The sequence below is a fragment of the Salvelinus sp. IW2-2015 genome, linkage group LG35 (assembly GCF_002910315.2).
Source record: "Salvelinus sp. IW2-2015 linkage group LG35, ASM291031v2, whole genome shotgun sequence".
Taxonomy (NCBI): domain Eukaryota; kingdom Metazoa; phylum Chordata; class Actinopteri; order Salmoniformes; family Salmonidae; genus Salvelinus; species Salvelinus sp. IW2-2015.
Window position 1 is genome coordinate 9191251 of NC_036874.1, and position 104492 is coordinate 9295742.

At 41.7% G+C, this 104492-nt stretch overlaps 2 protein-coding genes across 4 annotated transcripts; both read left to right on the top strand.

Moving 5' to 3' along the window:
- Nucleotides 1-5384: 5384 nt before the first annotated feature.
- Nucleotides 5385-12457, top strand: LOC111958548 (cysteine-rich venom protein ophanin). The gene is made up of 8 exons (XM_070437388.1): nt 5385-5475; nt 5799-5898; nt 7416-7516; nt 7768-7858; nt 8174-8316; nt 11223-11311; nt 11435-11517; nt 11697-12457. Exons 2-8 carry the CDS (start codon nt 5835-5837, stop codon nt 11837-11839), a joined length of 714 nt encoding a protein of 237 aa, XP_070293489.1. The 5' UTR covers nt 5385-5475; nt 5799-5834; the 3' UTR covers nt 11840-12457.
- A 6995-nt stretch (nt 12458-19452) lies between these two features.
- On the top strand, nt 19453-78333 carry LOC111958911 (inactive phospholipase C-like protein 2). 3 transcript variants are annotated; one of them, XM_023980254.2, is made up of 7 exons: nt 19453-19529; nt 20407-20867; nt 56954-59437; nt 63215-63418; nt 68934-69009; nt 73487-73596; nt 76421-78333. In XM_023980254.2, exons 2-7 carry the CDS (start codon nt 20607-20609, stop codon nt 76625-76627), a joined length of 3342 nt encoding a protein of 1113 aa, XP_023836022.1. In that variant the 5' UTR covers nt 19453-19529; nt 20407-20606; the 3' UTR covers nt 76628-78333. The 3 variants fall into 3 exon arrangements, with proteins under 3 accessions (XP_023836022.1, XP_070293369.1, XP_070293370.1); XM_070437268.1 differs by having other exon boundaries at nt 19485-19801; XM_070437269.1 differs by lacking the exons at nt 68934-69009; nt 73487-73596; nt 76421-78333 and adding an exon at nt 64530-68927 and having other exon boundaries at nt 19485-19801.
- The last annotated feature ends 26159 nt before the right edge of the window (nt 78334-104492 follow it).

Sequence of the window (104492 nt, forward strand, 5' to 3'; positions counted from 1 at the left end):
GAAAGGTATATGTGGGATTCGAGATGGGTAGTGATCCTGTATTATACTTGGCTTCGAAATGACCTTACGATAGGCAGGGCAGGATGGATATAGGTCGTAACAGTTTGGGTCCAGGTGTCTCTCCCCTTGAGAGGGGAGAATGACCGCGGCGAGGCATTCCAATCCTTGGGATCTCAGACGATACTGAAAGAGAGGTGAACAGGCTGGTAATTAGGGGTGCGAACATGGTGGCGATAGTTCACGAAATGAGGTCAGATGTCAAGCCAGCTGAGTTTGTATGGGTCCAGGTTCTTGCAGCTCTCTCAGAAACATCTGCTATCTTGGATTTTGGGTAAAGGAGAAGCTGTGGGACGCTGCGCGAGTAGCTGGGGGGGGCGGAGTGAGCAGGAGGAAAGCATGGCCAGCCGCTGAGAAATGCTTGTTGAAGTTTTTGATTCATCATGGATTTTACGGTGTTGAGCCGTGTTTACTTGCCTCAGTGCAGTGGGCACTGGAGGAGCTGCTCTTGTCTCTTCATTGGCTCTTAACAGTGTCCCAGAACTTTTTGGATAGAGCCTACAGGAGCAATTCTTCTTGATCCGCTGTGCAATCCGGTTTCCGAGCCGGTCACGGGTGCACCTCAGCCACGCTCAAGGTACTAAACGATATCATAACCGCCATCGATAAAAGACTACTGTGCAGCCGTCTTCATCGACCTGGCCAAGGCTTTCGACTCTGTCAATCACCATATTCTTATCGGCAGACTCAGTAGCCTCGGTTTTTCTGATGACTGCCTTGCCTGGTTCACCAACTACTTTGCAGACAGAGTGTGTCAAATTGGAGGGTATGTTGTCTGGTCCTCTGGCAGTCCCTGTGGTGGTACCACAGGGTTCAATTCTCGGGCCGACTCTTTTCTCTGTATATATCAATGATGTTGCTCTTGCTGCGGGCGATTCTCTGATCCACCTCTACGCAGACGACACCATTCTGTAAACTTCTGGCCCTTCCTTGGACACTGTGCTATCTAACCTCCAAACGAGCTTCAATGCCATACAACACTCCTTCAGTGGCCTCCAACTGCTCTTAAACGCTAGTAAAACCAAATGCATGCTTTTCAACCGTTCGCTGCTTGCACCCGCCCGCCCGACTAGCATCACCACCTGGACGGTTCCGACCTAGAATATGTGGACATCTATAAATAACTAGGTGTCTGACTAGAATATAAACTCTCCTTCCAGACTCATATTATACATCTCCAATCCAAAATAAAATCTAGAATCGGCTTTCTATTTCGCAAACAAAGCCTCCTTCACTCACGCCGCCAAACTTACCCAGTAAAACTGACTATCCTACCGATCCTCGACTTCGGCGATGTCATCTACAAAATAGCTTCCAATACTCTACTCAGCAAATAGATGCAGTTTATCATAGTGCCATCCGTTTTGTTACTAAAACACCTTATACCACCCACCTGTAACGGTCGTCTTGTGGTGAATGAGCGGACCAAGGCGCAGCTGGTGATGAATACATAATGATTTATTTAAACAAAGACGAAACACGAAGAACACTTGAGAAATTACWAAATAATAAACGAAGTCAACAGACCTGAACAAACGAACTTACAATAAACGAAGAACGCACGAACAGGAACAGACTACATACACGAACGAAAACGAAACAGTCCCGTGTGGTGCGACATACACAGACACGGAAGACAACCACCCACAACAAACAATGTGAAACAACCTACCTATATATGGTTCTCAATCAGAGGAAAACGTCAAACACCTGCCTATGATTGAGAGCCATACAAGGTCAATTAACACTGACACTTAACATAGAACAAACAACACAGACTGCCCACCCAGCTCACGTCCTGACCCACTAAACACAACNACGTTCTACATAGACAATTCCCCACAAACAGCTAAAGCCTATGGTTGCCTTAAATATGGCTCCCAATCAGAGACAACAATAACCAGCTGTCTCTAATTGAGACCCAATTCAGGCAACCATAGACTTTCCTAGATACCTACACTCAACCATAGACACAGCTAGACTACTATACTAAACATAAACCCAACTACTCTAATAAACCCCCTAAACCTTACAACCACCCTAGACACTACAAAAAACACATACATTCCCCATGTCACACCCTGACCTAACTAAAATAATTAAGAAAACAAAGAATACTAAGGCCAGGGCGTGACAAGAATTGTAGAGGACAACCTGGTATTTCACAATGTGGAAAGCTTCAACCTGACTACCATTGCTCGGACTCTTATCAAACACAGAGTTGGAATGAAACAGTTGTACACGGTTCCTTTTGAAAGGAACAATGAGCGGGTCAAGGAACTCCGGGCACCAATATGTCCTGGTATGGTGTCCATCCAATATTTCTTGTTCTACAGTGAGTTTTACATTATGCTACTCTACATGTAAACATGGGTTACAGTACATACGATAGGAAATACTGAAAAGCATTTACACATACTGTGTTTGATTTTTTCAGAGAGTCATGGAGGTGGAGGCTAATCAGACCCCATGTGAAATAATTGATGTAGATGAGGCAGGGTTTAACCTGGCAAAAACACATCGGCGGGGAAGAAACGTCATGGGGAAAGGGGCCACCGTTGATGTGTCGTGTCAGAGAGGAGCAAATATCACAATGACTGCAATCTCGAGTGCTTGTTTGGTCCTGTAGAAATGCCAGATTGGTCCCTACAACACTGAGCACCTTCTTGTGTTTAGATCACCTCCAACAACAACTGGTGCCAGAAAGGGAACAGGTGGGAGGAAACATGAGGACATTGTGATTGCATGGGACAATGTAGCATTCCACCATTCACATGCAATCACAAACTGGTTTGCAGCCCATTCAAGAATGGTTTCCCTTTTCCTCCCCCCTACTCGCATTTCCTCAACCCCATTGAGGCCATGTATGTTGGATCTTTTGTTGATCACTGGCAGCAATTTCATGTTGCTAATAAAGCTTTTACTGCAGCAATTCTGTCACTTACTATTTTTTTCTACTGTACATTCTATAAAGTAAAGATGATTCATTCACTTTTAGATTGTATGTTGCCAAAAATGCACACATTTGACACTCATCCAACAAATGTAGAGTGATTTACAATAAAAGGAAACTGAATGATAAAAAACTATGGATTTCATATTGTCTATTGTCTGCAGGTAGAACTGAAACATGAAAAGTAATGCAGTTTTTGTAATGCCATCAACTGTTAGTATTTTGAAAGTCGTTGTGCTATGATTGACTGTATATTCCTCTTGGATAGAAAACATGTGCTAGTGTTTTGACAGAATGATTGGATTTTGAATCGAGTTTGACGTGTTTTGATAGAGTTAGTGTATGTAGAGAAAGTTTTTTTGCATTTTGAAATGTGGAGTTGGTATTTAATGAACAAAATGTGGTTTTGAGCAGAAAATGAACTATTTGGCTAATTGTGTGATGTAGGTGTGTTGCTGTGTTAAGAGTTTAGAAAAAGTATCTTAAGTATAGGTAAACACTTGTTAGCAATTGTGAAAACTGTAAATATTATTTGAAAAGGGCCATCAGGGATTGGTACATCCATTTTAGGACTTTTAAATTAAATACTGTGTAGCCATTGAGTCTTGAAGAATATAACTTACAAAATGGCTTGTGAATTTAGATAAACTATCTTATCACATCAGGACCAAAAATATAACAATTTCCAGAAGCTGAAAATGACCCAGTTCTTCATGGTCTGCATACTCACCAGACATGTCACCCATTGAGCATATTTGGGATGCTCTGGATCGATGCTTACGACAGCATGTTCCAGTTCCCGCCAATATCTAGTAACTTCGCACAGCCATTGAAGAGGAGTGGGACAACATTCGACGGGCCACAATCAACAGCCTGATCAACTCAATGTGTAGGAGATGTGTCGTGCTGCATGAGGCAAATGGTGGTCACAACAGATACTGACTGGTTCTGATCCACACCCCTACTTAAAAAAAAAAAGGAATCTATGACCAACAGATGCATATCTGTATTCCCAGTCATGTGAAATCCATAGATTAGGGTCTAATAAATGTATTTCAATTGACTGATTTCCTTATATGAACTGTGAAATTGTTGCATGTTGCGTTTATACTTTTATTCAGTATATTTAGGTCAGTGAGCAAACATTGTATTTGCTGCACCCAAAAAATGTATAGTATGTAGAGGAACACCCAGTTAAATATACAAACATCACAAGTGTTCTTGACGGAAGTGAATGAGGGTAAGGTGATATGACATCAAAACACATGACGTGGGTGCTTGGTTTCGGCATATTCTCTCATTGCATTATAAGTGTGTTGAACATCTACTTACCAACTTTCTATGTAAACTCTAGACATATTTTATTCAGCCTTTTAGGGATAGAGGGAATCGGTTTGGAAAAACTAATTACACCTTGATTATGACAGACATTTGTTTATTTGTAATGATACACTGTCAATTCAGTGATTTATTGGTTTATTCATGAAAGTTTATTAAAACAAGATCTTGATATAAGTGAAGTAATAAGCATAATCAAATAATATTCTTGAGGGTGGCAGGTAGCCTAGTGGTTAGAGCATTGGGCCAGTAACCGAAAGCTAAAAATCTGTTGTTCTGCCCCTGAGCAAGTCAGTTAACCTGCTGTTCCCCGGGCGCCGTGGATTTTGATTAAGGCAGCCCTCCACACCTCTCTGATTCAGAAGGGTTGAGTTAAATGCTGAAGGCATTCAGTTGTACAACTGACTACGTATCCCCTTTATTTGTTAGGGGCCTTTCTGAACACCCAAAGTCACCTTGCATCATGATAAGGTGTACAAAATGATATCCAACTTTGTTATTTATGTCAGTTGCCAACAAGTCATGCATTCCATTTTTAAAGGAATGCCTTCTGACCTCCGAGCAGATCATTATTATGCAAAGGATAAATCCTTGTATATTGACAGAATTTATACAACAGGATTTGGTTATACACACTAAACAGTCATTATTGTGGCCCAGACACATTGGCTGGACAGGCCCCAAAGGCAAAGTCTTTAAAGGCTAATTAATCTGAATGACAAACCTGCCAAGCTAGAACAAACTCAAGGAAGACTATTTGCCATTGTGTGGTCCCTACTTTCAGAATTGGCGTTCTATTCCATATGCAGTCAACGCCATCCATAATTGTTCTTTTATTTACACTAGTATTTACAGAGCGCTTCTCCTTTCTTTGTAGAGGTTTGCAGTGGAGAAACTACACCCCATGCGCTTACAAATTCATATTTACTTCTGTCAGCTTCTCAATGCTGGTTTCTGGATGTATTGTTGTTCTGCATTTATTGTGTAATATTGACAGCCTCTGCATCATTAGTAGTGAAAGAAAAGGTGAGCCTACCACAGTCACGAATACAGCCCAGCGTTGGCTATATAAAAGGAAAAAGAACAGCACCAAGCGCCACTCAACCTCCTTGAAGACCCATGAGCAGGTAAGCCTCTTCGCTCTGCAAGAAGTACAGATCTTTACAGCATTACTATTCGAGAACATGCAAGTTAAAATGTGAGTTCATCAGTCTCCGTGATGTGCAAAGGCTAATCTCTTGATTCTCAAAGGATTGCCTATTTMTATTGTTTAGTACCATTTTTGCTTATGGCTATCAATGTGAATATGTGAGTGGGAAAAGACAAAAGTTGATGTTAAAATGCAGTAACAAAAATGCAATAGATACTAGCATACAGTTGTGCAAAGGTTCTGACAACAGGCAAACTAAGGCAATGCACTCCATACTGATCATGTGGATTCTTATTCTAGATAGGTGCAGTCTCTCTCTCCTGGATTTCAGGCACAATGTTTGCGTTATTGGTTTGCATCCTGACACTGCATGAAGTGTACTCTGTGTGCAATGTGGTAAGTACTCCTACTAATTACTTAAAATAACATATGTCATCTGAAACAGTACATTAGACATGAAACCAATTACACGTTAAAGTATTTATGAAAGGTCTTACTCTGAAAGCTTTTCATTCTTTCCCTTGAGCCATCTCCTACTGCTGTGTCCACAGTCAAGTAAGTACAATTCCTTTCGAACATTTTAACACAGTGCCCAGTGAAAGTGTACACACTCGTTGCACAGTCTCCACATTTTGCTGCCTGAACATTTAAAAAGGGATTACACAACCTACTCCAGATTTTAAAAGTAAAAGACAATTATAGAACATTTGGCAGCCAACAGAGTTCATACTTGGTTGAAGCACCTTTGGCAGCCATTACAGCATTGAATCATTTTGAATAAGATTCTACCAACTTCGCACAACTCTTAGGGCAACATGTYTTCATTGTTTTGTCAAAATTGCTAAAGCTCAGTAACTTCTGCTGGGAATCGTTGATGGACAGCAATATTCAAACCTAGTTTAAGGAGATTTCATTCAGGACTGAGACTGGACCATTCAGGAACAAGTAAACACCTTTTGGAAAGCCATTCGGGTGTGACTTTGGCATTAAAATAGGTAGAATTTTCCAGAGAAAAAAAAACGACCTCAGGGTTAGTATTATGGTGGCAGTATCATGTTATAGGTATTGCTTGTCATCGGCAGGGACTGGGGAGTGTGTCAATTTCAAAAATAAATATGAAAGCCGCAAAGCCCAGGTAAACATTGACAAAAATAACCCTCCTCAGTCTTCTGAAAATCCTGGGATAGAGTTCTATTTTTCAGTGAGACAATTATACATAATGTTATGTCAAAGACACACCTGAATGGATTACCAAGGTGCTGTGTTGCCGAGTGGTCTGGACTCAGTCCTGACATAAATTTGCTTGAAAAGAGGTTTAAATATGCTTTCCGTCAATAATTCCCAACCAAATTTACTGCGCTTGAGCAATTTTGACAAACAAATTGGCATATGCTGCCCTAGGAGATGTGCAAAGTTGGTAGAATATGATTCTAAATGATTTACATCTGTAATGGCTGCTCCACCAAGTATTAACTCTGGAGTGTGAAGACACACACAAAAACAAAACATCTTTGTTTTTTGTTGTTGTGTGTTTACATTATCTATACCTTTCTTTTACTTCAAAAAGGTAGAGTAGATTGTGTAGATCTGTACTGTAGGAAAAAATGTAATCCCTTTCAATTTGATGTGAAGACTTTGCAAACGGTGTGTAGACTTTCACTATCCTCTACCAACATGATTATAAATGAATTAAACTGGATTTAGTCATCACACACAATGTTTAATTCATCACGTATTGTTTTTACAAAAGAAAGTGGATTGATTTGGGACTCATTGTCCAGATGTTGGCAAAGACATTAGGAGTAAATAGTTGCTTTGTATAATGGTTTAGTGAAGTATTTACATGTGGAGTAAGTAATGTGCATATAATCCCACAATATAATGTGTGTMTGTGTGTGTGTGTGTGTATATGTATAGAAATTTGCCCAGACAGCACAGCAGTTCAGGCTGAGATCCTTAACCAGCACAATGCCTTCCGGAGAGCGGTTACACCAACTGCTAGAGACATGCTCAAGATGGTACATTTTCATGATTCATATACTTTCCATCAGTAACAAACCTCAGAATCAATGTTTCCAACATAGTATCCCCCAAAATCCATCATAAAGAATAGAATCCCTGATATGTAATTCATAGAGCAGCCTTATATGGTTCGTCTTTGTACAGGTAGAGAAAATACAGTGGCAACAAAATACTCCTTGAACACTAGTATGTGGATGTCAGTCTTGTGGATGGCTTTATTCTAGAACTGTTAGTATTTGATTTGCAGAACTGGAGCGAGGAGGCAGCGGCCAGTGCTCAGGCTTGGGTTGACACCTGCTCCATGGCTCATGGCCCACCCAGCAGTCGCATGCTTGGCGGTACGTTTTCCCCTTTGTCTCTCCTTGACATCTCCTGTTTTTCCCTTGCTGTAGAGCAAACTAAGACAAATATATTTTATTGATTCATGCAACTCAAGACATTGGCTGCAATGGTATCAATGTGAGCGTGATCTTAAGCTCAAATATATTTTGAATGTGATGATTTCTTATCACCAGTGACTCTCTATGGTAGCTTACATTTGTTGACATCTTAAATCCTGCATTCAAAGACATTTTAGTCAACTGTTCCAGTTTGATTCCACTGTTACACACCTATTTAGTAAACTTTTCCATGCATGCTTTACTTCTGAACAGACTACGAAATGGGTGAGAACCTGTTCATGTCCTCCAATTCTAAGAATTGGACTGAAATAGTTACAGCCTGGCACAGTGAGGTCATAGATTACTCCTATCCCAATGGATCTATCAATGGTAAATCCATCGGCCACTACACACAGGTAACATTCATCTTATGTGCAGATACATTATGACATGAAGTGCCTTCAGATAGTATTCAGACTCATTGCCTTTTTCCACATTGTTACGTTACAACCTTCTAAAATGGATGAAATAAAACAATTTCCTCACCAATCTACACACAATACCCCATAATGACTAAGTGATTAAAAACAAAAAACAGAAATACCTTATTTACATAAGTATTCAGACCCTTTGCTATGAGACTCYAAAATTGAGGTGCATCCTCCGCACTTGAACCCGGTCCATTGATCATCCATGAGATGTTTCTACAACTTGATTGGAGTCCACCTYTGGTAAATTCAATTGATTGGACATGATTTGGAAAGGCAAACACCTGTCTATATAAGGTCCCACAGTTGACAGTGAATGTCAGAGCAAAACCCAAGCCATGAGGTCGAAGGAATTGTCTGTAAAGCTCTGAGACAGGATTGTGTCGAGGCACAGATCTGGGGAAGGATACCAAAAAATGTCTGCGGCATTGAAGGTCCCCAAGAACACAGTGTTCTCCATCATTCTTAAATGGAAGAAGTTTGAAATCACCAAGGCCCTTCCTAGAGCTGTCCYCCCAGAGAAGGGTCTTGGTCAGAGAGGTGACCAAGAACCCGATGTTCAATCTGACAGAGCTCCAGAGTTCCTCTGTGGAGATGGTTGTCCTTCTGGAAGGTTCTCCCATCTCTGCAGCACTCCACCAATTAGGCCTTTATGGTAGAGTGGCCAGATGAAAGCCACTCCTCAATAAAAGGCACATGACAGCCCGCTATGAGTTTGCCAAAAGGCATCCAAAGACTCTCAGGTCATGAGAAACAAGATTCTCTGGTCTGATGAAACCAAGATTGAACTCTTTGGCCTGAATGCTAAGCGTCACATCTGGAGGAAATCTGGCACCATCCCTACAGTGAAGCATGATGGTGGTGTCAGCATCATGCTGTGGGGGTGTTTTTCAGTGGCAGGGACTAMGAGACTAGGAGACTAGTCAGGATCGAGGCAAAGATGAACGGTGCAAAGTACAGGGGGATCCTTAATGAAAACCACACAGCCAAGATAACGCAGGAGTGGCTTCGGGACAAGTCTCTGAATGTCCTTGAGTGGCCCAGCCAGAGCCCGCACTTGAACCCGGTCGAACATCTCTGAAGAGACCTGAAAATAGCTGTGCAGCAACGCTCCCCTTCCAACCTCAAAGAGCTTGAGAGGATCTGCAGAGAAGATTGGGAGAACCTCCCCAAATACAGGTGTGCCAAGCTTGTAGCGTCATACCCAAGAAGACTTGAGGCTGTAATCGCTTCCAAAGGTGCTTCAACAAAGTACTGAGTAAAGGGTCTGAATACCTATGTAAAGGTCACATCAGTTTCTTATTTTATAAAGTTGCTAATAATTTGCCATTATGGGGTATTGTGTGTAGATTGATGAGGGAAAAATTTATTTTATACATTTTAGAATAAGGCTGTAACGTAACAAAATGTGGGAAAAGTCAAGGGGTCTGAACACTTTCCGAATGCACTATGTAACATCTGATCAAATTACAGGTTTTATAGGCCCATTTATAGAGAATCAGTCTGAGGCAGATATAAAAAAAAAAAAAGAACAAGAAGTTTAATGAATCAGCTAAAAGTTTGCTTGTTTAAAAAATGTACAGTAAAACAATGCAAAAACACACCTCAGTTCCTTTCCCTGGATGGCTGTATCATTTTCTAAATATCTACAGTGCTTCCAGTGACAACTGACCATGTTCACAACCGAAAACAGTGACAAACAACTTCTGCATGAAAGAAAAGAGCAGTTAGCCACTATATCTACACAAACAGTAACTATTTTAGAAATACAAAATGTATTAACTTACAGTCACCTTAAAAGAGGGCAGTTTCAATATACTGCTTGGACCCCCATGAACATCTCTCCAAACACATCAAAGACAACTGCAGTGGCCTAACTTTCAAAGTAATACACATGCTGTCAAATTTGAATAAACAAACACCAATATGGAAATAAACATACCTTTTGAACAGATTCGACCACACCCAAAACAGTTGCTAAAGATAGCATGGTCCCTAAAATGGTTGCCTTAAAACAGAGTGCACAGCAACAACACTAAACAGTCTTAACACTGGACCTTTAGGTACAAAAGGACCCGCAATGGACTATTTTTATACATTTTACATGTCCACCACTAATTAGGGTCAGATAGGAAACACACACCAACACTACAGTTCCTATTCTGTCATGTATATTTTCCGGGATATTTAATCACATATACCTATTGACACCAAAGGAATATATACTTACAAAATAGATTACTAACTTATTGACATTTCTTTTGGTAGCAATTTCCGTCATTGTATTGTACATACACTGAGTATACCAAACATTAGGAACACCTTCCTAATATTGAGTTGTCTCCACACAAAGTGGTGCACCTGGCACCTACTACCATAAACCCATTCAAAAGGCACTTAAATCTTTTGTCTAGGCCATTCACCCTCTGAATGGCACACATACACAATCCAGGTCTCAATTCTCTCAAGGCTTAAAAATCTTTCTTTAACCGGTCTCCTCTCCTTCTTCTACACTGATTGAAGTGGATTTAACAAGTGACATAAATAAGAGATCATAGCTTTCACCTGGATTCACCTGGTCAGTCTATGTCATGGAAAGAGCCGGTGTTCTTAGTTCTTAACATTTTGTATACTCAGTGTATATTGTTATGAACCATTGTGCTACACCCGAAATAGCATCTGCTAAATACTGTATGTGTATGCGACAAGTAACATTTGATTTGATTTGCTATGCTGTATGGTAGTCAGAGTGGTGTGTAGTTACCGACAAGTGTCATTATAGTTATTCGCCAATGAAACTCTGATAACACTAAACTGTGTTTCCTTCCATATAGGTGGTTTGGAACAGTTCATACAAGGTTGGCTGTGGTGTGGCCCTGTGTCCTGGCTCAGTCTACTTCTATGGATGCCAGTATTACAGAGCGTATGTTGCACCAATCACACCCAAAATGCACCTAACACCTGTGTACAATTTCACCCTATTTACTGTAACTGATAGTGAAAGGTAGGCATCATCCAGCGATCATTTCAATACTTTGGTTAACAGGGGAAACTACAGAGGAGTGGCTCCATACAAGGAAGGAGCTACATGTGCTGACTGCCCCAACTCCTGCGAAAACAAGCTTTGCAGTAAGRATCAGACATGATGAAAATGCATGTGGTCTAAAATCTTACCAATATGACTCAGCAATGTTAGTGATAGATTTCAAAAACATGTTCACAAGGTTCAATGTACAATAATCCCCAAATGTAAACTGTCAATATACAATGAATTGACTGCCAATGTTTCTTCTTATGTGTCATTTCAGCCAATCCCTGTCCTTACATAAACAAGTATGTCAATTGTGCCGCCATGAAAAAACAGGCCGGGTGCAGTAATCCTTTGGTGTACGCCTGGTGTCCCGCCCTCTGCCTGTGCACCTCCAAAATCATCCCAATAGCAAAGAAGTGAAACCACCAGACCTCTCCAAAATGGTCCACTGAGAGATAACTTTGAATGATTCCTCTGTTGTTTCCTTGTCTATGAGAAGAAGAAAAAAACATAAAACCTGGTTGATCTATCTACTGTACTTCTGGTAAAGTCAGTTGATTTTAAAAATACTAACTATCACTAATAATATTTTAATAATCACTGTAGGTCTAAGGTACAGATAAAACATGATTCTTATTCTGGGGGTAACATAAGGTGTCTAATCTATAGTAACTAATGTTAGTTTGAAGCGTTGCAATGTATTTTGTTCCCTTTCATTGGTTTCAATGTCTTCATACCCATTTCACCAAAGAAAATCAATTTTTGATTTGCATGGATGTTGAATAAGAATATCCTCTACATTTTGATAAGCAATYTTTCCATCAGTTACAGTAACAGTGAACATTTTGATAATTTTATTTCTGCTAATTAACTACACAGTAATATGGTTATACAGAACTGTAATACCTCAACACATTTAACTTTAAGTTGATTCATGCTGCTCACCATTTGCTCTATCAACATTAAATGTTTGCACATGACAGAAATATATAACCCTTATTATTTTCCTCAATCACATTAAATGATCATGAAGATTAATTCATGGACTCTGTGTTAATGTGTTAATTCATGGACTCTGTTACAACTCACTATCAGATAGTCAGCGTCACCACCAGATGCCTCTGTTGTACAACAGTAAATTCTGTAAATTCTGTATCAGAATAACATGACCGTCTGCAGGCTTGATATACACTACCGTTCAAAAGTTTGGGGTCACTTAGAAATGTCCTTGTTTTTGAAAGAAAAGCACATTTTTTTGTCCATTAAAATAACATAAAATTGATCAGAAATACAGTGTAGACACTGTGAATTTTGTAAATGACTATTGTAGCTGGAAATGGCTGATTTTTTATTGAATATCTACATAGGCGTACAGAGGCCCATTATCAGCAACCATCACTCTTGTGTTCCAATGGTACGTTGTGTTAGCTAATCCAAGTTTATCATTTTAAAAGGCAAATTCATCATTAGAAAACCCTTTTGGAATTATGTTAGCACAGCTGAAAACTGCTGTCCTGATTAAAGAAGCAATAAAACGGGCCTTCTTTAGACTATGAAACTCGTCAGTCTATTCTTGTTCTGAGAAATGGCTATTCCATGCGAGAAATTGCCAAGAAACTGAAGATCTCGTACAATGCTATGTACTACTCCCTTCACAGAACAGCGCAAACTGGCTTTAACCAGAATAGAAAGAGGAGTGGGAGGCTCCGGTGCACAACTGAGCAAGAGGACAAGTACATTAGTGTGTCTAGTTTGAGAAGCAGACGCCTCACAAATCCTCAACTGGCAGCTTCATTAAATAGTACTCGCAAAACACCAGTCTCAACGTCAACAGTGAAGAGGCGACTCCGGGATGCTGGCCTTCTAGGCAGAGTTGCAAAGAGAAAGCCATATCTCAGACTGGCCAATAAAAAGAAAAGATTAAGATGGGCAAAAGAACACAGACACTGGAAAGAGGAACTCTGCCTAGAAGGCCAGCATCCCGGATATTATTTTAATGGACAATTCTTTTTTGCTTTTGAACAGTTAGTGTACACCGTCCCTTCTACTGTCCCTTACAACATCCTGGAACTGATCAATATGTATTTTTAACAATTGATTTATGTGAACTGATCCTTAATCAGAAAAAAGACACATGACTTCTAATAAGAACACTGAGAAGGCAACACAAGGTGGAACTGGCACACTGATATAGAGGTAAGGTATTCTGCAGTATATTTATTGTCTAGAATTTGATTAAAAAAAGGTTCAATTTAACTGTTTATGTTCATGTCTCATGTGTAGGCWATATAAACTTCAGCAATGCATACCCTCCTGCACATAAACTCAGACATGATTAACTTTGACTAAAATATTAGAACGTAAACTGTAAGGATCCTTTTTGAATAGCCAAAGAGAATAAGAGCTGCTACAAGAAAAACAATTAATTATYCTGTTATCTGTTTCAAAACCTGGATAGGCTATGCTATTGAAGAAACATTTAGTCTTCTACAAGTTATGATCTGTTGACAATTGACATAAATACAGCATATTGATAAAGTCTCAGATTTACATTTTTCAGACCGTAAAATGCTATATTTTTATCCAGGAAATCATTTGGATTGACACAATCCAGCATCTTGAATTAAATCCAAGAGCACTGAATTAAATCCAAGATTTTAATATTAGCTGATTAACATCCCAAGCGAAAKATTTATATATTACAAGTATACTTAAATATACAACATTTTGTAATAATATACTTCAAATACGAGATGTATTTTTCTTATCTTATTATACTATAAATATAATATCATTACACTAACACACTTATTAAAAGTGTACTTTAAATTAATAGTTTTTTCAAGCTTTTAATATACTATAAATAMACTATCGTCAACCTTCAATACACTTATTAGAAGTGTACTTTAAATTAATTGTTTTTCAGTCAAGTATTACTACATTATATGTTCACTATATTTAAATTTAAACACACCAATTAAAACTGTACTTCAATTTGTTGTAATTGTAATTTAGTATATTAATTCAAAATACACTTGGGGTTGTTTTTAAATTGAAGCATTGATATATATATATATAAATAATACACCTTTTTCTCCCCAAATTAATGATATCCAATTGGTAGTTACAGTCTTGTCCCATCGCTGCAACTCCGGTACAGAGTACCTTGGGACAAGGGCTCATAAAAGACACACCCTCGTCCACTTACCCTCGCCTTATGCCCTTGGGAGAATCCCCGTGGCCATATTTGTCGTCGGTCCAAATGATTAGCCAAGCAAGGGAAGTTTGCAACGTAAGCCCCTCAGCCCTCGTTTTTCAATTATGTTCACTTCGGGGCCTGAAACGCCCCATAACTCAATTCGCGATGATTGTTCATCCACTTGTTCATCCACTAAGAAAAGTCCGCCAAAACTTAAAACCTCAACGTCAATATGGAGTCAATATACAAGTGTAAGAAAAAACGAAAGTAAATCAATTAGAAATTGTGCTACTAATGCACAAACACGTCTCATAAACGTAATGATGTTTTTGTTTGGTTAGCTTTTGGAAAGTAGCTTGGCAGAAGTATCAAGGCAGGCTAACGTTTGTTAGCTAATTAATTTGCAAGCTATCATACAGGAGGCGTATATGAATAATTACATAGCTAATATAAGTAGACATGCACTCATAATTGACTGTAACGCATATAAAGCACCCACAAGCTACCAATGGCTGAAAACACAAATCGCGGGATGAACGAGTGAAGAATTTCCGGGCAAGGGTGGCCCATTTAAAAATGATTCCTTCCTCCCTCGCCCCTTGCCCTGAAAGTGTATACTCGTCAGACGTTATGATACGTCATCAGAAGTGTCCACACTTAATTTGAGGGCTGAGGGGATAGGGTGTGTCTTTTAAGTGTTTGGAATGCAGCCAAGGTACGGACTCGGGAGAGGTGAAGGTCGAGAGCCATGCGTCCCCCGAAACACGACCCTGCCAAGCAGCACTGCTTCTTGACATACTGCTTGCTTAACCCGGAAGCCAGCCGCACCAATGTGTCGGAAGAAACACTGACTGCGATCCAAACACTTAAAAGACACACCCTATCCCCTCAGCCCTCAAATTAAGTGGACACTTCTGATGACGTATCATGACGTCTGACGAGTATACACTTGCAGGGCAAGGGGCGAGGGAGGAAAGAATGATTTTTAAATGGACCACCCTTGACCGGAAATTCGTCAATGGTTGTGTTTTCAGACAGCCATTTGATTAGATGTTCAAGAGTCTTAAGGCTTGGGGGTAGAAGCTGTTTAGAAGCCTCTTTGACCTAGACTTAGAGCTCCAGTAAATCAAATCAAGTTTATTTTATATAGCCCTTCGTACATCAGCTAATATCTCGAAGTGCTGTACAGAAACCCAGCCTAAAACCCCAAACAGCAAGCAATGCAGGTGTAGAAGCACGGTGGCTAGGAAAAACTCCCTAGAAAGGCCAAAACCTAGGAAGAAACCTAGAGAGGAACCAGACTATGAGGGGTGGCCAGTCCTCTTCTGGCTGTGCCGGGTGGAGATTATAACAGAACATGGCCAAGATGTTCAAATGTTCATAAATGACCAGCATGGTCAAATAATAATCAGGAGTAAATGTCAGTTGGCTTTTCATAGCCGATCATTAAGAGTATCTCTACCGCTCCTGCGGTCTCTAGAGAGTTGAAAACAGCAGGTCTGGGACAGGTAGCACGTCCGGTGTATAGTGAAAACAATAGTGGTCCTAAAACGGAACCTTGAGAAACACCGAAATGTACAGTTGATTTGTCAGAGGACAAACCATTCACAGAGACAAACTGATATCTTTCCGACAGATAAGATCTAAACCAGGCCAGAACTTGTCCGTGTAGACCAATTTGGGTTTCCAGTCTCTCCAAAAGAATGTGGTGATCGATGGTATCAAAGGCAGCACTAAGGTCTAGTAGCACGAGGACAGATGCAGAGCCTCGGTCTGACGCCATTAAAAGGTCATTTACCACCTTCACAAGTGCAGTCTCAGTGCTATGACTGTCTCTTATACACATCTAGATGTGTATAAGAGACAGGCACTAAGGTCTAGTAGCACGAGGACAGATGCAGAGCCTCGGTCTGACGCCATTAAAAGGTCATTTACCACCTTCACAAGTGCAGTCTCAGTGCTATGATGGGGTCTAAAACCAGACTGAAGCATTTCGTATACATTGTTTGTCTTCAGGAAGGCAGTGAGTTGCTGCGCAACAGCTTTTTCAATATTTTTTGAGAGGAATGGAAGATTCGATATAGGCCGATAGTTTTTTATATTTTCTGGGTCAAGGTTTGGCTTTTTCAYGAGAGGCTTTATTACTGCCACTTTTAGAGAGTTTGGTACACATCCGGTGGATAGAGAGCCGTTTATTATGTTCAACATAGGAGGGCCAAGCACAGGAAGCAGCTCTTTCAGTAGTTTAGTTGGAATAGGATCCAGTATGCAGCTTGAAGGTTTAGAGGCCATGATTATTTTCATCATTGTGTCAAGAGATATAGTACTAAAACACTTAAGTGTCTCTCTTGATCCTAGGTCCTGGCAGAGTTGTGCAGACTCAGGACAGCTAAGCGTTGGAGGAATACGCAGATTTAAAGAGGAGTCCGTAATTTGCTTTCTAATGATCATGATCTTTTCCTCAAAGAAGTTCATGAATTTATTACTGCTGAAATGAAAGCCATCCTCACTTGGGGAATGCTGCTTTTTAGTTAGCTTTGAAACAGTATCAAAAAGAAATGTTGGATTGTTCTTATTTTCCTCAATTAAGTTGGAAAAGTAGGATGATCGAGCAGCAGTGAGTGCTCTTCGATACTGCACGGTACTGTCTTTCCAAGCTAGTCGGAAGACTTCCAGTTTGGTGTGGCGCCATTTCCGTTCCAATTTTCTYGAAGCTTGCTTCAGAGCTCGGGTATTTTCTGTATACCAGGGAGCTAGTTTCTTATGACAAATGTTTTTAGTTTTTATGGGTGCAACTGCATCTAGGGTATTGCGCAAGGTTAAATTGAGTTCCTCAGTTAGGTGGTTAACAGATTTTTGTCCTCTGACGTCCTTGGGTAGGCAGAAGGAGTCTGGAAGGGCATCAAGGAATCTTTGTGTTGTCTGAGAATTTATAGCACGACTTTTGATGCACCTTGGTCTGAGCAGTACCGCTTGCCGTGCAGTAGCAGAGAGAACAATCTATGACAAGGGTGGCTGGAGCCTTTGACAATTTTTAGGGCCTTCCTCTGACACCGCCTGGTATAGAGGTCCTGGATGGCAGGAAGCTTAGCCCCAGTGATGTACCGGGCCGTACACACTACCCTCTGTAGTGCCTTGCGGTCGGAGGCCGAGCAGTTGCCATACCAGGCAGTGATGCAACCAGTCAGCATGCTCTCGAGGTTGTTGTCCTGACACCACACGGCCAGGTCTTTGACCTCCTTATAGGCTGTCTCGTCATTGTTGGTGATCAGGCCACTGTTGTGTCATCGACAAACTTAATGATGGTGTTGGAGTCGTGCCTGGCCACACAGTCATGAGTGAACAGGAAGTACAGGAGGGGACTGAGCACGCCTCCGTGTCGAGAATCAGCGTGACGGATGTGTTGTTACCTACCCTTACCACCTGGGGCGGCCCGTCAGGAAGTCCAGGATCCAGTTGCAGAGGGAGGTTTAGTCCCAGGGTCCTTAGCTTAGTGATGAGTTATGAGGGCACAATGGTGTTGAACGCTGAGATGTAGTCAATGAATAGCATTCTCACATAGGTGTTCCTTTTTTCCAGGTGTGAAAGAGCAAAATGGAGTTGGTCTAGGGTTTCTGGGATAATGTTGTTGATGTGAGCCATGAGCAGGGACTTTTGTCTACTGAGCAGGGACTTCTGTCTGACCACTCTATGATAAAGGTGGAGTGCTGCAGAGATGGTTGTCCTTCTGGAAGGTTGTCCCATCTCCACAGAAGAACTCTCGAGCTCTGCCAGAGTGACCATCGGGTTCTTGTTCAKCTCCCTGACCTAGGCCCTTCTTCCTTGACTGCTCAGTATGGCCGGGCGGCCAGCTCTAGGAAGAGTCTTGTTGGTTCAGAATGATGGAGGCCACTGTGTTCTTGGGGACCTTCAATGCTGCAGACATTTTTTGGTACCCTTCCCCAGATACGTGCCTCGACACCACCCTGTCTCGGAGCTCTACGGCCAATTCCTTTGTCGTCATGGTTTGGTTTTTGCTCTGAAACGCACTGTCAATTGTGAGACCTTATATAGACAGTTGTGTGTCTTTCCAAAATGTCCAATCAATTGAATTTACCACAGGTCGACTCCAATCAAGTTGTYAAAACATCTCAAGGATGATCAATGGAAACAGGATGCACCTCAATTTTCGAGTCTCATAGCAAAGGGTCTGAATACTTATGTAAATAAGGTATTTCTGTTTTTGTTTTTAATAAATTTGCACACATTTCTACAAACATGTTTTAATCTTGTCATTATGGGGTACTGTGTGTAGATTGATGTAAAAAAAATAAAAAATATTTTTTTTWATACATTTTAGAATAAGGCTGTAACGTTACAAAATATGGAAAAAGGGGAGGGATCTCAATACTTTCCGAATCCACGGTATATAAACCCGGGATTGTATATCCTACGTATTGGCCAATGAGGGACCATGAAGCTACCGGTCGGCCATATTGGCACTCCCCAGAATAGGGAGTCCGCCATAGGAATGAATGGATTTCTACTGTATTTCATTTAAACGTGTCAAGGACAAAATTACATGCATAAGTATTTGTTGTGGTAGTGGGTACAGTAACATTAATACTTTCAAAAATCATACTTTAAATACATTTTAAAAAATATATATATATATATATATAAAGTATGTTTAACTCACATAATATATATTTAAAGTATGCATGAAGGTGTCTGTAATAGAATAAACGCGGGACATTAATAATTGCATTTCTATAGCTTCCAAAATTATTTTGTTTTTATTGTGTTGGGTGCGTGCCAGGACGTAGACGCGGTGGCTTCAAAACAGTGCCCTTACCAGTCATCTAGTGTAATTATAGAGAACCGGTTTTGATCGATTACCTTTTTCTATGAGAAAGGTTTGATTGAAAGAAGGTTCGTTGTCGTTACTGCCTGTTACAAGTAATTTGTTCACTTTTCGACTTTTTCTAAACGGTTAGCTCGCTAGATACATTTTATTTAGATAGCAAATGTATTGACAGTTGGGTTTAGTCGGTGACTACTTGTTAACAAGCTAGCTAAATTGCAAGTTAGCTAATGCAGCAACTGGTGGTGATGCAGGGACTGAARAGTAGTCGCGTCGTTGCAGCTGGATAGCACAGCAGAATGGAACTTTGTTCTCTTCCTACAATACTTTATCAAGCAAGGCAAGTGTGATAACACGAAATTATGTTGCCATGGGTGGCTGTAGCACAGATACATGAGGGTTAGTTAGAACATTTTTGGATGTAGTGTTAGCTTGCCAGGTTAGTTAATGTTAGCTAACTTTTGGCAAGTTTATGAAATGTGGGCTAATTTGTCAGTTAACGTAACATGACAGAGTAAGGATCTCTGACTACGTTAACTAGCTATACCTAAATTAGCTCTAGTCTAGATATACACAGCAGCTAACAAACCAGGCACGTCTATCCTTGACGATTGTAAACATGGCTAACTTGTTGACTAACGAAGCTTAGCTAGGCTGCTAACTATCGAATGCCTTAACCAGACATCATCATTTCAAATGAGACGATGTAGCGAACGCTAGCTAATGCATCCATTATGAAACATCATTTTGAAATGTTATACCGACAGCTTTGCCAATTGAAAAGTCCATTGAATGCAATTGCACTGTTTGTATGTAATTAGCTAACGTTAGTCACATAATTAGACATATTGTGTGCATGCAATTTCAGATGATAATGTCTAACATTGAACAGTTGAATCTATTGATATTCAGTGTCTCTTGTTAATGATGCGTTTTGTTTTACAGAGCACAATCCATGGAGCACGCGACATTAGGTACGAGTCAAATATGGACCGAAAGATGATACGGAACGTTTTTGTGCAGATGTTATAACGAGGTAGCTAGCTAGCAAGCCAGGACATTGGATAAATACAACAGCGTTGCAAGTGAAACACCTACATTGCAGCTTGACAGCTACGCTTGGTCTGTCTTTGCGTGGAGTGCCTATGGCGGAGTTTGGAGAGAACGACGGCTCATCTCCATCGAATACTGGGGATTTGGTGGCCTTTACCAGTGATAAAACAGACGGGAAGACGCAGTGCGAAGTATCTGTCTTCAATGGGGACTGTGGGATACCGGCAGACATGGTTGGATCAGAATCTGTCGCCGTAACGTTACCTGACAGCCCAGTGCTTGAAACAGCCAACAACTCCTCTGTCGGATTGGATTCCAAATCTGGAATACCACGCAGGAGCAGCATTATAAAGGTAAGTCATATTTGCATACGGATTTCAAAACGCGAAGAGGGATGCATGGTTGGCTAGATGGTTAGCATAGTGGATGCATCCTTAGATTTGATCTTCCACGAAGTGTACATGTTATGCACATTGGTTCAGCAACCTCGACCATACGACCACTTGCAATCCAAAAACCACTGTTCACACACACATTGACAATGCAAACGGTCAGGTGAAAGTATAGGTCTTGTCTGAATTTCATCGCAAGTGTCAATTCACCATTCAGAGCAAATTAAGTAACTTCTGTGTTGTCAGCTCATGGTAAATATCTGCGCTATTTAGCTGAATTCTGGATAGGTGACTACTAGGAGGGGATAAACCTCCATCAGATTGAATACTATTGTTTAAAAATATCCTAGGCCAAGTCCTCACTAACTCATTTATGAAATTGAAGATGGGACCTTAATATGAAGAGACAGGGAGTTAGTATGGGACAACAATGTCTAGGTTTCAGGCGTTCTTACAAAGATGTTCTGTTCTGTTGGAAAACATTGCTTGAATGCTTTGCGTAAACTGAATTTGGAGATTAAAGTGATCCGTTTGCGACATCTTTCAAACAACAATCTTGAGTGCTTGACATTTACCATATGTTGCCATTCCACATTTGGGAAAGTCGGGACCAATTCCTGTGGTTAAGAACAGTTTCCAAATTAAATTGGTGCCATTGTTGTCTGAACACATTGGTTTTGTAAGCAGTTCATCACAAGACAAGGCTTTTCCTCATTAAGACTTCTCAGCTTTGTATTCCGTTGTCTTCATTACGATAGTGTTGTCAGTTGTCTAATATAGAGGCCAACAGATGGCCTCATGAAGGAAATGATGCATTCACCCATTTCCTCATTGACTGTGTTGCAAGGTTGTTCGTTTGACTTGTTTTCCCTGAAAGTCAAGGCTACAAACCCCTAAATAGGCCTACAAATTGCATTCAAGTGTAGCCTAGGTCTTGCAGACTGAGACTATCACATTGCTAAACTCACAGCATTTTTGTATTTAGCTTATTGCTGCTCATTAGGCAGGTTTCCATTGACCCAGGTTTATTCAATAAAAGCAATGTCGCAAAAAAAACATTGCGAAGTGTAATAGAAACAGCAGCTATTGAAGAAATGTTCTAAAGATCGACAACATATTTTTTATCCATTGAATGTGTGGATTTGTCTTTTGTCAAACTTTCTTTATTGTGAGGAATTATGATGAAAACAGTTTTTCAGAATAAATGATTATTGCCGAATAATTTAAGGTACTCTGGGCACGTGATGTCACGCATAACTATAAAGCTCCACTACACATTTTAATTCTAAAAGTCTACTGCTTGCAAAAATACAAATGTTTATTTGCAGAACAAGGATTGTCTTGACTTTCAAGAATGCCTGAATTGTTTCGCCTTGCTTTTCTGGTTGGCTGGATGCAAGTTTCACAACCCAATTATTTCAGCTCTACAGGAGTGCAAGCTGCACAATGGCACAGACCATGGCGATACGTTGGCACATGAGAATTATTGGAATATGGCAAATATGAGTAAATTCTTCCATTCTATACACGCTGGCCTTTGCGGGCTACCTGAGACATGAAACATACTGTAGGTGGGAAGGCATACAAACTGTCACATTTATTAACGCGTAATTTCCCTAAATGGATTATGGAAACAGTTGAACCACTTTCATTTTTTTTTATTCGGCACTCAAGGTTTTTGCAAATGTTTACATTTTTTGGGGGCAGGGGGTTGACATCATTACGGCCTGCTGTTTTTCTCACAAGACAGTTCAGTAGAAACAAAGGCAGTTGTTGCAATTTCTATGCAAACTTTCTAAATGTCAACAACAATAAAATCACTGGACAAGTTAATGGAAACAGCTTATTTAGGTCTATCCCTTATTTCTATGCATCTTTTGATTTTAAGCTGACTGTGGCAGTTTTACCCATTCCAGTGTTTTACTTTTTTACTTGCTATATTGTATTTACTTTGCCAGCATGGCCTTTTTTTTGCCCTCACCTCACTTGCTCACATTGTATATAGACTTATTTTTCTACTGTATTATTGACTGTATGTTTGTTTTACTCCATGTGTAACTCTGTGTTGTTGTATGTGTCGAACTGCTTTGCTTTATCTTGGCCAGGTCGCAATTGTAAATGAGAACTTGTTCTCAACTTGCCTACCCGGTTAAATAAAGGTGAAATAAATAAATGGCTTACACTCTAGTGGCTTACACTCTAATGTGACACCAACTCCAGTCCTTTGTGGCCTGATTGGTGTCACATTTTTGCCCCAGCTAACACAACTGACTCCAATAATCAATGAATGATCTTTTAGTTTAGACTGCAATTAGTTTAATCAGATGTGTTTGCTAGGGATTGGGGGGGGAGTGAGACAACCACTTTGGCCCCTGAGGACTGGAGTTGCCCGTCCCTGCTCTAGCCTTCTTATCATATCTGCAAGTCAACTGTGTAGCCTTATMAATGGATAGTCCCCACTGTGACTGCAGTTGCATCAATATCTTTTGATCAGCTAATTTCTGGACCTACTGTAGATGAGGCTCGTACTTGTTATTGTCCAAAATCTCAATCAACTATGTTATTCATTGTGAGCCTTTTCATTGTGGTATTGTTAATTTGCCAGCAATGAACATGGTTCTTTCCAGTTAAGCTCTTTTTCAAGCCATGTTTTGTGGGCAGCACTTTCTTGGCACATTTAACCTGTCTCACTTCCCAGCTGTGAAGAAKTATTTATTTCATCTGATGTCCACTCCTGTGACTCAAGGTTAAAAAAAACGACAAACTAATAGTTAAATTATGTCTATTGAAAGGTATTGGAGAGCAGAGGATTCTGTATTTACCCCCCCAAAATTTGCTGCATATACTTTCACTCACCAAGCTCTTGGTTGGTCCAGGATGTTCACATTTGGGATACCTTCTGTGTCGACAAACCTATCATTGCTATTGAACTTTGCTAAGCTTAATGCTGTCACGTTCTAACCTTAGTTCCTTTTTTATGTCTTTGTGTTAGGTTGGTCAGGGCGTGAGTTGGGGTGGGTAGTCTATGTTCTTTTTTCTATGTTATTGTATTTCTGTGTTTGGCCTGGCATACTTAGGTACCCTGTTTTCCCCATTTTGGTTGTGGGTGTTTATTTTCTGTTTAGTGTCTGTTCACCTTGCAGAACTGTTTTTGTGGTATCCAATTGTTACTAATTACTATCTTGTCTCATCGCTACAACTCCCGTACGAAAGCCATGCGTCCTCCGAAACACAACCCAACCAAGCTGCACTGCTTCTTAACACAGCGTGCCTCCAACCCGGAAGCCAGCCGCACCAATGTGTCGGAGGAAACACCGTTCCCCTGGCTACCTTGGTTAGCGCGCACTGTGCCCGGCCCGCCACAGGAGTCGCTGGTGCGCGATGAGACAAGGATATCCCTACCGGCCAAACCCTCCCTAACCCGGACGACGCTAGGCCAATTGTGCGTCGCCCCACGGACCTCCCGGTCGCGGCCGGCTGCGACAGAGCCTGGGCGCGAACCCAGAGTCTCTGGTGGCACAGCTAGCGCTGCGATGCAGTGCCCTAGACCACTGCGCCACCCGGGAGGCCTTTAATATGCCACACCTGTCAGGTGAATTGATTATCTTGGCAAAGGAGAAATGCTCACTAACAGGGATGTAAATAAATGTGTGCACAATTTGCGCTAAATAATATTTTTGTGTGTATGGAACATTTCTGGGATCATTTCAGCTCATGAAACATGGGACCAAAACTTTACATGTTGCGTTTATTTTTTGTTCAGTGTATAATTAATTGTGCACAGCCTTCAAGATTGAATTTATATGAATGATTTAAAAGCACTTCCAATGAGAAGACTGGCACTTTCACTTTGTCCACACTCATAACATGAACACTGATTTTCAACTGTATTATGGAGCGCAAATCCCCATTGGCACACGTCGAAAGTTTTCCTTCATTTTTTAACCTTTGAAATCAACATTGTTTTTACATTTACTCCACCAATTTTCAGAGAGCAGCTTTCTGTGGAACGGGTAAGATATTTGTTTACATGTTTGATTGGTCAGATAAGTGCAGGCTTGTGGTAATGGCTGGAGTGGAATGGTATCAAATACATCAAACGCATGGTTTCCATGTGTTTGATATTCCATTTGCTTCGTTCCGGCCATTATTATGCCTCCTGTGATGTGGGGATGGAGGGGACATGAAGTGAATCGGAATGTGTTTAGGATATTACATGAATTATTACATGAATTATTACAGAATGATGCACTAGAAATGTGTAATTTTTCTGGAACAAAGAAAAACAACTTGTTCTTAAGATTTGAAAATAATGGTTCTGTTCTGGAACACTAGATATCACTTTTGTTTCCGTTCCTAAAAATGGTTTGTTCTTTTTTTATGTTCTTTGAAAATGGTTCCAACCCCTGAGTAATATAATAAGCTATTTACCTACTAAAGCAGAATTGTTTTTCTGCAGTGATGAGAGGATGTGGTCGGCAGTGGTGGAAGAAGTACCAAATTGTCATACTTGAGTAAAAGTAAAGATATCTCTAAAGAAAACTACTCAAGTGAAAGTCCCGCAATTAAAATACTGCTTGAGTAAAAGTCTCTAAAAGTATTTGGTTTGAAATATACTTAAGTATCAAAAGTAAATGTAATTGCTGAAATATACTTAGTAAGTCATTTCAAATTCCCTATTTTAGCAAACCAGACAGCACAATTGGCWTTAAAAAAACACACATTTATTTAAGGATAGCCAGGAGCATACTCCAACACTGAGTCTGCCAGATCAGAGGCAATGGGGAGGACCAGGGATGTTCTCTTGATAAGTGCATGAATTTGACAATTTTCCTGTCCTGCTAGCCATTCAATTTACTTTTGGGTGTCGGAAGACATGTATAGAGTAAAAAGTACATTATTTTCTTTAGGAATGTAGTGAAGTAAAAGTAAAAAGTCTTCAAAAATATAAATAGTGAAGTACAGATAACCCCCCAAAAAACTTGTGGTTGGGACTTAAAATAACACTTTCTCATATTAACACACACACACACACACACAGTGGGCTGAAACTTGGCTTCCAAAGTTGTGGTATTGCTGAGTGGGAGATAGGCCTAGCTTGGGTCAGGTCACAGTATGTGCTCAAAATATAATCAAAAGTAGACTCGCACAATTTAAACCACTGTGTATCATACTGCTAGAGGTGTAAAAATCCAGATTTTTATTTATTTAACTAGTCAAGTCCGTTAACAACAAATTCTTATTTACAATGACGGCCTACACATTATGTGAATGATAATGTAGCATTGGCCTAACAGTTTTTAAAATTCTGTTAAGTTTTGACCAACCACTGGAAATGACTGATTTTTGATTGAACCTGTGGCTAAATTATTTTTTCACAGAGTTCCCTTTAACATGGTCCCTCCATTGTTTGATGGCTATCAATTATCTTCTGTATCTTGTTGCCAAAACCACAGCTCAGAGCATGTCCCTGATTTTAGTGATCGTCCAAGAAAAATGTAGGCCTAGGATTTTTCCAGCTGTCCACTGCAAATAAATCGATTTTCTGATCTGGTCCAGGCAGAACAGGAGTAGCAATACGTTCTCTTTCAATTCAGATGCTCCATATTTCAAGGGGAGCCTTATACTTCTACTTAGTTAGCTTAGGAATCCCTTGCAGCAATTTTTTTTCTTCCCTTTTCTCAAGACCAGGGTTATTTGTCGATATTGAGTAGTTTACATGACACCAGCCTACACCAGTTTATGATGCCTGACCTTTCTTGCATCCTAGRGCTAACCAAACCCTGTTGAATGTGAAATGTCACTGGTCTCATAGACTAGATATAACATGGTAAGTGTAAATCCATCCTGGACACTGAAATTTGAATGATATGTTACGTTTGCTATGGTTACATTAGATGGAAGATTACTTGAGGCAAAAACAAAAGGAGGGTTTGTATGGTCGGGGTGGGTGTATAACGTGAATGTCTTGCAACGCAAAGGTTGTGTGTTCGAATCTCATGGACATGTTTAGCATTTTAGCAAAATGTGCTATTTTGCAACTACTTTTTAGCTACTTTGCAACTACTTAGCATGTTAGTGAACCCTTCTTCAAACCTTAACCCTCTTAGCTAACCCTAACCTAACTCCTAACCTTGACCCCTAACATCTAGCAACCCAAAGGTTGTGTGTGAATCTCAAGGACAATTTTTGCTAATTAACAGCGTTGTTACTTCTTAGCATGTTATCTAACCCTTTCCCTAACCTTAACCCTTTTAGCTAACCCTGCCCTAACCTTGACTCCTAACTCTAGCCCCTAGCCACTTAACTAACGTTAGCCACAACAAATTTGTAACATATCATACYAAATGGATGATGGACATACACCAAATAATACATATTATTCAAAAACATAAAATATCATCATACCGTCCAATTAAAAAATAAAATAAAAATACCGTGGTATGATATTTTGGCCATATCACTCAGTCCTACTTGACTGCATCAAATCAATGTAGAGAAGATTGCTCAGTTAGCCAGCTAGCTATCTAGGTAATTGAGGCTACAATATGCTGCGCTCCCTGTCCTTGTAAACAATTAACATGGCATGGCCTGTTTGCAAGGAACTTGAAACATTGTCAACTATTAGCTTGGTCCGGCCCAAAGCTCCTGCTAGCGAACTAGTAACATTGCATAAAATATTCTGGGCTCTCAGTTTCCTGTGCCAGTGAGCGCTGGAGAGACACAACTGTAGGATATTTGCGGGATAAGAAGTAATCAGGTAGGCCTATTTTATGATATTTCCACCGGATCAGGGCATGACATTTTTTCCCCCTTTCTGAATGTTTATCTAAAGGGATAGAGCTGGAAAGATTTTTCAAATAGGCTACATTGAGGAACTATTGTCATTCTCAATGGATGTAAAAACAGACTTCGTTTACTTGCCGTTTGAGGCYAAGAAAAAATTACTTTGAGAAATAGTATTAGATCCCCAAAGGGGCACATTTATAGGCCTGCATTTGCGTGCAAGCCAGGTAGCCTATAGGCTTACTTCTATGCGTAATCAGGTGTGTGTCCTTAGTCAAGATTGACAGGAGCGCTACAGTACAAACAAAAGACAATGAATAAATTGACAACTTGTAAATGGAATGAAATAAATCAGTGTAGCCTAGGTTGTGTGCTCTGCAAACAATGTGTCCACTCCTACAAGGATGATGGTAAGACTGTAGTAATAATATATTGAATGCATTAACAGAAATTACCTTAACCAAACAAACATTGTAGATTAGAAATAGTGGGAATTAATGGTAAATGTATAACTGGTGATACTGGTGTGCCATRCCTATGGCCTCTGCAATGGATTAGTCCACTCAGACAGACGTGAATCAGACTGGTGTCTCATGTGCCATACATATTTTTACAAATATTTTCCACTGCTCGACTAAAAATAAATATTGGTCGACCAACAGCCTATCGACCAAACAATCGACCAGTCGACTTAATGGGMTCAGCCCTAAAAGGTATGAAGTGAACATGGAGCAAATGGATTGTGGGAGCAATGCGTCATTAATCCTATAATTACTTATCATTGTTGAAGGCTATATTATGATGGCTATTTCAGTTATCGGCCATCGGATGCAGGTAGGCATACTTAATTGTCACACATGCATTGTGCATCTTATTTTTTTGTAATTAATATTTCACCATGCTATATCAATGGCTGCAAGAATGTTAGGAACTAAGCACTGCGGCAATATTTTGCCTCTGTTAAAATGAAAGAAGCTAGGCCTAGTATGCTGCGCAACATTTGCTGTCAGTGAAAAGCCGGAAACTATGTGTTGGCAAATAGAAAGTTCGAAAGCCAACCCATTTTCATGCCAAGCTACTTGGTCATAGGTCTGTCTTTCATCAGAGGAGCAGTAGTACGTTTTTAGGGAAGACCGCAGTAGTGGTGCATGGGTATAATCACTGGGGAAGCCAGAAAAAAAGCAATATTACAACCTACAGTTGAAGTCGGAAGTTTACATACACTTAGGTTGGAGTCATTAAAACTCGTTTTTCAACCATTCCACAAATTTCTTGTTAACAAACTATAGTTTTTGCAAGTCGGTTAGGACATCTACTTCATGCATGACACAAGTCATTTTTCCAACAATTGTTTACAGACAGATTATTTCACTTATAATTCACTGTATCACAAATCCAGTGGGTCAGAAGTTTACATACGCTAAGTTGACTGTGCCTTTAAACAGCTTGGAAAATTCCAGTAAATGATATTATGGCTTTAGAAGCTTCTGATAGGCTAATTGGCATCATTTGAGTCAATWGGAGGTGTACCTGTGGATGTATCAAGGCCTACCTTCATACTCAGTGCCTCTTTGCTTGACATCGTGGGAAAATCAAAAGAAATCTAAATTGTAAGACCTCTACAAGTCTGATTCAACCTTGGGAGCAATTTCCAAATGCCTGAAGGTACCATGTTTATCTATACAAACAATAGTACGCAAGTATGAGCACCATGGGACCACACAGCCGTCATACCACTCAGGAAGGAGATGCGTTCTGTCTCCTAGAGATGAACGTACTTTGGTGCGAAAAGTGCAAATCAATCCCAGAACAACAGCAAAGGACCTTGTGAAGATGCTGGAGGAAACGGGTACAAAAGTATCTATATCCACAGTAAAACGAGTCCTATGCCGACATAACCTGAAAGGTCGCTCAGTAAGGAAGAAGCCACTGCTCCAAAACCTCCATGAAAAAGCCAGACTACGGTTTGCAACTGCACATGGGGACAAAGATCGTACTTTTTGGAGAAATATCCTCTGGTCTAATGTGAACTAAATTAGAACTGGTTGGCCATAATGACCATCGTATGTTGGAGGAAAAAGGGGGAGGCTTGTAAGCTGAAGACACCATCCCAACCGTGAAGCACGGGGGTTGCAGCGTCATGTTGTGGGGGTGCTTTGCTGCAGGAGGGACTGGTGCACTTCACAAAATAGATTGCAGCATGAGGCAGGAAAAGTATGTGGATATTTGAAGCAACATCTCAAGACATGGGTCAGGAAGTTAAAGCTTGGTCGCAAATGGGTCTTCCAAATGGACAATGACCCGACGCATACTTCCCAAAGCTGTGGCAAAATGGCTTAAGAACACAAGTCAAGGTATTTGAGTGGCATCACTTTGATCACATTGATGCTGCCACCCCGTGCTTCATGGTTGGGGTGGTGTTCTTCAGCTTGCAAGCTTCCCACTTACATAACGATGGTCATTAGGGCAAACAGTTCATCTCTAGGAGACAGAATGCGTCTCCTTCCTGAGCGGTATGACGGCTGCATGGTCCATGGTGTTTATACTTGCGTACTATTGTTTATACAGATGAACGTGGTACCCTCAGGCATTTGGAAATTGCTCCAAGGATGAACCAGACTTGTAGAGGTCTACAATTATTTATTTTGGTCTTGGCTGATTTATTTTATTTTACCATGATGTCAAGCAAAGAGGCACTGAGTTTGAAGGTAGGCTTGAAATACATCCACAGGTACACCTCCAATTGACTCAAATGATGTCAATTAGCCTATCAGATGCTTCTAAAGCCATAATATAATTTTCTGGAATTTCTAGCTGTTTAAAGGCACAGTCAACTTAGTGTATGTAAACTTCTGACCACTGGAATTGTGATACAGTGAACTATAAGTGAAATAATCTGTCTGTAAACAATTGCTATATATATACAGTGGGGAGAACAAGTATTTGATACACTGCCGATTTTGCAGGTTTTCCTACTTACAAAGCATGTAGAGGTCTGTCATTTTTATCATAGGTACACTTCAACTGTGAGAGACGGAATCTAAAAAAATCCAGAAAATCACATTGTATGATTTTTAAGTAATTAATTTGCATTTTATTGCTGACATAAGTATTTGATCACCTACCAACCAGTAAGAATTCGGCTCTCACAGACCTGTTAGTTTTTCTTTAAGAAGCCCTCCTGTTCTCCACTCATTACCTGTATTAACTGCACCTGTTTGAACTCGTTACCTGTATAAAAGACACCTGTCCACACACTCAATCAAACAGACTCCAACCTCTCCACAATGGCCAAGACCAGAGAGCTGTGTAAGGACATTAGGGATAAATTGTAGACCTGTACAAGGCTGGGATGGGCTAACAGGACAATAGGCAAGCAGCTTGGTGAGAAGGCAACAACTGTTGGCACAATTATTAGAAAATGGAAGAAGTTCAAGATGACGGTCAATCACCCTCGGTCTGGGGTCCATGCAAGATCTCACCTCGTGGGGCATCATGATGAATGAGGAATGTGAGGGATCAGCCCAGAACTACACGGCAGGACCTGGTCAATGACCTGAAGAGAGCTGGGACCACAGTCTCAAAGAAAACCATTAGTAACACTACGCCGTCATGTGGATTAAAATCCTGCAGCGCACGCAAGGTCCCCCTGCTCAAGCAGCGCATGTCCAGGCCCGTCTGAAGTTTGCCAATGACCATCTGGATGATCCAGAGGAGGAATGGGAGAAGGCATGTGGTCTGATGAGACAAATAAGAGCTTTTTGCTCTAAACTCCACTCGGCCGTGTTTGGAGGAATAGAAGGATGAGTACAACCCCAAGAACACCATCCCAACGTGAAGCATGGAGGTGGAAACATCATTCTTTGGGGATGCTTTTCTGCAAAGGGGACAGGACGATGCACCGTATTGAGGGGAGGATGGATGGGGCCATGTATCGCGAGATCTTGACCAACAACCTCCTTCCCTCAGTAAGAGCATTGAAGATGGGTCGTGCCTGGGTCTTCCGCATGACAACGACCCGAAAACACAGCCAGGGCAACTAAGGAGTGGCTCCGTAAGAAGCATCTCAAGGTCCTGGAGTGGCCTAGCCAGTCTCCAGACCTGAACCCAATAGAAATCTTTGGAGGGAGCCGAAAGTCCGTATTGCCCAGCGACAGCCCGAAACCTGAAGGATCTGGAGAAGGTCTGTATGGAGGAGTGGGCCAAAATCCCTGCTGCAGTGTGTGCAAACCTGGTCAAGAACTACAGGAAACGTATGATCTCTGTAATTGCAAACTAAGGTTTCTGTACCAAATATTCAGTTCTGCTTTTCTGATGTATCAAATACTTATGTCATGCAATAAAATGCAAATTAATTAATTAAAAATCATACAATGTGATTTTCTGGATTTTTGTTTTAGATTCCTTCTCTCACAGTTGAAGTGTACCTATGATAAAAATTACAGACCTTCTACATGCTTTGTAAGTAGGAAAACCTGCAAGATTGTCAGTGTATCAAATACTTGTTCTCCCCACTGTATATATATATATATATAAAATAAATCGGAGATTTAATCGGTATCGGTTTTTTGGTCTCCAGTAATCGGTACCGGCGTGTGAAATCATAATCACAAAAATAAATTGTATATATACAATTTATTTTTAAATATATTTACCTTTTTAATATATATTTTTTTTTTTTAGTAAAGAAGAAAATATATAATATTTGAAGAAAAATATATATATTTTTTAATTATTTATTTGTAATAATGACAATTACAACAATACTGAATGAACACTTTTATTTTAACTTTTAATATAATACATCAATAAAATCAATTTAGCCTCAAATAAATAATGAAACATGTTCAATTTGGTTTAAATAAAGCAAAAACAGTGTTGGAGAAGAAAGTAAAAGTGCAATATGTTCCTTGTAAAAAAAGCTAACGTTTAAGTTTCTTGCTCAGAACATGAGAACATATAAAAGCTGGTGGTTCCTTTTTACATGAGTCTTCAATATTCCCAGGTAAGAAGTTTTAGGTTGAGGTTATTATAGGAATTATAGGACTTTTCTCTATACCATTTGTATTTCATATACCTTTGACTATGGATGTCTTATAGGCACTTTAGTATTGCCAGTGTAACAGTATAGCTTCCGTCCCTCTCCTCGCCCCTACCTGGGCTCGAACCAGGAACACATCGAAAACAGCCACCCTCGAAGCGTCGTTACCCATCGCTCCACAAAAGCCGCGGCCCCTCTGCAAGGGGAACACCTACTCCAAGTCTCAGAGCGAGTGACGTTTGAAACGCTATTAGCGCGCACCCCGCTAACTAGCTAGCCATTTCACATCGGTTACACCAGCCTAATCTCGGGAGTTGATAGGGTTGCTAGTCATAAAGTCATAAACAGCGCAATGCTTGAAGCATTGCGAAGAGCTGCTGGCAAACGCATGAAAGTGCTTTTTGAATGATTGCTTACGAGCCTGCTGCTGCCTACCACCGCTCAGTCAGACTGCTATATCAAATCATAGACTTAATTATAACATAACACACAGAAATACGAGCCTTAGGTCATTAATATGGTCAATTCCGGAAACTATAATTTCGAAAATAAAACGTTTATTCTTTCAGTGAAATACGGAACCGTTCCGTGTTTAATCTAACGGGTGGTATCCATAAGTCTAAATATTCCTGTTACATTGCACAACCTTCAATGTTATGTCATAATTACGTAAAATTCTGGCAAATTAGTTCGCAACGAGCCAGGTGGCCCAAACTGTTGCATATACCCTGACTCTACGTGCAATGAACGCAAGAGAAGTGACACAATTTCCCTAGTTTAATATTGCCTGCTAACATTAATTTKTTTTAACAAAATATGCAGGTTAAAAAAAWATATACTTCTGTGTATTGATTTTAAGAAAGGCATTGATGTTTATGGTTAGGTACATTCGTGCAACGATTATGCTTTTTTTCGCAAATGCGCTTTTGTTAAATCATCCCCCGTTTGGCGAAGTTGGCTGTCTTTGTTAGGAAGAAATAGTCTTCACAGTTCGCAACGAGCCAGGCGGACCAAACTGCTGCACATACCCTGACTCTTTTGCACAGAACGCAAGAGAAGTGACACAATTTCCCTAGTTAAAAGAAATTAATGTTAGCAGGCAATATTAACTAAATATGCAGGTTTAAAAATATATACTTGTGTATTGATTTTAACCTCTCTTGGGTATGTGGGACGTTAGCGTTCCACCTCTTCAACAGCCAGTGAAACTGCTGGGCGCCGAATTCAAATACAGAAATACTCATTATAAAAATTCAGAAAACAAAACATATTTTACATAGGTTTAAAGATGAATGTCTTGTGAATCCAACCACGGTGTCAGATTTGAAAAATGCCTTACGGCGAAAGCATACCTTACGATTATTTGAGAACATAGCCCACTAGACAATTTATTACAAACAGTAACCAGTCAAGTAGAACAGTCAGTCAGAAATAAAGATAAAATGAATCCCTTACCTTTGATGATCTTCATATGGTTGACTCAGCAGACATTAATTTACTCAATAAATGTTTCGTTTGTTCGATAAAGTCTATTTATATACAAAAACCTCCGTTTTGTAAGCGCGTTTTCTTCAGTAAACCACAGGCTCAAACGCAGTCAAAACAGGAAGACAAAAAAATCCAAATTGTATCCGTAAAGTTCATAGAAACATGTCAGACGATGTTTATATTCAATCCTCAGGTTGTTTTTAGCCTAAATAATCGATAATATTTCAACCGGACAATAACGTCGTCAATTTAAAAGGTAAACAAGAATTGCTCTCTCTCTCTGTCGAGCGCATGAAAAAGCTCTGCGACACTTTAGCGTCCAGTCATTCCGAATGCTCTTATTCCCTCATTCTTTCAGAATACAAGCCTGAAACTATTTCTAAAGACTGTTGACATCTAGTGGAAGGCATAGAAACTGCAGCTTGAGTCCTAAGTCAATGGATACTGTTATGGCATTGAATAGAAAACTACAAAACCAAAAAAGAAAATCCATTCAGGAAGTATTTTTCTCAGGTTTTCGCCTGCCAAATCAGTTCTGTTATACTCACAGACACTATTTGAACAGTTTTGGAAACTTTAGAGTGTTTTCTGTTCATATCTACCAGTTCTATGCATATCATATCTTCTGGGCCCGAGAAGCAGGCAGTTTAAATTGGGCATGCATTTAATCCAATATTCCGAATGCTGCCCCCTACCCTAGTGAAGTTAAGAAAGGCGTTGATGTTTATGGTTATGTACATTGATGCAACGACAGTGCTTTTTTCACGAATGCGCTTGTTAAATCACCCGCTTGGCGAAGTAGGCTATGATTTCAATGATAAATTAACAGGCACRGCATCGATTATATGCAATGCAGGACAAGCTAGATAAACTAGTAATATCATCAACCAAGTGTAGTTAACTAGTGATAATGTTAAGATTGATTGTTTTTTATAAGATACGTTTAATGCTAGCTAGCACCTTACCGTGGCTCCTTGCTGCACTCGCATAACAGGTAGTCAGCCTGCCACGCAGTCTCCTCGTGGAGTGCAATGTAATCGGCCATGATCGGTGTCCAAAAATGCAGATTACCGATTGTTATGACAACTTGAAATCGYCCCTAATTAATCGTCCATTCCGATTAATCGGTCGATCTCTAATCCAGATGCTGCACTTGATGAATTTATGAATTTGCTTCTTCCAATTATTGATAAACATGCACCTGTTAAACTGACTGTTAGAACTGTTTAGGGTCCATGGATTGATGAGGAGTTGAACGAGATGGGGCAAAAGGGTTGGCTAATAAGTCTGGCTGTATATCTGACTGGCTTACTTAATGCAAATTGAGAAATGTTGGGACTAATCTCAACAAAAATAACAAACTTTATTATGAAGCCAAGATCAATGATATAAAGAATGATGGAAATTAAACTGGTGTGGCTGTTGAACAAGTTGAGGAGACTAAATTACTTGGCGTTACCTTAGATTGTAAACTGTCATGGTCAAAACATATAGATTCAATGGTTGCAGAGATGGGGAGAGGTCTAGCCGTAACAAAGGGATGCTCTGCTTTTTTGACGCCACACTCCAAAAAGCAAGTTCTGCAAGCTTTAGTTTTATCTAATCTTGATTATTGTCCAGTCGTGTGGTCCAGTGCGGCAAGGAAAGACCTAGTTAAGCTGCAGCTGGCCCAGAACAGAGCGGCACGTTTTTTTTCGTAGTCCCAAAATCCAGAACAAATTCAAGTACGTACAGTATTATCCAGAACAAATTCAAGTACGTACAGTATTGCATGGAACTTCCTTCCATCTCATATTGCTCAAATAAACGGCAAACCTGGTTTCAAAAAACAGATAAAGCAACACCTTGCGGCACAACGCCTCTCCCCTATTAGACCTAGATAGCTTGTGTATGCATTGATATGTAGGCTACGTGTGCCTTTTTAAAAATGTATGTAGTTCTGTTCTTGTCTAATGATGTTCTGTATTATGTCATTCTGTATTGTGTTTTGTGTGGACCCCAGGAACTGTAGCTGCTGCTTTTGCAACAGCTAATGGGGATCCTAATAAAATACCAGAAGTCCAAATCCGTATTTCCATGGCTAATTTAGGAAAGGGACAATTTTAGCTAGCTTGCCACCGGAGGACAACACAACAAGATGCAACAATTCAAGTTGTTTCTGTCAATGACGTTTGCTCTCAATGCGATTTGATAGGAGTGACGCCAAACCCAAACTGGCTTCCATTGACACTTTTTTAAATGTTTTTTTTTTAAACTTTTTTTTTGGGTGCGCCAGGACCATTCACAGTTGAGCTCACACTGATTGGCTATTATTTTATACAATTTTTTTTATCAAGAGAGGCCAAATACTTGCTGGCTTCCCTTGCATTCAATGCTACGGGCTGCAACAATGTCATACGCTTTCAGTCAAGACCGCATCAGATAGATGGCCTACAGAGACAGAGGGGTGCTGTTTCGCTCGCTTGGATGCTTTCTAAGGTGAGATACATTCATCCTCCTGTGATTTTAAGGAAAATTATGAAACACAGAGATGAAAGATTATAAATTATTTTCTGTTTTCTTTCTTGGTAATTATTTTGGGGAAGTCTGGTTACCCTTCGCACCCACGAATAAACACCACTGGAAGACTGTCCATCCCCCATGTACCAACTTCCCTTGTGAAAATTGTAATGTCAGGCTTACTGCCATTTTTTTCTTGTGTCTCAGCACCAGTTTAACCACACCAGGATTACACTGGCATTTTACCCAACCACATGCTGTTATCCACCATGAGGACTTATGGCATTACCTTTTCAGTTAAAATATTGCGTACCAAGTCCACTGTTTGAGTGTTTCTTAATTTACCAAAATGCCATGCTCTGGTTGGGATCCAACGGCATCAGCCAACTCTGTATTTTTTTTGTCGTTGATTAAAGATCTTCTGTCACCATTCCTGGTCTGGGTGCTGTCTCAAGTTTCTCACTGTGTGCTGTATTTGTTTCAGACGACTCGCTACACTCTACCAAGCCTGCAGTATAATTTATTCATTCATCCACTAAGATGTCACTCATTTACAGGGCTGGGGACTTGACGGAGAGCTACCGGCTATAACCTGTTATTTCAGTGGGACCACAGATGACTTGGCAGTACTCAAGTGGCTTTACCAGGGTAAAGTTTGTAGCAGACCACCATTAATTGAAGGGAAGTGCATAAGAGCGTGATAACACAGGTATACACATTTCTGACACCTTCAATTATTAACAGATCTTAGCACCTGTTCACTTTAAACCCAAGTCCGTTTGAATTGRGTAGTGGTAGGGAATAGMCAACTAGATTCAGCTGCGGTCTGATTTTTGTCTGAGCGGATGTTATGCGGTCCGGAAGAGAATTTATAATTATTTGTACATTGCAAAATGTACAAAAAGTAAGCCCAAAAATATATTATATTTCAAAATAATAATTTTGTAAATATTTTATATTGACATGATCACATCTCTCTCTTTATATGTGGAAATGTTTACTGTATTCCTGGTGATTTTTAGTATTTTTTTTGCCGAAAAACTGAAATCCTTGATATTAGTCTTGTTTTTGTTTTATCTTGGAGGGGGGGAAATAATTCACAGGCCGGTTTTGACCCACGGGACGCCTGTTACTGACCCCTGCCATACATCTTCAAGAGTTGGCCCAGGATATGACATAACTATTCGATAGCATACATTTTGCTCAGTCTGCAGTCACCGACTGCAATGTAGGCTAGTCGATCTCAAACAGCCGGGATCTTTTGATCTGTGATTGAARGCTAGAAAGGCAGTCACTGTCAAGACGCATTGGCATTGTACTCTACAACTTTAGTACAATTATTGAGCTCACAAGATTTCTCTTCTCACATCCTAATTTGTTCATGATTGGCATATGGATTTCTTTGACCTGACAACATTTCCTCTGCCCCAGCACCGTCCTCTTCTCCTGTTGGATCTTGGGGTTCTTCCAGCTATGCAGCCAATAAATCGGCAAAACCGTAATCACACTAAAGTTTATGCAGGATTTGGGCATCTTGATACCCTTGGCAAAAACTAAGCAGTAGGGCCTAATTTTATTCACAGTGCAGTACTGTGGTGTTAAGAAGCCTTCCAGCAGGATGAGTTAGGCTAGTCTCATTAAAGATGCCTTATTAGATGCTGAACTATATTGAAGCTGCTCACTCTCCTTCATGGATATAAATTGTGTGACATGACACCTATGATTTATTGCTGCTTGCCTCTTTAAATTGATACTTTGGGATTTTGGTAGGAGTCAGATTAATCGCGGATACCATTTTTGTCTGTCCAATATGAAGGAAGTTAGCATTGGCTAACGAAACTGCCTCTAACTAGCGTTACCCATACACTTCGTCATTGCACTATCTGCTAGCATGGGTTTGGACCTATGTAATTAAGATGACTGCACATTTTGCCTTACGTCCCATACTGTTTTTGAATGGGCTTTAAGATTATATAATCAAATTAATGAAAACACGGTCATTTTAAGATGTGTATATGAATTTATATCTGGATTAATTTACTTCTACCCAATGCATTTTATAAAGATTTTTGAATTCATTTTCTTTTTTCGCTTGAAGACTATTGAAAAAAACTTAAGTTGTCACACTTTCTCATCGTAAAGCAATGTTATAACTGATGTGATTTTGATATTGCACGTAGGTCTACCTTTCATTTCCCATATTGGCTATTGTTTCTCATCACATTGTAGTCTAATATYAATCTGGTTCAGGTCAGATTTAAAGCAGGGGTTCCCAACTAGGGCAGGGCTTGACATTAACGCTTGTCCTCTTGTCTGGGACAACTTGAATATGAGCGGAGGCGGTCAGCATTTTAAAACTATTTAATCATAATTGTTTAACTTCTTATGGCTGAAGGGGCAGTATTGAGTAGCTTGGATGAAAGGTGCCCATATCAAACGGCCTGCTCCTCAGTCATAGTTCCTAATATTTGCATATTATTATTAGCATTGGATAGAAAACACTCTAAAGTTTCTAAAACTGTTTGAATTATGTCTGTGAGATTAACAGAACTCATATTGGCAGGCAAAATCCTGAGTTGAAATCAAAACAGGAAGTCAGAAATCTGAGCCTGTGTGTATTCACCAGAGTCCCTAAAGAAATCCACTTGAGCTATTAATGATGTTGCACTGCCTTSGMMRRKCWKMAMYTSWSKYKWKWKKASAHKWKWYWSTSWMYWSWCTAATGTGAAGGGGGYTCGAATTAGACAGAATTTAGTATGAGGTCCCATGAGGTGACCATGCATTCCCCACGCGCGTTCACGTGAGAGGCAGCTGTGTTCCATCTCTCAATTGAAGTCGTTATAGTTCTCCGGTTGGAACGTTATTCAAGATGTATGTTAACTACATTCTAAAGATTGATTCAGTACATCGTTTGCCATGTTTCTACTGACTGTAACGGAATGTTTGGACATTTCGTCACGTTATAGTGGTCGCGCTTTGAGACTTTGGTTAGGGTTTTGGTAAACAATTCGAAAGTAGCTAATTTGACATAAATAACGGACATGAACGAACAAATCAAGCATTTATTGTGGACCTGGGATTCATAGGACTACATTCTGATGAATTCRTCAAAGGTAAGGAAACATTTATCATGTATTTTGTGGTTTCTGTTGAGTCCAACATGGTGGCTAATTTGGCTAATCACCTGAGCTCCGTCTCAGATTATTGCATGGTTTATATTTCCGTAAAGTTTTTTTTGAAATCTGTCACAGCGGTTGCATTAAGGAGAGGTATATCMATAATTCCATGTGTATATATGTATTATCATCTATATTTATGATGAGTATTTCTGTTGAAACGATGTGGCTATGCAAAGTCACTTGATGTTTTTGCAACTAGTCAATCTAGTCGCCTCAATGTAAACTCAGATCTTTTGATATAAATATGAATTTAATCAAACAAAACATGCATTTATTGTGTAACATGAAGTCCTATGAGTGTCATCTGATGAAAATAATCGAAGGTTAGTGATTAATTGAATCTCTATTCTGGTTTTTGTGAAGCTATATTTAGCTGGGAAATGGCTATGCTTATTGTGGTTTTGTGGTGACCTAACAATCGTTTGTAGTGCTTTCGCTGAAAAGCCTATTTGAAATCGGACACTTTGGTGGGATTAACAACAAGATTACCTTTAAAATGATATAAGACACATGAATGTCTGAGGAATTTTAATTATGAGATTTCTGGTTTTTGAATTTGGCGCCCTGCACTTGGACTGGCTGTTGTCATATCGGMCCTGTTACCGGGACTGCAGCCATAAGATTAAAACCTGGATMTTTGTCATTTCATTGAGCATGTATTACCTTGTTTCAAATTGGACCTTGATAAAAATAATTCCCTCAACATTTATAAACACTTAACAAGCTATTGAAACCAGCATTTTTCTCATGTTCTTTAAAAAAAACTTTTTTAAATAATTTTTTAATTTTTATTGTCCAGCAGCCAAAGGCATAATCCTAGTCATAGTTTTAGAGAATAGCGTCTTCCCTCTAATTGCATTTTGGAAGATTCACGTGTAGCCTACAGCCATGTGTGCACTGTTGAGCTTTATAATATGAAAATATAAAACTCATCAACATTTTTTAAGCTAAACAATCTGATCTGTCCTTCCAGAACTGTCTCCAGAGCCTGTTTTGAACCAAATACATATTTTTTTTTTATTGCCTCCAATTTCAATCCCTGGAGGGACTTATTTTATAAAGGCATAAAAACTATTTGGTTGTAATTGTAATGTTGCAATATTTTATAGGCTACCAAGGGTGGCCAACCATCCTTCAGGAGAGCCTTTAAAAGGGTTGTGTTGTATTTTGAGACAGGCTGGAATATGCAAAGAAGCCAGAGTGTAGCCTCCATTTTTGTCTGATTCTCTGTTAAAAAATATAGTAATGCATTTCATTTTGTGAAGTGGTTCCTTGCATCTTACAATGATGTAAAAATGGTGCTACTTGTCCTATGGATGACTGATTTTTGTATCTAAAATAGTTCGTCAGGCCCTTATGGGTCTCACCTGTGACCCACCTGGTGGGTCACAGGACTTTCCTTGATTTGAGGGGCAAAACATGTTTTAAATTATCAATTGTATAAACCGATCTACAGCGATTCATATGTCTGCAACGCTTTAGGCTAGAAACAAGCGGTTGTTGTCTTTGGTTTGTGTCTGATGTTCAGAAGCTGAGCTACGACCTTCTAAAGTCGGAGTATATACAGTGGGGAGAACAAGTATTTGATACACTGCCGATTTTGCAGGTCTTCCTACTTACAAAGCATGTAGAGGTCTGTCATTTTTATCATATGTACACTTCAACTGTGAGAGATGGAATCTAAAACAAAAATCCAGAAAATCACATTGTATGATTTAAGTAATTAATTTGCAAGTATCAAATACTTGTTCTCCCCACTGTAAATATATATATATTTTTACCCTTGTGAAGTCATCTTATACAATGTGTGACTGTCGCAATCAGTTGATCTATTCACTTTCTGTAAAATAATATGTATAATTAAATTGAGGGTTCATATAAATTATAATAAAATATATATGGTAGCGGAATAACATTTGGGGAAAACGGGTCTAGACTTTGTTTTCCTTATTTATTTATTATTAYGATCATCATTAAATAGCATACCTAAACTATGTAATGAGTGTTGTTAAACTACATAGAATTGCAGGAATTGATCTTAAAAATCCTAGGTCCCTCAAATTAAACAAAGTCAAGATGGTGGACTTAATATAGGCTGTCTTAATAAACAATATAAGGAATGGGGGACATTTTTTCTAATGTGAAAAAATAAAAAAATAACTGGATCAAAGGACTCAAACCTTGATAAAATAGCTGTGACAGTGTCTGTGAAGTTGCTTAGCTTTCTCACACACTAGTGATGTATCCATTGATTGCATCACTCAAATCACACTCTGTGTGAGGAGTGCATCGTGGCATGACTGGAGCTAAATCAATCCATTTGGATTTGGGTAGCTTCAGGGGCTCTATCGACGTCCTGTTGCTGCAGCAGTTCTCTTGTGACTGCCTGTCTCTGTTTTGTAAAGCCTGTCTGATTGGTAACCRAGCTTGGCCCTTTGTCATTCTGCTTTCCTAAAGCTCAGTATTTGATCACTCAAGGGCTGTATGTTCGTTATGAAATAAGAAGTGATTGGTGTAGTGCAGTGTTTCCCAAACTCTCCTCGGGACCCAAAGAGGTGCACTCTTTGGTTTTTGCCCTAGCACTACACGTCTGATTGAAATAATCATCAAGCTTTGATTATTTGAATCAACTGTGTAGTGCTAGAACAAAAAACTAAACGTGCACCCCTTGGGGTCCCGAGGACAGAGGTTGGGAAACACGGGTGTAGTGGAAATGGCCCAATTCACTAGGGTTGGTAATTACTTAGTCTTAGAACACTCACCAGTCCAAATGTGAATTTATGTATCACTACAGTCAATGTTTTTGAAGTAGCTGTGAACTAATTGAAATGGGCAATCTGAATACTGCAGTAGAAAAGAACCAGGCCCAGATAATTACCACAACAGGTGGGCCTTTTGTGTGAGGCACCCAGTGAGGAAACCATCAGGGTTTTGGAGCTGCTTCTGTGTTTACTGTTTTTGTTAGTTCACTTTTGGATTGCAATTTCTTTCACCCGGGATGAGCTACTGAATAATAGGGACACATTACCAGCTGGTTTTTGTCCTGAGATTCTGTCCTCATCTGACGATATACTGCTGAAAACCCCAGACCACGAGTCGGATTTCTAACTGAGGCTATGCGACTGTGCATCGGAGAAAGAGGGAGAGAAACGTCGGGGAGAAGGCGAGGTCGCCGTGCCCTGCTCCAAGGTCATTTCCTCTCCAATATGCATTTACTCGCCTCAAAATCGACGAGCTACAACTTCTGATTAGAACAAAAAAGGACTTCTCTGTCATTTCTGTTTCACTGAATCTTGGCACACCTGAAGCTGCTGTGGATATACCAGGCTTCCAGCTATACCGGGCTGATAGTGTACCAGAGCTGTGCAAAAAATGTTATGGTGGCGCTGTATGCTTTTTACGTCAAACAACGTTGATGCAATGATGTCACTTTACTGGCGAAATCTTGAGCTCCTGACTTGATCTTCTGACTTCCTGATCTATTTTCATCAACTGCCATCCGTTTTATTTTACCACGTCCCTGCCCCCTTGTTTTGGGGTTCTGGCGTCCCCCCCAGATAATTGTTATGTATAAGGACTTTTTAACAAGACATTCTACTCCAAAATAATGAAAATAAAATTATGCTGACACATCTAAAATATAATTTCCACCTCTAGAAATGATTCCAATTTTTGTTTGTTAGATTTATTTGAACATATTGGACCATGCATATAGCCTATGCATGGTCCATATTATCAGGTATGCTAATAGCAATAAGCATTACCACCTGGAGTTGAGCTGTTGCGGTGACCTTATTACCGCCACACCGGCGGTCACCAAGGCAGTCAAATTCCATGGAATTAGGCTTCTCCAAGCTCTCATGCTGCTGATGGTCATTAGTAGCCTACCAAACTTGCTAACTGCCTGGTACTCAGCACTCGTTTGTCCCTCTAATCACTCTGACATCAATGCAAATGTAATCGAAAATCTAATCATGAGCCCATGAGCTCATGTTGCTCATAATTTCTATAGGCTATGCAATTGCGTGTGAAAACAGAGTGATTTCCTCTACGAAAAAGAGGAGTATCTTATCAGCTTTCTATAGGCCTACTTTTTTTTTTGTTTCTCAACTTTCCTAATATTAAGCACAATGCTTATCTTTACAACAGGAGTTTAGCCTACCTGGCTGGCATGAAAATGCACCACGGGTAAAGTATTTTTTCCACTACCCCCTGATTTGAGACGGGTGCATGATTTAATGGCCCATTCTAAATCAAAACACATTTCACACATTATTTAGTATATGTAAAGACAAGAAGACAAGATTACATCAAGAATAATCTGATGGGTGACAATATTAGCCTATCACTCGTGAATTATATTATCACTTGTGAGTAATGCCCAGCATAAGGCAAGYAACTGCCTTTTTTTGCAACTTTGTCGAATCATAGTTGCACARCTCGTAGTATAGTCATAGACCTATATGTTTTGTTAAGGTTTGTATCACTAAAGTGGGCAAATAACTTCTTAAAATTAAGCACATTAATCCGCTTTACAAAGGGTGTGGAGCCTAACTGGCATAAGCAGTGCGTGAGTTTCACGTTTGGGGAAGATAATTTTCACCATAAAAATGCACCTTTTATAATAAAAGCATTACATGCATAATCACATTTGCGGTGACTTTTGATAAGGGTGTTTTCCCGCTAATGGAACATTCATGCTTATAGCATACTGCCATGTGCACATTTCTGTTCTTATAATATGAAGAAATAGTTTATCAAAATTTTTAGCTAAACGTTCTGATCTGTTATATCAGCCACATTGCATAAAAACATAGTTTTTTTATGCTGGTGGATGTATTACTTTGGGATCTATCGCATCCCACAACTGTCCCAAACTGTTTGGAATATTTATTTCTCACACAGAATAGAAAAGGTCAACTTTTGTACTATGGGGGATAGATTGACATAGGCTGGTGTTTTTGCTGTTCGTTAAGCCTACTCATCTTGTTGGCTGCCGAAAAGTAAATATGGACAGTTCTTCCAATATCTTCAATATGCACCTCGGAATGAGATGAGGTGTGCAGTTGCATCCCCGATGTGTCTGTCTTCACTTGTAGCCTGTGAGAAAGACCTAATCACGTGATGGAGTGCCATGTGAGTGAGAGGTGCTTCAGAGCGCGCAACACTCGGGGAGAAGGGCACAACGCAGCATTCCAGGTCAAGGGTACAACGGCCACTGGACGCAAAAGGCATAGATTTTTTTAGGGTGCATTTCGGCCACACAAAGGGGATGCCGCTGTGAAATTCGAGGCATTATCAAGTGCTTGTCATTGTGAATGAGAGACTGATGAAGTGTGTACAGCCTGTGCAAAAAAACAGCAGAGCTCATCCCTTTCAAGCAATTCTTTTCAAATCATCATTAGTTGCATCATGCAGCCATACAATGTATTAAAAATCTAAACCTATAGCCCACCGTTTGTAGAACTAAAGTTACATTAAATACTCTAAATTAATCACATTTCTTTGATAACCGCTCAACACAGAATAGCCTCATGTGCGCACTCCCTCAAATTGTTTGGAGAAAATATCCTTTCTATGTTATTCCGTTTTGTTCAATTGTAATTTTCATACTATAAAATCATATAAAATAATGCCACGGAATTCTAAACAAATCTTGTCTGCTAAATTAATTAGTGTAGAGCACAGCCATTTGGCATAGCCATGTCGGGACCTAACATAAAGACAACTCAGAGTATGCTACATTTTCTTCATGTCATGCTTCTTTAGACCTGTCTAAAATAAATATTGGATTTATTGTGAAGGTGTAGGCTATATTACATGGATTTATTAAACTTCTTAAAATGTAAATGTTCCAGAAGCCAGGAGATGCTAAATGTGTTTGTTAATTAARGGTCAATTACCGTGAGACCGACCAGTTATTTGCTTGACAATCACCGGCTGACGAAATTTTGTCAACGCTACAGACCTACCTGTAGCCCAACTGATGCAGCATAGTGGCGATAGATAAATGGGCTGAAGCATGGGGTTGCCTATCTGTATTTACACTTGAGCTAATCATTAGCTAGATCCCAATTTGTAATATTTTAAAATATATAATTTGGATGCTAAATAGTTATGTCCCGAAAATCTTGTATAAACGCAGTGAATATAATGTAGGCCTACCTGTTATGGTAACTTGGGGTAACACGGCACATGGGGTAACATGCCCCCTGCCTGTACTTCTCACAGAAACCACTTCATGTCACCATCCCCCCCCAACACTTTCCCTGGTTGCCACTACTCTTGCTCAACCAAACATTTTGTCTTATCACAATTTTAAGTCACTACCCAAAAATTATTTTGAGATAGGGTAGCATTTTAGCCCAAGTTACCCTACAATTGCACTGTGTTACATTTAGCCCCACTCCTCTCCTATGCAATCAGTGAATTGCACAAGGTCCATGACGCTGCTAAAATCTACGGGTTTAAAATGGTGCAGTTCGCATATTTAGGACTTGAGAAACAAAGGCAATTAACTGCTGTTTTCCCTGCTATTGCAAGAATTGTTGTGCATTGACTGCTTGTCAGAAGGCAGGTTTCCCTCCCTATGGCCCTAATAACTTGAATGTGCCTCGAGAGGAATATTTATCTTGCATAGAATACACAACAAAAAGCCGACCTAGGTAAATAGATATTTTAGATTCTCAGTCTAGTTTTTATTTTGGTGATTGTTAGTTCTCAAAGATGATCTTATTTAAAAATGTATTGCTCCATTATATTTTCAACATACTTTCTGATTTTAGTTACATTTTACAATGAAAACATTTTACTGAGAACATCCCGCAGTAGCGGCCAGGATTTAGCAGCGGTGATGCGCCGCTGCTGAATGCATATATTGGGAAACACTGCTTATTAATCTGCCACCTGTTCCACATTGATCTTCCCACTCAGTCTATGCACCCTGCACTTTCATCCTAGACTGCACATTGCTCTCTGCACTGCCTTTGGGCTCTGCTACAGACTGACTCCCACATCCAGTGCCTTCGGAAAGTATTCAGACCCCTTGACTTATTCCACAATTTGTTAGGTTACAGACTTATTCTAAAATGTATTACATAGTCGTCGTCCCCCCCCCCCCTCATGAATCTACTCACAATACCCCATAATAAAGCAAAAACAGGTTATTAGGAAATGTTGCTAAACGAACTATCACATTTACATAAGTATTCAGACTCTTTACTCAGTACTTTGTTGAAACACCTTTGGCAGCGATTACAGCCTCGAGTCTTCTTGGGTATGACGCTACAAGCTTGACACATGTATTTGGGGAGTTTCTCCCATTCTTCTCTGCAGATCCTCTCAAGCTTTGTCAGGTTGGWTGGGGAGTGTCGCTGCACAGGTATTTTCAGGCCTCCAGAGAAGTTCATTCGGGTTCAAGTCCCGGCTCTGGCTGGGCCACTGAAGGACATTCAGAAACTTGTCCTGAAGCCACTCCTGCGTTGTCTTGGTTGTGGGCTTAGGGTCTTTGTCCTGTTGGAAGGTGAACCTTTGCCCCAGTCTGAGGTCCTGAGCGCTCTGGAGCAGGTTTTCGTTAAGGATCTCTGTACTTTGCTCTGTTTATTTTTGCCTCGATCCTGACTAGTCTCCCAGTCCCTGCCACTGAAAACATCCTCACAGCATGATGCTGCCACCATGCTTCACCGTAGGGATGGTGCCAAGTTTCCTCCACACACACACAGCACTTTAGGTGCCTTTTGGCAAACTCATAGCAGCCTGTCATGTGCCTTTATATGGAGGAGTGGCTTCTGTCTGGCCACTCTACCATAAAGACCTGATTGGTGGAGTACTGCAGAGATGGTTGTCGTTCTGGAAGGTTCTCTCATCTCCACAGAGGAACTCTAGAGCTCTGTCAGAGTGACCATCGGGTTCTTGGTCATCTCCCTGACCAAGGCCCTTCTCCCCCCAATTGATCCGTTTCGCCGGGCGGCCAGCTCTAGAAAGAGTCTTGGTGGTTACAAACTTCTTCCATTTCAGAATGGTGAAGGACACTGTGTTCTTGGGGACCTTCAATGCTGCAGAGATTTTGCTCTGACATCAACTGTGGAACCTCAGGTGTGTGCCTTTCCAAATCATGTCCAAATCAATTGAATTTACCACAGGTGGACTCCAATCAAGTTGTAGAAACATCAAGGATGGTCAATGGAAACAGGATGCAGCTGAGCTCAATTTTGAGTCTCATAGCAAAGGGTCTGAATACTTATGTAAATACATTATTTCTGTTTTATTTYTAATAAATMAGCAAAAATGACTAAACATGTTTTRACTTTGTCATTATGGGGTATTGTGTGTACATTGCTGAGGATTATTCTTTTWAAAAATCTATTTTAGAATAATTCTGTAACGTAACAAAATGTGGAAAAGGTCAAGAAGTCTGAATACTTTCAGAAGGTGCTCAAGACCTCAGACTGGGGCGAAGGTTCACCTTCCAACAGGACAACAACCCAAAGCACACAGGTTCCTCAGTGGTATAACAGCCACATCCAGCTGGGGATTGAAAGTCCTGTTTTTCTTTTTTTAAAGCATCAGTCCATCGTTTCCACCTAAAACAGGCTTTTATTCCATGTTTCCTACAGCCAACACCCACCATGTTCCTAAATATGAAATATCCTTGAAATCACTGTTTGCCAATGTGGTCAACCCTGGAAATAGCCTACCATAAACATATCTGATATTTGCTGTGACTCCTAGCCTATTAATGCATCTAAATGACCCTTTTATATAGTAAAACCTAAGTCAGCATGGCTGACTCCTAATGGCGGTTTTCAGATGTGCTCTTTAACATGTGACTGGTCTCAATCTGCTCTGTGGATGTGAATGAACCCTGGTGTTTGGAGGTCAGTGGTAGATGAGGTTGCAGTCACAGAGTGGAGGGCACGAGCCTTCTCCACATAGGGAGGCTTCTTCACGTTGTAGTCGGGGGGAAAGTTCAGTCTGGGCTCAGGTATCAAAGCCAATGCTATTTTCCCTTTTGAACGTTTGATGTTATTGAGACGAGAGCCCGATAAGGAACAAATTGATGAGCAATATCCCCTTTATGCTATAATAAGATTTCAGGTTACACATTTAGCTGCCAACCTATCTGCACTTCTGGAGTTTAGTGCTGTTGAATGTGCCTTGGTAACATTATCATTTGAATGTTTAAAGCGTTTTATAAAGTCAAATATCGGTGTTGATGATTCTATAGTATTTAGCCTAGAATAGATGTAGACTAATATTGATGATCACATTATGCAGCAGTCGTGGTTGGTCTCTTGTGTGATGCTGAAGACTGCTAGCTCTATACAATGCACTTGGTCTGGACTGTAATGGGTCCCCTGTGAATTCTTCAGATGTACAGACAGTCCTGAACTGCTCATTGAACCAGTAAAGGGGGTTTCAGTCTATTAGGGAATTCAGAATTCTACGGGAGTTTTTGGCAGGTGAATACACTCAAATGTAATGCAGGGAGACAAAATACTCTCCAAATCTCCCCATGCCGCTAAGCCCTGCACAGGTTTAGCTAGGCCTATGTTATTACATTTATCGAACATCATGTCTCTGTGGTTTTACTTTTCCCAGAAATACCCAATCGATATCTATGTACAAAATGACAGGAACTTCAGGTGTAGACCTTTGCAGAATCTGACCTGCCTATGTATTAGGCCTATACATTTGCAAAGGAAATCAGGACATCCAGTATCTGGAAATAAAGGGAGATTTTCATTATCATTTCTCATACACTGGTGAGGTTGGAGTCTGCCATTTATGACCTATTTGGATTCCACAAATTGTCCAACACGAAAGAGTGAGTCAGGTGTGGACGTCTCAGCATGGTTGCTTTGCCAACGCAGGCCTACGCGTGATGATAATTGGGCCTGTGTCATTCTTAATTACGACAGCACCTCAGATCAGCAGACTCCTGGGATTGTCTGGATCATCGTAGAATAACACAACACTGAGATTTTGTGTTGCTTCAGAAATTGGACATTTTAATATCCAGTTAAAATCTATTAATGAAATGGATTGTGGACCAGTATGCTGGTAATGAAGCAAAGAAGTAAGAATCTCTGCTGAGCATGTAGGCTAAATTGAAATATTGGAGATTGTATGGTTGTTGTTATCCCTAAAAAGTATGTTCTTGAGGATTCTGTTTCCTTTTAGCATCAATGAATGTTTCTCTTTCAGGATCATTTTGAGTCTTAATGAAATCATGTGTAAGTAACTAAACACCATGCTGACTTTGGCCATTACATAAGACACAGAATTGTATTTTCAGGAAATAACCACAGTTCGGGGGGGGGGTTCTGTGGTATTGTTTTCTTGCTTGGGGAGCTGAAGCCAGTCTTCACTGAGTGCAAGAGGAAATCCTGATTTAGCAGCCACACCTAAAGGCCAACACGAATGAAAACTCCTTCCAAAGACAGTCAAAACTCTTGTCCAGATCACACGGATTATCTTCAGTCATGCATTTTGGCTTTTTCTAAGCCTCAGGAAAGCTCCTCCAGTAGCAGTTCTGTCTGGAGTGATGTACTTATTTTGAATACTTTTCTATTAGATCCTTCCTCACAGCACAGAGATGTATGTGAAACTCTGGTTAGGCTCTGCAGGCGGTAAAAATGAAGTGGTGGGGCCCTGAGATTGATTAGTACCCATTAAAGTACAGCCTGCCTTCTCTTCAATTACACCCCAGAGCAAGGGCGAGAAAGTTTTCGATCAACACGGCCAGAGTCCTGTCACCAGATGTGACGTGTTGATACAAGAGATGAATTTGTCTCTGGAATGCCATGTATTCCTTGAAGCAAGTTTTCATGGCTTCATGCTGCCAATCCCTGAAGAATGTCATGGTTGAGACTTTCACCTGCATTTGTAGACTAGGTTAAATCTAACTCATAAATTCCACACAGACTTTGCCAGCTGATAAGCTTGACTTTTAAGATTTTGCAGATGTAAAGTCCCTGAGGTATCAAAGCTATAATGTTACTAACCATTTATGACAACCAGGCTAGCCGTGATGTARGAGTATGATCCTAGTTGCCAAGAGGAAAAACTACCACTTTTCCTTTCCTTCTCAAAAGATGTCTTGGGGCTCCAAAGTGGCGCAGGGGTCTAAGACACTACATCTCAGTGCTAGAGGCCTCGTTACAGACCCTGGTTCGATTCCAGGCTGTATCACAACCGGCCAGGATTGGGAATCCCATAGGGCAGCGCACAATTGGCCCAGCGTCGTTAAGGTTTGGCCGGTGTAGGTCATCATTGTAAATAAGAATTTGTTCTTAACTGACTTTCCTAGTTAAATAAAGGCTTTTCCTGGAAATGCCAAAAGAATTGAAGGCACAAGTAACTTTTTAGAGTTTGTTCATGTAGAGACAATGTTTCTCCTAGCTAGGGCTGGGAATTGCCAGTAACCTCATGATTTAGATATTATCACAATACTTAGGTGCTGATGTGTTGCGATTCTATGTATCACAATTCTATGTGTTGCGATTCGATACTGTGATTTTTATTGTGATTTGATGTTTCAAACACATTGCTCACTACATGTCTGCTGCAGAGGGACAGTAGAAAGCCATGAGAGGTAAAAGTACACAAAACATGTTGGCTCACCATTTTTAAAACAATGAAAAGATGGGGAACTAGTTATAGGATGATATACCAGAGTTTTGGGGCAGGTACACCTGACTAGCGATTGCTGACATTACAAATCGATACTTGGAGTCACAGTATCAATATAAAATCGCAAAATATCGCAATCTACTGTATTACTGTTTTTTCCTTAACCACAGCATACGCTTGTGGATGAATTTGTTTAAATCTAATGCAGTGTTGGCCAATATTTTTATAGTGCGCTCCTCAATCTAGAATTTGGCGTTTTGAAACAAATAGTGATGCAACAGTCCTCCTTTTTTTTAAATTAAATGTTTTCCCCTTGTGACTGGCTTTGTTAAAACAGCTATGATGAGCTGTTATGCAATGTATAACGTGTAAAGATGTGCTAATGTATAGGTTGTAAACGAAAGATGTGCTGATTTCATTTATCTACAAGACCAGACGAGTGGGGGTTACAGTGAAGTTTAGACATCTGTCAGTAATGGTGTTAAACAAAATAGCTCACCAGCAGTTCTTCAACACAATCGCCACTTATTCATATGAAATACTGAAGCTTTCTCAAAGGTAGAAGATACATAGGCTACAATCTGTGGACCATACCACCCAGACATGTTTACAATGGTTTACGTTTTGGAATCCGGTCATACAATTGAGATGTAGACCTATAGAGTGTATTGGAGGATCTTTTAATTTCTCTGTGACGTAGTCCTATATTTCTGAACATGTCTCCCAGCACTGTTTTGAACATGAAATCCTCTGAGTTGCACCTTTTTAACCCTCTGTGTACACCTGCAGACTATAGAATGAAAGAAAAGCTCTAGCCCTGCCTGCAGAGAGGCTTGTCTGTCTTTTTTTAAAGTGCATTCATGGCTTAATGTGGCCTTCCCTTTTGTCTCATTTCAACCTCAGGTATGAGAATGAGGGGCAGGAAGTAGCCGACTAGAATAGATAAAATGTCAGGATGCTGTTGCTATTCTTTCACCAGGATGAGGAACCACAGCATCAGACGGGTCAACACTTTCATATACCGTACTAAAGGAAATATGTGACCTTGCCTACTATTGTTTGTATGCTATGAAGTCTGTAGTGTACTCACAGCCTGTGATTCTTATTTAGCTAAATCTTATAGCATAATATAATTGGTCTCCAAACCTCAAGTGTTACAACAAAATCAACTGAAACTCTAGGCTATGCAACCGTTTTGACAAAAATTGTATAATCATTTTTTTCATCAGCTAAGCATGTTAAATTTCTACTCAAACTAGCTTGCCATTCAACATGGTTGATAGGAATACATTGTAGAAAGATATATATAAATGCAACATCCCAATTTTTTTTTAGATTTTGTTGAGTTACACTTCATATAAGGAAATCAGTTATTTTAAATTAATTCATTAGGCCCTAATCTATGGATTTCACATGACTGGGAAGATGGATATGCATCTGTTGGTCACAGACACCTTAAAAAAAAGGTAACGGAGTCGATCAGAAAACCAGCCAGTATCTGGTGTGACCACCATTTGCCCCATAACGTGACAAATCTCCTTTGCATAGATTTGATCAGACTTGATTGTGGAATGTTGTCCCACTCTTCAATGGCTGTGCAAAGTTGTTGGAAATTGGCGGAAACTGGAACACGCTGTCGTACATGTCTATCCAGAGCATCCCAAACATGCTCAATGGGTGATGTGTGGTGAGTATGCAGGCCATGGAAGAACAGGGACATTTCAGCTTCCAGGAGTTGTGTACAGATCCTTGTGACATAGGGCTGTGCATTACAACACTGAAAGATGAGGTGATGGTGGCGGATGAATGGCACAACAATGGGCCTCAGGATCTTTTCACGGTATCTCTGTGCATTCAAATTACCATTGATAAAATCTGTAGCTTATGCCTGCCCATACCATAACCCCACCGCCAGCATGGGGCACTCTGTTCATAAAGTTGACATCAGCAAACCGCTCGCCACACGACGTCATACACTTGGTCTGCGGTTGTAAGGCCGGTTGGACGTACTGCCAAATTCTTTAAAATGACATTGGAGGAAACTTATGCTAGAGAAATGAACATTAAATTCTCTGGCAACAGCTCTGGTGGACATTCCTGCAGTCAGCATGCCAATTGCACACTCCCTCAACTTGAGACGTCTGTGGCATTGTGTGACAAAACTGCACCTGTGTAATGATCATGCTGTTTAATCAGCTTCTTGATATGCCACACCTGGCAGGTGGATGGATTATCTTGGCAAAGGAGAAATGCTCACAGGGATATAAACAAATTTGTGCACAAAATCTGAGAGAAATAAGCTTGTGTGTATGGGACATTTCTGGGATCTTTTATTTTAGCTCATGAAACATGAGACCAAGACTTTACATGTTGCGTTTATATTTTTGTGTTCCGAATATATTTGGTGGTGCTCATAGTCAATCATAAACTTTAATATTCAGCAGTTAATGTCTGTCATTCAATTCTTTCTACAACAAGGGTAGTCAGATTTTTCTTGACCCAAAGGTAATACATTTTCAATGGACTTTGCCCTAGGGGAGAAGCCCATAGACTTTCATGAGAGCCATTACTCTTAGTAAGTGCACACAAGCGTGGGCAAGATCACATGGCAGGCCTTGGGACATTGAACGTCGCAGGCCATTCGATCAAGGATGGCAGTGTGTTGGTTGCAGGACGATGGGCGCTGAAGGCTTCCCCACATCTAAAGCGCCATATGAATGCTCTTTATTTCAGTATAAACAACTTACATGAGAACCAGCCGCACGCTTGTCTATGTATTTTGAATGCCCATTTTAAACTTCCAATTGGCCTTAAAAAAAGGCATCCAAAATATTGGGTMAAAACAAATTGGAACTTCTTAGTAATGTCATTAATCTTTTCATATGGAAATGGAAATGGAATCTATTCATTCATAAGGCATGCATTGAAGACTTCATCTGATGCTAGTCAATTGATGCAGAATTCATGTTTTATTTAGTTCAGCTTGAATCTGGATGAATGTGGAAAGGTTGAAAATAAAGGTGCTGGAACACAACAATAACACAGACTACTTGGGAAATGTCACGCACGTGGCCAATACACTACTAGATCTGTGTGGGCTATATCCTTTTTAGGGGGGGACTCATTGTGGTTCACCCATAATGCACTGTGACAGGCACCTTAAGTCGAGCAACACAATTGTTCAAGGAGATCCTTCAAGGTAACGGTCCTCAGTTCTCAAGAAAAATAGAAGGGGTTGGGGGGAGTTAGGAAAGACGTATTCACAAAAGATATGTCAACAACCATTGTTCTTCACATCATGTGACGCACCATATATATGGTATGCTGCTCTCAACTTTGCTTTGACCTCTTTGTTAGCATCTCATCAAATCAGTTTATTGGATGCGTACACAGTTTAGCAGATGTTATAGTGGGTTCAGTGAAATGCTTATGTTACTAGTGCCTAAATGTAGTAAAATGTAAGTAAAATGTAAAATAATCCCCCAAAAAACAAACACAAGATATCAAAAAATGTCAGGACGAACCCGAATAGCACTAACAGTAATCCAAATGCAATTTTATTGTATGTACACTTGATGAATTTAAACAATATATACTAAGAGTGATATGTACAGCAGTAGATACTGTATATTAGAGTGACAGATTATGAATTATGATGCATTAATTTACCCACTGAAACATGCCCCTTTTAACAATAGTTTATGTTCCCTCTCAGCTGAGTTAGAGCTTTGCTAAAGTTATTTTAAGCTCTCTACATCCTATAGTTTCAGTATGAAGCACTTATCCAAGGTCAAATATTTATAGATACTAGGATAGCTTGGCAACATTCCTTAGAGGATGTAATTAATCTTAAACTGGTGTGCTGTCTGCGCTCCATATAAAGACAGGTAGCCGACCGGTAGCCTTCAGGTGTRATGTGTAGCTTGTTTATGTTGGCCAATCGAAGTGGCAAAGAGGCTCAACATGTAGCAAATGGAGTGAGAGTTCACTAATTCAATGCAAGATGGAATACAATTATGGAATTAYCAGTTTGCAAAATGAGAAGGAGTAGGCTACAACGAGCAACCAACAGGTAGGATATTGTCGGAATGGGGTTGGGGAGAAAGCCCAGCATTTAGCCTAGCTAACTATAGCTTCTCTAGGCTACTCCAGTCAAGACAGGTGCTGTTGTATGGGATGATAAATAACATTGGAAATGCTGCACCTACGATAACATCTGCAAATCTGTGCACACAAGCAGTAAAATGTTGTTTGAGCCTCTCTCCCTCATGCAGCAGCAGTGCTCAGGTTAAAAACGTATTTAGAATATCCAAATAAATGACAAATATTCATGATACTATTCATATAGTGAAATTATTTCAAATCCCCATCCCTACTGCCTAAGCCCAACTGATTATATCCCATATACTGGCCGCTTCCTCTTTGATCGGAGTGTGACTTGCTTCCACAGAGTCAAGAATTTAACTGCACGCATTTCACAGAAATGTTTTAATTATTACATTTTATTCAGCCAAGTTTAGTTCGATAGTTCTCTCCCTCTGGGCTCTGCGATGTAGGGCTGAAAAGGAAACATTGATGACCTCTAGACCATAAAGGCCTGCCAACACCAGCAGCAACATGGACAAAGAGAATTAGCAGGCTGCCATACCGCTGCATTATGCCCAATATTTGAACATTGTGTTTTATACTTCACAATGCTCCTCGTAGCTATTTTAAGAAATTAAATCTATTATTTTTTTGGTCCTTCTGAAACTTATAAATCATAACTGTGCTTAATTAATACATATGCTCTGAGAGGTAAAATAATGTTTAATAGAGATTAATTTAGTAAATAATTTTTTCTGTGAAAAGCAATGCTCAGAATTTTAAATGTAAATATTTCTTTTTTACCTTTATTTAACTAGGCAAGTCAGTTAAGAACACATTTCTTATTTACAATGACAACCCACTGTTCCCCGGTAGGCCAACTGCCTTGTTCAGGGGCAGAAGGACAGAATTTTTWCCTTGTCAGCTCGGGGATTCGATCCAGCAACCTTTTGGTTACTGGCCCAACGCTCTAACCACTAGGCTACCTGCTTCCCCAAAAGAATTGCAGTTAGAAGTCACACTGACATTAGGCAGCTCCAATCATCAAGGAATGCTAAGGAGTTAAACAGATTTCATAGCAAATAGCAGTGAAGTAATCAACCCATTTCAATAGGCAGACACATGCGCAAATGCTTAGTCATACAGAGTCAGGAATACTCCCACTTTTTGAGTTGGCCTATAGTATATCTCATAAATTWAATATTTTGCTTCCAGCTCAGAAAAGTGATTTAAAGAGTATTCAGCTCCTCTTTTTAACTCTAAATATAAAGTGATTTACTTATTTTCTACTTGTTTACAGAACAGGTATTCAGGTTTTTCCTTGTCTTCCTCAGGATGGCTCCAGGCTGCGCAAAGAGAGGAAGAAGACGGTTTCCTTCAGCAGCATGCCCACTGAGAAGAAGATCAGCAGTGCGAGCGACTGCATCAACGCCATGGTGGACGGCTCGGAACTGAAGAAGGTCCGCTCCAACTCCCGCATTTACCACCGCTACTTCCTCCTGGACGCTGACATGCAGTCTCTAAGGTGGGAACCCTCCAAAAAAGAGTCAGAGAAAGCCAAAATTGATGTCAAGTCCATCAAAGAGGTGCGGACAGGGAAAAACACAGAAACGTTTAGGACCAACGGAATATATGATCAGATATCAGAGGACTGTGCCTTCTCAATCATCTATGGGGAGAACTATGAGTCTTTGGACTTGGTTGCAAACTCTGCCGATATGGCCAACATATGGGTGACCGGGCTTAGATACCTGATATCCTATGGGAAACACACKRTGAATATGATTGAYAGCAACCAGAACAACATGCGCTCCTCCTGGCTCGGTGACCTCTTTGAGSAGGCTGATGCKAACAACAGCAAGCARATCAGTCTYTGTGCTGCRGTMCAGCTAATTAAAAACCTAAACCCTGGWCTCAAAAARYTMAAGATTGAACTCAAGTTRAAGGAGTTTCACAAATCTAAAGATAAGGTGGGATGTGGTGTGACTAAGGAGGAGTTCATTGAAGTCTTTCATGACCTTTGCACAAGACCAGAAATGTATTTCCTTCTTGTCCAGTTCTCTAGCAACAAGGAATTTCTAGATACCAAGGACTTAACTATGTTTCTGGAGGCTGAGCAGGGTATGGCACAAGTAAGTGAAGACACCAGTCTGGAGGTCATTCAGAGCTATGAACCTTCGAAAGAGGGGCAGCTCAAGGGCTGGCTCTCCCTTGATGGGTTTACCAATTATCTCATGTCGCCAGAGTGCCACATKTTTGACCCTGAACAAAAAACAGTGTGTCAGGACATGAACCAGCCCTTGTCCCACTATTACATCAACGCTTCCCACAACACATACCTGATCGAGGATCAGTTTAGAGGCCCCTCTGACGTTACAGGCTACATCCGTGCCCTCAAGATGGGCTGTCGTAGTGTAGAACTAGATGTCTGGGATGGACCAGATAATGAGCCTGTCATTTACACTGGCCACACAATGACCTCGCAGATAGTCTTCTGCAGTGTCTGTGACGTCATCAACAAATATGCCTTTGTTGCATCTGACTTTCCCCTGATATTGTGTCTGGAGAACCACTGCTCCTTAAAGCAGCAGAGGGTCATGTTTCAGCACTTGAAAAAGATTCTTGGTGATAAGATTTACATGGATCCACCTTCACCTGAGGACAGCTACCTGCCCTCACCCTTTGACCTCAAGTGTAAGATCCTGCTGAAGGGGAAYAAGCTGGGCACGACCTGCATTAGTTCGGAGGGCGAAGTGACTGATGAGGATGAGGGGGCTGAGATGTCCCAAAGAATGAACATTGAACCCGATGAACAACAGAGCATCCCACTGAAAAAGTTCCAGCTGTCCAAGGACCTCTCTGACCTGGTAACGTTGTGTAAATCGATTGCGTTCAAAGACTTCCCAACAGCATTCCAAAGCCAGAAGCACTGGGAACTTTGCTCGTTCAATGAGGTCTTTGCCAGTCGCTGTGCCAATGACTTCCCAGGCGACTTTGTTAACTACAACAAGAAATTATTGGCAAGAGTCTACCCCAGCCCAATGCGGATCGACTCCAGTAACATGAACCCTCAGGACTTCTGGAAGTGTGGTTGCCAGATCGTGGCAATGAACTACCAGACCCCCGGCCTGATGATGGACCTAAACATTGGCTGGTTCCGTCAGAATGGGAACTGTGGGTATGTGCTGCGACCAGCCATAATGAGGGAGCAGGTGTCATATTTCAGTGCCAACACTAAAGACTCAGTACCTGGTGTGTCTCCTCAGCTCTTGCACATAAAAATCATAAGTGGACAAAACTTCCCCAAACCCAAAGGCTCAGGCTCCAAAGGAGATGTTGTTGACCCTTACGTCTATGTGGAGATCCATGGCATCCCTGCTGATTGTGCAGAGCAAAGGACTAAAACTGTCAATCAGAATGGGGAGAACCCACTGTTTGACGAAAGCTTTGAGTTTCAGATAAACCTACCTGAGTTGGCCATGGTGCGCTTCGTGGTGCTTGATGATGACTACATTGGRGACGAGTTCATCGGCCAGTACACAATCCCCTTCGAGTGTCTCCAGCCGGGATTCCGGCACATACCGTTACAATCGCTAACGGGGGAAGTCCTTCCCCACGCCTGGCTYTTRGTCCATGTGGCCATCACCAACCGAAGGGGRGGGGGCAAGCCTCACAAGAGGGGACTGTCTGTGCGTAAGGGCAAGAGAAGTCGGGAGTACGCCACCATGAGYGTMCTGGTCATCAAGGCTGTGGATGACATCTTCAAGACAGCCATACTGCCACTGAGGGAAGCCACCGACCTCAGAGAAAACATGCAGGTAAGGGAGTGAACATTATTTGTAATAAGGGTTACATGGAGAAAATCGACCTCTCTGAAATGAAAAATATATTTGACCTAATCCCTCACTGAATGTATTTTTTAAATTTTATAAGTGACCATCCCCTATACCCAAAATAGTAATTAAAACAAAGTGGATAGCAGAGAACATGTCTACTGTTTACCTCACGTCTTAGACAGACCAGGGCATCACATAGCAACGTAGGAATTCTTTATAGCGCTGAGGGCCAGGAGGTTGTGGGCTCACAGACCACCATGGACAACAGTAGAAGTGGAAAGATCTCCTTTATAGTAAAAGCATTGCCAGAATCTATTATTGTATTTGCAGGTCTGAGAAATGTTTTTCCTTTTTATAAAAATGTCAGGCAATTCTACATAATATTTTTTAATACCACACAAATTACCAAAATTACAGGCTAAGAATGGACTGAGCGATAGCTTATGTGTTCATCTTATCATATTTCTCCAATGCCAAATCGGTGTACTTGGTTTGCAACGAAGCTGTCCCTGTTTGCAAATGATTAGGAATCTTATCATGGTTCTTTTAAAAGTTAGGCCTACCTTTCCACCCCAGACAGAGTAGGCCTACTGACACATAAGCTTTACTGCTGGCTACTTTTCTTCTGTGGCTTAACCAACAAGAGATGGTCAGAAGGTTTCTCCTAAAAGCTGTCTGGGTTTAAAATCTTCTATTGTACATAGTGAACAGTTTAATCAATTGATAGTGACAGAATTAGATTACTTCCCAATCAAAGTCTGTTTTGTCTCATCGGCTATAGAAGGTTGTGGCTCAGCCTCTTAATGTCAAAGAAAGGATTCATCTGTGTCACGTCTTTCCTGGGTATTTTACAGCTTGTTTTAGCATAAAACATTGTGACCAAAGCACTGTTATCGATCACTTTTATATATCGGATCCCATTTAATTTTCTTCAAAATCTTAAGCTAACAAGGGGTAGGCCTGTGCTTTTTGCCATTAAAAAAAATAATAGATACCCTCTCAATTCGAGTGTTGGTTTTAACTTAACAGCCCTTCACTGACACGGGTAGGATATTTAAAGAATGCATGATGGGTAGAGGAATTGACTGACATCTATGGCTATAGCAGCCTATAGCCTAATTTCGACTGTCAGACAGGTAGGCCTGAGTAACCATTGTGTAAATTTTGATCCATCCCTAAGGATTGACTTGTAAAACATCACCAATTTATTCCTAGTTTCTATTGGCCAGGCTAGCCTACATTATGTAATATACTTATATGTGCATGCTTTAATAAAGTCGTGGATGAGTCGTTTGAATCCAAGTTTATTTACTCATCCGCCTACATGGGAATGTTCTTTGTTAGAATATGAACACTGACCCCTAGAGTCAAGCGGCGATCACAGCGAGATTTACTACAAAGGCTGTGTAGCATTTAAAAATAAAGTTCCTTTTGGCAAGAGAACACAAAGCCACCAAACTTGAATTTTTGATCTAATCCATGTGTATTGCACAACAGTCGAGACAGACTCAAGGAGACTTCGAAGCTCAGAGGCAGTCTGGTGACATCCCCACTGGAGCACTGAGGCCTGCGGTTGATATTCAGATATCCAGGTAGTGGCTTATGAGCATACCTTCTAATATATAAAATGGAAAACGTGTTATGTAATACTGCACTGTGGCGCTTATGGGCTTGTCAGTAATAATTCTAGAAGGAGATTACTGTCTAAAGGACAGATTACCACAAATTATGTTGAAGTGGAGCGGAAACGAGACTAGTGCGTCACCTATTTTCAAAAGAGCAAAAAACATATGGTGTTTTACTTCAAATTTTCACTCCGTAAACTGTTAGCAGCAATGATCAATCTTTTATTGGTTGAAAAAGGACATAACAGAAAGATATCGACCAAAAGATGAACAGTAGGCTATTGTTACCCACTACCCACATGACAATTTGCCTGTTCAGACTATCCACCTACATCTGCTTTTGTGCATTCCTGTGTGCTCACTAGGTTCCCACTGGGCCCCCCATGAGCTAGCCTACTTCAAACAGATGTTTTCTTCTGGTCTGAAGCAATACTGAGAAATGTGTCAGAAGGAAGTTGCCTAGTTGATTGTTCCCCCACTGTGTGGTTGGTCTTTTGTGGTGCATTATGCATTGTGTATTAGGGTTTATTTTGGTCGCTCTGTTTACATTGCAGTCATTATGTGATAACAGGCCACTGTCCCTGAGACTAACACATCTTGGGCGTTCTCTSTGTGGCTGTTTGTCCTCCCGGTTGTTTACACACAGTTTAAATTGGGCCTTTCACAGGAAGGTTAGGATTTGTGTGCGTGTGTGCGTGCGCACGTGTGCGTGTTATCGAATGACTAACAAAAACCAACAAAGGTTCTTGGAGGTAAGAAGTACTCTTAAAACCACTTCCTATCACAGGGTGTTTCTCTGTACTTATACTTCTGCTTCTAGCCTGTTAATTAGTAACTACATAGGCCACATTAACTTAGGTAACTTAACAAAGCTCAGTTGTTATTTTCTACGTTAGATTATTGAAAACATTAGGAATCATCTAATCACTGATCTTCATTCATAATGAATCAAATGAACCAGCTGCATGAGATAATTACTCAAGTCAACTTTGTCACAGCAGTGAGCTTTATCTTAAATGACTAAAAACCAAACTGAAATGAAAACAAATGGGAACACTGAACTGTAATAATTCACTTGTCATTCATGCCCTAGTACCCTTGAGGCTAATACTGTTTTGCAACTTTGTCTGCAATAGGGGTGTGAATGTTTTAACGTTAAAGAAATTGGGATCCTTAACGTTAAGATATTTTTTTTTTTTTTTTTTGTAGATCCAGAAAGTAAACGGCATAGTTGGTCAATTTCCTCAACAACTACGAGCTTTGACGCACGAGGCACTTCACTACTGTTTTGCTGCTCTGGCTACCACGCTGTGAACAGCGTGAAATGAACCCATGCATATGTGCAGATGCTGTGTGAGAATGACGTGTTGCATCTCTCTCATCTCAATATCCTAGCCTTTTCATTGAAGTTGCGAGACATTGACGGCCAAGAAATTGCGAGATATTGCATAGCGAGATAGAGCTTTTGATTGCCGATAAATAGCCTAGGCCAAGTGCACAGTTCTGACTGTCTGCCTGTTGGTCGACCTGCCTATACTGTGCCCCTCCCCTCTCTCTCCGTCCCTCGTTTGCTCGCTATGAAAGATGCAGGTGTTTTCAGAAGTACGGCAACTAATCAGTCTCCTCCATTCCCAAAATACTAAATCTTAGGAGTCGATTCCTAGCGGAATTTAATCTTGACACTCGAAATGGGTGTTGACACGTTATTTTGAAGTCTACTCTCCACCCCTACGTCATTGTCGTTAACAGTTGGAAAAATGGCTGAGAAAGGCAAGCGACAGCAGCAAAGTCCTGTATGGCAATACTTTGAGAAGGAAATGAAACATTGCGAGGTGGAATTGAGGTACATTTAATGCTTAACCATCTGAAAGGGACGCACCGTGTTGTTGCTGGCAGCAGCACATTGTGAATTCACATGGAATTTGATGAATGTTTATCGTTTTAACAAAATMGTTTAATTTGTCACATCCCTAGTCTGCAGTACAATATTCTGCATCTTGTCCATTTATGAAAGCTTGAGTTGTTTTTTATCTTCCACTTTGTCCAGTGTTCTTTGTCTTCAATACAACAACATGCTTAGTTMTTAGTTCATCATCAAACGGACACCAACCCAAGKTTTCATGTTCCTTTGCAGAATGCCATAGTGCCCTTCAAGGAACTGTGTGGCCTCTCGGCGGTGGCCAACCTGAAGCAGTGCATCCTGGCCCTGTCCTCCCGGCTGACGGGGGCTGACAACAACCCCCTCCTGGTGTTCAACCTCAAGGACCAGTACCCCACCATGGAGCCCCAGGGCCAGCTACCAGATGTCCTGAAGAAGGTGGTCACCACCTATGACATGGTGAGTACAGGAGGACTTTTGTTTGAACAGTATTATGTTTTATATATATTTTCTCCCTTTTGTTTTATAAGGTTAGTTGATAGAGGACATTATTTTTTAGGACCAGGACTTGAAATCTGGGATTTTAGACCACTACTAATGTGCTGGTTGTAAAAGCAACCTCAAAACACCTAGAAAATGAGTTTGATTCTAAGTCAAGAGGAGGGTTTAGTGGGATTTGAATGGTAACATGGGGGTAAGAGAGTTAGGTAGTAGGGCAGGGGTGGGTTGTTTTAATCAAGTAATTTAATCAATGTTGACAATGGACTGAAGTTATATAATTAAGCAATAAGGCATGAGGGGCTGTGGTATATGGCCAATATACCACGGCTATGGGCTGTTCTTAAGCACGACACATCGCAGAGTGCCTGGACACAGCCCTTAGCCGTGGTATACTGGCCATATACCACAAACCCCCGAGGTGCCTTATTGCTATTATAAACTGGTTACCAACGTAATTTAGAACAGCAAAAATAAGTGTTTTGTCATACCCATGGTATACGGTCTTATATACCACGGCTGTCAGCCAATCAGCATTCAGGGCTGGAAACACCCAGTTTATAATGTGTCATTGAGGCTATTTCAATACAGACCTATTACGCCTTACACCTCACCGTAATCAATGTACCTTAATAATAAAAGAGTGTTATAGAATGCCCTTCGTCCCCCATTTTGAATATTTCATTACTTATCTACTGTATTTGCTACAATATAGCGAGCAAGATAAAAACAACATGAAAGCTCTGCTAGATTATCCAACGTGGCCATGGAAAAACACTTTAGGAGCATCTGATATTTCATCCTCAAATCTGTAGCCTATTTGCTCTGAATATGTATTGAATACGCTTTAAAATATTCATACCTTGATATTTCTATTTGACACCAGCTGTTTTCTGTGTCAGACATGTTTGCAGTGTGCTGTGCACAAAGCATAAATCCTGGAAAAGTATTGGTGAAGCTTATTATTCACTGTAGAAACACAGGTCAAAGGCTACAGACTGCATTAGTACACCATTAGCATTGCCTGTCATTTACCTAATGTATTCATAATGTCTCATTCTCTTGACTTTAGAACCCCCACACAGAGCATGAAGGTAATGTGCTAACTAACCTGCGAACAGATGAATTGTGTAATTTTACTCAAAAGTGTCTCTCATTGAGAGTCATGGGCAGGCGTCAGTGAAGTTTGGATCATGAGTTAAGTGTTAGATATGGACTCTTGTGTGTCCTCAGCAATTTTGATGAAAATATGAAGTGAAAGAAGATCAAGTCGTGTACATTTTATGTAGAAGGACTGAGAAGCTCAGTTTGGGTGACTTTTTAAAAAGACATTCTACTCCAAAATGAATAAATACAATTATGCTGACATGCCCCCTGCCTGTGCTTCTCACAGAAAACACTTCATGTTACATTTTATTCCCCCAACATTTTCCCTGGTTGCCYCTATTCTTGCTCAACCAAATTCAGTTGAAGTCAGAAGTTTACATACACCTTAACCGAAGACATTTAAACTCAGTTTTTCACAATTTTTTACATTTAATCCTAGGAAGAATTCCCTGTTTTATGTCAGTTAGGATCACCACTTTATTTTAAGAATGTCAGAATAATAGTAGAGAATAATTTATTTATTTCAGCTTTTATTTCTTTCATCACATTCCCAGTGGGTCAGAAGTTGACATACACTCAATTCGTATTTGGTAGCATTGCCTATAAATTGTTTAACTTAGGTCAAACGTTTCGGGTAGCCTTCCACCAGCTTCCCACAATAAGTTGGGTGAATTTTGGCCCATTCCTCCTGACAGAGCTGGTGTAACTGAGTCAGGTTTGTAAGGCCTCCTTGCTCGCACACGCTTTTTCAGTTCAGCCGACAAATGTTCTATAGGATTGAGGTCAGGGCTTATACCTTGACTTTGTTTCCCTTAAGCCATTTTGCCACAACTTTGGAAGTATGCTTGGGGTCATTGTCCATTTGGAAGACCCATTTGCGACCAAGCTTTAACTTGCTGACTGATGTCTTGAGATGTTGCTTCAATAAATCCACAATTTTCCTGCCTCATGCTGCCATCTATTTTGTGAAGTGCACCAGTCCCTCCTGCAGCAAAGAGCCCCCACCAACATGATGCTGCCACCCCCGTGCTTCATGGTTGGGATGGTGTTCTTAGCTTAAAGTCTCCCCCTTTTTCCTCCAAACATAACGATGGTCATTATGGCTAAACAGTTCTATTTTTGTTTCATCAGACCAGAGGACATTTCTCCAAAAAGTACAATCTTTGTCCCCATGTGCAGTTGCAAACCGTAGTCTGGCTTTTTCATGGAGGTTTTGGAGCAGTGGCTTCTTCCTTACTGAGCGACCTTTCAGGTTATGTCGGCATAGGACTCGTTTTACTGTGGATATAGATACTTTTGTACCTGTTTCCTCCAGCATCTTCACAAGGTCCTTTGCTGTTGTTCTGGGATTGATTTGCACTTTTCGCACCAAAGGAGAGACAGAACGCATCTCCTTCCTGAGTGGTATGACGGCTGTGTGGTCCCATGGTGCTTATACTTGCGTACTATTGTTTGTATAGATAAACATGGTACCTTCAGGCGTTTGGAAATTGCTCCCAAGGTTGAATCAGACTTGTAGAGGTCTACAATTTTGATTTCTTTTGATTTTCCCATGATGTCAAGCAAAGAGGCACTGAGTTTGAAGGTAGGCCTTGATACATCCACAGGTACACCTCCAATTGACTCAAATGATGTCAATTAGCCTACCAGAAGCTTCTAAAGCCATGACATCAGTTTCTGGAATTTTCCAAACTGTTTAAAGGCACAGTCAACTCAGTGTATGTAAAACTTCTGACCCACTGGATTTGTGATACAGTGAATTATAAGTGAAATAATCTGTCCGTAAACAATTGTTGGAAAAATTACTTGTGTCATGCACAAAGTAGATGTCCTAACCGACTTGCCAAAACTATAGTTTGATAACAAGAAATTTGTGGAGTGGTTGAAAAACGAGTTTTAATGACTCCAACCTAAGTGTATGTAAACTTCCGACTTCAACTGTATGTAATCTGTCTCATCACAATTTAAGTCACTCCAAGTTACCCTACAATTGACCCGTGTTACGTTTTGGTCCACTCTCCCTGTGCACTCGAGGTGAATTGCGGAGCGGTATCGTGCTCAACCATGCCACTGCTAAACACTCTGGGTTTAAAATGGTGCATTTCAGAATATGTAGGAGTTGAGAAATAAATAAGTATGAATGGAAAGCCGGGATCCAACTCTTTTTAACAAATTCCCCCACGATTGAATTAAGAATTGTTGTGCATTGACTGCTTGTCAGATTGCAGGTTTCCCTCCCTATGGCCCTCGTAACTTGAATGCACTTTGAGAGGAACATTTCTCTCATAGAACACACAACATCAAGCTAACTAGGTAAATAGAAATACACTATTCTACTATGGGGTTGTCTGGTTTTTCTATTCATTACTTGTTTTGTTGCAGAGGAAAAGTAAACGTGGACTCTTCCAGTATCATCACAGTGCTCCTCTGCAGAAATTATCTTAATTGAATGTGCTGTTCTTCGTGTTGTAAATGTATTGTGTCGATTTTTCTAGAAAAAATGTAGGGAAGTACCAATGTATCACAAAGTACTAGTTTGTTAATGATAACTATTACCACTTTGAAGCCTTGTAAAACACTCCCAGTAGCACCACTAAATACACAAATCACCATAGCTAGTCTTTAGCGAGCAAAGCTAGCGTTGAGTTCAGCCGCTTACCTCACAATCCACTATAAATACCTCCCCATGTTGCTGTGTCTGTCACCCAAGGCTATAATTTCTTCACCCATTAGTAAAGTAATCAGTGTGCCTGACAGCCTCCAGCCCTGTTACTGCAGCTGTGGACTGTCACAAACAGCCCCCCCCCCTCCTCCCTCACACACCCCGCACGCCTCCCCCAGCTTAGTCACGACGTGTTACACTCATCACAGACTGTAGGAATGCTCTGGGTTGCACTCATAAAACTAGGTTTGATGCCCACCTCAATAAATATATAGGCCATATTGTTAATTGTCAGGGCTTTCAAATCATGTTGTAAATCACTCTTAATTTTCAAATTGATGTATCACCAAAGAACATGTTCTAATTGGTTTATTTCCTAATATCCCCACTTGGGTGTAGAGGGCTGGAGTCACTGTTTGAAACCTTCATCTCCATTTTCACTGCCTGAAGTGGAACGCCCAGCCCAGCAGTCCACCATGGACAAGCTGTCACAGACAGTCACAGTGCTGCTGATCCCCTCAGCTCCTGTCACATCGCTCTCAATGCTCCTAAGTAGGTACTCTCTTCTTTCTCACTGGCTGGAAAACTGGCACAGCAACAGGGATCGATCTCAGGGCCATGTTGTTGGGTCACCGGCCGACCGTCAGAGATTGACTTGGCAACTGGAGCTCTGCTGAAACAGCTGCCCACGCTCCCCACCCCAAGCCCACGCTCCCCACCCCAAGCCCCCGCCCGATCTGCCTTGGCAATGGAACAAGACTGTCTGCCTTTTATTATGTGACCTTGCAGTGCTCTTAAGTCACTGAGGGAATGTACAAGTCAATTACGCCAGAGCAGCGAATATAAAGCCCAACACCCGTGGCACTAATTGAAATGGAAGGCTGCCGTAACTGTGTCATCTCGCCCCAGAATCGCATTAAGAAACCTATTCTAATTTTAGATGATACATCATTTCCTTCAGATMATCGTATTAATTGCACTCCGAGAGACGGTAAGAAGGGAGAAAGATCCAGATGGTCGTATCCGTGTGTACGTCTCCTGGGTCGTGCAGTGGGTATTTACCAGGATCCATGACAGTAAACACACGCAACATTAACCTCCCGAAATACCCCCGATGTACCAGGGATGTATTTTGGGGTGTTTTATTTTTTGGTCATGCATTAGAAGTGCAAATGGGCCTCTCTGATCAGAGCCACCATGACAATTTTAACACAGTCATGGAGGTTAGAAGTGTGTGCACTTAATTAAGGCAGGGAGCTAAATGTAGCGGTCCGCTACCCAGCTGTGATGCCACAGATAAGGCTGTGTTACGCCTCTGAACAAGGCCTCTCCTATATACAACAGATTGCTATAATAACCTACTCTTGAAATCACATGTTTTCAGACCAACTCTGAAACTGGACTGGAGTGTCATATTTTATAACGGTAACATGCAATTACTGTAATACCCTAGTTGTCTTGCGAATTTCAATAACATACTCGTCGGATACACTCTCCTCCCTCTGTTTTTTACCGTGCCTCAGCACAACTCCCGCTGCTTGGCCCTTCTATCTCTGTAATAAGGGCCTAGGCTTCTTTCTCCCCTGCACTGGATACATACTCCGCAAAAAAAAAAAAATGAAGATAGCTCACTACCGCAGGATGCCAGGCTGCTGTAAAGGGAATAAGAGGTTCAACTGGACTGTCTGCTTTCTCCTCTCCTGACAGATGATCCAGACCAGCAAGACTCTGCTGGAGAACTCTGAGGGAGCCTACGACCGAATACTGCTAACCCAGAAAGCAGGTAAGAGAGGGAAAGAGATGACTAAAGAGCGATGTTTAGCATGAAAAGCCCATTTCTCTGCAAAGATCTACTGTCCCTCAGATCTTCCCTTCTTCCTTTCATATACAATCACCCCCCCTCTCTGAAGTATGCCATGGAGAGCAGCAGCTAACAAAAAAGATGGACTGATTATGCCGGCCCTGTTACATAAGTTATTAACATTTGATTCATGCTCATTTCTGTGACCCGGCTGCTTTGAAACGCTGCTTTGGTTCTGCCTGGTTTTTGATGATTCTCACGGCGTCGGCCTCGTTGCTCCTCTAATTAGGAGGGTTGCAGCTGAGGTGGTAAACACCCAGGTTCTGAACAGAACAACATCAAAGACTGGCAGGCGGCTGCGGTCTCTTTATGCCTGGTTTCCACCAGGAACCGCACCGCTACAAGACGTGCAGAATGAGATCAAMCCCATCTAATAACAATTGAAAGGGAATAATTTACCAGAATGGATAAAAAGAGTGTTGTTTTTTTTGTCTGAGCAATTGATTGGAAAATTATTGATTTTATTGTTAGAATTCTGCGTTTGCACTTTGATATGAATATTGCAGCTTGTGTGCTCTTGCAATTTTATTATATCTGTGCGCTTAGCACTGTTTATCCCGCTCCTCTGGTGAGAGTCTCTGTGAGAATAGCCTTCTGGCCCTGCATAATGTGTTGACTTGACTTGAACAGGGGCAGTGTTAATCCATTCTGCTCTGGGGCGTGGGGGATCGGAAGGATCTTGGAGCCTTGATAGGGTCATTGGCAGCTCATCAATGGAACACGCTGGCAGAGATCCCACCCTCCAATACTCGCTCCAAGGTGGGGGAGTCTTGGCTTGAGAAGCTTTCAGAATGTTTAACCTCTCTTCCTTCCCCCATTATGAGGGGAACTCGACAAGGTGGATTTTTCCGGAAAGAGCTCTAGCGGTGCAAACTCTGCAAAACCAAATTGTGTGCTTTAAAAGCAGCATAATATTGACCTGTAGATTTACTACAGTACAAATAAAATCATATTCAATGACAGGATCATTTAGACYTCTGTGTCTTTAATCTAATGCAGCGCATTTCAGCAACGTTTCCCATCTAAGCATTGTTTATGTTTCATTTATCATGGAGTAACATGCTTGGAGTGCCGAYTGAGGAAAAATAGACCATCGTTCCAGGGGCTGGGATTTATTGGTTTCCAGATGGATGACATATAAAATATTCATAGTCTGTTGTCTTGGCTCATCAAGGGGGTGGAGGAGTGTCTTCTTTAACTGAGGTGTGCGTCGCAAATCAATGGCTTCTCGCCGTCATCTCCTCTTCTTAGTATTCATCACAACACCAACAGGACCTGCCTTCAAGRTGCTGCCCGAGACATTAGCCATTGGTAGTCTGAGAGTTAAGATGTGAACTGCCTAGGAACAGTGCTGAAAGAGACAACAAAAACATCTCTTATTCTAGGCKGCAGGGAGATACGGAATTGTGCTCAGATGGTTTGCTTTTAGTGCTCGTTAGATCTATAGTATTACAGTATATTGTGTCCATAGTCTGAAAGCATTCCTCTTCAAAATTTATATGAACCCATCACACTTTTTCAATGTATGGTTATTTTCCTCTAATCTTTGAAATGTCTATGAAAATGAACCTGAAAGTAACTAGGGATGGGCACACGTACACACTACTCGATTTAAAGTTTGCATTTGTTTACTAATTACTCAAATACAAGTACTCAATTCACAAATGCAACTATTTATTATGTTACATTTATAAGCACTGACATAATTTCAAACTCGGGTAAGGTGTGTGTTCTTTGAGGAGTATATCAAGTACATTGAACATGTTTTAAGTTGGGTTTACAGTTGTGTATCAGAACAACCAGCATAGCGCAAACTTTTTTGCCTTCAGCACCGTTTCACGCTAACATGTGAGTACTCAATTATTTCCATGAGTACTCAAACACAGAAATTCTTTCAAATTGTACCTAACTAGGCCACTCGGTTAAGCCAAAACGATAGGCTACTGAAGGTAGGAAATGCTTAATGGATTTGTATTATTTTATTAGTTAATATGGGCACACATGACAACTAAACGGGTTAAACATGGGCTTCCACCTTGGCTGCCCAAGGCTTTTGGTCACTACCAGGCACCATATCAAATCTACTGGGCTGGATTCAACCACCAACATTTTGCAAAATAGGACACAGCAGATGGTAAACTAAGCAACGAGAAATTCATGTTATAATTTCATCAATACGTATTGTCAGCTGTGAGTGTGAGTGGAAAATGGGTCAATACAAACTGTATTCCCTCCGGACAGTGAGCAGAACATTCCAGCAACAGCTACTGGAGTTCTGTGTAATCCATCATAACCACTCAGAGAGAACAAACCGCCTCGAAAGACCCCCTGGGTAACAATAAACAAAGCGCACTACTTACTGTCTGAAGCGCACAGATCAAATGCAATACTTGACACTCACACAGGTACCAAATAACATCTGGGACAACTCAATAGCTGAACCCCAAAATACACCTAATCTGGACAGAGTAATGCTTATAACAGATCCTACCTAGGTTAACTTTTACAAACTGCCTAGAAAACAAGCTAAAGAGAAAATGTGGAACATAAGATGAATGGAAAACCCCCATTACAGTCATGACCTGTGGCCATTAAATACAGTAGGTAATTCTACAGGGTCAAATGCATCATCTATTCAGGAGGATTGGGGACAATCCATCAATGTGTTGCTTTTGCGATTCAATCCATTATTAATAAAGCTAGTAAACAGGCAGATCATCTTTTATAACATATATGTACACGTATGCCACCGTTTGATACCAACTGGGATTTAGCCTCGGCTACAATACAGGCTGGTGTCATTAATATTTCCTGTGACTGGGCACTGTGGTACAAGTTCATTGTACTGACAGTTATTGAGCTCCAGGTATACGAGGGAGAAGATTACACCATCTAAAGAAGCTAATCCCGGATGTATTGTCATTGTCCACGGCAGACCCCTTTCCTACCTGCCGCTCGGTTATGGACTGTCAAAGGTGACTGAGAACCTTTGGTGGCTCTATACAGTCTCTTTCAGCGAGCATAAGCTTGCCGAGAATTGAGTTTGAAAGGGCTTGCTCAGAATGACAGAATTAGTCCCCCGCCACACCCCCCCAACTCTACACTGCGTTGCTAAGCAACCCCTGCTGAGAGTTGGTTGTGTGTGTGCGTGTGTGTCCAGCACAGTCATGCTTCATGAGTACAACAGCAGTGACTGTAGTTGCAGCAGCACAGCACCTGAGGGTGGGGGATAATCATTCTGGAATCATTACGATGTTTCACAATAAACAAAATCAAAAAGGCTGGGAGTAACAGATTATTAGCACAGTGTATAGTCCAATTAAAAGAATGCCCTACGCATTCTCTGTAAGAGAATACAATACTAGCCTCAGCCAGGGCCTAATTTGTGAACATTTCTTTGGCTGTTTTCTCAGTCTCAACTCTTCATCTAGGTCAGGTATGTGCTAACTGCTGAAGTGCCAATATCACAGACCTCCTCAGAATCATCATCAACATCCATCCACCCCACCGCATATCTCACATGTACGGTATTTGGTGTTGCCATGGAAACAACACCAACAGGGCTGGGAACCGACCCAGAGCTGATAGAGCGCCGCGATAGATCTGAGCATGCTCAGTCTGACCGTTTCAGCTTGTGTGTGTGTGTGTGCCATCAGCTGAGTCTGGTGAAGCTATTAGTAATATACCAAGCTCCCGTTACCGAGCACCTTAACGGCCAGACCCTCAGCTGTTGCTCTGATGTTGTGGACTCTACTGCAACCTGACTCAAATCAAACACACGGCAATGTTCGTCTGTGTATCCTAACGGAGAGCAGTCCGAGAAGAGGAGGAGMAGGAAAGAGGGGAAGGAGAGGAGGAAGGGAGCTCCTCGGGAGACAAGTCCCTCTGCTCAGCGCCTTGATGCTAATCCAGAGTGAGGGGATGTCATGTCTGTCTGCCCTGCCCATACTAGTCTTGCTCTCTCTTTCTCTCACACTCTCAAGAGAAGATGTCTCTCACTCCATCTTGACCTCACCAGCTTTGCTTCCGTCCTCATGTTGTCTGCTGGGCAGCTGTTTTCAGACTAGTGTAATTTCTATAGACAATGAAAACAAAAACTGAACCAGGTAGTTCTAGTACTGTATGCACACTGAGAGACAGACATAGAGACAGATGGTTGACCATCTAATGTGTGTTGGTGTTTTATCAATGTCTCACATGTCAAGAATGAAACCAAATGTGTGGAGGCTTTAACGTAAGGCTTTTCCCATAGTGCTGACACTTGCCTAACCCCAATTGGCATTTCATGCAAACCTAGCATATAAATGCATTYKACATTGTACGTCAATGCTAGCCTCTGGGACAAATGTGTGTGAATACAGAGTGTAAAACTCGTGTCCCCTGACCCCTCTCTCCCCAGCGATGGAGTTCCATGAGAACCTCCATGACATGGCGGTGAAGGAGGGCCTGAAGGGCAGGAAGCTGGCCAAGGCTGTGGAGAGCTTCACCTGGAACATAACCATCCTCAAGGTAACGATAATAACCACCTAGTTTGAGTAATTTGTTTTTGCAATCTTTTTTTGTGACAGTTTTTAGCTTTTGTTTAATCTATTTTAGCTACCAGTAAACCGTTTAAAACCATTGCGTATAAATCGATCTGTGGACACCGTAGATCAAAATGGTTTGCATTTAAGAGGTAGCCCTGATTCTCAGACACAGGAGTATCTCATCTCGCCTGTATGAAGCAGGATGTGACATCTGACACCTCTTGCAGCAGGGATGTCCCTCCTACCATTTTAATTCGCTCTTCCGACTGTCTGTCAACTCCTGTCCGAAGCCTACAGTGCCCTCAAAGTATTCAGACCCCTTGACCTTTTTCACATTCGTCAGCAATCTACACACAATACCCCATAATGACAAAGCGAAAACAGGTTTTTAAGAAATGTTTGCAAATTTATAAAAAACATACCGTATTTTCATAAGTATTCATACCCTTTGCTATGAGACTCAAAATTGAGCTCAGGTGCATCCTGTTTCCATTGATCATCCTTGAGATGTTTCTACTCCTTGATTTGGAGTCCACCTGTGGTAAATTCAATTGATTGGACATGATTTAGAAAAGCACACCTGTCTATATAAGGTCCCACAGTTGACAGTGCATATCAGAGCAAAAACCAAGCCATGAGGTCGAAGGAATTGTCTGTAGAGCTCCGAGACAGGATTGTGTCGAGGCACAGATCTGGGGAAGGGTACCAAAACATTTCTGCAGCATTGAAGGTCCCCAAGAACACAGTAGCTTCCCTCATTCTTAAATGGAAGACGTTTGGAACCACCATGACTCTTCTTAGAGCTGGCCGCCCGGCCAACTGAGCATTCAGGGAAGAAGGGCCTTGGTCAGAACCCGATGGTCACTCTTACAGAGCTCTAGAGTTTGTCTGTGGAGGTGGGAGAACCTTCCAGAAGGATAACCATCTCTGCAGCARTCCACCAATCAGGCCTTTATGGTAGAYTGGCCAGACAGAAGCCACTCCTCAATAAAAMGCACATGACAGCCCGTTTGCCAAAAGGCKCTTAATGACGCTCAGACCATGAGAAACAAGATTCTCTGGTCTGATCAAACCAATATTGAACTCTTTGGCTTGAAWMCAAAGGGTCACATCTGAAGGAAACCTGGCACCATCCCTACGGTGAAGCATGGGGGTGGCAGCATACTGCTGTGGGGGTCTTTTTCAGCGACGGACTGAGAGWCTAGTCAGGATCGATGCAAAGATGAACGGAGCAAAGTACAGKGATCCTTGATGAAAACCTGCCCCAGAGCGCTCAGATTGGGGCAATGGTTCACCTTCCAACAGGACAACGACCCTAAGCACACAGACAAGACGATGCAAGAGTGGCTTCGGGACAAGTCTCAATGTCCTTGAGTGGCCCAGCCAGAGCCTGGACTTGAAGCTGATCTAACATCTATGGAGAGACCTGGAAATAGCTGTGCAGCGATGCTCCCCATCCAACCTGACAGAGCTTGAGAGGATCTGCAGAGAAGAATGGGAGAAACTCCCCAAATACAGTTATGCCAAGCTTGTAGCGTCATACCCAAGAATACTTGAGGCTGTAATTGCTGCCAAAGGTGCTTCAACAAAGTACTGAGTAAAGGGTCTCAATACTTATGGAAATGTGATATTTCWAAAATAATTAATAGATTAACAAAAAATACTTTGTCATATATGGACAATATTAAAATGAGACGAAAGGTGAGTTCCTAACGAGTTCAGGAAGCCAAGCTAGAGCTCTGTGAGATGTTCACAGTGGTGGGGGCAGACGTTTTGATCAAGAGAGACCTTTAGAAACTTTGCACATTTTCTCTAACACTAAATATACAAATATGTATTTTACAGTTATAAGGAAGGTGAAATCTTAATAGTTTTGGGTAAAAAAATAATTTCAAGCCTTATTCATACAGTTTTGTTGAATAGGAAATCTGTGTACTTGAGCTTGTGTCCTCAAAAGTGACTACACCTCTGCAATGTATAACTATTTTTACCASAAAGGTGAGAGTTAWATCTTGGAGTATGCAGCATTACTAGTTATTGTTTATCTCATGATAAATAATTACTTTTTGGGATTACGTAGATTACATTTTCTATTTCATTTAGTTACATGTAAGAGGTTTAACTTAATGTTTGTTTTATTGAGYGCAGGCATAGGCAGTGAATTTAAATTCWAGAAACAACTTCCGAMCAAACACTTCAGAGATTCWGATTCCACAGTGCAGTTGAGRTTCACTAAATGAGGAAAACAGTTTGTTTACAGAAGGGACATAAGGTAGGTAGGTTTAAATTGACATTTGTTTTTCAGCTGCAGCGCGGTGGAATAAGAGCCTATGTCTGAGTTAGATTATACACACTCAGTCTGATGTATTTGTCTTCATGCTGTTCATTTAATCCCTGTGTCAATGCAAGGGCTAATTATCGAGGAATGACCTTCTGCATATTTATTTGTGATATTTGCATGCGTTAATTGCATGCTCACCTCATGAGCGTTTGGGCTCATCATTTATACATGGTCCCCGGGAAATGGAGTTTGTGCCTGGTGAGTGTTTGGCTACGCTGCATAATTCATTATACACAGAAGCAGCGGTTACGCTCCGTGGTCATTGGGGAGATGTAGGACTCCAATYTCTGACCGCATACAACTAAGATTAAACKGTTAGTACCACACTACTCTCTCGCMTCGTGACCTTTTTAAGGTATTATTGGTTTCACCCTTTGTCTTTCTGTTTAAACTTGAGATTCAAGTTGTTGATACATGCTCCATTGTCTCTATTGCCATTCCTGTCATGTCCCTGCCTCCCCTCCAGGGCCAGGCAGACCTGCTGAAGCACGCAAAGAGTGAAGTCCAGGAGAACCTGAAGCAGATCCACTACGCCGCCCTCACCTGTAACCTCAGTAAGGACGGGCCATCAGGGAGCACGGCAGGCTCCGAGTCCAGGACCCGACRACGCAGCCTGGACGCCATCCCCGAGAAAGCCACGGGGGAGGACGAGCTTTCTGGGGAGGACAACTGAAGGCTTATGCCCTAAACCCTTCATACCCCCAAGCACCTTGCCCTACCCCAGTGGCACTCATACCCCCAAGCACCTTGCCCTACCCTAGTGGCACTCATACACCCCCAAGCACCTTGCCCTACCCTAGTGGCACTCATACACCCCCAAGCACCTTGCCCTACCCTAGTGGCACTCATACCCCCCCAAGCACCTTGCCCTAACCTAGTGGCACTCATACCACCCCAGCACCTTGCCCTACCCTAGTGGCACTCATTCCCCCCCAAGCACCTTGCCCTACCCTAGTGGCACTCATTCCCCCCCAAGCACCTTGCCCAACCCTAGTGGCACTCATTCCCCCCCAAGCACCTTGCCCAACCCTAGTGGCATACATAAATCTCCTTACCGCAGTCCCACACAAACCTAACTACAGTATAACTGTTCTAGTGCCGTTGCCACACAACTATTCTTATTCCAGTGCRGTATACAACCATTCCATTCCCACCCCAGTCCCACTCAAACCTCCCTTTGCTTAACCCCGTACCACACAAAAAGCCCTTAACCCTTTCTGCCCACCTCAACGTCCAACAGCAAGATGTTGCGGGTCAACTAGGAGGGCCATGTGAACTTGCAYCCACGSGACAGTCTTAAAGCAGTGATCTACTGTAGAGACAGTGCACTTATTTACAGGCAGACCCCAGGGTCTGACCCTAGGAGAGCCGCTCTGAACGGTCAAAGGATTTCTTAAGCACAATTTACYGGTTTCTGACCAACCAGAAACTAGAGCTGTGAATGTAATAGGAAACAGGAAGAGGAACAATGGCGAGAAGGAAAGAAGAAAAGGGAGGAGAGAGCTGTTTACAATAATGAACTTGTTCATGTTTTTGTCTGCCAAAATAGTATGTGTATATATGGAGTTCTGTTACTTTTTTTCCAACGTGCTTCATTTTATTATTGTATTCTTGAGAAATAAGATTTATTTTGTAAAGGAAATGGCTCGTCCATGAAACATAACTATTTTATTTGTCTGTGCAGATGTGAAATTGAGGTGTCCTTTACACTTTCCCACTGGAGAGTTCCTTTGTCGAGACAGAGGGGCGGATAGAGACTTTAAACCTCAGTGTGTGGTCCAAGGGTGGCAGTTGAGTCTTAAACACAACCAGCAACTGCTTTGGGAAGGAACCATGGAGAGAGTAATGCGTTAGGCCTACGTTTTGGTGTCATTTCACCATTCCATGTGAGAGGGTTGAGTGGGATGTACAAAGTAATAATAGCTTCTCAACCCGTCCTGGTAACAAACTAGCACCCTATTCATGAATACGGTTTCATATATGACTGTGCCTCATTGCTACAAATCAGTCAACAAAGGGGATGGATGGTGAGGAAAGAGACACTCTTCCTCTCATCCATCCATCTTAACCTGCTTTTCCCCACCAGTTGCTTCTAGTTTTGTATTTGTCCCCTGTTCATTCTCTCCACAGTGCTGAAACAGTGTTGCTCCTAGTCAACTTTAGCCACCCACCACTACCTCTGGATCTCACCACCAGTGTTTTAACTGGGCCCACACTGGGACCAAAAGTAYTTCATGAACTTCAGTGTCGTGACAGTTGTATTTATAACTGTTAACCATTTTTACAGATGGAGGGGGGGGGGGAAAGTTTAACTGAATACCGGTTTTGCTCTTATCTGTTAATTCCCAAAACCTTCAGAATAAACTACATCAAATCGTTTATGGTGTCTGGTGTCAGATTCAATGACAGACCGTATGAACATTCATTAACATTCTACAGTGTGCTGTTTTCTGTTGTATTAATGCTATTACTGTTTAAGGGCAGACGGCAGACAGAGACTGCAGGGTCTGGATATCCCAGCCATCACATGGAGCTGCTGGAGGAACTGAAGGATCTCTATAGATTAGTTTACAGTGTGCTGATAGGAGTGGAAAGCGCCTTGGGATATCTAGCGAACCACAGACGTGTCTGGCACATGTTCCCAGATACACAGACAGACATGCACGCACAGCTGATAACCCATGCAAACATACACACACACAGACAATCTTTTTTGTCACTATATTTGTATTTCCCTGATAGAACACTGCGTTGTGGTGGTCACTTGTCGTCACAGAAAAACAAGCACATCACAGGACAAAGGCCCCGGGACATGTTCTTAGAAAATCAGAAAGAGTCCTGAGTAAGTCAAACTGGAGTACAGCACCACACAGTAGCATTTAGAATAGATCAAAGCAAAGTTTATTGGTCCCGTAGAATTGTAGATGTGCAGTGATAAAAATAAAACAATCCAGAACAAATAATAAAAAATGTTATATAAGATAAGCCATGACTAGAATACAGTGGGTAAAACGGTATGTAAACATTATTAAAGTGACCAGTATGCAATGACCATGTACACAGGGCAGCTGTCTCTAAGGAGCAGGGTAGAATACAGGGTGGTAGCCATTTAGAACCGTGACTAAGGTTCAGGGCATGGTAATGGGCGGAGGCCTGGAAATAGAAGCTGTTTCTCAGTCTCTGTCCCAGCTTTGATGCACCTGTACTGTCTCCACCTTCTAGATAGTAGTGGGGTGAACAGGCAGTGACTCGGGTGGCTGATGATCTTTTTGGCCTTCCTGTGACACCGTGTGCCGTAGATGTCCTGGAGGGCAGGTAGTGTGCCCCCTGTAATGTTGAGGATGAACCTTTTGAACAGTATTTTTGTCATACTTTTTATAAATTATACATAGTCCTCATGAGAGTTGGGATTCATGTCAGTTCAGCTGCACCATCTATAGCAATGACTCAAATCTGGGTATAATGTTTTTTTTTAAATAAACAACTGAATTCAAGGCAACCTGTGTATAAACTAATAAAAACCTTACTGTTGAACAAGCTCAAAGAAGAAAAGGCAATGGATTCCATTCTGGATGCCCGTGACAAACAGTGTCTGGTTAGTATCTGTCTCTTATACACATCTAGACATGTATAAGAGACAGTTGCAGATCACGTCAACAACCAGTGAGGACACATTCCCCATGAATAAATCTGAACGTTTGGAATAGATCTGCTTTGTAACATTGTGAAAGGTCTAGACTTAGATATTTAGTGGGTGATGCGTTGGCTAATAAATGTTTGTGCAAATGTTCGTGCAATCCTCTGGTCGCTGGTCTGGCCTGAGAAGCGAGTCTCCCTGTGGTCTTCATGATGAAGCAGTGGAGGCCATTAGTCTAGCTGTGGACCAGGCCTCATTCTAGGGAGCTGCATCCGGCCGGCATGCCATGGCGTGATGGCCTGGAGATGCCTTGGATTGAACTGCTGGAGAAGCAGTTGATATAAGGCTATGGCGCTAAGGTCAGCCAGTACCTTCTCTCAGCTCTGCTCTGCTCCCATCAATCCACATTCATCCCTTTTCAATGCTCACTCAAACTCCTATTCTACACCTGCCACTGTTCTGAGCAAGAGAAATTATGTTTCTTAACCCACAGAGAAAAGAGACCTTTTGATCCATAACTGATTTATGGGTCAGGCTTCTTTGCAACGTTCTCTAGGAATAACCAGAGGCAGCTGAACAAACTGTAGCCCTGTATTAGAAAGATACACTATCTTCCCACGTTGAATAATTCATGCTCTGCCAGTCACTAAACTGCACGTCCCAGAGCGGATTGCTCTCGCTCGACGGTCCCCTTTGTAGAAAGCCTGTGTTGCTCATCCAGAGCACTTAGTGCTATGTGCCTCTCTGCAGACTAACCACCGCAATCATGACCGGGGGCATAAGCCTCAAGACTAGAAAGAGTATTCAGAGAAAAAGGCCCACAAACAGATAAATAGAGCACTTACAGAGCTAATGCTAACACAGAGAGTATTTTTCTGCCTCCACATAAAGAGATGTATAGATAGCTAGCTGCGTATCAGTTTAGCTAGCGGCTGGCATGTCCAGGGAATGTCTGCTGCTAACAATGTAGTGAACAATACCCTGTTTTTCCCCTCAACTATAAGCTATACAGGAGAAATTGTGTGCTTATCTCAAGAGAAGCTTAATGGAACACATGTATACAAGCCAGGTCTGCAGGGCGTTCTGTTTATGTCATTCTTTAACAAGTTGTCTCGTTAAACTGTAAAGTAGACATTTTCCACATCAAGAGTTTCAAGTTTTGAAATGTCAAAATGACATTGAACAGCTCTCCTTGTTAGCTTGACCACCCAATGTTCTCACACTGTCTCACAGATGAAGTTGTCTCGTCGCCATGCACACTGATCATAAAACAGTCAAGTATTTACATATCAACATACAATTGAGATACCTGGGAAGTGGCGATGCCATATCAGACTACCAAGAATCCAAGCTACCATCTTGACCCTAAAATGTGTTCGAGGAATACTGTGCATCCTTTTGGTAACTAACCCAGCAGAACCTTGACAAGGAACCCAGTGTTGACTTCCGTTCCTTTCACTGTCACACTGCTGCACGAACTCAGTTTTATCATGGCACGACACAATAACTACTTGTTCTTGCCAATGAACATTGTGCCTCTGTGTGGGCTGGTGGCTGGTGCAGTGCTGTTAGCCCTGGCTTCCTTTCCCTGCTCCCTAACTGCAACAGTATTCTGTTTTTGACTTCCACATAACGCCACATTCTCAGAGGACAATGCAGATGTACAGGACATAGCACGACAACAGTTGATGTAATGGTTCGATGGTGTGGTGAAGTCATTCATCCTTCTGCCTTGGACAAAAGCAGTATCCCGGGATTTGAACCGGGACGTGATGAACCACCTGATCCTCCTCACTTAACTTCTCTAACAGTTAGACTTCTTCCTCACAAAGGAAGAACAATGTATTATGCAAAAAATAAAGTGCTATGAAAATTTCATAACACTTTATTTCTGTATAGTACATTGTTCTTCCGTTCTCAATCAAACCAGAGGGAAATGACCTACAGTATCCGTTACCGTGTGTTCCCTCTTACTCGATTAGAATGGTGGMTGAACCAATAAGTGTGAGGAAGAATATTAACGTAATTGCTTAAGCAGCTGGTTCCTGTCTGGTTTATGATCTATTGTTTCAAAAGGACACATTTACCAGCAGCATACCACCCTGCATCCCACTGCTGGATAACCTCTGAAGCTAAGCAGGGTCGGTCCTGATCGGTCCCTGGATGGAAGACCAGATGCTGGTTGCTGTACATCACCCAGGTGGCTSCTGCACATTGGTGCTGGAGTTTCTATCTTACTATGTAAAGCACTTTGAGTACCTCAGTTAAGTAGAAAAGTGCTATATACATCTAATCAATTATTTATTATGATGTAGCCTGGAATCTAAATTGTTGAGGTAAAACAATGGTGAAACAGAATATTCCAGTTTGTATTCCAGGCTAGACAGAGTGGGGGTTGAAAACACACCAATTTTTCTACTTTCTTTCATAAACATCATTACTATCTCCCCTTGACTGGATCTCTGAGTGACTCATTACTGAAAACTGTGACAGTGTCATCCTCAGACATGAGCGATTCTCTTCCTCTAGGCCTCAGATTGTTAGATGATTAGTCTCAAAGTGACTTTGCTTGAGTCAAAAAAACAAATTTTAAAGGACTTGTGAAAGCTTTTGAGTGATCAAAAAGAAATTCACTGGATATAGTTTTCATATGTGGCCTACCCATTAATGCTTTTACAAATGTGAAAAGGAGTGTGGGTCGGGGTGTTTAGGGGAAGGATCAAAGTTACTTTGAGAAAAAAGGCCTAGGCTACCATTACAACCCACCCATGGCATATAAAATGAGTGTACAAAACATTAAGAATACCTGCTCTTTCCATGACATAGACTGACCAGGTGAATCCAGGTGAAAGCTACGGTCCCTGATTTATGTCACCTGTTAAATCCACTTCAATCAATGTAGATGAAGAGAAGGTGACAGGTTAAAGAAGGATTTTTAAGCCTTGAGACAATTGAGACATGGATTACTTGTGTGCTATTCAGAGGGTGAATGGGCAAGACAAAAGATTTAAGTGCCTTTGAACGAGGTAGGTGCCAGGCTCACCAGTTTGAGTCTGTCTAGAACTGCAACGCTGCTGTTGTTTTTTCACGCTCAACAGTTTCCTGTGTGTACCAAGAATAGACCACCACCCAAAGGACAACTATGTGAAATATTTGCATCAACATGGACCAGCATCACTGTGTAATGCTTTCGACACATTGCAGAGTCCATACCCTGACGAATAGAGGCTGTTCTGAGGGCAAAAGGGGTCCAACTCAATATTAGGAAGGTGTTCCTAATGTTTTGTACATCGTGTATAGTAGCCTACCAAAATAAATATACAAAAATGTGGGACACAACCAAACAATTAAAACAGCTGTACTTTCCAAACTAGAACATGTTTGGTAGTACCCAAACAATGGTATCATTGTCATGTGCTTGTGATGTTTAAGGTAATAATCAATGCTCTCCACATCCCTCTAAGAACGTTTCAATAAGAGGTGTTATACTGACCTTCAGTGGCCTTAGGCGGTACTGCAGACATAATTTTGTCACAAGGGAATATCATGAACAAGATTAAGACATCCATACAGGGGGACAGTTGCATACTGACTGGGATGTCAGTTATGGATGTGTGGGTTATAAATTCACATGTTGTTCCTCTATAACGAGCACATAAGGCATCTTATATTGTTTGGGTGCTATCTCAGAAAGAACAGCACAGCCTCATTTGGGTTCCTCTGCGAAAGACAATCTAAAATAAACATGATTTGCCCTGTGGATAATTATTTCTCTGCCTGCATATACAACAGGCTAACTTGTAATTCAAATTCTCACAACACACCTGTATCTGTTKTAGGGTATAACAAGTATGCAGGACTGAGCCTGTCTATTAGCCCACTTTGGCCACCTAACAAGACACAATGTCATGCATAATTAACCTGTTCCATTGAACTCAGACCCCAAACAATTACACAGCATGTGTTCCACATAGATAATACATGCCTTTTAATGTCTACCATTGTCAGCTGCGGAAAAAATCAAGAACACCTCACCAACACAGCCTTTCAAAAGGAAAAAAAATGGTTTCAGTTACTCAAAATGGCCAGACTAATATCTAGTGCACAAGACCTGAGATACTAGCTTTCATATACCGTATACACTGGTTAAAACGTAAAAGCCTGAGCTACAACGATCTCTCTCACAAAAGCTCCTGTACTCCACTAGGTGGCAGGTGGAGCTAAGTCAAGCGCCATAGCATCCCTACACAGAAGGTCCTCATGAGTTCTGCTTCCAATTATGGGTTATTCTACAGGGACCTTGCTCTGAGAGCCGCCTCCCGGAGTCTCACACCTGCCTGCTTCCCTCCTCAACTAACCAAAAGCAGCATCCCACAATGCACTGCGTTTCCKTAAAATGATCAGTAGATCCTTATGCACCTTGAGGACCACTGATATTTTGGCATTATTTGTAAGGCCACCAAACAAAATGTATTGATATTTGTGTCTATAAAGGTGCTATTAGGCCACATAGAACCTAGAAACACAAGCATTCCGCTCCACCTGAGATAACATCTGCAAAACTGTGTATGCGACCAATCAACATCGATTTGATTTAGCAACAGGAACCAAACCAAAACAGCCTATACTTTTGCCTACTCTCTCTATCGACAAATCCCTGAGATGCTATTGTCTAGAATTACATAAAGAAGGATGGGACAATTATTTAAATGACATCATTATACTGCTGGACAAAACCCTGGATAGGCCTTTCAGTGTACTGCAGTGTCTCTGGTATGCCGGTAGAATTGTTTCATCTTTCCTTACTTATCTAATTTTAGGCCATTGTTTACAGAGAGCCGCAGAAAAACACTGCATTGTTTGTGTCGGGGGGGGGGCATGATGGAATCACTGCTCAAAGTACATTAAAATGGAAGGCAGCGTCGAGGTGACTTTAGCTCCTAATTAAAAACAGATGTGTCCATTTAATAGTCTTAATACTTTGAGGGAGAGAGACAATCACTGCAGAAATATCTATTTGCCTCATTAAATCGAGAGGCTTGATCATGATGGGGAGGAGAATAATGAATTAAGACAGACATGTTTACCAGGTTGTTTAAATAGTATTTGCCAGAAGAAAGAGAAGATCTAAATAGACTGTTGTTGTGTTGCACAGATTATTGGCTATTTAAGTGATGAAGTGACACGATGAACAGCAAGGAGTAAACTAGGAGCAGAATGGCAGTGAAACCTTATTATGGACAAATTCTACATCAATCACAGTATAGATAGCTTGAAAGTCTGTTAAAAGTAACCACAGTAACACTTTATTTGGATAGTCCCGAGTAGATGGTTTGTAGATGTTCAGTAGATGTTCAATAACTGTCCACAACATTTCAACTAACTATCCACGAACGCTAGCCCTAACCTTAACCCTTATCCTAGCCCTAAACTTAACCCTTAGCCTAACCCTAGCCCTAACTTGAACCCTTACCCCTATTCTAAARCTAACCCTAACCCGAACTGTAACCTTAGCAACCATTTGCTTTTCAACAGATAGTTTGTTAATAGTGTGTCCATCTGTAGATCATCTATATGGGGCTATCCAAATAAAGTGTGACTGAAACAACTTCAAATTCAGTTTACTGTGGAATCCTCCCCTTATCATTAGAAAAAGACCAATGCGATAGTGAAAAGACAAAGCTGGAGAATACATTTGAAAAAGTTCTCCACTACAGTATGTAATGGTGTCAATCCACACCACACATAGGCGTGAGAACAATGTTACAGAAATCATATCACAGACTGTTTTGTCATGTACTGCCAGGTCACCTCATTGAGAGTTTGAGTATGACATGCGTGACATATTTAATTAGATTTAACTTGTATAGACATGCGGTACATAACTTAAATCTACTCGACACATCTGTCTGTGTGATGGGGACAAAGATGTGTCTGGACACTTCAGCCTTGTTCAGGGATCTCCTGTCACATTCAATCAGATCTGTGCACCGTACCAGCCTCCACTGACGCCCGCCCAAGCCTCCAGGAGGGATCAAAGAGTGAGTGGCATCGTGGCACTCCAGGAAAACCTCAGAGATCTATGGTACGGTCTATTGTTAACACCTAGCACAGCTTTAACAGAATGGGCTGATTTGAAGTACAGTAGAGGTTGTTCCTTTGTCACAGATATTCATGATTTTCCGAAAGGAGTTGGCACTGGCACTTTATTATATTTTGAATCTATACTGAACAAAAATATGAACGCAACATGTAAAGTGTTGGTCCCATGTTTCATAAGCTAAAATAAAAGATCCCAGACATTTCCATACGCCAAAAAAAAGCYTATTTCTCTCAAATTTTGTGCACAAATTTGTTTCCATCCCTTTCAGTGAGCATTTCTCCTTTGCCAAGATAATCCATCCACTTGGTAGTTGTGGCATATCAAGAAGCTGATTAAACAGCATTATCATTACACAGGTGCAACTTGTGCCGGGGACAATAAAAGGCCACTCTAAAATGTGCAGTTCTGTCACACAACACAATGCCAGAGATGTCTCAAGTTTTGACGGGGCGAGCAATTGGCATGCTGACTGCAGGAATGTCCACCAGAGCTGTTGCCTGAGAACTGAAATGTGAATTTCTCTACAGTAAGCTGCTTCCCATGTAGTTTTAGAGAATTTGACCAACTGGTTTCACAACCGTAGACCATGTGTAACCACGCCAGCCCAGTACCTCCACATCCGGCTTCTTCCAGATGGTCTGAGGAGAGACACCCCGATAGCTGATGAAACTGTGGGTTTGCACAACCAAAGAATTTATGCACAAACTGTCAGAAACCGTCTCAGGGAAGCTCATCTGCGTGCTCGTCATCCTCACCAGGGTCTTGACCTGACTGCAGTTTAGCATTGTAACCAACTTTAGTGGGCAAATGCTCACCTTTGATGGCCACTGGCATACTGGAGAAGTGTCCTCTTCACGGATTAATCCCGGTTTCAACTGTACCAGGCAGATGGCAGACATGTGAGTGAGTGGTTTGCTGATGTCAATGTTGTGAACAGAGTGCCCCATAGAGGCTGTGGGGTTGTGGTATGGGCCGGCATAAACTACAGACAACGAACACAATAGCATTTTATCGATGGCAATTCGAATGCAGAGATACCGTGACGAGATCCTGAGGCCCATTGTCATGCCATTCATTCGCCGCCATCACCTCATGTTTCAGCATGATAATGCACAGCCCCATGTTGCAAGGATCTGAACACAATTCCTGGAAACTGAAAATGTCCCAGTTCTTCTCTGGCCTGCATACTCACCAGACATGTCACCCTTTGAGCATGTTTGGGATGCTCTGAATCGACGCGTACGACAGAATGTTCCAGTTCCTGCCAATATCCAGAAACTTCGCATAGCCATTGAGGAGGAGTGGGACAACATTCCACAGGCCACAATCAACAGCCTGATCAGCTTTATGCGAAGGAGATATGTCGCGCTGCATCAGGCAAATGGTGGTCACACTAGATACTGACTGGTTTAATGATCAACTTCCCTACCTTTTTTTAAAGGTTTCTGTGACCAACGGATGCAGATCTGTATTCCCAGTCATGCGGAATCGATAGATTAGSGCCTGATGAATTTATTTAAATTGACTGATTTCCTTATTTGAACTGTAACTCAGTAAAATCTTTGAAATTGTTGCATGTTGCATTTACATTTTTCTTCAGTGTATATAAATTCAATTGTTGCATAAGAAGTTAAATCAGAACACTTGATGCCGGCCTCAAAAGCTTGGTTAAACACTTTTCGGCTTGGGCAATATAACAATATAACAACAAGATGTTTGTCCTGTCCATTGAGCATTTTTAATTAGAAGTAAACATGAAGTAAGTAAGCAATAAAAAAATGCTATTGACATTTCTATGGAAATATACCACTAAATCATATACCTTACAAATAACTTGCAGTGGCATGAAAGAAGGGCACACTGCTGAGGCTGATGGTGAATTAGTTGGTGGAAATGATGAGATAATTGGCACTGGATGGATCTGCTGTGTGAACAGGAAAATAAAAAGACCCAGAGGGGCAGAGTGATCTCACGACAAAGGAGGTGGGGGGGGGGGTCTCCCTGGAGTCACTCTCACAAGGGGAGCGAGGGAGAAATGGAGGGAGGTTGCTACAGAACAAAGTCAGAGTAACCCACTCAGGTGACATCAAAGGGAAGACCCAGGGAGCATAGAAAGAGAGGAGGGAGGGGAGGGGTGAGGAAGAGTCCATCTAACAAAGCAGGAGGGAGATCGGGGATGAGGGTTCGCGGTATGGCAGTTGTGTGGACTAGACATGCCGTTCCCTGGGAGGCCTATAGGCGCACAGACCCTGACTGAGACACTTCGTTAGCAGACTGTGTACGTAGGGACTGGGATTAGTGCCTGGGGGGTAATTATATTATTAACGCAATGATGTTGCCCCGATAGTCCCATTCCCCACTAGCACAGAACAGACACACATAGGGGTCCAATGAGGAGTGTCCCATAAGGGCACAGGTGGGGCGGCGAGGCCGCAATATCTGGGCTAATAACTGACTGCCAAGTGCGGGCTAAATGGCACTGTGGGGCAACAGAGGTGACACTGGGGAGTGTCAGGACTTCAGGCCGTGTGGGGGACGGGCCTCAGGTTTTGTTAATTGTAGGCCGGTTGAGAAAACAAGCTCACCACGAGGAGCAGGGAGACGGAAACGGGGACCAGGGTACTCAGCAACAATAAATTATCAGAATTCACCAAACAATCAACCCAGGATATTCTATTAGACAAGCTATCACTGCCACCACTGACCCACTGATTCAGCCATGTGGTTAGGCCAGGGCCTCAGGGTTAAAGCCAGTTGCATCCAGGAAGATAATGTAGAAGAAGGCATGGATTTTTTGCCATGCCGATTTATTTAATATTTTAAAACAGTTTGGGACATCATAGGAACATCAGGGAACACAATTTGTGTAATGTCAGGGAACTAACCATGGAAACTCAAACATTTTATTGTCCACATTTTATAGAATGTCATATGTTCTGCAGTGAAATGGTACTTCACAGCTTTGCCGATATCATTTAGATGAATGCTGAACAAAACGGGCCCTAAATTGGAGCCTTGGGGAACCCCCTTTCTAATATTAATTTGAAACCCTCACATCGTACGTACATCTCCATAGTAAATAATTCTGATTGTGCGCGACAAAATACTGTTTTATTCGAGATTCATTGAAGCAAGCAACTTTGGACCACTATTTACCATTGAGTAGAGCTGGTTGGTGTTGTATTCTTTGAATAAGTAGAAGTATCAGCAGAAAAAGGAAAGAGAGCATTGTCAATGTCAAGTATACAGTTAGAGTATGAAAATGAGACCACACCCAAGATGTCAAAACAAAGGAACAACATTGAAATATTCAGAAGGCCTCTCTGCCCTTACCTTAAGAACCTTAAGAACCAATATGCTTCCATGAACCATAGTTCAAATGTTATTATGTATATATTACTTTACTCAAACCACTGAGAAAAATAGATTGAGTCTATTTGTGAAAGGGAACTGACAAACAAAAGAATACAGGAAACCACATCCCACTGCGACTTCACGCACGGCTGTTACAGAGTATCTAAAGTGGACCTCTCGCTGCATGGAGCCCAGGGCAGGGGCTGATGGCAGATCTCGGGGGAGCCATTAGCGCGTGGATCGGCGGTGGAGCACGGGGGGAGTTAGCACAAGTCATGGGAGAGCGCCGGAAAACTCACAACACACTAACAACACCTGTCACCCCTGCACCTAATGAGAAACACAATTAGCAATTAACGGTGCGATCTGTCAGGGCTAATACCTGCCTCCCAGTACTCACACACACTGAGCCGTATCTCCTTCATCAGCACAGACACACATACAGGTAGGGAATGAACCCAAACAAGCAGATCCATTATAACAGGTAAGGTGACGTAATGCGGGCTGTATTACCTCTGTCTCAGGTGTCAGGTGGTCTGGGCAGCTTGTATAAGCTCAATACCAGGCATCTGCACAGATAGGGCTCAGTCAGTGCCCAAGCACCTGCCCTTTGGCCCTCTTATGAAAAAGTGCTCTCGCACCTCGGTGGATTTTATTTTGAGTCTGTTAAATGTTTTTATTTTAAAAGGTAACGAATTGCACATTAAACTAGCTAATTTCATAAGCTTTTGAATCTCTGAAAATTCCCCATCCCCGCCCACACGCCCCAAGAGTGCACTCGTCTGACTTGTATGCAGTGGCCACTGGTTGTGAGCGCTGGGCGGGGAGACTTGAATACCGGTAGGAAACTACTTTTGAGATAGATCTCGTGTGTCTTTCACTGTTACAGACAAAGAATGGGGCAATTCGACTGCTTGTTAGTAAGGGGCAGGTGTCACCAGCAGAACAATCTCATATCAAGTAAAAACTAGTTTGTTTCAAGCTAGCATATTTATACTGAACAAAAATATAAACTCAACATACAACAATTTCAAAGATTTTACTGAGTTACAGTTCATATAAGGAAATCAGTCAATTTAAATAAATGAATTAGGCCCTAATCAATGGATTTCACATGATTGGGCAGGGGCGCAGCCTATGCCTYGGAGGGCATAGGCTGGGAAGCCAGGGCCAGTCAATCAGAATGAGTTTTTCCCCACAAAAGGGCTTTATTACAGACATAAATACTCAGTTTCAGCTGTTAGAGTGGATCAGCTTTAATATTGCAGATAGATTGTGACATCCATCAATGTAATTGTCTGCATCCTTTCCAATCCCCCATATATTGTAAATATATATATATCTGTGGCTATAACTCTCCAATGTGACTTTAAGTTCACAGTCACTATCACATGTTTAAAACGCCACCAATAGTGCACCGTTCCGGTTCCAGGCACATTTGGCGTAACCTCATTGCTGTCTCAAAACAGACTGTCATTCACGACTCACAAAGACGGGGTCAAAGACGGGGTAACACAATTTGTTCCTTCAGATGTGACATAAAAAGATAATTGTACCCTTCGATTATTTGGTCATTGAACCACTTGTTGTCATTGCTTAATATGTTATAATCCTCTTTAGTAAGTGGAGATGGAAGAGTTTTGGTTGTCTTTGGAATTAGAAGTTAAGACACAGATTAGTTATTCTTTGTGCATTTGTCAGCTCACATATTACTTTTGTCTTTCTGAAGAAAAAGTTTTACTTTTTCACTGTGTTTCTTTTCGTATGATACCAGATAGAACACAGCTTGCTTCAGGAATTATTGGTCTTTCTCTAAGGTAAAGCCCACACTTGATTTTGATACTTGAGTGCAGTCGATATACACTGCTCAAAAAAAACTAAACACAATGTACATCCAAGTCAACCACACTTCTGTGAAATCAACTGCTCCACTTAGGAAGCAACACCTGATTGACAATAACATTATTCACATGCTGTTTGTGCAAATGGAATAGACAACAGGTGGAAATTATAGGCAATTAGCACGAGACACCCCAAAAGGAGGGGTTCTGCAGTGGTTGACCACAACCACTTTCTCAGTTCCGTATGCTTCGGCTCTGATGTTTTTGGTCATTTTGAATGCTGGCGGTTGCCTTTCACTCGTATGGTAGCATAGATGGAGTCTACACCCCACACAAGTGGCTCAGGTAGTGGCAGCTCATCCAGGATGGGCACCATCAATGCGAGCTGTTGGCAAGGAAGGTTTGCGCTGTTGTCTGTCAGTCGGTAGTTCCAGAGCAGTGGCGAGGCGCTTACCAAGGAAACAGGCAGTATCAGGAGACGTGGAGGAGGCCGAGGAGAGGCAAAACAACCCAGCAGCAGGACCGCTACCTCCGCCTTTGTGCAAGGAGGAGCAGGAGGAGACTGCAGAAGCCCTGCAAATGACTCCAGGCAGGCCCACAAATGTTGCATGTGTCTGCGTCAAACGGTCAGAACAGACAATCCAATGAGGGTGGTAATGAGGGGCCGCGACGTCCACAGGTGGGGGTTGTGCTTACAGCCGCAACACCGTGCAGAGACGTTTTGGCATTTGCCAGAGACACCAAGATTGGCAAATTCGCCAACTGGCGCCCTGTGCCTTCACAGATGAAAGTCAGGTTTCACACTGAGCAACATGGACAGACGTGACACGAGTTCTGGAGACACCGTGAGAACCTTGCTTGGCTGCCTGCCAACATCTCCATGCATGACCGGCTTTGCCGGTGGAGTCACGTCAGGATGTGGGGGTTGCAATTTCTTTTGGGGGGCCGCACAGCCCTCCATGTGCTCCGCCAGAGGTAGCCTGACTGCCATTAGGTACCGAGATGAGAGATTCCGCAGACCCCTTGTGAGGACCAATATGCCTGGTGCGGTTTGGCCTGGGTTCCTCCAATGCAAAGACAATGCTAGACCCTGTGGCTGGAGTGTGTCCAGCAGTTCCTGCAAGAGGAAGGATTTGAATGCTAATGGACTGTCCCCGCCCGTTCCCAGACCTGATCCAATTGAGCACATCTGGGACATCATGTCTCGCTCCATCCAACCCAACGCCACGTTGCACCACAGACTGTCCAGGAGTTGGCGCGAATGCTTTAGTTCCAGGTCTGGGAGGAGAATCCCTCAGGAGACCATCCGCACTCATCAGGCATGCCCAGGGCGTTTGTAGGGAGGTCACAATACAGGCAAGTGGAGGCCACAACACACTATGAGCCTCATTATGACTTGTTTTAAGGACATTACTCAAAGTTGGATTAGGCTGTAGTTGTGGTTTTCCACTTTAATTTTGAGTGTGACTTCCAAATCCAGACCTCTCATGGGTTGATAAATTTGATTTCCATTGATAATTTTTGTGTGATTTTGTTGTCAGCACATTCAACTATGTAAAGAAAAAAGTATTTAATAAGAATATTTTATTCATTCATGTTATTTTAGTGTTCCCTTTATTTTTTTGAGCAGTGCCATGTAGTGTGTACGATTTCCCAAAAGGGTAATTATCTGAAAATGCCATAATTCTAGATAAGAGGTGTATGTTATATATGCAGGATAGATTCAAGCTCTTGGGTAAACAGCTCTCTACTGGCCTGTCTATCTTCACAGGTAATGTCTTTGGAACATGGATGACATTAAAGCTTGACCGCTGAAAGTTTTACATGTTTTACAAATCTTGTTTTCTTGCGATGCTTGCAGTGAAAGCAATTCTTTGATGCCTCTTTCTAAAAACATGCCCTAGTTGAACTATTCGTTTGTGGCTTTCTTGAACTGACTGCAATTTTTTGAGAGCCTAAACTGTGAATGTGGAGCATATCATTTGCTATGAAAGTTGCAAGTAGCATTTCCTTCACAAAATATTTTATAATGTCACACATTTAAGCAGTGGTGCTGTTGTCTGTCCTGCTTTCACTGCATCCAACTGTGAAATGACTTCACTAAATTGTTGATTTGCACACTCTTGGCATTCTCTCAACCTGCTTCATGAGGTAGTCACCTGGAATGCATTTCAATTAACAGTTGTGCCTTATTAAAAGTTAATTTGTAGAATTAATTTCCTTCTTAATGCGTTTGAGCGAATCAGTTGTGACAAGGTAGGGGTGGTATACAGAAGATAGCCATATTTGGTTAAAGACCAAGTCCATATTATGGCAAGAACAGCTCAAATAAGCAAAGAGAAACGACAGTCCATCATGACATGAAGGTCAGTCATCGCGGAAAATTTCAAGAACTTTTAAAGTTTTTTCAAGTGCAGTCGCAAAAACCGTTAAGCGCTATGATGAAACTGGCTCTCATGAGGACCGCCACAGGAAAGGAAGACCCAGAGTTACCTCTGCTGCAGAGGACAAGTATATTAGAGTTAACTGCACCTCAGATTGCAGCCCAAATAAATGCTTCAGATTTCAAGTAACAGTCACATCTCAACATCAACTGTTCAGAGGAGACTGCGTGAATCAGGCGTACTAATGGACAACAATATTTGGCTTCTACTTCCAGCTTATACTCTACGCACTATATACATTTTACCGAGACAGTATATTTTAAAATAGTTGTCTTTTGTCCCATCCTTCAGCTACCCTCAACCCCTCCCATCTATCTCTGAAGACCATCCTGTTTTGATTTCTATTTTCCACTGTGCTGTGATGTTTCACAAAGGTTCTGAACCTTTCTGTGCTCATAGTTTCTACAAATTGTAAATGAAAGATKAAATATTTTGTTAAGAGGATTATTATATTATTGATCMATTGACTATGACTTTTCAAATCACCCAGCAGTGCTATTTGTAGAGTTAGCTCCAGGTAAATGTTGCAATTCTTCAGCCATTCCTGGACCTGTGACAAAAAATAAGCTACAGTACATATGAACAGTACCAAAACAAATGATCTAATGATTCTGTCTCGTCGCAGCAAAATCTGCAGAGCTGGGATGGTTGCATTCTATTGGTTGCAAAATTTTGTATAATAATTGAAGGTTTTGAATCCGGTGTCGTTTTGTGTATAAATTCATAAAGCCATGGAATCAGTACATCGAACATCTCTTCCCCACTGCTCTGCAATCTATAATGGCACAGCTGTACATTTTTTTGGTCCTTAACTTAAATTGGTATTCTTCTTTATTTATCACCATGTCCAATTTTGGTCTTTAATACAGGGCCGACAGACAAGTTCCTTACTTTCTCCCCCTTCCACTTGCCTCTTACATTTTTGTGGTAATGCTGCAATTAGTTGGTTGTAATATTGGGTAGAGCAGACATTTCCATATATTTTCGGTAGCTGCATGTGTGACATAACTCCACCAGTCCTATTTATGATATCATTTACAAAGATTAATGTTTTTTTCAAATCATATCAAATGTTATTGGTCACATACACATAGTTAGCAGATGTTAATATGAGTGTAGCTAAATGCTTGTGCTTCTTGTTCCAACAGTGCAGTAATATCTAACAAGTAATCTAACAATTCCACAACAACTACCTAATACACACAAATCTAAGTAAAGGAATGAATATGTACATATAAATATATGGATGAGTGATGACCGATCGGCATAGGCAAGATGCAATAGATGGTATAGAATACAGTACATACATATGAGATGAGTGATGCAAGAATGTAAACATTATTAAAGTGGCATTATTAAAGTGACGAGTGATCCATTTATTYAAGTGGCCAATGATTTAGAGTCTGTATGTAAGCAGCAGCCTCTCTGTGTCAGTGATGGCTGTTTAACAGTCTGATGGCCTTGAGATAGAAGCTGTTTTTCAGTCTCTCTGTCCCAGCTTTGATGCACCTGTACTGACCTCGCCTTCTGGATGGTAGCGGGGTGAACAGGCAGTGGCTGGGGTGGTTGTTGTCCTTGATGATCTTTTTGGCCTTCCAGTGACATCGGGTGGTGTAGGTGTCCTGGAGGCCAGGTAGTTTGCCCCCGGTGATGCGTTGTGCAGACCGCACCACCCTATGGAGAGCCTTTGCGGTTGTGGGTGGTGCAGTTGCCATACCAGGCGGTGATACAGCCCGACAGGATGCTCTCAATTGTGCATCTGTAAAAGTTTGTGAGGGTTTTAGGTGACAAGCCAAATTTCCTCAGCCTCCTGAAGATGAAGAGGCGCTGTTGCGCCTTCTTCACGACACTGTCTGTGTGGGTGGACCATTTCAGTTTGTTCGTGATGTGTATGCCGAGGAACATAAAACTTTCCACCTTCTCCACTGCTGTCCCATCGATGAGGATAGGGGGGTGCTCCCTCTGCTGTTTCCTGGAGTCCACCATCATCTCCTTTGTTTTGTTGATGTTGAGTGAGAGGTTGTTTTCCTGACACCACACTCCGAGTGCTCTCACCTCCTCCCTGTAGGCTGTCTCGTTGTTGTTGGTAATCAATCCCACAACTGTTGTGTCGTCTGCAAACTTGATGATTGAGTTGGAGGTGTGCATGGCCACGCAGTCATCGGTGAACAGGGAGTACAGGAGGGGGCTGACCCTTGTGGGGCCCCAGTGTTGAGGATCAGCAAAGTGGAGATGTTGTTTCCTACCTTCACCACCTGGGGGCGGCCCGTCAGAAAGTCTAGAACCCAATTTCACAGGGTGGGGTTGAGGCCCAGGGGAGGGTACTATGGTGTTGAATGCTGAGCTGTAGTCGATGAACAGCATTCTTACATAGATATTCCTCTTGTCCAGATGGGATAGGGCAGTGTGCAGTGTGATGGCGATTGCATCGTCTGTGGACCTATTGGGGCGGTATACAAATTGAAGTGGGTCTAGGGTGGCAGGTAAGGTAGAGGTCATATGATCCTTGACCAGTCTCTCAAAGCACTTCATGATGACAGAAGTGAGTGCTACGGGGCGATAGTCATTTAGTTCAGTTATCTTTGCCTTCTTGGGTACAGGAACAATGGTGGCCATCTTGAAACATGTGGGGACAGCAGACTGGGATTAGGAGAGATTGAATATGTCCGTAAACATACCAGCCAGCTGGTCTGCGCATGCTCTGAGGTCGCAGCTAGGGATGCCGTCTGGGCCGGCAGTCTTGCAAGGGTTAACACGTTTAAATGTCTTACTCATGTCGGCCACGGAGAAGGAGGCAGAGGGCCTGCAGTCCTTGGTAGCGGGCCGCGTCGGTGGCACTGTATTATCCTCAAAGCGGGCAAAGAAGGTGTTTAGTTTGTCTGGAGGCAAGACTTTTGTGTCTGTGACGTGGTTGGTTTTCTTTTTGTAGTCCGTAATTGCCTGTAGACCCTGACACATATGTCTCGTGTCTGAGCCGTTGTATTGCGACTCCACTTTGTCCTTATACTGACATTTCACTTGTTTGATTGCCTTACGGAGGGAATAACTACACTGTTTATGTTCAGCCATATTCCCAGTCATCTTTCCATGGTTAAATGCAGTGTTTCACGCTTTCAGTTTTGCGTGAAGGCCGCCATCTATCCAAGGTTTCTGGTTAGGGTAGGTTTTAATAGTCACAGTGGGTACAACATCTCCAATGCACTTCCCTATAAACTCASTCACCGAATCAGAGTATAAATCGATGTTATTCTCTGAGGCTGCCCGGAACATTTCCCAGTCCGCGTGATCAAAACAATCTTGAAGCATGGATTCCGATTGGTCAGACCAGCATTGGATAGTTCTAGTCACGGGTACATCCTGTTTGAGTTTCTACCTATAGAACGATAGGAGCAAAATGGAGTCGTGGTCGGATTTGCCGAAGGGAGGGCCTTGCATGCATTGCGGAAGTTAGAGTAGCAGTGATTCAGTGTATRGCCCGTACGAGTGCTACATTCAATATGCTGATAGATTTTAGGTAGCCTTGTTCTCAAATTTGCTTTGTTAAAATCCCCAGCTAAAATAAATGCAGCCTCAGGATGTATTGTTTCCAGTTTGCATAGAGTCCAGTGAAGTTCCTCGAGGGCCGTCGCGGTATTGGCTTGAGGAGGGATATACACGGCTGTGATAATGACCAACGAGAATTCTGTTGGGAGATAATATGGTCGGCATTTGTTGTATGGGATTCTAGGTCAGGTGAACAAAGGACTTGACTTCCTGTATGTTGTTACGATTACATCATGAGCCGTTAATCATAAAGCATACACCCCCGCCCTTCTTCTTCCCAGAGAGATGTTTATTTCTGCCGGCGCGATGCATAAAGAATCCCAGTGGCTGTACCGACTCCGACAACATATCCCAAGAGAGCCATGTTTCCATGAAACAGAGAATGTTACAATCCCGGATGTCTCTCTGGAAACCAACCCTTGCCCTAATTTTGTCTACCTTGTTATCTAGAGACTGGACATTTGGCGATTAATATACTCAGAAGCGGAGGGTGGTGTGTACACGCCTTCGAAGTCTGACCAAGAGGCCGCTCCGTCTACTTCTTCTGCGGCGACGTTGTTTTGGGTCGGCCTCTGGAATCAGATCCAATGTCCTGGGTGGTGGTGCGAACAAAAGATCCCCTTCGGGAAATTTGTATTCCTGGTCGTAATGTTGGTAAGTTGACGTCGCTCTGATATCCAATAGTTCTTTCCGGCTGTATGTAATAACACTGGGCTAACAATGTAAGAAATATTACATAAAAAAAAAATAGTTTCCTAAGGACTAGAAGTGAGGCGACGATCTTTGTCGGCGCCATCTTGTATATTTCAGTTTAACCATAAAGTATTTTCTGGTCGATTAAACTGAAATTGCAACGAACTTTCTATGACTTGTTTTAAAAATAGCTATATTTTGGAGATTATTTCATTTTCAGATAACCGAAAGTGAGAGGTTGTAATCTGAARAAAGTGAGGAGGTGAGACATTCTTACTAATCTGCTAGAGAACCAATTCAGATTAAAGTATAACTTTTGCATGACTGAAGCCTTTAGTGAGAGTCAGAAAGGTACAGAACGGCAGGCAGGCTCAGGATCAGGGCAGGCAGAGTGTTCAAAAACTGAAAAAACTGAAAAACAAGGGCTAGAGAGAAACAGGAGTACGGGAAAAATACGCTGTTAGGCTTGACGAGACATGACGAACTGGCAAAAGACAAACAGAAAACACAGGTATAAATGCACAGGGGGCCTCCCGAGTGGCGCAGTGGTCTAAGGCACTACATCGCAGTGCTAGCTGTGCCACTAGAGAGCCTGGTTTGAGTCCAGGCTCTGTTGCAGCTGGGAGACCCATGGGGCGGCACACAAATGGCCCAGCGTCGTCCGGGTTAGGTGAGGTATTGGTCGGCCGGGATGTCCTTGTCCCATCGCGCTCTAGCGACTCCTGTGGCAGCCCGGGCGCATGCACGCTGACACGGTCGCCAGGTGTATGGTGTTCCTCCAACACATTGGTGCTTCCGGGTTAAGCGGGCATTGTGTCAAGAGGCAGTGCTTGGCTTGGCTGGGTTGTCTTTCAAAGGACGCACGGCTCTCGACCTTCGTCTCTCCTGAGTCCGTACGGGAGTTGCAGCGATGGGACAAGACTACCAATTGGATACCACGAAATTGGGGGTAAAAAAACAAACATAAATAAATAAATGCACAGGAATAATGGGGAAAATGAGCAACACCTGGAGGGGGGTGGAGACAAGCACAAGACAGGTGAAACAGATCAGGGTGTGACAATAGTAGCAAGATCCTATCTATTTTTGCTAACTTTCTGTTCAAATGTATTGTAGTGAGATAATTTTTTCTTTCGGGATATGAATACCYAGTCCACTTCACCGTCAGACCATTTTAATGAGTAGGTGTGTCCAAACTTTTGCCTGGTACTGTAGGTACAACATGTGTTGTGCAAACACCTGGTGAGATTGTCCACAACATGTTATGCTTATGTTCCATGATAGAATCACATGTAACAGGAGCTAGACAGAGATAAATGGATGAGACATAGCAGATATCCCCTATTGCACGTCTACGGCCCAGCAGACACATGGCACTTATTCTTGCATTGGTTCTGTTTATGACGTAGAGGTACATTGATCATTTAAAGTAATTGATTCTTATCAGCGAGAAATTGCTAAAGTTCCCTTGCATGGGGAAACCAAAGTGCCACAGTATAGAAGATGAAGAACAGAATAGATAAGAAATGAAAGAGGGGGAGAGAGAGAGAGAGGAGAAGAGAAGAGGAGGAGGAAGAGAGAGAGAGAGAGAGAGAGAGAGAGAGAGAGAGAGAGAGAGAGAGAGAGAGAGAGAGAGAGAGTGGAAAAGAAGCAGAAGAGATAGGATAGGCTCACTAGGAAGTGATTTGACCAGTCACAACGTGGACAATATACCGTACCGAGACTCTCCCCTCTCTTAATCATACACACAATACACACAAATACACACATGCACGCACACACACAGTGGCTTTGTTTTTGCATCTAGGTCGCCCGTGTGTGTGTGGCATCTCAGGATGGTAATTGTATCAGCCGTGCTGGTCAACGGGGAATTAAGTGTTAATCCAATTTCGAATGTGTTCTCTCGTTCAGGGGGATGTACAAGAGTACCACCATATGTCACTATCCCAATTCCAAGGGATGAATATGGATGAGCGCAATGTTAGGCTCCCGTGTAGCCATCGAGGAGCTGGCTACGTCTGTGACAATGTGTACTATTTGTTATGGCTGAGACGCGCGGTACTGCAAGACATCACAAAACTAATGTGGAAGAACAAGATATTTCCAATGTGTCCCTTTTCTGATCAAATTAAACCGAGCACCTCAGTAAATACTGGAGATTTTACTATCTACATCATACGGCATTTTAGTGGTAGGCCTAAATTATGTCTCTTATATCTTAAGTATCAAATTGTATCTACACTAAGCTAAGAAAGTGTAAATCACTATAATAACTGAATTCATGTACTGTACACTACTGTGTTACTTAATGAGTGTGGGTGGTTTTGTACATCAAGACTAATATATGGTACAGCTCAAGCACACAGTCTGTCCAACATTAGCAGCTTGCAATACCCATGTCAGGTAGCCAGATTTTGATGAGTTTACAAAACGTGCACAAACATTATGAAATATAGATATTAATAAGTGCATGTTTCTTAACACACCCTGCATCTTTGGAGACTGATCACATTCAATTACTGTCAAAGTCACACACACACACACACACACACCACACACACACACACACACACACCCACACACACACACACACCCACACAAACACCAGACCACAACACACCACACACACACACACACAAACACACTGTGTAAGCCAATGCAGTGCACAGGTACGCACACACACACACACATACACATGCACACACGTAGCGGGCAGGTAGCCTAGCGGTAAAGCTTTGGGCCAGTAACCGAAAGGTTGCTAGTCAAATCTCTGAGCCAACAGGGTGAAAAAATCTGTCAATGTGCCCTTGAGTGACCCACTCTCCATTGATAATGACAGACCCTGGCTGTAACCCACTCTCGAAGGTGTCTCAGGGAAGATTTGGGAGTAGGCAAAAAACCCATTTTCAATTCACACTTGCATATTAATGTACACTTGTACGTGTGTGAAATAGACAAATATAAGCACACTCCAAAGATATTATATACACACACACATACGAAGAGAAACATGAATCAACAAGAGCGGTTGCTTTTCACAACTCATAACTAGCATTATGCCTGTACTTCTGTGGAAACCCAGTGGCTCCAGTTTGCTTTTGTAATGCCCTGCACACACGATGTTGACAGGGGCAAACAGAGGTGCAGCTCTGTCCTTGATGTGTCTGGACTCAGAGCGCCATCCGGGCCCCAGAGGCCAACTGCATTAAAAAGACTATTCACAGTAAGGATGAAGTGAAGAAAGAAAGAAGAGAATAAAAGAGAGAGAGAGAGAGAGAGAGAGAGAGAGAGAAGAGAGAGAGAGAGGAGAAGGAGAGAGAGAAGAGAGAGAGAGTAGCACTGAGCCTGCAGGTGCGCAATAACATCTGGTGAGACAGGAGCCGAAGACACCCTAAGATTCTTCAAAGTACAGCTTTTAATTGGGCTGTGTATGTAGTGTGGTTGTGTGTGTGTGTTTGTGTGTGTGGTGTGGTGTGTGGTGTGTGTGTGTGGTGGTGTTGTGTGTTGTGTGGTGTGTGTGTGTGTGTGTGTGTGTGTGTGTGTGTGTGTGTGGTGTGTGTGTGTGCGTGTGGTGTGCGTGGTTGTTGTGTGAGAAGATAGAGACAGAAACAGAGAACGCATATTATGCAAGACAGTTGTATATGCCACAGTTATAATGCAATTGAAAACTGTATTTTTTTTGTAAGCTCTAAGTCAATGAGCGGTCAGTGACCTTCAGATCAAGAAGTCAGAGCTCTAGAAAGATGTTTACTGAGCTGGAATTCCCGAATTAAGAGGACACAATAGTTCAAAACTTTCCGTGTGGTTCCGCTGTTGGGTTTGAACCCAAGGCAGTGTGAGGTGTGCAAACTATAAATCACGTCTTCCTCACTCGAGGATATCCTTACCAGTGGTCATGGATGGAGTCTATCATTCAACCTCTTTTAGAAAAATCAAGGCATCACTGACGAGACTGGATAACTGGAAGACTGGTGATACATCTCGTGTAGCTAATGAACTGCATTCAACAATAAAAGTACTGGAAAATGCGATTTCATTTACAACAGTATGCAATGGCACTTGGGGACAAGCTCCCCTGCGCAGAGATTAGAGCGAGATGATGTTCCGCATGGCAATCCAATCGAGGCGAATCACCGAGCACCAACCAAGAATCAATCAATGCCAGGACTTTAAAAGCAGGGGAGGAAGGAAAAAAAGAGGGGAAACAGACTTGAAGAGTGTTTCTCCCCTCTTTTCGTCAGCAAGCCTCTCATGAGTAGGTCTCACTAATCACTGTTCAGTTTGAAAGGTCCTGCCTGCCTTATCGCCCATACTGCTCGCTGAATCCTGATTATTCTTTTCGGTTCAGCAGGGGGATAAACAGCACAAGTCGAGGCTTGTGAGTGATGATCACGATCATCGTTGACGCTCCATCTGCGTACCCATACAAATTCATCAATGCCAAGGCATCTGCTTCATATTAATAGCCACTTACCCTGCGTTCTCTCCTTTGCTCTGCCTCTTCTATTGCCCTCTCTCTCGTTCTCCTTCTATTGCATCATCAGGCTCCATGCGAGAGCGTCCCGAACCTGTTGGCCCTCTCCTTGCCTACTCCTACCCTCTCCTTTCTCTTACCTCACATGCGTCCTCCTGTGTATGTTTTCCTCCCTTCCCTCCCTCTCCCAGTGCGTAATCACATTACCAAGTCATGACGTCAGGTGATTAGAACACAAGTATAGGAATGCCAGCACACATGCGGGCGGAGGATTTCGAAGGAGATACTCTGTGATAAAAGGTCTTCGTCAAAGTCCTTGAACTACTTACTCAAAGGTGTGAAGTTGGAGGTTTTATTACTCAGACCCAATACGTTCCTGTACAGAACAGTTGTTTTATCTGATTCAGATTTAATCCAATTTCAAATTAGCAAAATGTTTAAGCATTTGATTTAATAACATTGATTTAACACATTGATTTAATCACACATTTTCTTAATTTGTGTCAAAGAACATGTTACTCATGAACACCAGGGGGATAGGCCTATCAAATGAAACATCACCTGATAACAGTTTAACTTGCAGTATCAACATTCCAGAGGGCATGATGACAGTTGACATAGTAGGCAAACTTGGCATACGGTACTCACAGCTTATTCAAACTTTGTTTTAATCGATTTCATTTCAAATCAGGGCCATCAATATAAGCAAAGTCTTTGCAATTTACCACCAGTAGGTGGGGTACTTTGCTCGCTATACTTGAAGACCCTCACACACACTCACGCACACAAAAAAAACATGCAATACCTATTATGAAGTAAATTTTCTAAAATGGGTTTTTATCATGAAAAATAAAATGCAACATCTGTTGGAAATATATTTGGATACATTAGTTTGTCCTTTGGGATCTGCATGAAGCACATAGCCCATGGTGATGGCTGGCAGTGTGTGGGCACTGATGCAGTCCACAGACTCCAATGTCCACACTCTTTCAAGCAAAATACACAGAGTGGGCTAAGATTAAACACTAATGGAAAGAGGATATTTTTGTTCCGGTGGCTTTTTGCACTTTGTCACAGAGTAACTTTAGTGTCCAAGTAAGAAGGTAACCGGCCCACAGAACTAAACAGGGTATAGTGCAGGTGGCTGTGAATGCAGAGCTGAATCCTGGGTAAGCATGTTAATGGCCTTTCTAGGGAGTTTTACCTAGCCACCGTGCTTCTACACCTGCATTGCTTGCTGTTTGGGGTTTTAGGCTGGGTTTCTGTACAGCACTTTGATATATCAGCTGATGTAAGAAGGGCTATATAAATACATTTGATTTGATTTTGACTTCTTTTAGCCAGCAACATTGCACACGCACATAGTGATGTCACTCAATATTGCACTGCCCTTAAAAAGCACAAATATGACATTTTATGATGACAATTGCTTTAACCTGAAAATATTAAAATGCAATTTGAAATCCTGCAAGTGTCCATGTGATACATCAACCACGACTCAAATTACCCCGTTAAAGTTACTCAAGTAAACTCAAAACAATAACTGTAAACCAATATCCATTATTTTCACAAACAACCGTACTTCATCTCTACATGAAAAACACTCCCATTGCCAGTGTAACCAGTGTGAAATGGCTAGCTAGTTTGCGGGGTGCTCGCTAATAATCGCTCTGAGACTTGAAGTAGTTGTTTCCCTTGCTTTGCAAGGGCTGTAGCTTTTGTAGAGCGATAGGTAATGATGCTTCAAGGGAGTCAGTTGCTGATGTGTGCAGAGGGTCCCTGGTTCGAGCCCAGGTAGGGGCGAGGAGAGGGACGGAAGCAAAACTGTTACACCGGTGTGGTCATTTATCCCTGCTAGATGTCCCCGTGGCAGCCTATAGTCCCAGGGAGAACACCCTCCCATGTTGTCCTCCAGCTGGCTGGCGGTAACCGTAATGGCAGTCCCCAGCAGGAGTGAGCAGAGCAGAGCAGGTCGTGGCTGTCTTTACCGTCATCATTAAGCACCATTGGTTTAATGAACACAGCATTTAGCAGTGCTTGGACCTTCATGCTCCGTACACGCGACCCGAACCCTAATCTTAACCACTACCTAACCATAACTCTTACCTAACCTAACCGTAACCATTTTAAATGTAACTTAATGGTTAGGGAGTCCAAGGATCCGGATAGCAAGGACCCTGGAGGAGGAGAGGGATGGAGGAATAGATAGGTGGGCGGATTTGGCACAGCCACGGAGGGTGATGCGGTATAGTGGTACTGTATTGTAGATAGAACTCCAGCAACACAGGCTAACATGGTAAGTCAGTAAGACAGAGCTAACGGAAAGGGTTGACACTTCCTTAATATCGTAGATCCCAAGATGCAAGCATTTTGTATGTGAGCATTTCCTTTTATATGTATTTTCTGTGATGCTTGCATTCTGTATGAGACATATTTTATTACATTTCTA

Excerpts from the sequence above, each read along its gene's own strand:
- LOC111958548 (XM_070437388.1), top strand. The coding sequence starts at position 5,835 with ATGTTTGCGTTATTGGTTTGCATCCTGACACTGCATGAAGTGTACTCT. Across the intron at positions 7,517-7,767 it reads CTAGAGACATGCTCAAGATG|AACTGGAGCGAGGAGGCAGC; the intron begins GTACATTTTCAT and ends TTTGATTTGCAG. Across the intron at positions 8,317-11,222 it reads CCATCGGCCACTACACACAG|GTGGTTTGGAACAGTTCATA; the intron begins GTAACATTCATC and ends CCTTCCATATAG.